The sequence below is a fragment of the Solanum verrucosum genome, unplaced genomic scaffold (assembly GCF_900185275.1).
Source record: "Solanum verrucosum unplaced genomic scaffold, falcon-dt-bn FXZP01000007.1, whole genome shotgun sequence".
Classification (NCBI taxonomy): Eukaryota; Viridiplantae; Streptophyta; class Magnoliopsida; order Solanales; family Solanaceae; genus Solanum; species Solanum verrucosum.
In genome coordinates, this window is record NW_026020177.1 from 5,099,791 (window position 1) to 5,224,671 (window position 124,881).

The window sequence follows — 124,881 nt, forward strand, 5'->3', positions numbered from 1 at the left end:
TTTATTGGTGATATTCTCATAATTAACTTGTCTTGATAACAAATAAGAAAATTCACCATTTAAAAGAATCTTCACGTTATGAATGTTCAATTGGTTTTCTTATAATTGATCTTATCATTATAAATCCAGGATGTCACAAAAAATAATGCCAAACTACAAAAGTAATGAGATTAGTAAATTTTTTATTTAATATAAAATGTGCCTCAATTCCACTAATCTTTGTACAATACAAGCTAGAAGTTAAAGAAGGGAACTTATATATAACACATGTTTTCTCATAGACATTCTTGGTGATACGAAAATATTCAAGATTCATTTCATCCATTGTCTTGATATGATAATCATTTTTATGAATATCATCAAAAATCAACAAGTTTCTTCGAAACTTAGGAGAAAATATAACATTATCTATGATGACTTTATCTCTCCTAGGCAAAAGTATAATGGTTTTCTGAAGCCCTCTATCATATTAGTATTATCAAAAATCATGGTACGCTGATAATGTGTTATTAAAGAAGAAGAGGAAGAAGAGGAAGAGGAGGAAGAGGAGGAGGAAGAAGTTCAATCAACATTTCAACAAATTTTATTATTTTTTATCTTGCTAATATGAACAACAATATTAGGACAAAAAGAGTACTATAAGTTTTTCGAAACCAAATTGTTAGTCTTAAAATGGTAAACTTTAAATATAATGCACATTACAATACAAAGTTAGAATTCAATAGTTTTCATAAATAACCTAAGAAAGATAACTTTCAAAAATATTCAGTTGAATAACTAATACAATAACAATTTTTCTAGGAAAGATTTTCATTGTGTGCCTCGGGTATGAGCTCAAAATCCCAAAGGTAAAGAAAAGACTGCATTGGAGTAATTAATGTAGCATTTTCTAAGTTGACACGTGTTGCATCATCTCCCAAGTTCACTTGTTGATGCCCATATAAATCTTCATTTCCTCTTTTTCTCTTTTTTTCTGGCCATAAAAAAATTACAAAATTATAAAAATCAACCAAGGCAAAGATAATGAACGTGAAACAACAACAATAATATCAATATATATAGTAACTAGCTTACCAATGTTGGAAGGGATGTCACGTTCAGATAAGTAGTTAGTTTCTCCCCGATTTTTAATGTATACCCCATTATAAGATTTAGTACATGTTCCAACTACACAATTTGTGATCAACTTTTTACCGCGCACATGTGGTTTACCTCTCGGTGTCACCTGCAAATTAAATCATTGATGATAATGTATAAAAGAGTTAATCTCATTATGTATTCTAATGTAATGTTTTTGAGCTAACCTGCGATGTTGCTTCATTTTCTCTTGATTTCTTTGTTATTTCAGGAACTTCCCCATATACAACAAATTTATACACTTCTATCAAAGATCGAAACTTTTTGTTTGTCTCCAAATGAAGGTAGACCTGTTTATCAATAATTATTAAATGCTTATTTTTTCACAATCTCATAAAAAAAAAATATACATAATCGATTTTGTTGACAGGGAAACATGCAGATTATTCAAAAGGAAACTTACATAATCTATTATTAAGCCACCTGGACGAGAAATATTATTGATGATCCAATTTTGCCTTCTTTGTTCAAATGTATGTGTATGCATGTAATGCATATTTTTTGGTACAATCTCATTCTGCAACCAAAATAATATTTGTGGAATTCAAATTTATCCAATATCTATTCTCAGAAGGTAATTATCTAGACAAAGTGGGGAGTATCAACATTTTCTCATCAAGTGGTACACAAGATATTGGAGCATCAATATTTTATATTCTAAAAGATCAACACAATACGATGAAGTGTGTTTCTTCTACTTCTATCTAGAAGGCTATGTCAGGCCTAAAATTGTTTCCGACGTATTTGTACAGTTAATTTTGATTGAAACTCTAGAATTCGCTTACTAGATGACCTTTATAAGTATTATATATATATATATATATATATATACCCACTTCTTTGGATTATTTTTTTGTTGAGCTAAGGGTTTATCAGAAACAACAACTCTACCTCAAAGGTAATGATAAGGTTTGTGTACATTTTATTCTTCTCATACCCCATTTCGTCGGATTACACTAAGTTTGTTTATTATTATTATTATTATTATTATTATTGACATGACATATTTAAATATTGTTGTGATACAGATCATATCTTTTAACTTTAGAGAAGAACATTTTTCTTGTTTTCAATAAACAATTAACATTAAAATTTTGTTTAGGTATTCATCAAAAGATTTTTGTATATGTATTAAAAGGAACAAAAACAAACAACTTATAATTGGAGGAAATTTTCCAAAGCGAACCTGCAAAACATCAATGTTTGCTTTTTCCAGTGCAATAAAAGATATCAGAACGTCCATTAATGTTGCATCCTCATCACCATCAACTCGGTACTGCTTATCCATATTCTAGTCGAAAGTATAAAAAAATAATTAGATATTTTTCAAAATGAAAAATTGTGTGGAGTAATTGAGAAGACTTTCAAAAAAAATCAAAATCGCTCGCTTGCTAGGAATTTACACACACACACACGCACACAAATTATATATATATATATAGACACACACACACACACTTCTTTGGACTATTTTTGTTGAGCTAAGGGTTTATCAGAAACAACAACTCTACCTCAACGGTAATGATAAGGTTTGTGTACACTTTATTCTTCTCATAACCCATTTTGTCGGATTACACTAGGTTTCTTGTTGTTTATTACTATTAGTATTGACATGACATATTTAAATATTGTTGTGATACAGATCATATCTTTTAACTTTAGAGAAGAACATTATTCTTGTTTTCAAAAAACAATTAGCATTGAAATTTTGTTTAGGTATTCATCAAAAGATTTTCGTATATGTATTAAAAGGAACAAAAAAAACAACTTTATCATTGGAGGAAATTTTCCAAAGCGAACCTGCAAAAAATCAGCGTTTGCTTTTTCCAGTGCAATAAAAGATATCGGAACATCCATTAATGTTGCATCCTCATCACCATCATCTCGATACTGCTTATCCATATTCTAGTCGAAAGTATGAAAAAAATAATTAGATATTTTGTAAAATGAAAAATTGTGTGGAGTAATTGAGAAGACTTTCAAAAAAAAGATCAAAATTACTCGCTTGCTAGGAATTTACACACACGCAGGCGCGCGCACACACATATGCACGCGCACACAAATTATATATATGTATAGATATTTGACTATGAATGTTATGTATTTTGTAACAAGATCAATGATGGTTGTGGTTATGCATCTCTTAAGATTCACTAAATAATTGGATGTGAGATGAAAAGTTTCATCCTAAATTAGAATTTTATTCTATCTAAATTAATATTTTTGGTGAAAACTAATTTAAAAAGATTCCATTTCTAAGGAAATTGTTAAATTGAGAGATGTACAATCATAAGCCGTCTTATATTTTAGCATTCAAATCTTATTACATCATCTTAATACAAAAATGTTTATTCAAAGATTCATGCACAACTTATCATTCAGGTACACATTCAGATTTTGACATCTTATATATAATCATAAAATTGAAATGAGGCGTTAAACTTGCAAGAGAACTTCTAATACTACTACTACTATTATCTATATGTATTAAAATTACTATTTTACTTTTATTATTATTTATGTCACTATAGCCCGATTAGTTTAGTTTAAATAGAGAAATAAGAATTCACATAGCCAATTTTATTTTTTTGGATTGAGATACAGTTAAATGTTGTTGTTGTTGTTGTTATGCGACTTAGATTTTTTAGCTTGAGATTTTTTTTATCATTCTTCCATAAGATAACTAAGATTTAAAAAGTTATTATCGAACAGATCAAAAGATTTGTATATATGTCTTAATAGAAAAAAAAAACTAAATACATTATAATAAGTATGTTAAACAGTAAAGGATTTTTCAAAGCTTACCAATGAGACACCAGTTTGTGGTGCAATAGAAGATATAGGAACTACCATTATTGCATCTATACGATCAACTTTGAGGTGCATATCCATTTTCTAGTAGAACATATGAAATAAAAAAGTTATTACCGAATAGAACAAAAGATTTGTGTACATGTCTTAATTGAAAAAAACTAAACACCTTATAATAAGTATGTTAAACAATAGAGAAAAAAATTCAAAGCTTACCAATGAGACACAAGTTTGTGGTGCGGGAATAGCCATTATTGCATCTCTACGATCAGCTTTGTAGTGCTTATCCATTTTCTAGTAGAAAATATGAAATTAATAAAAGTTCTAGAATATCACAAAAGATAAAGAAATAGATGTTTTTCCATAAGTCTTATGAATTCAATAACAAGTGCAATGATTTTCTTGAGAATCTCAAACTTCTTAGTAACTTTTCTAGCATCTTCACATAAAAAGAAAATTTTACTTTCTGTTCTTGTAAAGAAATTATAGTTTCAATGGACACTAACTAATTTATATTTTAATATATTTATCTATAACATAGTTTGAGGGGAGTAATAATAGTAAGTCAAGTGCTCTATGTTAATTCAAAGTTAGTTCAACTTTCATCAAAATTTACCATGTTTTGTTAGTAGGCGTTTAGACATGCAATTTCCTTTTGTAATTTTAAATCATTAGATGAAAATAAGCATCTGGATAAGTGATTTCATCTTGTGATTTTAAATTATGAGATGAAATCTCAAATTCTCCAAAAAGATTGATTTGAGAATTTCATATCATGATTTCACATTTTTCAAATACAAATATTGACCCACAAATTTATGTTTTATATATAAAAAATAATGATATAACTACATAATTTTTTGCGAGAATACCAAAGGACTAATGAAATAATTACAAAATGTGAACATCATGATATAGTTACTAATTCTATTGACCATGGTCAATTTTATTAAAGAGTACTTGAACAAAATTAAAGTCTACTACAACTCATTATTAATGTTACCTTTTCATTGAACAAAATTAAAGTTTGATCAATAAATATTATATTTTTTTAGAATAACTTTTTTATAGTGTATTGTTCTTTTGTCATGAACTTTTGCTTATTTGGTATGATTGTAAAAATAAAGAATTGAGGTACTTTTGATAGTTTTCATAACTTACGGGGGTTTTATATTTATGAGCCAAAAATACAATTTAAAAATTCAAATTGCATGTAGAAACAAAGTTTGAACTTGATTTCATATTTTCATTTCATCTCACATGGTTGTTTATTAATCTAATATTTATTATATGGTTATAAAGGGTTCAAAAGACTTCGTATGTGGTGAGTTTAATCAAGGGTAGATGTTTGATTTCCTTCATAACCTCACGAGTTTTGTACCGAGGTCATACCATAGTAATTTTCTAAGTCATGTATGGTTTGAATTTAAAAAAAATAATATATTTATATATTTTTAATACTTGAAAAAAAATTCACTCTCAAAAATAAAAACTTTCTTCATGCATCATAGACGTTAATTCTATAATAATTGTTAATTGTGTTTTGAATTTTTCCTTTGTATATTTTAGGAAACTCATAATCCATATTGGTTTAGAAGACCTTTCGTCCAAATAGATTTGGAAAAGAAATATATTGTCCTTCTAGGATTTGGAGAACCTTTTTCTTATAGGTTTGGGACAATTAGAATTTTATATAGAGATATAGTTGGGGATTATAAAGCATGGTACACGACACAATGTAGTCCTAAAGGCTTGAGAGGATTGTAAGGAAAACACTTCTTCTTTTCTTTCATAGTGGAAAACCCCTTTGCTTTCTTCTTAGAGGATTAGGCCTAGCCGAACCTCGTTAAATCCTTGTATTATTTTGTCTTCTCTATTCTTTGTTTGTGATTGTGTGCTAGTTAATCCACGATATTCTCACAACAATAAATAATGTTATATGGATTAAAATTATCTTGAAAAAGCTATCATTTTTACATGACTTAACTAAGAAAAGGCACAATTGGAGAATACAATTTAGACTTAGAAAATAACCTTTAAAAGTATTATTTAAAATATTATTAATCACAATTTATATGACACTTTTTTTTAATCAGTTTAAAAAAGATAACATATGTCCTTATTTTACAAATGTTTAATTAGACTATTTACCTTTTACTATCTTGGTTTCCCTTATTTGACAAAATATTCATAAAGGTACTCTTATATTTAAAACTTCATATTTTTAAGGATGATTTTGGAACATACATATCAAAGCCTTTCCATATTTGTGTCTAGTGAAACTACATCACATAAAATTAAACGGAAAGAGTATATATTTAACTTATTGTTAGATGTATGACATATTTAAATGATGTTGTTGTGATACAAGCCATATGTTTTAGATATAGAGAAGAATATTGTTCTTTATTTCATCACACAATTAACATTAAAAGTTATTCAAGAATCCATCAAAATATTTTTGTACTTGACTTGAAAGAAAATAAACTAAAAACTTTATAATTGGAGAAACTTTTAAAAATCTTACCTCTAAAACATCGTCTTTTGATTCATCATGTGTGATAAAATATATTGGAACTTCAATTAATATTGCATCCTTTTCATCACCAGCTTTATGTTGGTTATCCATATTCTAGAAGAAAATATGAAAAATTTAGTTAGATATTTAGTAAAACAAAAATTTGTGTAAAATAATGGAGAAGGTTTTCTAAAAGTAATAAAAATTGCTAACTTGCTACTAATTTGTGTGTATGTATCAAGTAACATTTTAAGAACATAATCTAAGTGATAGAATACCCAAAATATAAAATAAAACAATGAATGTTCATCAATCTTATGCACTTTGTAAGAAGATCAATGATGGTTGTGGTCATGCATCTATTAAGATTACTAAATTCATTGGTTATGTGATAAATAGTTTCATCTTATTGGAACATGTAGCTCGTCTCCTGCTTTGACTACGATTCCTAATCTACCTAGTAATCCTAGGGACAAGGGATAGCTATTTAGTGTAGTTAGGTCTCCTAGTTAGATACAATTTGTATTACTACTTTTTCTGGAAAACACAAATCTCTCAGTTTCTTCGAGGACAAGATTTTTTTGGCTATATAGATGGCAGTACTGTCTGCCCAACACCTCATATTGCAGGAAAAGATGGCGAGCAAGGTGTTGTTAATCCAGAATATCTTTGATGGATCAACCAAGATCAGTTAATTATGAGTCTCATCATCTCGTCTAACTTTGAAGAAACGATTCCAATAATGATTGGACTATCCACATCAAAGGTTGTTTGGAATGCTCTTGCAGCTGCTTTCTTGTCTCCATCAAACACCAGAATCCTAAACCTTCATATGCAACTTCAATACTTAAAACGAGATGTTGTTCGCCGTCCGATTTGTCTCCCTGATCAGAATATTTATATTTTTAAAGGTCTCCAGTGTGAATTAAAAGACATCATAACCACTCTTTTGGCTCGTCAAGAACCCGTTACTTTTGGTGAATTGCAGTCTTCTATTGAGCCATGAATTTATTCATGGTAAGGCCTTATCGTCACTCTCAATGTCACCCTCGCCTATGCCAGACTCGGCTGGAAATCCCTTTGTAAATTTCAGCAGTGGTCCTCTCAAAATGAGTGTCAATAAAACCATAATAATTATAGAGGACGCGGCCGTAATAATAGGGGCCGAGGCGGTAATCGTGGTGGAAGACAAGGATATCGAGGAGGCTTATCTACTGGAAATCCATGGCCCTCACTTGAATCTCGCTCACGATGTCAAATATGTAATGGTGTGAACCATCTCACACCAAATTGTTTCCAGCGATACAATCACATAATCAACCCGACCGCCTCAACATATTTGTCTCAATAGTCACCGCCTATCACTCATCAGAATTGGTATCCGGGCAGCGGCGCAACACATCACATCACCCCCGATCTTTCTAACTTGCATCATGTTGAGGATTATAAAGGAATGGATCAAGTTCACATTGGAAATGGACAAGGGCTTCCCATTCATCACACTGGTAATTCCCTATTTTCTCATCCTTTTTAAATCAACTGCGCTTAATAATATTCTTCATGTCCCTTGAATCACAAAACTTCTACTCTCTGTTCAAATATTTTCTCGAGATAATGACGTGTTTTTTGAATTTCATCCCCCTCATTTTCTTGTTAAGGATCGAGCATCCAGGACAACTCTTCTTTTAGGTCGGAGTGATGATGGACTCTTCTCACTCAATCTCCAACCATCCTACTCGAAATCATCCTCCAAGTCACCATCAGCTTTCCTCTCAGCCAGGACATCATCTGCATGTTGGCATCTTCACCTAGGCCATCCCCACAAATGAGTGCTCCATCAAGTCTTACGAAAGCATAGTTTACCTTGTTCTAGTTTCAATTTTAATAATATTTGTAGTGCTTGTCAACTCGGCAAGTCACAAAAGTTACATCTTCCAATTTCAATTAATAAAAGTTCATCTATTTTACAACTCTTATTTGTCAATGTTTGGGGTCCTGCTCCTCATTTATCTTCTGAAGGTCAAAATATTTTCTTGTCTTTGTTGATAAGTTTTCCAACTTTATCTAGGGATTTCCAATGAAGTTGAAATTGGAAGTTGCTTCCATTTCCCTCCAATTCAAGTTGCTTGTGGAAAATCACTTCAACACTTAGATTAAGTCAATCCAATCAGATTGGGGTAGTGAATTTCGTGCTCTATCTCCCATCCTCTCTCAATCCGGTATCTCTCACCAAGTTTCTTGTCCGCACACATATGAACAACAAGGCAAAGTTGAACGCAAACATCGTCATATAGTTGAAACGGGCTTTAGCCTCTTAGCTCATAGTTCTTCTCCTTCCCGTTACTAGCAATTCGCATTTGATGCAGCCGTATATCTTATAATCGTCTCCCTTCCCCCTCGAACAACAACAAATCTCCATTTGAACTTGCATTCCACAGATCACCTGACTATACTCTTCTAAAATCCTTTGGATGCCTCTGCTTTCCTTACATTCGCCCCTATAATAAACATAAGTTTGACTTTCATAGTGTGCCATGTGTTTGTCTTGGGTACAACCACGTAGGCGGGACTAGGGTTCTCTCTTATATATGATATATGATTCATTAAGATTTAATATTAATCAATCAAGTCTCAATCATTTAGTGTGTATCATTTTATGTTGGAATCTAATCTGTCACACCTTAACCATCAAGTACATTTTTTAACGATACACTCATTTGATGGGTAGGAATGACTAAGATTTATAACATTGTCTAATATAATTAACATATCTATTCAAAGATTTCTTAAAAGATAACAATTCACCAATTTCATTTATTCACCATGATCATTTTTCACAATTATCAACAACCACAATAAATTACCCACAACTACCATTCTTAATGACCACCATATCAAATCATTATAATCAGCTAACACCACCAACACCTACTATTTACAGTTATTATTGATACCAACCATGAGTAGAACAAAAATCATTGAACCTTATCAGCAATCACCATCATAAGTCACAACTATATATTGTAAGCCACCATCTATCACCACAATCATTAGTTATCACTACTATCAACTACCACAATAAACTACCCACAACTCCCATTCTTAAAAACCACCATACTAAATCATTGCAATCAGCTAACAACACCAACAACTACTATTTACAATTATTATTTACAATGACCATCATTAGAATAAAAATCATTGAACCGTACTGGCAATTATCATCACTAGTCATAATTCTATATTGTCAACCACCATCATCTATCACCATAATCATTAGTTATCACTATTATCCAATTATCACTCACCAACAAGATACTACAATCAACTTCTACCACCATCACTATCAATAGCTACTATCCACAACACCAGCATTAGTCAATACATCATCCTCAATTGACATACACCACCAATGCAGCTAGCCATCACAACCCTCAACCATCATATAACTTTTTAAAAATATTTTATTGATGTAGTATTAGATTAATTTTAGTTTTCTTACATTTAAGGTAAAATGACACATTTACTATGACTAAATTTGCTCTAACACACTCAGACTTTATGGCGGTCCTATGACCCCATAATTTTTTTTTTCAAAGTGCTTATTTGACATTTATTGAGTGGGATAAATAAAATATAAGAAAAAAAATATTTCGTTTGTAAACATATGTTGATCAAAAGGTAAAAACAAAGGGGTTTGGTCATTATCACTCATTTACACATTCTAGAAAAAGTAAAAATGGAGATCCCTTCATTTAGCCTTCAATTTTTCCTTAAAGAAACTAACTGACTTTTGAATGTAATCTCATGAAGCTTTATTTTCTTCCACAATCGAGGTTTGGCATTTATGTGAAAAAGATTCATTTAAAAAATATTCAAGTGGGTACTAGGTCTTCCATAAAGTATAAGTATGTTAATACAAATTTGGTCATAGATTAGTGTCATTTTAGCCATTTTTTCAAAACTTTGTATTTATTAAATTTTAAATAACGAAATATTTTACATATTATATGTTCAATAATAAGTAGCCCTATTATTTAGTATTCAGATTTTAATACATCATCTTAATATTAAGTAGTTTATTAAGAGATTGTTAATGCACCTCTTATCAGTCAAATATACATTCAAATTTAGATATCTTGTATATAATCTTAAAACAAATAAGAGGCCTTAGACTTGTTAGAGAAATTCCCATACTACTACTACCCTAATTATTACTATTATTTGTATGCATTAAACATTTTTTTATTCTTATTTTTATTGGTATGACTATGAAATGATTAATTTAGCTTAAATGGAGAAATGAAAATTCATATAATCATTTTCAACTTGTTTGGAATTAATGAAGAGTTAAATGTTGTTGTTGTTAGACGATTCCGATGTTTTATCTTTAGAAAGAAAATCCTTATCTTTCTTCCATTAGACAACTAACATTAAAAAAGAAAATTAATAAAATTATTTATTTATGTTGATGCTTGAAAATTTTCTCTCTAAAAATAAAATTCTCCTTATAAAGTATAGCAATTAATTTTAGAGAAAAATTTAGAAATAGAAAAGATAATAGACATAGTAAGGTTCTATAGCTATAATTTCAGTAATTGTGCTACATAGCTATAGTTTTGTTTTTTATGGAGACTGCAGTTTCTATATTTCGGTTGACCGTTTGTATATTTCACTTGCGAATATACAAATAGGGTAAGTATATATAAATTTAAAATTTATATATTTTGAAATTTTTCCGAATTCCGTTTGTATATTATGCTTGTCAATATACAAATATGATAATGTATTATGAATTGTTTTAAGCCGTATACAAATAGCTAGGGTAAGCATACACAAATTCTCAATTTATACAATCAAAAGATAAACTATACAAATTATGAATTTTTACAATCAGAGACTGAAATATACAAATTCTAAATTTATATAATTGGGAAACAGAATAGCAAAGTTTCGTGAAACTGTAACCATGGATTAAAAATAGTTGAAGCTGTAACTATATTATAGAATATACTTTAGATGTTTGTCATTTTGCATAATTTTTCCTTAATTTTATAATGCTGAATAATATTATATGGATGAAAGTTATCTTGAAAGACCTATCATTTTTTCACTAAAAAATCGTAAAACTGGGGATTAGAATTTAGACTTATATTTATTTATACGAAACATTTAAATGTTCATGTTGTTATACAATCCATACATTTTACATCTAGAGAAGAACATTTTTCTTTCTTTCATAACAGAATAACATTAAAAAATAATTCAAGAGTCCATCAAAAGATTTTTATGCATATCTTAAAAGGACGAAAACTAACACCTTGTAATTGGATTTCTAAAGCTTACCTCAACAACATCAGCTTTTGATTCTTGAGGTTCAAGTAAAGATATGGGAACTTCCATCAATGTTGCATCTTCATCACCAACTTTGTACTGCTTATCCATATCCAAGTTGCAAATATGAAAAAGTTAGTTAAAACTTTTGTAAATTAAAAACTTGTATGAAGTGATGGAGAAGGTTTTTAAAAAAATATGTGAACTACTCACTTACTACGTTTTATGTAATATTTTAAGAACTTAATCAAACTGATACAATACCAAAAAAAAAAAAAGCCTAAGAAAAAAAAGGTGTATTCATCAATAGTATACATTATGTAACAAGATCAATGATGGTTGTGGTCTTACATCTCTTAAGTTTCACTAAAATCATTGAATGTGTGACAAAAAAATCATCCTAAATTCAATTTTCTTTCAAAAAAAAGTTAAATGTTTTTGGGTTAAATTAATTTTGAAAGCTTCTATTTTTAATGAAATTGTTAAAACTTACTGCAAACTCTATCACATATTAAATTAATCCTCACCATAGTAACAACTATTTCTCCTGTAGTTTGGCCAAATCTAAGAGTATTGATCTCCTCTATTCTTACCTAGATTTACTACAAATTACATCCTTAAATTGGAAAAAAAGAAAAGAAATGACTAGATAAAGAAGGAAAATCATGGAAAACTTAGATCCATCTGACTAGTGAGCGCTAGTGATAAATTTTTCAAATTGGAAAATTACTATGTTATTCATTGCAGCGATTTGTGAAATGACTCTATCTAGTTATTATTAATATAATTATCCTCTCTATCTAAAAACATGTATGCATTTTTTAGAAAAGTTAAAATATGAAAAGATCATTTGAAATAGTTTGGTCATGCCATAGGTTGAGACTATGGAAAATAGAGGTATTAAATATTATAAGGAAGAAGATTTTCTATGAGGACTTATCATTTTTTGTTATAATACACAACAGAGAAAAATATGTATATGGGTGATATCTACTAGTAAGTATTAAGTAGTATTTATGTCTCATATGTTTGCATTAATAAAGATTTAATTTTAAACCTTCATATATTAACTATTAAATCTCTATGTTTTTAGGTTTGAACCTTAATTATTAAGTAAATCTTGTTATGATGCAACAATTTGTTGGCTCTGGATAGATATAAATGATTAGATCTATAACAAAGTTTCATATCATTAACATGTCTATTCAAAGGCTTCTGAAAATATTATAGTTAATTAATTCAATCAATTCACTACTAACACCATACTCCATCTTTATTAATCATCATCATCATTGTTCACAATTATCAACTATTACCATCAACACAACAACCATCACTATCAATCACTACAATCAACAATAAAATCTAACATCAAATATTTAACTTATTTTTATTTGTATGAGTATTTATATGTTGTTGTTGTGAAATGATTAAATTGTTTTAGCTCTAGAGAAGAGCATTCTTTTTCTTTCGTAACACAATTATCATAAAAAAGTTGTTCAAGTATCTATCAAAAGATATTGTATATGGCTTATAAGGAAAAAGATTAAGCACCTTATAAGTAGAGATGTTTTTCAAAAGCTTACCTCTAAATCATCCATTAACATTGCATCTTCATCACCACAAACTTTGTGCTGGTTATCCATATTCTAGTAGAAAATAAAAAAACACGTAGAAAGATCGTTTGTAAGATGGAGATATTTTGTGAAGTAATAGAAAAGGTTTTTAAAAAAGATGAAAACTTCTAGCTTGCTAGTATATTATATTTATGTGTCAAGTAATATCTTAAGAACTTAATCAAAGTGCTAGAATACCTACACAAAAAAAGTCAAAGTAAAAGATGTTTGTCTATCAATTTATATATTCCGTAACAAGAATAATTATTGTTGTGGTCATGCATCTCAAACAATTTATAAAGTACATTGGATGTGTGATAAAAAAGAATTAGTCTTAATCAAACTTTCTTTCGGAAAAATTTACAAATTTTGGAAAAAATCAACTTTTAAAGTCCCTGTTTTTGAGAAAAAAATTTAAGGCACCCACAACCTCTAGATCTATCACAATTTAAATTAATTTTCACCCATAACAATAATTATTTCTATTTTAATGGTCAAACCTAAGATAATAAATCTCCTTTATTAGAATTGCATTCTTGAAATAAAAATATATGGTTAGGTAAAAAGAGGGAAAAAATATGAAAAGCTTAGATCCATCAAATAAAATCAAATTTAGATCTATTGTGATCATGCATCTCTCAAGATTCATTGGATTAGTGATCAAAAAATTCATCTCAAATTTAAATTTCTTTTAAAACAAATTAAGAAATTTGGAGAAAATCAATTTAAAAAACTTCTCAGTCCAAGAAAACTGTTAAAAGTGGCTGCTACCTTTAGCTCTATATAACAAGTTAAATTTATTCCCACCATATCAATAATTATTTCTTTTTAAATTTGGTCAAACTCAAAATGATCGATCTCCTCTCTTTCTCCCTAGATGTACTAGAATTTGCATCCATAAAATAGTAAGAGAATATTAATAGCATCAAAGAAAAAGAAAAAAAGAAAAACATCCTTGATAATTTGATAAGAAAAGATATATATATATATATATATATATATATATATATATATATATATATTCAGATAGATCAATGAAATTAACAAGGCATAAGTCTAAACCTCAAACTTTTTTGTAGCCGTTTAACTGGATTAAGAATCTTGTTCTGATAGAATGAACACAAAAGGCAGAGAAGGCAAAGTGAGAGTAAAAAGAAACTAGCTATATATATACTTAGTGTCTTTACTTTTTTTTTCTTTCTTTTGAACACTTTTTTGGTTGGTAGAATTAAAGGCAAATTAATGTAATCTTCTTTTTGAATGGTTTTTGTGTGTGTTTGAGATAATCTCCTAAATAGTCATTCAAATATGGAAAATATTTCACTAAAATTATTTTTAATTGTTTTTCCTATAAAGTCATCCAACTGTAACTTTATGTCCAAAAAAGAAAAAAATCATTTCTCTCAACAGATTTCTTAGTTGGCATACCATGTCGTATTAATTTCTTATCCTCGTCTCATGTATGATAACACCTAAATTAAATTTTATTACCAAAATATTAAATGTAGCTGTTTAATTTTAGATAAATATCATTTTATTTTCTTAATTATTTTGAAATGAAATCATATCATCCTAACGAGGATGATATTGTCACGACTAAGACCGTCGTGAGTGGCACCAACACTAATCAACCTGATGGGAGAACCAAATACTAACCCGAACCAACCAACACTATACAAATAAAACCAAGTCTTAGCATAAAAATAAATAAAACCATTAAGTTACTAGAGAATTGAATCCTCATAAACTCAATTAGATAATTAAAACAATTGTGACACGGAAATTACCCCAAGAACTCAAAGTCATCATACCAAAACTCTAAATAGTTAAACTTGAGATGCAACCCCGAAATTGAACATCAACTAAAACCTATAATTCTATGCCTGAATAAATGGACAAGAAGATGTAGAAGAATCCATGGTAGCCTGAAAGATGGAGCTCACCCTCTGACTCGAAATTAGAAGTCTCTCCACAGAGGTCTCAAAATAATTGCCGAAAGATGTCCTGTACTCAACATGAAAAAAAAAGCATATGCAGTACCAGTACACAAACCATAGAGTACTAGTAGGATCACATGGCCAGACCAAGATATGAATGTAAATGGTCACTACAATATAGTAGCATAGAACAATGTATAGCATAACAACCATTATCAACCACATAGACTCTGAGTCATATGTCATGAAACAACAACACTTGGGTCAAATAATGCATAATTACATGTCCCACATGATCACAATGCAAAAATCGGGTCCTGTCAAGGAACTAAAAATCACTTACATGGAACTCTCACGGAACCCAAACCCTGGTTGTTAGTGTGCCGACATGGTACCCGAGCATACATAGTTAATTTACTAGTGTGGTACCCGAGTCATTCATTTTTAGTGTACCAGCGTGGTACCCAAGCCAATCAGTAATCACAAACATTCATCAACAATCACAAAGCATAATGAACAAGGCAACTTGAAAATCACAAGTTCATTACATGAGATTACCTACATGATGTCATTTCATATGTCTCCCTACCATGAATTGCAAAAATGATACTATGAAATAGTCGATATGCATACATACATAGTTGGAAACATTGTCACGAACCAAAAAATGTGTTTCATGGCATTCTTTTTATCCCACCAAGGCAAGACATCCTAAAACCCAAAGATAATGATAAAAAGCGGAAGTAAATAAAGAATACAAGTCTAGCACCATAATATAATGAAAAAATCATAATAAACTTAAATAAACTATAACACCTTAGAAATGTAACTAAGACTGAACAAGAGAAAAATGGTGGACCACAGAGGGGGGTATATATCGTGAGTAGGACCAAGACCCGTCACCCTCATTGTGACTCACACCCAACAACAAGGTGGAGGACCACGAACCCCTTCAAGGGCCATGGAACTCCATACGTGTCGTCAGGTTGGCATTGAAAACAAACAAAAACCACCCAAGGCCCTGTGAGGAACCACAGACCACTAGACGGTCCGTGGAACCCCACACGGGTCGTTAAGTGGCCCGTGAAAAATGACCCAGTACTACCCTAACTTCTGTGAGGAACCACGGTTTCCCATACGGCCCGTGGTGCTTCACACAGTCCGTGAATAGGCCCGTGAAAGAGGACTGTCAGCTTTTAAGTCAGGGTCATTTTGGTCTTTTGCCCTATGAGTTGGGCAATTAAACTACGTCATTTTATCCCTAAACTAAGTCTTTTTACTCATTTTAAGCCTAATAATCTAGTTAGAAATAACCTAGAACCCTCATTTTCCTAAAATTATCTAACTTTGAATGAAAATGTTAGAAAGAGGCGACAGTTTCTACCAAGAACAAGCATATGTTTTCTTTAATTTCAGCCCCGAAATCCAAAGGTTGACTCCGTAGTTTTCATCAGCAGGTATGTTGGATTTCACTATTGGGTTTCTTTGACTTATTATGTCCCTATAATTCAGTTAGTTCTTCGATTTCTCATAAACTTTTCAGACCTAGGGTTTCCAGATTTTGAAGATTTGTTTTGATTTTAGCTGTTATAGTTTCCATTATCTAAATAAAATGTTTCTTGGTGAATTAGTATTGTTACATGCATAGAACTCAGAACCCTAGCTTATGTAAATTTATCATACTTGCAAGGAAAATCAGACAAAATATTTCCTCAAAATTTGAATGACATATCTTCAATATATATATGTTTCATTCTCAGTTAGCATATTAGTACTTTGAGCTACTCATTATTTCAGTGCATTTTAGCTTTTCATATTCAGCTGGGAGTAGACTTAATACTGAGTTGGACTAGGGTTCAAGTACTCTTAAGTCCCAAAACTACGTGCCTGCGTAGGTTTATAAGTCCCCTCTGTTGGGCATCCGTTTTAGTGATCACGCCACAGTCATCCCTCTATACCTCTGGCAAGGTATATTGGGTCCTCTTGACGGGGCGTATACATCAAACTCCACATTTAGCTCACATGGTTTATGTTGGTTAATTGGACCTCCCATAGTCAGACTCTTATTGCATTCATCATATTTTTAGCATTTACATCAGTATACAGTGTAGTATACAGACTCTTATTGCATTCACCATATGTAGGTTCAGGCTTTCAACATCCATATCACTCTTAGTTCGACTCCTGGTCTGAATTCAACACCTTTAGTGGTGAGTCCTCATACTTCGAGGACAATAGACATTCTCTACTTTTCAGTCTTTATTTCAGTTTTCAGTCTTGTTAGAGTTAGCTAGGGGCATGTCTCATCAACTCAATTGAGCTAGAGGCTTTTCATACAATAGTAGTAGATTCAACTCGAGTTGTTAAGTGTTGTTTCATTCAATGCCAAACTCTTGTGATATCATATAAATTCAGACTAGTTGGATTTTCCCCATTCAAAATATCCATTGTTTTTAGCTTTCGCATAGTATATGATTTACTTAGTTATTTTTTTAGTATGCTTATTATATGTCAAACTCAAGGTTAGCTTGGGGTCACTCATGATCATAGGTCCCGTGTTACGTCTCAGGGGTAGCCTTGAGGCATGAAAAACTTCGTATGAGAGAATCAGGTTCAACATTCTTAGGGTGTCTGAGAGCCGCACTAAGCACAACTTCTTTCATGGGTATGTTGCACACCATACCTATGATGGAGAGGTTACTAGGTGTTCTAAGAAAATTTCTCTTCTTTTGTTATTCCTATCGTGTATAAAGTGTGATTCAACTTCTCCTTTCTAATCCGTTGTTATGCATTTCAGATCATGTCTCCTCGCAGAGCTAACACATGAAATGTTAACACGGTTCCTCCAGTCCTGAACAATGAGGTTACAATTGCAGAATTCCAGAATGTGATCCAGCTTTTAGCTCAGACCATAGCCAACTAGAACAATAAGCAGACCCAGTTCCTGCATACCCCAGTGGTTGATCAGCTGCAGCCAGAGTTCGAGACTTTGTGCTTATGAATCCTCCTGAGTTTCTAGGGTCGAAGGTAGGTGAGGAACCATATAACTTCATTGATGAGGTCAAAAAGATTCTTTAGGTAATGTAAGTCACAGGTACTGATAGGATGGAGTTGCCATCCTACCATCTTAAGGATGTGGCTCATATCTGGTTCATATAGTGGAAAGACAACAGGGGTGCAAATGCAGCTCTTGTGACATAGGACTACTTTGCTGGAGCTTTTCTGGACAGGTTCTTCCCGAGAGGATTCAGGGAGGCTAAGTCCTATGAATTCATAAACTTGAAGTAGGGTTCAATGTCAGTCCAATAATACAGGCTGAACTTCACCCAGCTCTCCAGCTATGCTCCACATATGGTTGCCGATTTAAGAGCACAAATGAGCAAGTTCTTGTTTGAAGTATCCGGTCTGGTGAAGACTAAGTGAATAAATGCCATGTTATTTGGATATATGAATATCTCCTGACTAATGATACATGCTCGGCAGGTTGAGGGAGATAAGCTTAGGGAAATGGCCAAGGATACCAAAAAGGCTAGGAAGGGTAACTATGAATACTCTCAACAGAGGTCGGGTGGTGGAAATAACTCAAAGTTTCAACAGAGGTCTACAACCCCAGCACCTTCATAAGCTAGCGCTCGATCCCCCAGGTTTAAACAGGATCAGAAAGGGAGAGCATCAGGCTCTAAGTCACAAGGGAGTGCTTCAGGTAACCAAACTTTCCCAACTTTTCCAAAGTGTGGTAAGAATCATCCAAAAGAGCATCTTGCCGGCAGAGAGGGGTGATTTGGGTGTGGTTAGTCTTGTTATAGGTTGAAGGATTACCCTTCTTCAAGTCAAGGACAAGGAGGTAACATGGCTCAGTCTACAACTTCAGTAACTCCAGCGGGTTGCCCCAGTCAGTAAAGTGCTACGTCTGGTACATATGGTGGTCAGTGTCAGAACACGTTGTATGCTCTTCAAGCTCGCGAGGACCAAGAAGGTTCTCCTAATGTAGTCACTGGTACGTTGCAAGTCTTCCATTTAGAATTTTATACACTGTTAGATCCAAGGGCTACACTTCATTTGTAACTCCTTATATAAAAGTAAACTTTGGTGTCAGTCCAAAAATTCTCTCAGAATCCTTCTCAGTCTCTCGTCCAGTTGGTGACCCAGTTATAACTAGACGGGTATAGAAAAATTATACTGTCATAGTTTCCCAGAAAGTCACCTCAGCAGACCTTGTAGAGTAAGAAATGGTAGATTTCGATATCATTCTAGGCATAGATTGGTTACATTCCTGTTATGCCTCAGTCAAATGTAGAACTATAATTATTTAATTTTTGTTTCCAAATGAGCTAGTCTTAGAGTGGAAGGGTAGTAAATAATTTCATGTAGGTCGATTTATCTATTACCTTAATGTCAAGAAAATGATTTCTAATAGGTATATCTATAATATTATTCGGGTTAAGGATTAATACTCCAAAACCCCAACTCATGAGTCAGTCGTAGTCGTAAATGAGTTTCCAGAAGTGTTTCCAGAAGATCTTTCCGGAGTCCCTCCCGAAAGGGTAATCAACTTCAGAATAGATCTCCTTCCATATACCCAGCCTATTTCGATTCCTCCTTACAGAATGGATCCAGCTAAGCTAAAGGAATTGAAAGAATAGTTTAAAGACATTTTATATAAGGTCTTCACCAGACCCATTATCTGTCCATGGGGTGCTCTAGTGTTGTTCGTGAAAAGGAAAGACGATTCTCTCAGAATGTGCATTTACTATTGTCATTTGAACAAAGTCACAATCAAGAATAAGTATCTCATCCCTAGAATTGATGACTTGTTCGACCAACTTCAGGGTGCTAGTTTATTTTCTAAGATAGACCTCAGATTCGGCTATCATTAACTCAGAGTTAGAGATAGTGAAATCCCAAAGAAAACCTTCAGGACTCGATATGGTCAATATGAATTTGTAGTTATGTCTTCAGGACTAACAAATGGTCATACAACTTTTATGGAATTAATGAACAAGATGTACCGTAATCTATTGAGAAGTGTTTTAATGGAACAACATGAAGAGAGACATCACAGATTTTATGGCTAAGTGTCCTAATTATCAACAGGTTAAAGTAGAACATCAAAAACCAGGAGGTGTAACTCAAGATATTAACATTCCTACATAGAAGTGGGAAGTGATAAACTTGGATTTCGTTATGGGTTCACCTCGTACTCGCAGAAATATGACTCCATTTGTGAGATAGTAGACAAAGTCATTAAGTCAACTCACTTCTTGGTTGTCAAGACTACAAATTCAGTTGAGGATTTCACCAGACTTTAAATCAGTGAGGTACTAAGGTTGCATGGGGTTCCATTTTCTATCATCTTAAATAGGGGGTCCTCAATTTACCTATCATTTCTGGAAGTTGTTTCAAAAAGGTCTTGGTATTCATGTAAATCTCAATACAACATTTCATTCGCTGATGGATGGTCGGGAAGAGCATACCAGTCAGACCTTAGAGGACATGTCGAGAGTTTGCGTTATCGATTTCAATGATAGTTGGGATGATTACCTACCTCTCATAGAATTCACCTTTAATAATAGCTTTCATTCCAGTATTCAGATGGGCCATTATGAGGCTTTGTATGGGAGTAGATATAGGTCCCCTGTTTGTTTGTTCAAAGTAGGAGAAGCAACCTTGATAAGGCCAGATTCGGATCATGAGGCTATGGAGAAAGTTCATCTCATCAGAGATAGACTAAATACAACTTACAGTCGTTAGAAGTTCTATGCATATATAAGGAGAAGGGACTTAGAGTTTGAAATCAATGATTGGTTTTCCTGAAAGTGTCACCCATGAAGATAGGTGATGAGATTTGGTAAGAAAGGGAAGCCCAGTCCCAGGTATGTAGGTCCTTACAGAATCATGAAAAGGGTTGGTAATGTGGCTTATGAGTTAGAGTTGCCAACAAAATTAGCAACGGTTCACCTAGTCTTTCAAATTTCCTTGTTGAAGAAGTGTGTGGGTGATCCGGCATCAATAGTACCTTTAGAGAGTGTTGTTGTGAAGGATAGTCTCATATATGAAGAGGTTCCAGTTGAAATTATTGGACATCTGGTTCGTAGTTTTAGAAATAAGGAAGTCTCTTCTCTAAAGGTTTTATGGAGGAGTCAGTCCACAGAGGGAGCTACTTGGGAAATAGAAGCATCCATGATGGCCAACTATCGTCACCTCATTCCTTCCGATTAAGTTTCAGATTAAGGTAATAGTTCTTATCCAATCTGTCAATTTACTCTTATGTAATTCGGTCTCAGTAACTTATTCTCTCAGTTATCCCTGCATTTCAGCATTTTTGCATGTTCATGGAACTCAGTTAAGTTAGAAATATGTTTCTAGTGCTCAGTGGTAGGGACTACAGCTCATTCCCTCTATACTCTACTTGTTGTCTTCATTTGAGGATGAATGATCCCAAGAGGGAGATATTGTAACACCTAAGAAATCTAACTAATACCCAAAAAGAGGAAAAATGTGAACCACAGAGGGGCTCATAGACCAATAATCGGACCACGACTCATCACCCTCATTGTGGCTCACAGCCAGCAACAAGGTGGAGGACCAAGAACCCCTACACGGGTTTTGGAAATCCACATGGGCCATCACGTTGGCAGTGAAAACAAACCAGAACCACCCATTGACCTGTGAGGAACCATGGACCACTAGACGGCCGATGGAACCCCACACGGGCCATTAAGTGGACCGTGAAAAATGACCAGTACCACCCCAACTTTTGTAAGGAACCACGATTGCCCATATGGCCAGTGGTGCTTCATACGGTCCGTGAATGGGCCCGTGAAAGAGGTTCGTCAGCTTTTAAGTCAGGGTCATTTTGGTCTTTTCCCCTATGAGATAGGCATTTGAACTATGTCGTTTGATGCCTAAACTACGTTGGTTTACTCGATCTTAGCCTAATAATCTAGTCAGAAACAAACTAGAACCCTCATTTTCCTAAAATCATCTATCTTAGAAAGAAATGGTTAGAAAAATGAGGCAATTTCTCCCAAGAACAAGCAGAGATTTTCTTCAAGTTTAACCCCAATATACAAAGGATTTCTTCATAGTTTTCATCACCAGGTATATGGGATTTAACTAGTGGGTTCCTTTCATCCGTTAGATCCCTAGAATTTAGTCAATTCTTTGATTTCTCATAAACTGTTACCTAGGGTTTCTACATTTTGAAGATTTGTTGTAATTTTATCTATTATAGTTTCCATGATATAAATAACCTATTTCTTTGTGAATTAGTGTAGTTCCATGCATAGAACTCAGAACCCTACCTTGTGTAAATTTATGATACTTCAAGAATTATACTTGCTAGGCAAATCAGACAGAAAATCATATTTCAAAATTCGAATGCCATATCTTCAGTATATATATGTTGAATTCTGAGTTAGCATATCAGTACTTTCAGCTACTCCGTATTTTAGTGCATTTTAGCTTTTCATATTCAGTTGGGAGTAGACAGTGTACCAAGTTAGACTAGGGTTCAACGTACCCTTAAGTCCTAGAACTACGTGCCCGCATAGGTTTACAAGTCCCCTCTATTAGGTATCAGTTTTAATAATCACAAAAGAGTCATGCCTCTATACCCTTGGCAAGCTATATTGGGTCCTCTCAATGAGGCGTATACATCGAACTCTACTGTTAGCTCATGTGGTTTATGTCGGTTAATAGGATCTCCCACAGTCAGACTCTTATTGTATTAACCATGTTTTCAACATTTACATCACTATGCAATTCAACGAGTTATCTTCATGATTAGTACTTTGGCATTGCATCCAACTTAATTTTTAGTTATACTTTAGTACAATTTATTTGTTTGTTCGGCGTATTTATATATAGTTCAGCTTAGCATCTCTATTTCATGCATGCTCATTACATTCAAAGTACCAACACATAATTTTGTGCTACATCATTTTTTGATGTAGGTTTAGGTGTTCCGCATCTAGATCACGCTTAGTTCAACTCCCAATATGAATTTTACAGCTTTACTGTTGAGTCCTCATACTTTGAGTAAAATAGACATAATTACTTTTTAGTCTTTATGTCATGACCCAAGCCTACACCCTGGATGTGACCGGCACTCGAGAACCATTGTTGGTCCCCAAGCGAACCCTCATTCTGGCTGACTACAAGCGGAAGACTAACTCAAGAATACAAAGCTTAAAAACTGAATAAAATTCATCAATCTTACAAATCTTTAACTCAAATGAATAACTCTGAATAAAAATAGAATATTCAACTAGCGAACAATAGGCAACTCAAGTCTTTAATACATTTAATAAGATAAATGAAACGAACTTCTCAAACTCTACTATCTATCTATGAAGCCTCTAACTGACAAAGATGGAAATCGGGACAAGACCCACGACATCCTAACAACTGATATAACTGAAAAGTAAATGAAATCTTCCGGAGACAAGGAGGCTCACCAAAGCTAACTCGAACTCCATGTGGTATCAACGAAGCTCCTGTTGATGACCCTGAATACCTGTGTTTGTATCTCAGTACGTGGAATGTACGAGCATGTAAGGGGAACTCTAGAGCATAACATAAGCTTCAAACTTGATAAAAAGGGAAACATACTTACCTCTTCTCAAAATTACTCAACTCAAGGAATACTCAAAACTACTCAAACTTACACGACTCAGAAATACTTAGGGATAAGATACTCAACTCCAAAAAACTCAACTCATGATACTCAAGGATAAAGCAATAGTAAAAGATACAATATATATGGAAAGTTGTAAAAATGTAGATAGCAACTCCATGTATTGAAGAATACAATAATAACTCAGTTTGTATATATAAAAATACAATATAACTCTGTGGGAGTTTCTCTAACGACAACCACTACTATGAGCCTAAGTGATGATACATCATCTTGCCCATACTGCCAGAACTGTCCTATACTTTGCCGTCATATAGAACACCTTAACTAAGTGGATCCATTAGTCTATGCTAAAAATCACTAAGGAATCATCTAAAAAGTATGATCTTTTCTACCTATGATGGCTACATGCTTTATGGATATGTGAGTTATCTGAACTCAAATTCGTCCCCATATCGGTGCTCAATATACTCCCGAAATACTTAGCTCATATGTTTAAAAACATAAATTTTTCTTTGATTTGAGATAATTACTCAAAAATCTTTCTCCTAAAAGAGATGGTACTCGAACTGCTCAAAACTCTTTTGGAAATCTCAATTTCCACTCATCTTAAATGTGAAAACATTTACTCTTAGGAATACTTAGTTCCCATGTTTCATTTTAAAAGAAAATGAACTTTACTCTTACTCTTTACTCAACTCAAAGCTTAAGTCTTAAAACAAAGTTAAAACGTTTGTAAAAGACTTCTTAAAACATGGTTCATGCCGAATTATGGACGTGAACGACTCAATGCAAGGTTTTCAATAACCATAGATAGAACTAAATACTTGGAACTCAAGAACTTCAATGATACTACTCATTTCAAGAATGCTCAACTCAGAGGGTTCATGTGGAATTACGAGCATGAACAACTCAACTCAAGGACTCAAAAATACTTCATATCTCAAGACTGTTCGACTTATAGGGTCTATGCAGAATTATGGTCATGAACAATTCAACTCAAGGACTTCATGGGTGACATGTAATAGTCCCATGATTAGAAATATAATCTCAAAGGGGATTACAAACTTAATACTCAAGACTTAGAACTTGAAGATAGTACTCCTCTCAAAGGTACTCAACTGATGGAGTTCATGCAGAAGTTATGGGCATGAACAAATCGACTCAAGGGTCAAAATATCAATAAGGAACTCATATATACGACTATTCTCATTCTCATACTTACTTACTCAAAACTTAACTCAAATCAATAGTTGATCTCGAAGGATTCACAATTTAACTCAAAGACTTTCTTGAACTCTACTATTAACTCTCTCTTGAATGTAAATTATGAATTCAAGAGTTATGGTTCGTGATGATAAAGTAGACTCATGAATACATTCTCCTCATTCTCATACTCACTTGGTTGAGTCTTGAAACAAGTTATTAGAAATTGTAGAAGACTCCTCAAAAAGACTCAAAGGGACTTTCTCAAAAATGTTTGAAAGAACTCTCAAAACTTGACTCTCAACTCTACGTTGAATTTGATTTATGAATTCAAGGTTGTGATTTGTGATAGGAAAGATCTTGGGATGCTTAGGAGTGTTTTTAAATAGTTAAACATGAGAAACGATCAAGAAATCACTGTCTGGAAGCAAGTCCGCGACACGGAGATGCATTTTAATATTTGGTCGCAAAATAACTTTTGAGGCAGAGGGGTCCATGAACTCTCCGCGATGCGAAGAAAAAAATTGTGAAATGGAGAAGCAGGTCTGTGACGCAGACTGGGTTGCCAGATTCGTCTGACTTTTTTCAACTTCGTTTTCTAACCCCAATTCGCCTAAGTTCAATTCTCTTTCTCAATCCCTCTTTAGATTTAGATACCCAGCACATGAACACAAGAACCAACTCATAAACAACTCTAAAATTGACATGATTTCATCAAGAAATCAATAATCTCATCAAAACTCAAGAATTAAAGCCAATTTCAAGAACATAATTCAAGAACATCATACTTTCAACTTTCTAGAACGAACTTAACGCTGAAATTAACATGATTGGCGTGTGGGTGAATAAACCTAACACTATAGAAGCTTACATACCTAAAAGAGCCATCTTCTTAAAGCAACTTGAAGGAAAATATTGAAAGATGAACCCTAGCCTTAGCGTTTCTTGAATTTCTTGAGCGTAGAATTTTAGGAGTGAATGAGAGGCTTTGATTTAAGAAAAAACTGATTTTTTAAACGTTTAGGGTAGTTTAGATGACCTCATAAGAGTTTTTAGGACCAAAATACCCTTTAAGAAGTAAATAAAACGAGCTGGGAGTCGGAATAATTTTTCAGCAGGCAGTGAGGTCCGTATTGGCTCCGTAACGCGGAGCCATCGCGGAGATGTTGTCAGGTTTAGGAGTCGTTAGTAAATCAGTCATAACTTTTTACTCAAATCTTAAAATTTAGCAAACTCAGTGGCGTTGGAAAGAGAACTCGAAGAACTTTCATTATCTATCTTGTATCCCACCTAACTCATAATGTATTAATAGTTATGGTTGTTTGAAGTTGATCCAATACTTAAGAAAACTTAAGAATGACTTCAATGAATTCTATCTAGTTCTTCTTGGAACTCAAGGTGCTACATCTAGTGACCTTAACACTGAAGAAATTTTTAATTACTTTGTAAAATCTCACTCACTACGAAGAACGGTTCAAGTCTTAGCATAAAAAAATTTCTGGGGTGTTACACTTTATTTCAGTTTTTAGTCTTGTTAGAGTAAGCTTGGGGCATGTCCCAACAACTCAATTCAGTTAGAGACTTTTCAGACATAGTGGTAGAGTCAGCTCGAGTTGTTAAGTGTTGTTTCACTCATCATTAAACTCTTATCTATTCAGACTAGTTAGCTTTTCCTCATTCTAGATATCCATTATAGTTATCTTTTGTATAGTACATGATTTACTTAGTTATTTTTTATCCTTGTTATATGCCAGACTCAGGGTTAGCTTGGGGTCACTTGTGATTTTGGGTCTCGTGTTATGTCTAAGGGGTAGCCTCGGGGGGTGTTATAAACCCTCAAAATTTGGTTTTCACGAGTACAAGAATCTAATTTGTTACAATTGATTAGAAAGAAAATATATGTCTCAAATGACATTATTTCTAAAGTAGAACAATATATGGGAGTAAGAGGGTCCGTTGGGATGACGAACAACTACTTTCAAAATCACCACAGGAAGCCTCAGATAAAAAGAGAACTAAGAGGATCAAAGAGATCTTGGATCATAACTTACACAAATGTAGAAGCAAGGGATGAGTACCAAGCAAAACGGTACTCAACAAGCAAACTCCTAAAAGCAAAGCAAAGTATTACAGAAACGGGTACTCCTAACGCTCCAATTGAACCTCCTCATAACTACAACCTGCATAAAAATTCATCCCAACCTAACAATTTCCGATTCGTATAATATATAGCATAATAACCACATTCACTAGGAAAATGTCATAAACATAGGTACAATGATCACTAATCACAAGTTCTTCAACAACACACACAAGTTCATAGATGGTAATGGTGTGCAATGCAATAAAATAACATATCATGTAAGGTGATGCATGTTTATCCTACGATACAAATCTGTTTAGACTCAGACTGGAACCTATGGAAGAGTTATCAGTACATGCATCTGCCACGGAGCGTACGGCCCAACCCCTCAATATAGAACATGCATGGAGCGTGTGGCTCGACCCCTCAGTATAGAACTTGCAAAAACCATTTTCCATCGGCATTTTCATCATAATAATCTCATCACAGTGCTTTAGCGCCAACACAAGTATGCTTGTTTACAAAAATATGAGAAGTGTCAATTCACATATAAATACACAACCCGCATCAACATAATAGAGTTAAATTATCAAATGAGTGACCACATTTAAACCAAACCATTCTCAACAATCATACATCAATAAACCATTTAGTTTCCTCGTTTTATTACCAGTTTCCTCATTAGCAACATGGCATATGAATAAACCAAACCCATCCTCATATCCCATTATTCCTTCAAACATACAACAAGGGAATACATGATTCTATAAACTTAACAAAGGTTAAGAAACTCATTTGTCACGACCCAAGGTATATCCTAGGTGTAACATGACGTATAGAACCCAAAAATTCCCTATACAAGCCACTTAGCATACATCATACAAGATAATAGGAATAAAGATTTGAAAAGAAGCATTCTCATATCATAAAAGAGTTTGAAAAAGCGGAAGTCTAACTTAGTCTTAACAACCCACCTAAACATCAAAAGAAGTGTTTGGGTGTAACTCATTCACCACATATATCATCTGAAACAAAAGAAAGAAATAAATCAAGTAATGTGTATCGGTCCTCTAAACATGAGGACTCACCAACTCTTGAATCTGATAGAATGTTCAGCTAGCCACAATCGTGAGAGGTAGGAGCGTCAGACCATACATTAGTGAAACCTTGTTGGCAAACGTATGCATTAGTACATTTCCATGTACTAAGTATAGGGTAATATGAATAAATAGACATGATGACATAGGTAACTTACACATGTGTTGTATGACAAACATTTGAACATATGGAAGCTTTAATGAAGTAAAAACATATAACATACAACATGGTAAACATATTTAAAATAAGAGACATAAGAAAACATTTGAAGAAACATACTAATTTTGTGGGATATTAGCTTTAGCTAATAATAACACCATAAGACCTATATCATGGAATCTGGTATATCCTCATTACGAAAAAAGGGGATCCTACTTGCCAAGGTAGTGTCTGTAAATATCATATTTTGCTAAAGTAGATCCACTAGGTAGGTCAATTAAGACAATCATACAAAGGCACATAGTTAGGGGCTAGAGGTTGCTAAAAAGAGACTACCCTATTTGAGTCTCCACCTCAAATCCTCTCGGTGCTAAGTTTAAATCCGAACAAAATAGATAAAAGTTAAATATAATTATTACATAGGAAAGTGAATAATCAATATCAATACACATCTTTAAAATAAAAACATAGAATATCTCCTTAAAACATAATTCAAGCATTAGTGAGAAAAACTCTTTTACCAATGTGAATCCATATGTGAGAAATACCTTTCACAATCATGATTATATTTGTATGTCAGAAAAACTTCCACAACAACATAAATACTTTTATCTAAAATCACCTTATCATCATAAACATTATTTTCATTAAGACATGCATCATCCTTCAAAATTCACAGTTCATAAGTTCAGGAGTTCTTCACAAGTTCATAGTTAAAAATCATGGATCATGCATGGGTTCATATGATTTCAACTCAATATTATGTCATTCCATTTAATCATGAAATAGAAAATTGAAAAACAACCATTGAATCATAATTGAATAGAACCCGTGGAGAATTAATTAAGAAAAACCCTAAGATGATCATTTGAAATTGAAAACCTTGGAGGCCCAATATATATTCTAGATAGGGAGGTACCCAAGTTAAGGTCAAAGGAGATTGCATATTTCAAGGTCCAGTAGAAGAATCGGCCGGTTGAAGAGAACACTTGGGAGACTCAGACTGATATGCCTAGAAGATATCCACATCTTTTTATCGATTCAGGTATCCTTTCTTACCCTCGACTTCTTTTGATCATTCGAGGACGAACGATGGGTAAATTGGTATATGATGTAACGAACCATTAGATCATTTTGAATACAAGAACTATTTCGACCCTTCCCATAAATTTTAAATGAGAATCTTTAACTATTTATGTAACAACAGTATTTTAGCTGGTGGCATTTATTAAATAATATTTTTTTATTAATTAGTGGTTAATACACTAAATCCAAAATTTATTTAATACCCTTACCAGTGACCCATTTATTAGAATAAGTAAAGAAGATTTTTATTATTTTAGTTATAACAAGAAATGGAGAACAACAAAAACTCACCTGTGCATCGGTGGCATATAGACACAAAGAGGAATAGAGTGTATAAAGGCTTCAGGTAAAAATCTTTCAACTAAACTTTAATTTTGGGATATGCATGCATTGATTGCTCTTTATATGGGTATTATTATGTTAATAATATTGGTTTGAAAGGAAAATGAATTGGTGAAATTTGATTGGATACAAATAATGATAAAATTGTGTGGTCAATTAATGATTGACAATCATGAGGTAGCCTTAAGAATGGTAGTAGATTGAATAAGAATATGGTTTAAGTATTACTTCACTATTAGAAGTATGATAGCATGCCAATTGTTTCATGATATGCCACTGATATTCGGCATTACTTAATTTTATTTAGTTATCACATTATTATTTAAATTTTAATGTATTGAGATACGTAATTAAATATTAAGTGTATTGTACTATATGAATTCCATTAAAGTTATGGTAATTGGAGGAATTGAGAGTTAATCGTAGGCTCGAAAAATTAGGAACTTATGAGACTTGATATATTAATTAGTTGGTATCAAAATTAAGGAATTTGATTATAGATTTGGGTGAGTTTTTGAATCTAGACTAAATATATAGTAATATGGGTGTCTACGGATTTGTTTGCTTATGAATATTGTTTACTTGATAGATTGGAAACGTTTTGATGCATTGATGAAAGGAAAAGCATTGGGGAATTAGCTTGGTTGACTTCGATTCTTTGGTGGAGGTATGTTATGGTTTATTCTATGTGATAGAGAGACTCTTAATAGTGATTGATATTCATTGAGTGATATTGTGAAATTTTTTATGTACTTGATTGTTGTGGTTTTGGATAATTCATGTGTTATTTGTAATTGGTCTAAAATCTCAAGACCGTGAAATTCATAATCTTGAATTTCTTTTATTAAAATAATGTCTTGAATAAAGAAGGCTTGAGAAATATTGTTAATGAAGTGTAAAGTGATGATAAAGAATAAGAAATTAACTATGTTATTGGATTGAGTGCTACGAGCTGGCATGATATATTTGGATCGGGTGCCATGAGCCGACACGGTATATTTGGATTGGGTGCCACGAGCCGACACGATATTATTGGATTGGGTGTCACGTTCCGACATAATATTATCGGATCGGGTGTCACGTTCCGACACGATAACATTAAAGGAAAACATATTAAATTAACTTAATGTACTCCATCTCAAAGAATAAATTTCTCAAAAGCGCGTGGTGTGGATGCATGAGTCCTCATGTGTGTTCTTGATATTGTGACTGATTACGTACTTGCTTTGGTGTTGTTGTCACTTGTTCATGTTGTTTGTTGATTGCCACCTGCTAAGTGCTATATTTGATTTTATACTAACTTATTGCATATTAGTTTCTATTTTGGGTCGGCCGATGATATCTACTCAGTACATGTTGCCCTGTACTGACCCTACTTGTATTTTCCTTCGTTTTCCTATTGTGGAGTGCAACGAGTGTACCAACGACTTCGACTCGCCCTCAGATCTAGCCAGTCTCCAGCACATCAGGTCCCAAGGTGAGGTATTCATTCTAGCTCGTGTTGGATTCTCTCGGTCATGTCACAATGTCCTTAGTATTTGACACAAACTACTTTGTTAATTAATTTATTTTGGTGTCTTTGATACTCTTAGACATAGGATTTGGGGATTAGATGTCTTTGATGTGATGACTTTCAGGTTTTGAAAAATGATATTTAATAAGATATGAGCTTCCGCATTATGGTTAATATTGTGTAAGTTGAACAATAAATATAAGTTGGGGTTGGATTCATTGGTTCGCCCACCTAGGAGGTTAAGTGTGAGTGTCACTCATGACTCGTTCTGGGTCGTGACACGCATATGCATGTATATACATTATAGGAAAAGTGTGAATTACATGGGGATTTTTGTAGGGATTAGTATGAAAATCCATAGGTAACTTATTTTTCTGCAAATTTTCATACTAGTCCCCAGGAAAATCCCTATGTAATTCACTCTTTTCTTATAGTGATAGTAGGAAGAGCACACGTTTTCACCGACACAGAAATATTTTTCAACATGTCAATCCAGCTAACACACAGATCCTCTATGAAAACAGAAAAATAAACAATAAAAATATTGAAGTAGGTGATTGAGTGGAAATTGTATGATTTGTCTGTCACATGTTTCCTTCGTGTTTATGAAAGTTTCTTTGCTTTTTTGTTGGTTTTATTTCTTTTGTCTGTAAGTGTTATAAGATATAAATACATTAGAAAAAAGTATAGATCTATTTTTTAATTTTAAAGTATATATAAGTGAACTGAATTGATTTTTTATTTATAGAAAAACATAAATTATTGTATAAGATATTTGTAAGTTATTTGCTTAATTGTAGATTTAATCAATTACAAATTTATTTGATTGCAAGGTTTTTCGATAAAATTAACTTAGATAATTGACAAGATGGGTGACTCTAAATTATAGTGGGCAACTTAAGTTTCCCTAGTAATGATCTCGCTATCAAGTACATGTGCTTGATAAATGATTTTGCTAGGCATTTTAAATATGTACATGACCTACAAGATGCCCAATTTTTATTTTAATTGATAACGATATTCATCAAAAGTAAAGTTTGAGATATAAGTTATTCAGCTTTATCGAGGCAAATAGCCTTAATGGAATAATATGAAAATTGCATTCATAATCTTATTATTTGTATCAATAATTTCACAAATGACAAGTTGTGAAATGATAACAAAAACACATAAGATCATCTTTATGATGTATCTGTAAAAATCATAAAATATCTAAATAACTCGCTAGATGGATGAATAGGTCCACATATATTCTATGAATACATTTTTAGAAAATAGAGGATCCAATAATTAACACATGAAGATTCGTCACTTGTAAAAATCTTGAGGTTCTTTAATTGACGCCCATTAACATTTCAATGGTTAGTTTCATCATTGTTGATCCAATTGGATGACCGTTTCGATCATATTAAGACACAAAAGTATTTAAATTAGTAAACTCTTGATTTATAATAGAGTATACTTTAATTATAGTAATTTCCGGATAATATAGATCAGAAGATAAAGCTGGTAGTTTTTTCAAATCATTTTTTTTTGTGTATGAGATATTCTTGGTAAAATAAAGATATCGACCATTCATGTTAGACTTAGTTATTGTCTCAATATGATATCAACGACAAATATTTTTAAAACTTAACAAATTTTTTGGACTTGAAAAAGAATAGTGCATTATTAATAACAAGTTTTGTTCCCTTCATACAAATATGGTAGAATTTTCGAAGCCTTCAATCAATTTTTAGCCATAATTTTACTGTTCCTATAAGTGTTCTTTCTATGTATCCTGGTGCCTCTGCTATTACTATCTTGTTATCTATTAATTGTTTTGATATGTATCCTACCCATAATTGGATGGTTTTATTTATGTCTGCTACGCAGTCTAAATCTAAAAATTCATGTTGTCCAGTTATTGGTTTAGGCGTCCATTTTTTATTTAATCTTTTATCCCATGTAGTTTTTTCTTTATCATATTGTTCATAATTTTCATTATAATATTTTGGATTAAAATTTTTTGGGTTTTTTACTCCTGATGTACTAGGTTCTTCGCCTATGTCTACGTCTTCTGTATTTACTTCTAAATTCTTTGTATTATCTATGTTTGCTAAAAGTTCCGTATATGTTTCGCTTGTTTCCGAATGTTGTTCTAGATCATCATCGTTTATTTCATCAACTCTTATTTCCGGTAGATTATCTTGGTTATTTTCTTTTTTTTCTCCTAATTCATCTCGTAATTGCAATTTCTCTTTAAATTCAATTATCTCATTTTTTAATTTCGTTTTTTGTTCTTTTTCTTTTTGTTTAATTTCATACATTTCTTTTAATATTGCTAGCTCTTTTTCTAGCTCTATTATTTTAGTATTCTTTACTTCTTCTAATTGTTGTACTTCCTTTTTTGCTTGTTGTTTTATTTTTTCAATTTCCGTTTTTCTATCTATTTCTTCATTTTCTTTTGTTATTCTTACCATAGCAGTTAAACTATCTTCTAGTTTTACCGTTTCTTTTTCTAACATTAAACTTATATTGTCACCTATTTTCTTATATCTTCTTCCTAGATTAGAAAATATTATCTTTATTTTTAATCCGTCATAATTTTCATATGTTTTTTCATCTATTGCGTATTCTTCTTTATTCATTTATAAATTATGTTGTAGTTTATATTCTAAGTTATTTATTTGTATTTCTAGATAAAAAATAGTCTTTCTTTGTGCTACTATAGATTTGTGACAAATTCCTGCAAATATATTACTATTAAGTCTATTTTGCCTATGTGCCACTACAACCATGGAAATACTATATAAATATGAAATAGCTATAAGAAATGAATTTAGTAGTATGACAACAGAGGTAGAAGAACAAAATAAAGAAAAAATCATAAATCGGAATCTAATGACAAAATTAGCAATATGTAATATGTGTTACATAGATGAATATACATGTGCATTTAGAGAATATTATTATAAAGGAACATATAGCATAGAAGAAGGTAAAGAAATAAGAAAATTATATTTTACAAAATTACCAGAACCTTTTAATTCAAAAGTTATAAAAAGTTGGAATGAAGCAGAATTAACAGATACCTTAGGAGCTAGAATAAAATTCTTGCAACGATGGTTTATGGAACTATGTGAAAAACATAAAGAAGAAATAAAAATGGAAAAAATATTAGTAAAAAACTTGGCATGTTGCAAAAATAAAACAGCACCCCAATTTGGTTGTACGGATAAGTATTACAAAAATAGAAAGAAATATAATAAAAAATATAGATCAAAATATAAATATAAAAAACCAAGAAGAAGGTACTATGTAAAAAATTACAAAACCAAAAGACCATATAGACCAAAAAGGAGAAGATAAGAGCGGAAAAAAGTTATGTAATAATGTAACAAGATATGTAATAATGTAAAGTTGTCAAGATATGTCATAAAGTAGATATGTAATAATGTAAAGTTGTCAAGATATGTCATAAAGTATGTAAGGAATAGGTATGGGTCTTTTGTCAAATAATGACAAATGTAGTAGATAGTGTACATTATTGTGCAAATAAGTCGTAAAGTAGATAGTAGTAGACAAAATAAAACTATTCATGAATAGTAGTCATGAATAGTAAGTAGACATGTGTAAAAAATGTGTTAGGATAAGTATTTAGAACATAAGTTTGTGTGTCTATATAAAGAGTCGGATGTAAATGTTGTAAGGCAGGCATTGCCTAACTTTATAAAAACTTTCTTATAAACACTCTCTCTTTTAGATACTAATTACATAAAAGCTAATGGATAAATCTGAAATCCAGTCAGATATTTCAGATAGCATGGCTAAGCAAGAGGCAAAGGTATATTGTTCAAAATATATGCGGAACTAATTTCATATATTCCTGAATATCATATATATGATTGAATAAATTTATGTTAGTTATTATGTATTAGAATTATTTGAATCATGATTTCTAGTTTATTAGCACACTGGAAACAGGGAGAAAACTTCTATACTATGCCATCCTAATGTTGAAATCGGTAGGCGAGGAAGCCGTTTAGGGGAGTAAACAAAGTTGTGGCGCTGATAAGAAGAAAGTATCCGCTAAAGTACGATGCTAGTAGTGACAGGAAAACATGATAAAGATAATCTAGTTCATAATATTCTAATATGAATTTGATCAATTATGAATATGATAGGAAGGAATAATTTGAAAATAAAAACTGCATAGACAACGAACATGACTACATATATGCATGACGAAATGATAAAAAATTACGAAACTTTAATCTTATATATACTTAACGATATAAAAATAATTGAATTAAGAAGAATAATATGGGAAAAAATATTTAATGATTACGAATCAGAAAATACATTGAATCAAGAATGGTATGAAATAGATTTACAAGATCTATATTTAGATAATGAAAGAATAGAATGGTACGATTTAGAAATAAATTCAGATTAAAATGAATTACGAATATTTACAATATTGGATAGAGGCTATGGAAGATATAAAACTATTAGAACAATTAATGAAGGAAAATTTATATATGTACCAAAGAACCGAAGATATGTTATATCTAGAATATATCATAAATAATATTAAAGAAATATTCAGATTAAAACAACTATCGGAAGAATATTACAATAAATATTATTATATTTTACCATGAATTTCACACTACCAAAAAATAACATTAAAGAGATATCAAGATTAAGACACCTAGCAAAAGAATATTATAATAAAATCTTTAAAATAAAATACTTGACTACCACACTACCACCTACCACATTACCACTTCCATGAATCCCCCAGCTACTAGTTCCGCTACGAAAAATGGTATCAAAGCTATGGATAATAAGAAACACGGTAAGAAACATACAAGTAGAAAATTAAGAAAAATAAGAAGAAAATTAAATAAATTATATCCGGAATATAAACAACTTAATATCACAAAGACTGATAATGAAAAATTAGATCAATTAATAAATAATATATCTAAAATAGAATATAAATATATTCAATACTTAACTGCCAAAAATAATAATAACCTTTTTAAAAATTCTTTAAGAAAGTAAAGAAAATATTTCTTAATTTTGAATATAGCGTGTGTTACTCCACTATCAATCACATAAATATTATTATGATTGATCATTTAATAATTGAAATAAGTGAGAAATACCTATATACCATTCAAGATGAAAAGTATAGACAAAGTGAACAACTGAAGTATTATGACTAACCAAAGTATTACGTAGCTTCATTTTATTTACAATATATATCACACCTCGAGCTATTCCTGAAACGCGGACACGGGACCTAGGACCACAAGTGATCCCAAGCTAACCCTGTTGGCATGATCATGAGCATACTAAATATAAGCTGAATAATAGAAGTTGTGCGGAATAAACAAAATGAAAAGATGGGGAATACCCATATACTGAGATATATGAAAATTGATGAGTTTAATACAAGGAAAATATTAACTAAATACTAAGCTGAATCTATCTATGTCAGAAAATAGCCTCTAACTGACTAGAAATGTTGGGACAGGCCCAAACTAAGTCTAGCAAAACTGAAACTAAAGGACTAAAATAAATACTGAAAAGAAACTCATGACTATTGTCCTCGGAGAATGAGGACTCACCACTGATTCTGCTGAACTGGAGATCGGGAACCGATCTAAGCGTGATGTGGATGCTGAGAACCTGAACCTACATCACGAGAAGATGTAGCGTAGAGTATGCGTCAATACTTGAAAGGTACTGAGCATGCATGATAGAATACAGCTGAAATAACAAATAACTAAACAAAGAAAATAAGCAATGATATAATCTAAACATGATATAGATACTGAATGCTGAGATAACTGAATGCAGTGACCAATTTATAACATGCTGAAACTGAATACTGGATATACTGATAAATGGTCAATGCAATAGAATATGACTGAACTGTGGGAGATACTAATAATCAATAATAAAACCACATGAGCTAAATGTGGAGTCCGATGTATACGCCCCATCGAGAGGACCCAATATACCCTGCCAGAGGTATAGAGGCAAGCTGGCATGATCACCGAAATGATGCCCACAGAGGGGACTTACAACCTACGTGGCTAGTAATTCTGGGACTATTTGGGTACGCTGAACCCTAGTCCAACTCGGTATTATGCTACTCCCTATGGATTAAGTAATGAACACATTATGACTGAATTTCTATAAGTTACTGGATAGCTCAAACTGAACATGCAAACTGAGAATGCAACAATTAAACTGATATTAATGCATCAATAACTGAGGCATGTATAACTGAATAACTGAAATATCTGACCTAGCATGTGTAATTCAAGACATAAAGAAATACATAGCTAGGGTTCTGAAATTCATGCATTAAACGGAATATTAACGTATTAATCTGATTTGGATCATTCTAACAGCTAAGAACCCAACAATTTTAACGTTCAAGAAACCTTAGGTCTAGTCATAATAAGGAAATAAAAAAACTTACTGAAAACTAGGGATCTAATGCATGGGTGAAAGGAACCCACTAGTGAAATCCTACATACCTGGTGACGAATTCCATGGAGAAATTCCTTGATTTCTAGGCTGAAACTGAAGAAAACTTGTTGCGTTCTTGGAGTTTGGTGTGGTCTACTTTTACTCCTCTCTTGCTTTTAATTTTCTAAGTTTTTATTAATGATTTGACATAGGTAAGTTCTAGTGATGTTTCTATGCTAACACTAATCAAAACCACGTAGTTTAGGGTTAAAACGATGTAGTTTAGGGGTCCAACGAAATATAAAAAGACCAAAAGACCCCTGACTTAAACTGTTGACGGGGCTGACCACGGACAGTGAAGTGGGCGACTCTGGATGCATCACAATAGATCACATAACCATCTGAACCCTCTAGTAGAGTCAAGACAGGAGCTGTAGTCAACCTAGTTTTCAATTCTGCAAAGCTTTTCTCACAATTATCTGACCATCGAAACTTAACCATCTTTTGAGTCAATCTAGTCAATGGTGAGGCTATGGATGAAAATCCTTCCATGAACCTCTTGTAATAACCCGCTAGACCTAAGAAACTTATGATATCTGTAGCAGAGGTAGGGCTGGGCCATTGTTTCACTGCTTCTATTTTCTGGGAATCTACTCGAATTCCTTCACTAGACACAATATGCCCAAGGAAAGAAACTGATTGTAACCAAAACTCGCACTTGTTAAATTTTGCAAATAACTAGCGATCTTTGAGAGTTTGTAGAAAAACTCTCAAATGAGTCGCATGTTCTTCCTCATTCCTAGAGTAAATGAGGATGTCATCAATAATGACGATAACGAACAAGTCCAAGTACTGCTTGAAAACTCTGTTCATCAAATCTATGAAAGCTGCAGGAGCATTGGTTAGTCTAAATGACATAACTATGAATTAATAATGACGATACTGAGTTCTGAAGGCGGTCTTCGGAATGTCACTATCTCTGACTCTAAGCTGATGATAACTAGATCTGAGGTCTATCTTTGAGAATTGACTAGCACCCTGAAGTTGGTCGAACAAGTCATCAATTCTGGGGATGGGATACTTATTCATGATTGTGACTTTGTTCAACTGCCTATAGTCAATGCACATTTTGAGAGAACCGTCTTTTTTCTTTACGAACAACACTGGTGCACCCTATGGCGAAATACTAGGTGTGATGAAGCACTTATCTAGAAGGTCTTTCAACTTCTCCTTCAATTCCTTAAGCTCAGTTGGAGCCATTCTGTAAGGAGGAATATAGATAGGTTGGGTATCTGGAAGGAGATCAATTCCAAAGTCGATTTCCCTTTCGGGAGGAACTCTGAAAAGCTCATCTGGAAACACTTCTGGAAACTCATTGACTACAGGGACTGACTCAAGAGTTGGGGATTCGAAACTAGAATCCTTAAGACGAACTAGATGACAGAGATAACCCTTAGAGATCATCTTTCTGGCCTTAAGATAAGAAATGAATCGACCCATAGGCGCTAAGCTACTACCCTTCCATTTTAAGATTGGTTCGTCTGGAAACTGAAAATGAACAATCCTAGTTCTACAATTGACTGAGGCATAACAAGAATGTAACCAATCCATGCCTAGAATAATATCGAAGTCTACCATTTCTAACTCTACAAGATCTACTGAGGTGACTTTTTGAGAGACTGTGATAGGGCAATTTCTGTATACTCGTCTAGCTATAACTAGGTCACCGACTGGAGTAGAGGCTGAGAAGGGTTCTAAAAGAGTTTCTGGGCTAACACTGAATTTGACTGCTATATAAGGAGTTACAAAAGACAATGTAGCCCCTGGATCTAATAATGCATAAACATCAAGGTCAAAGACTCGTAGCGTACCAGTGACTACATCAGGAGAATCTTCTTGATCTTGGCGAGCTTGAAGAGAATAGAGCCTATTTTGGCGTTGTCCGCCACCTGTACCAGATGAGTTACCCTGCTGAATCGGGTGACATGTTGGTGCTGCTGAAGTTGTAGACTTAGCTCTACCATTATTTCCTCATGGACCCTGTCTAGAAGGACAATCCTTCTATCTGTGACCAGACTGACCAAACCAAAGCATCTTTCCTTACCTGCAAGGCACTCGCCCATACGGTTCTTACTACATTCCGGGCAAGTTGGGTAGGTTTTGGAACCTGTAACACTCCCTAAAGACTTAGAGCTTGACGCCCTACCTTTCTAATCGCTACAGAACCTGGGGGATAGAACACTAGCTAATGAAGGTACTGGAGTCGAAGACTTCTGCTGAAACTGCGAGCGATTTCCACACCCGATTTCTGTTGGGAATACTCGTAGTTACCTGTTCTTGCTTTCTTAGTGTCCTTAGCTTGTACCTTAAGCTTATCACCCTCAACCTGCTGAGCATGAGTCATGAGCCTAGAGATGTTCATGTTTCCCAACAACATAGCATTCCTGCACTATGTTTTTTCTAAGTCTGACACTCCATACAGAAACTTATTCATCTGAGCCTTGGAATCAACAACCATGTGAGGAGCATACCTAGAGAGTTGGTTAAACTTGAGCCTATACTCTTGGACCGTCATGTTACCCTGCCTTAAGTTCATAAATTCCTGGGCCCTTGCTTCTCTCAACTCTATGGGGAAAAACCTGTCCAGAAAGGTTTCACTGAAACAATCCTAAGTAATAGGAGTTACATCTGTACCCCTGTTCTCCTTCCACTGAGTATACCAAATATGTGCAACATCTTTCAGTTGGTAAGATGCTAACTCAACCCGATCATTCCCAGTTACCTGCATCACTTCAAAGACCTTCTTGACCTCATCAATGATGTTTTGGGGATCTTTCCAACTTGCGATCCTAAGAAATGTAGCGGATTCATCCTAAAAACGTCTCGCACCCTGGCTGCAGCTGACCCAATATTGGCATTTACCAGAATTGGAGCCCGCTGATTGTTCTGGTTTGTCACACTTTGAGCCAACATCTGAATGTCGTCCTTGAACTCTGCATTCGACACTGCTTGATCAGGGACTGGAAGAGCTGCGTTTGCATTCCTGGCATTCGTATTCCTGGCGTTAGCTCTACGAGGAAGCATGATCACTGAAACGTAGAACGTCGAGTTAGAATGGAATTAGATCATACCTTACGCACGATAAGAGTAACAAGAAAATGAAGATTCTTCCTAAGACACTTTGTAGCCTCCCCTCATTAGATGTGGTACGCACTCCATATCCATAAAAATGACTCTACCTAGTGCGACTTTTCAGACATCCTAGGACACTTAAACCTAGTGCTCTGATACCAAGTTTTTCACTCTCCGAGCTATCCCCGAAACGCGGACACGAGACCTAGGACCACAAGTGATCCCAAGCTAACCCTACTGGCATGATCATGAGCATACTAAATATAAACGGAATAATAGAAACTGTGCGGAAGCTATAATCATAAACAAAAAGAAAAGATGGGGAATACCCATATACTATAACTGAGATATATGAAAACTGATGAGTTTAATACAAGGAAGATATTAACTCAATACTAAGCTGAATCTATCTATGTCTGAAAATAGCCTCTAACTGAGTAGAAATGTTGGGACAAGCCGCAACTAAGTCTAGCAAAACTAAAAATAAAGGACTAAAAAAAATACTGAAAAAAGAAACTTATGATTATTGTCCTAGGAGAATGAGGACTCACCACTGATTCTGCTTAACTAGAGATCAGGAACCGATCTAAGAGTGATCTGGATGTTGAGAACCTGAACCTACATCAACAGAAGATGTAGCGCAAAGTATGCGTCGGTACTTGAAAGGTAATGAGAATGCAGAATAAAATACAACTGAAATAACATATAACTGAACAAAGCAAATAAGCAATAATATAATCTGAACATGATATAGATATTGAATGCTGAGATAACTGAATGCGGTGACCAATTTATAACATGCTGAAACTGAATACTGGATATACTGATAAATGGTCAATGCAATAGAATCTAACTGAACTGTGGAAGATACTAATAACCAATTATAAAACCACATGAGCTAAATGTGGAGTCTGATGTATACGCCCCATCAAGAGGACCCAATATACCCTGCGAGAGGTATAGAGGCATGCTGGCGTGATCACCGAAATGATGCCCACAGAGGGGACTTACAACCTACTTGGCCAGTAGTTCTGGGACTATTTGGCTATGCTGAACACTAGTCCAACTCGGTATTATGCTACTCCCAATGTAGTAAGTAATGAACACATTATGACTGAATTTATGTAAGTTACTGGATAGCTCAAACTGAAGATACAAACTGAGAATGCAACAATTAAACTGATATTGATGCATTAATAACTGAGGCATGTATAACTGAATAACTGAAATATCTTACCTAGCATGTGTAATTCAAGAACTAAAGAAATACATAGATAGGGTTCTGGAATTCATGCATTAAACTGAATAGTAACGTACTAATCTGATTTGGATCATTCTAACAGCTAAGAACCCAACAATTCTAACGTTCAAGAAACCCTAGGTCTAGTCATAATAAGGAAATTAAGAAACTAACTGAAACTAGGGACCTAATGGGTAAAAGGAACCCATTAGTGAAATCCCACATACCCTGTGACTAATTCCATGGAGAAATCCCTTGATTTCTAAGCTGGAACTGAAGAAAACTTGTTGCGTTCTTGGAGTTTGGTGTGGTCGACTTTTACTCCTCTCTTGCTTCTAATTTTCTAAGTTTTGATTAATGATTTGACTTAGGTAAGTTCTAGTTATGTTTCTAGGCTAAAACTAATCAAAACCACGTAGTGTAGGGTTAAAACGATGTAGTTTAGAGGTCCAACGAAATAGGAATAAACCAAAAGACTCCTGACTTAAACTGCTGACGGGGCTTAACCGATCGTGAAAGGGACCACGAACCGTGAAGTGGGTCGTGGTCTTCACTTGGTGACTACTGAGTTGAAGGTCTGTCTCACGAGCCTTACCACGGGCCGTGTAAGGGACCACGGACCGTGAAGGTCCTCATGGTCCTAACTTGGGGTTAGGTCTGGTGGCTCAGGATTTAGGGGGCTACTGGTAAGGCTTCACAGACTCCCCCAAGACCCGTCTTCAGGACCACAGACCGTGAAGGTCCCCGTGGTCCTCACTTGGGCGAAGGGTGTCTGAGGGCTAGGCTAGGGAGGCTACTGCCTTGATGTCACTGACGCCACCACGGCCCGTCGTCAAGGCCATAGACCGTGAAGGTGCCTGTGGTCTGACGTCTATGCCTGGTGACTTCCAAGTCATGACCATGGGCAGGTCAACGGATGTGGACCCTATCATGGTCCATGAACCCTGTCGTTGTTCACTGCTTCAAGTAAGTTTTGCAATTTTTTTCCTAGGTATGGTTTTCGAGGTGTTACAATATACAATGAAAACATGATCAAGCTAGTTAACATATATAAAGAACATGATTGAAAATATTTAAATTACCATAGATTCATCATTATCTTTTTTTTTAGGATGTTCAAAAAAGTCTTCTACAGCTAAATGCATGAACTCAATTATCTTAAGAAATAAAATTGTCTTCAGTATTTTCATCCATCTTCATCAGGAATGCTTAACAAAGCATAATCGGGTGTTTTGGCATAAGATGGACACGTGACTACTGCTCTTTTTCTCCACATCTTATTTTTTGAAATTTTCATCCATCTTCATCAGGAAGAAATTATAATCGTGACTATTGCCTCATGATTTTCATCTTTCTTTTTTGCATTACTACTGGTGAAGGTTATTATTTGTTAGGGGATGACCATGATTATAATTTCTTCCTTGATGATGATTCTTGACACCAAATTTTGACCCTCCATAATTTAATTCATTTTCAAGTTTCTTCAATTTCAAATAATTTAAAATACTTGTTTTGAAAATTAAAAAAAAAAAACCACTTTTGAGATCGTTTACAAGGTAATTTTGTCATTTTTCCTATAAAATATATCTCTTTATATTTATAATATATAGATTTATATTTTTATTTAATAAAGATTTAGAAAAATCGTTTTACTAAAAAGGGATAAGGCACAAGTACCCCCTAATGTAATGACCCGGTCGGACATTTTGAAGAAGCTTTCATAAGTTTACCATTTTTCCCCTCCCGACATCGATCCCGAGTCTTTCATGATCGATTTTGAATAGTTCGTTTAGAACTTTGAGTTAAAAGTTGAGAATTTGGTAAGTTTTGAGTTTGAAAGGTTTATATTATTAAGAAAGTGATTTTTGGAGTTTCGAGTGTTGAAATGGAATTCCATCAATTCCATCCGTCTCAAAATGTTGAATCTGAGCTGCGAGAGTTTTCAATTTCAAATTCCAAGTTTATTTTTTGAGAATTTGAGGTTTTAAGTTTGAATTTGTGAAAATTTAGCCATGGGTTGACTTTGGTAAAATTTGGGGTTCGGATAATAATTCCGAGGGTTCTGTTGGATTCGAAGGGTGATTTTAGGCCTAGGTGAGGTCTTGGTTGATTTTTGAGAGGTCCCAAGCTTGGTTTAGTATTTTTAGGCGTTGAGTTGTTTCTTGTGATTTTCACCAATGTTGGGTCAAGGAGACCTCATATTAGTGTTTTGGCAGTTCCATTGATTCTGAAATGTTAAGTATAATCGACTTGCTTATGTGGTTGGTGTATACGGGGTTCCAAACGAATCCCGAGGATCCTTTCGGAGTCTTCAACCTAATTCTTGACCCTCAGATAGTCTTCAGATCTTCCAGGAACAGCTCATTGCTGGGAAGCTTTATCACTTTTTCTTTTATTTCTCTGAATACGTGAATGAATGGTTTCCTGCAACAAGTACATAATATACAGTCTTCTTGTTAGTAAGCACAGAAACAAGGAAACCATATATATCGAAGATTCTGTCAATTAAAGGGCATCCAAAGGTGTGGCCTAGTAGTCAAGAGGTCTCACTCAGAGGAGACAAAAAACACTAGGTGATTCTTAGAGTTGGATCCAGGACTAGGGACGAGAAGCAGGGAATTGGGGAAGGGTTTGCTTTTTGGTTGCTTAGAGTTGCTGGTGTGGTGGACCAAACTATTCCTTGAAATTTAAGTCAGTTTGTGTTGGATATATTATTTGGAGAGACGGGCACTATCGATTTCTCACAACTCGAATTTTACTATATCAAAGTAAGGACCCGCTTTGGTCTTACAATCTTGATCACACTTGTTGCTTTCTTCAGCAACACTCTTTACTTGAGCACTCACTTTTGTTTGCTCCCTTACTTTCTTTTTCGCTTTCTTACTTGGTTTGCTACTTAGTTGGTTTCTTGTATGGTTATTCCGCATATATTTTTAACAATATACCTTTTCCTCTTGCTTATTCATGTTATATGAAATATCTGGTTTGATTTCAGATTGTTGCTCCATTATCTTTTAAAATGTTAGTTTTTAGTTGAGAGAGTTTTTGAAAGGAGAGTTTTATATATTAGGCATTGCTTGCCTTTTCATTTACATATACCTTCCTTTATATAGAAAGGAAGTTCTTACTTTACAATCTTTCTTAATACTACACGTAAACCTACTACTATATAATATAATATAGTATATCTACATTATGACACATCTACTTATGACACACCATACCTACTTTATGACTACTTTACATCTTTTTACTATTCTTACTTTACACATGTCTACTACTATTTCTAATAAGTTAAATAACTTTATGACTTTTACATCTTTGCAATGATACGTAGATGACTTTAGCTTTCTTGGCTTCTTTTTCTTTATCTTTTTCCATGCTTATCTCATTTTGCCATTTGGATTATTCTAGATGGACATCTGGTATCACATTATCTTCTCCATTGCATTTTTAACATATGTGATCTGGATATTTGTGTCCAATTAACTTGCAATATCTGATTAATAACTCTACCAAAATAAATCCTGCTTTTAATGCTCGTGTTGTAGGTCGTTCTTCTGGCTTAAGTAATGATAAAATCCATCTTTGGACTTCATCCATATCTGCTTTCCTTAGCTCCCTTGAATTGGAATAAATCATTAACTGATCTCTTGCATAGTAGCTCCATATAGCGTTTCCATTTAAATAATTATTTGCTAGCTCTTGTATAATGGTTGATATACCAATTATTCTCTTATTGGCTTAAAAACTGGGTATCTCGCTTTTTTGTATCTCTGGTTGTCGTTCGATATCTTCCGGTATTATCATATCTTTTGTTAGTCTTATCTTTACCACTTGTATCGGAGGTTTTATTTCCTCGTATAATATCTCTGCTGTTGCCGTATAAAATTTTACATATAATAAATTTCCCTTAGTAACCCTCTTATATGTAATAAATGCTTTATGTAGTTTCGGTATTCCACTTAGTTCTCCTCCGTCATATGTATATACTGTATTTAATAGTCCATAATTGTAACATGTCCTTACTAAGTTGGCGTTAGTTTTCGGTTGTGCAATCAGTTTATTATAACCTTGTAATTTTTGGGTTAAATAATCCTGGTTGGGTTCTTGGGTTGTAGTAGATCTGGGTTTAAGGTTTAAAAATATTTGGATTTTGTATATATTTTCTATATAGGTTCGCGTAATATGGTTATATGTTCTTTTGTCATGGTGTAGGCTATCCGCATATATAGAAGTTTGTGGTTCTATAGTTAATGTGTTTTTTGGTGTTAGCCTCGGGGTAAATGGTTTTCGAATAACTGGTTTAAGTTTGAATTCTTATGTTTTACACTAACTCGTTGGCTTGTACCTGCAGCTGTATTTAAACAAATGTTATGGGTTTTTAGGTGTTTCCCAATGTCACCTTTTAGCTCTGGATTTTTTCTGTCTTCCGATCGACATAGCTCCGCATTTTTATAGTCATGTTGTTGACTTATACTAGCTTTAGACTTTAGATTATCTACATTAGTCTTTAGCTTTTGTATCTCGTTGTCCATTCTATCCACTTTTGTACAAAAGTGTAGTAATGGCTTTGAGTATCTTTTCAATTGTATCTTCTTCCTCAGTCTCAGTCTGAGTAGCTTTGTCATGATAGGTAAATTGCAATAACATTCTTATCAGTTTTTATTACTTCAATTGTAAATGTATAATTTAATATATTTAATACCAATCTCCTTATTTCTTTTGTTGTTACCGAATCTTGTATTTTTCTTGTTAGCCACCATTTTACTTGTGTATTATCTGTTCTTATAATGAATTTATTATATACAATATATGGTTCAAATGATAATAAACACTTATACACTGAATATAATTCTTTTCTATTTATTTCCCATTTTATTTCTGTATTATTAAATGTTCCTGAATAATACCTACAATGATGTTCTATCGTATTGCCATCATACCTGTATTTTAATATTCCTCCATAAATTTTTTCACTCACATCTGATTCTATTATATAAGTAATTTTTTTGTTTTCATCTAGAAAGTATAGTTTAGGTAAGTTTTTACATAATAATTTTACCTTTTGTATTTTATTTGGTCTTTTTTATCAAACTGATATTCTATATCTTTCTTTAATTTTTGTTGTAATGGTTTTAAATTTTTTGCTAATTTTGGTGTGTATTCTCTTACTTGATTTACTAGTCCTAAGAATGATTGTAATTTCTTTTTTGTGTCTAGTTGTTCATTTGAGTTAATTATTTTTTGTACTATATGTGTTTGCATTTTTATTCCATTTTTATCTATCTGTATTCCTAGGAATTCTATTTGATTTTTCATTATGTATCCTTCTTTTTACTTAGACTTATGCCTGAATATTCTATAATATGTATGAATTTTTCTAATAATCTTATGTGTTCATGCTGGGTTTTAGAATATAGTAATATATCATCAATATATACTCACAATTTTCTAATTGTTTAAAGTAGTTATCCATAAAGTGTTGATATCTACCTGGTGCATTTTTATATCCAAATGGTAACACATTCCATTCATAGAATCCTTGTGTCACCCCCGAGCTACCCCCGAGACGCGGACACGGGACCTAGGACCACAAGTGATCCCAAGTTAACCCTGCTGGCATGATCATGAGCATACTAAAGATAATAAACTGAATGCGGAAGCTAAATCATAAATAAATCTGAAAAGATGAGGAATACCCATATACTATAGCTGAATATATCAAATCTGAGAGTTTAATACAAAAGAAATATCAAACTCAAAACACTAAGCTGAATCTAACTATGTCTGAATTAGGCCTCTAAACTGACTAGAAATGTTGGGGCATGCCCTAACTAGATCTAGCAAAACTGAAACTAAAGACTAAAAGTGATAAAGATAAGCATGTCACCAGTCCTCGAAGAATGAAGACTCACCACTGGTGCTACTGAACTGAAGACTGGGAACCGATCTAAGCGTGATCTGGATACTGAGAACCTGAACCTACATCACGAGAAGATGTAGCGCACGTATGCGTCAGTACTTGAAAGGTACTGAGCATGCAAGATAGAGTAAATCTGAAATAACATATAACTGAACAAAGCAATAAAGCAATGAAATAATTTGGACATAATATAGATACTGAAAATACTAAATACTGAGCTAACTGATGCAATGACCAAATTTATAACATGCTGAGACTGAATACTGACTGTACTGAAATATGGTCAATGCAAAAGAGTCTGGCTGAACTGTGGGAGCTAGTAATAACCGACATAAAACCACATGAGCTAAATGTGGAGTCCGATGTATACGCCCCATCGAGAGGACCCAATTACCCTGCCAGAGGTATAGAGGCATGCTGGCGTGATCACTAAACTGATGTTGCCCACAGAGGGGACTTACACCTACGTGGCTCATAGTTCTGGAACTCTATGGGTACGCTGAACCCAAGTCCAACTCGGTATTATGCTACTACCAATGAATTAAGTGGTTAACTGGTTATGACTGAATTTTTGTAAATAGTGGATAGCTCGAAACTGAACATGCAAACTAAGAATGCAACAATTAATCTGATAATGATGCATTCATAAACTGAGGCATGTAAAACTGAATACTGAAATATCTGACCTAGCATGTCTAATTCAAGAACTAAAGAAATACATAGCTAGGGTTCTGAAATTCATGTGATAAACTGAGCAATAACATGATAATCTGATTTGGAACATTTAAATAACTAATTCATGATGATTTGTTGAAATTCTAGAAACCCTAGGTCTGTTCATAATCATGGAATCAAGAATCTGACTGAATTCTAGGGACCTAATGGGCGAAAGGAACCCACTAGTGAAATCCCACATACCTGCTGATGAATTCCACGGAGAAATCCTTTGATTTTGGTGCTGGAACTGATGGAACCTCGTTGCGTTCTTGAACTAGGGTTCTTGACCTTTTTCCTCCTTCTTGATTCTAATTTTCTAAGTTTTGATTAATGATTTTGACTAAGGTAAGTTCTAATTATGTTTGTAGGCTTAAACTGATTAAAACCTCATGATTTATGGTCTGAATGACGTATCTTAGGGTTTAAATGAAATAGGAAAAGACCAAAAGACCCCTGAATTAGCTGATGTCGGAGTGACTGACGGACGGGACTGATGGTCCGTCGATTGGATCCGTAGGTCGAGTCTGCCCGACAGGGCTTCACTAAAACGAGCATAACGCTTTACTCGGAGGTCAGAATTTAGCAAAACTCGGTGGCGTTGGAAAGATAATTCAATTATATATCTAACCATACATCATGGGACACATAATTTGTCTTGTGCTAAAATTTATGACCATCTGAAGTTGACCCATCAATATTTTTCATCTAACTAGCTGCTAACCTCATCTACGGTCAGACTTACGGACCGTGGATCGAATGACAGTCCGTGCTGATCGACTGTAGTTTGTTTTAGAGGCTGGTAAGGGAAGTCTCGATTGACGGACACTGACCACGGACCGTGGTCTGATCTACGGACCGTGGGTCTGTCCGTGAGTCGGGACTTAGCCAAATTTTCTGACTGAGTTCTGGGGAAGTTTTCTGTCACGAACCACGGACCTGCAGGACAGACCGTGAATCCATCTACGGTCCGTGGATGGTGTCCGTGAGTGCCACCTGTAACACCAGAAATCTGAAATCTCTATTTTTGGATACGGGGTGTTACATTATCTCCCCCTTGGGACCATTCGTCCTCGAATGAAGACTAATCTAGCTGAAATAGAGGGAGAGGGCTACAATCACTACCACTAAATACTAAGAACTGAATTTCTAACTGAACTCAGTTCCAAGAACATGCAAATACGCTGAAAATGCAAGTACAAACTGAAGGAACATGATTCTAAGACAAAATTTTCGCATGAATGACTGAAAAACTGAAGAGGAACTATTACCTCAAGCTGGAGGAATCGGAAGGAAAGAGGTGAGGATACTTGGACTTCATGGCTGCTTCTGCTTCCCAAATAGCTCCCTCTACGGACTGACTCCTCCACAAAACCTTGACTGAAGTGACTTCTTTGTTTCTCAACCTTCTAACCTGACGATCGAGAATCTCAACTGGTACATCCTCATATGAAAGGCTATCTTTCAGGGCCACACTCTCTAATGGCACTATGGATGCTGGATTACCCACACACTTCTTCAAAAGAGAAATGTGAAAGACTGGATGCACTGCTGCTAAGTCTGCTGGCAACTCTAACTCATAAGCCACTTTACCAATCCTTTTCAAGATCCGGTAAGGGCCTACATATCTGGGACTGAGCTTCCCTTTCTTGCCAAATGTCATCACCCCTTTCATAGGTGACACTTTCAAGAAAACCCAATCATCAACTTGGAACTCTAGTTCCCTTCTTCTCACATCTGCATAAGACTTCTGGCGACTCTGAACAATCTTGAGTCTATCTCTAATGAGTTGCACTTTCTCCATAGCATCAAGGATTGAATTTGGTCCTATCAAGGCTGCTTCACCTACTTCAAACCAACCAACTGGAGATCTACATCTACGCCCATACAATGCCTCATAAGGGGCCATCTGAATGCTGGAATGGTAACTATTGTTGTAGGCGAACTCAATAAGAGGAAGGTGATCGTCCCAACTACCATTGAAGTCGATCACACAAGCTCTCAACATATCCTCTAAGTTCTAAATGGTACGCTCTGCCTGACCATCCGTCTGTGGATGAAGTGATGTGCTAAGGTTAACCTGAGTACCAAGACCCTTCTGAAATGACTTCCAGAAATGAGAGGTAAACTGAGGACCTCTATCTGAGATGATAGACAAAGGAACCCCATGCAACCTCACAATCTCATTAATGTAAAGCTTGGCGTAATCCTCTGCCGAATCTATAGTCTTGACCACCAAAAAGCGAGAAGACTTAGTAACCCTATCAACAATCACCCAAATGGAGTCATGTTGTCTGCGAGTACGAGGTAAACCTGTGATGAAGTCCATGTTGATCACTTCCCACTTCCAAGTAGGAATGTCAATCCCTTGAGTCATACCCCCCTGGTTTCTGATGTTCTACCTTTACTTGCTGGTAATTGGGGAACTTAGCCACAAAGTCTGCTATTTCTCTTTTCATACCAGTCCACCAATAGACTTCCCGCAGATCACGGTACATCTTAGTGGCGCCTGGATGAATAGAATATCTGGAATTGTGGGCTTCTATGAGAATATTCTGTCTCAATTCACCCACATCAGGAACACACAATCTACTTGATAGCGATGTACACCATCTCCCCCTTGGGAGAAAACCTCCACTCTCTGATTGTGGACTGCACCCTTAAGTTCAAGCAAGATTGGATCATTGTCTTGTTTTTCCTTAACCTCTACTACCAAAGAAGATTCTGCCCCATTCTGAACCGTTACACCACTATCTGATATGCTCATAAGACGAACTCCTAGGCGAGCAAGTCTATGAACATCCTTTGCTAGCTCTCTCCTTTCTTCCTCAACATGTGCTACACTACCCATGGATAGTCTGCTAAGGGCATCTTCTACTACATTCGCCTTACCCGGATGGTAATGCACGCTCATATCATAATCTTTGAGGAACTCAAGCCACCTTCTCTGGCGAAGATTCAACTCTTTCTGGGTGAACACATACTGAAGGCTCTTATGGTCTGTGAACACATCTACATGAACACCATACAAGTAGTGTCTCCAAATCTTGAGTTCAAACACCACTGCTGCAAGCTCGAGGTCATGAGTTGGATAATTCTTCTCATGTACCTTAAGTTGTCTGGAAGCATAAGCTATAACCTTACCTCGCTGCATCAACACACAACCTAGGCCGACTCTGGATGCATCACAATAGATCACATAACCATCTGAACCCTCTGGTAGAGTCAAGACAGGAGCTGTAGTCAACCTAGTTTTTAGTTCTGCAAAGCTTTTCTCACAATCATCTGACCATTGGAACTTAACCTTTTTCTGAGTTAACTTAGTCAATGGAGAGGCTATGGATGAAAATCCTTCCACAAACCGTCTGTAATAGTTCGCTAGACCCAAGAAACTTTTGATATCTGTAGCAGAGGTAGGTCTGGGCCATTGTTTCACTGCTTCTATCTTCTGGGAATCTACTCGAATTCCTTCACTAGACACAATATGCCCAAGGAAGGCAACTGATTGTAACCAAAACTTGCACTTGTTAAACTTTGCAAATAACTGGTGATCTTTGAGAGTTTGCAGAACAACTCTCAAATGACTTGCATGTTATTCCTCATTCCTAGAGTAAATGAGGATATCATCAATAAAGACGATAACGAACAAGTCCAAGTACTGCTTGAACACTCTGTTCATCAAATCCATGAAAGCTGCAGGAGCATTGGTTAGTCCAAATGACATAACTAAAAATTCATAATGACATACCGAGTTCTGAAGGCTGTCTTCGGAATGTCACTATCTCTGACTCTAAGCTGATGATAACCTGATCTGAGGTCTATCTTTGAGAAATGACTAGCACCCTGAAGTTGGTCAAACAAGTCATCAATCCTGGGGATGGGATACTTATTCTTGATTGTGACCTTGTTCAACTACCTATAGTCAATGCACATTCTGAGAGAACCATCTTTCTTCTTCACGAACAACACTGGTGCACCCCATGGCGAAATACTAGGTCTGATGAAGCCCTTATCTAGAAGGTCTTTCAACTGCTCTTTCAATTCCTTAAGCTCAGCTGGAGCCATTCTGCAAGGAGGGATAGAGATAGATTGGGTATCTGGAAGGAGATCAATTCCAAAGTCTATTTCCCTTTCGGGAGGAACTCCAGGAAGATATTCTGGGAACACTTCTGGAAACTCATTAACCACTCGAACTGACTCAAGAGTTGGGGTTTCAGAACTAGAATCCTTAACCCGAACTAGATGATAGAGATAACCCTTAGAGATCATCTTTCTGGCCTTAAGGTAAGAAATGAATCGACCCATAGGCGCTAAGCTACTACCCTTCCATTCTAGAATTGGTTCGTCTGGAAACTGAAAACAAACAATCCTAGTTCTACAATCAACTGAGGCATAACATGAATGTAACCAATCCATACCTAGAATGACATCGAAGTATACCATTTCTAACTCTACAAGATCTGCTGAGGTGACTTTTTGAGAGACTGTGACAGGGCAATTTTTGTATACCCGTCTAGCTATAACTGGGTCACCGACTGGAGTAGAGACTGAGAAAGGTTCTCAAAAGGGTTTCTGGGCTAACACTGAATTGGACTGCTATGTATGGAGTTACAAGAGGCAAAGTAGCCCATGAATCATTCCACTAAGTGAACCATACGTGAGCCACATCCTTAAGCTGGTAGGATGCCAACTCAACCCTACCATTACTAGTCACTTGCATCACTCCAAAGATCTTCTTGACCTCATCAATGAAGTTTTATGGGTTTTCACCAACTTGTGACCCTAAAACTCAGGCGGATTCATCCTTATAAAAATCTCAAACTCTAGCTGCCATTGATCCACCATTTTTATTAGTAGGAACTGGAACTTGCTGATTGTTCTCGTTGGTCATACCTGAGCCAAAGGCTGAATTGACATTTCGAAACTCTGCATTCGAAACTTCCTGATCTGGGACTAGAGGAACTGCGTTAGCATTGCGTGCATTAGCATTCCTTGCCTAAGCTCTATGAGGAGGCATGATCTTAAGCATATAACGATGGATTAGAAAAGAGATCATAGCCTCCCTCTCATTAGATGTGGTGCACTTCACACCCATGAAAAGTACTCTACTTAGTGCGGCTTGTCAGACATCCTAGGACACTTAAACCTAATGCTTTGATACCAAGTTTGTCACGCCCCGAGCTACCCCCGAGACGCGGACACGGGACCTAGGACCACAAGTGATCTCAAGCTAACTCTGCTAGTATGATCATGAGCATACTAAAGATAATAAACTGAATGTGGAAGCTAAATCATAAATAAATCTGAAAAGATGAGGAATACCCATATACTATAGCTGAATATATCAAATCTGAGAGTTTAATACAAAAGAAGTATCAAACTCAAAACACTAAGCTGAATCTAACTATGTCTGAATTAGGCCTCTAAACTAACTAGAAATGATGGGACATGCCCAAACTAGATCTAGCAAAACTGAAACTAAAGACTAAAAGTGATAAAGATAAACATGTCACCAGTCCTCGAAGAATGAGGACTCACCACTAGTGCTGCTGAACTGAAGACTGGGAACCGATCTAAGCGTGATCTGGATACTAAGAACCTGAACCTATATCACCAGAAGATCTAGCGCACGTATGCGTCAGTACTTGAAAGGTACTGAGCATGCAAGATAGAGTAAAGTTGAAATAATATATAACTGAACAAAGCAATAAAGCAATGAAATAATCTGGACATGATATAGATACTGAAAATACTGAATATTGAGCTAACTGATGCAATGACCAAATTTATAACATGCTGAGACTGAATACTGACTGTACCGTAATATGGTCAATGCAAAAGAGTCTGGCTGAACTGTGGGAGCTAGTAATAACCGACATAAAACCACATGAGCTAAATATGGAGTCCGATGTATACGCCCCATCGAGAGGACCCAATATACCCTACCAGAGGTATAGAGGCATGCTGGCGTGATCACTAAACTGATGTTGCCCACAGAGGGGACTTACACTTACGTGGCTCGTAGTTCTAGGACTATATGGGTACGCTGAACCCTAGTCCAACTCGGTATTATGCTACTCTCAATGAATTAAGTGGTTAACTGGTTATGACTGAATTTTTGTAAATAATGGATAGCTCGAAAATGAACATGCAAACTGAGAATGCAACAATTAATCTGATAATGATGCATTCATAAACTGAGGCATGTAAAACTGAATACTGAAATATCTGACCTAGCATGTCTAATTCAAGAACTAAAGAAATACATAGCTAGGGTTCTGAAATTCATGTGATAAACTGAGCAATAACATGATAATCTGATTTGGAACATTTAAATAACTAATTCATGATGATTTGTTGAAATTCTAGAAACCCTAGGTCTGTTCATAATCATGGAATCAAGAATCTGACTGAATTCTAGGGACCTAATGGGCGAAAGGAACCCACTAGTGAAATCCCACATACCTGCTGATGAATTCCACGGAGAAATCCTTTGATTTTGGTGCTGGAACTGATGGAACCTCGCTGCGTTCTTGAACTAGGGTTCTTGACCTTTTCCTCCTTCTTGATTCTAATTTTCTAAGTTTTGATTAATGATTTTGACTAAGGTAAGTTCTAATTATGTTTGTAGGCTTAAACTGATTAAAACCTCATGATTTAGGGTCTAAACGACGTATCTTAGGGGTTAAATGAAATAGGAAAAGACCAAAAGACCCTTGAATTAGCTGATGTCGGAGTGATTGATGGACGGGACTGACGGTCCGTCGATTGGATCCGTAGGTCGAGTCTGCCCGATAGGGCTTCACTAAAACAAGCATAACTCTTTACTCGGAGGTCGGAATTGAGCAAACTCGGTGGCGTTAGAAAGATAATTCAATTATATATCTAACCATATGTCATGGGACACATAATTCGTTTTGTGCTAAAAGTTATGACCATCTGAAATTGACCCATCAATAATTTTCATCTAACTAGCTGCTAACCTCATCTACGGTCAGACCTACGGACCGTGGATCGAATGACGGTCCGTGCTGATCGACTGTAGTTTGTATCAAAGGCTGGTAAGGGAAGTCTCGATTGACGAACACAGACCACGGACCGTGGTCTGATCTATGGACCATGAGTCTGTCCGTGAGTCGGGACTTAGCCAAATTTTCTGACTGAGTTCTGGGGAAGTTTTCTGTCACGAACCACGGACCTGTAGGACAGACTGTGAGTCCATCTACGGTCCGTGGATGGTGTCCGTGAGTGCCACCTGTAACACCAGAAATCTGAAATCTCTATTTTCGGATACGGGGTGTTACACCTTGTGGTACAGTGAATGCTATTAGTTTTTTAGATTCTTCTTCTAGTTTTAAGTGTTAAAATCCTGATTTACAATCAAATTTGCTAAAATAATTATATCCTTGTATTTGTCTTATCCTTAGTATTTTATTTGCTATAGGATAATTATATGTTTTAGTTTTTGCATTTAAATTTCTATAATCAATAATCATTCTACTTTTTCCTCTTTTTTGTTCACTATGTTTATTTACGATAAATGTCGGGCTTGTGTGCTTACTATTGCTTTCTTGTATATATTCTTTTTCTAGTAATTCATTTATATGTATCTTAAATTCGGTTAAATCATTAAAATTATACTTTAATGGTTTTTGGGTTATTATACTATTATTATCAATTAGCTCAATTTTTACTTTTGTTTTATGTTTCTCCCATCCTTATAAAGGATCCTCACTATATAATAATTCTAACTTATCTTGGATTATTTTTACTTTATCTATAGAGAATATAATTAATTCTATTTTAGGGTCTTCTTCTTTTATATTTTCTAATTTTTGTGTAATTTTTTCACTTCCTTTTATCCATTCTGTTGTTTTTCGTTTTTTGTTATTTACTCTTTTTGCTCCTATTTTTTGTTTACACGGTGTTGTGAACCACCAGTGTGTTTTTGTTATTATATGTGGGTATAATTTTTCTATAAATGGCATTCCTAATAGCATATCTTTTGTGGTTAATTTAAAGTTATATATTTCTTCTATAGTTAGTATCTTATCCCATATTTGTATTTTTATATTTTTTGCCTTATATGTGATCATGCTTCCTTCATTATTAAATCCTGTTACTACTATTGGTGTTTTTAATTTTTCCCACTTATCTTCTGGTAAACAATTGTATTTACATATATTAGCTTTTGCTCCCGTATCTATCATTGGTGTATAATATCTGTTGTAATATCCCTCTATTATTATCTTTGCAAGTATATATATTTTCATATTTTTATCATACTAAAGTCCTTTTTATTATTACTCTTTTATTTTCATAATTTATTATTAACTGTTTGTCTTCTAGATTATATGATTTTACTTGTTCTAGTCATTTTATTCCTAAAGTGATATTTTCATCTCCTTGATATATTTTAAATTTTATTACTATTGGTACGCCTCCAATGATTATTTCATTTTCTGTAGTTTCTTCGGTATACATTAATGCTTTTGGTAGTTCGGGGTATAATTGTTCAGTAGTTATTATTTCATCTTCCGTCACTAATTCTCTTGTAATATAGTTTTCTTCTACTCCTGTATTTATTAATATTAAATATTTTCGTTGTTCCATTATTCCCGTTATGTAGTAATGATGTGGTTTTATTTCTTCTTCCATTGATTTTTGTGGGGTTTTATCTATTCTCCTTAAGGTACTCATTTTTGATGATATTTGGGGTATTTCATTGTTTATCCTTTTTGATGTACTTAGTCTTTCTTTCACTATTTCTAAATATTCTTCTATATCAATTTCATTATAACTATAATCATTATTATCTATGACTGTAACTATCATTTCAAAAGGATTTTCTATTTTTATTTTATTTATTTTATTTTTTGCTGTTATTTTATGTTTTGTTGTTAAAACATATAAGTTTTTACATCTAGCTGTAAATATTTTACTTCCCAGGGCTAGTTCTATTCCTGACATTTTCCAATATAATACTAGTGATTTATCTATATTTCTATCATTTATTGCTACTGAGTAATTAGCAATTATTATGAATTTAAATTTTTGGTATATGAGGTTACCTTTCACTGCACTTATTATACTTTTTTCTATAGGTTGTATGATCCTATCATCTGCTAAGTATATTTCTATGGGTGTATCTATTCCTTCTCTAAAACATGCTTTTATTAGTATTTCTGTTCCTCCTAAATGTACATATTTAATTGGATTTTTAGCTTTAATATCTTGTATTTCTTTATTTATTATTCGTTTGTTTATTATTGATATTTTAGCCTTTCCTTTGGTGTATTTGCAATCTATGATATGTTCTCTTTGGACTACTACATAATATTCTTCTTTTTGTCGTTTAAACCAGTTTCTTATTGTTGGTATTTCGAATATTTTTTCTACGCTTAGGTCTAATTCTTTTCCTTTTATTTGTTCAAATATATTATTATCAAATATTATTTTTTGTTCTGAAGATTCTTCATTTTGGTATTCTTCTTTAGTTATTATTTGTATATTTGTTTTAGTCATTTGTTATATTTTAGAATTCATTGTCTGATTCTATTTCATTTTCTGATATTTCATATATGCTATCTTCACTTTCTAATTCATAATCTATATATTCTATCGGCGTATATTTTTCATCGTTTATTGTTATTTCTGATATTTGTTTTTTCTTTGGATTTTTAGGTAATTTACAATCTCTAGCTATGTGTCCTAATTTTTCACAATTATAACAAGTACATTCCGTTAGTTTTCTTTTTGGTCTATATGGTATTTTGGTTTTGTAGTTTTTTACATAGTATCTTCTTAGTGGTTCTTTATATTTATATTTTGATCTATATTTTTTATTATATTTCTTTCTATTTTTATAATAACTATCCGTACAACCAAATTGAGGTGCTATTTTATTTTTGCAACATGCCAAGTTTTTTACTAATATTTTTTCATTTTTATTTTTTCTTTATGTTTTTCACATAATTATATAAACCATCGTTGTAAGAATTTTATTCTAGCTCCTAAGGTATCTGTTAATCCTGCTTCATTCCAGCTTTTTATTACTTTTGAATTAAAAGGTTCCGGTAATTTTGTAAAATATAATTTTCTTATTTCTTTACTTTCGTCTATGCTATATGTTCCTTTATAATAGTATTCTCTAAATGCACATGTATATTCATCTATATAACACATGTTACATATCGCTAATTTTGTCATTAGATTCCGGTTTATGATTTTTTCTTTGTTTTGTTCTTCTACTTCTATTGTCATACTACTAAATTCGTTTCTTATAGCTATTTCGTATTTATATAATATTTCCATAGTTGTAGTAGCTATTTCACCATCAATTTTTTTATTACTTCTTAGAGTTTGTAAACTTTCATCTGATAAATTTTGTAGCCATAATTTTACTGTTCCTATAAGTGTTCTTTCTATATATCCTGATATTTCTGTTATTACTATTTTGCTATCTATCAATTGTTTTGATATATATCCTATCCATAATTGGATTGTTTTATTTATATCTGCTACACAATCTAAATCTAAAAAATTATGTTGTTCAGTTATTGGTTTAGGCGTCCATTTTTTATTTAATCTTTTATCCCAAATATAGTTTTTTCTCTATCATATTGTCCATAGTTTTCATTATAATATTTTGGATTTAAATTTTTTGGATTTTTTACTTTTGATGTGCAAGGCTTTTCATCTGTGTCTACGTCTCCTGTATTTACTTCTAAATTCTTTGTATTATCTATGTTTGCTAAAAGTTCCGTATATGTTTCGCTTGTTTCCGAATGTTGTTCATCTAAATCATTGTCATTTATTTCATCAATTCTTATTTCGGGTAGATTATTTTGCCTATTTTCTTCTTTACTTCTTCTAATTGTTGTACTTCCTTTTTTGCTTGTTGTTTTATTCTTTCAATTTCTGTTTTTCTATCTATTTCTTCATTTTCTTTTGTTATTCTTATCATAGCAGTTAAACTATCTTCTAGTTTTACCGTTTCTTTTTTTAACATTAAACTTATATTGTCACCTATTTTCTTATATCTTCTTCCTAAATTAGAAAATATTATCTTTATTTTTAATCCGTCATAGTTTTCATATGTTTTTTCATCTACTGCGTATTCTTCCTTATTCATTTATAGATTGTGTTGAAGTTTATATTCTAAACTTTCTATTTGTATTTCTAGATAAAAAATAGTTTTTCTCTGTGCTATTATAGATTTTTTACAAATTTCTGCGAATATGTTATTATTAAGTCTATTTTGCCTATGTTCTAATTCTTGTCTTTTCGCTATAATTATTTCAGTAAGTTTTTCTTTATATTCATTATTCTCGCTATTTATTGTATCTTTAAATATTGAATATATTTATATTCTATTTTAGATATATTATCTATTAATTGATCCAATTTTTTGTGATCAGTTTTTGTGATATTAAGTTGTTTATATTCCGGATATAATTTGTTTAATTTTCTTCTTATTTTTCTTAACTTTCTACTAGTATGTTTCTTACTATGTTTCTTATTATCCATAGCTCTGATACCATTTTTCGGTGCGGAGTTGGTGACTGAGGATTCATAGTGTAGTAGCTCTTGGTGCATTGTCACTCAGATTGGAAAGTTGCCTCCGGTGAGAGTGGAAAGTTTCTGGATGCAAAATTGGAACTGATAAGCCCATGGAAATGCCCACATGCCTTTGGATAGGTGTGTGGTTTGATTGTGGTGGAAGTCGCTCCTCAGCTTGCATCCTAAGAGTTTAATACTCCTCTTTGGACTATGTCCTAGTTCACTGCTAAGAAAAAGTTTCATGTTGTGTTGCATCCTTTTTGATGTCATCCGCACATGTGGTTTAATTTGAGTATTCATCCTTTCGGATGATCTCGATAAAGACTGAGATAAAACTCATTACTGTAAAATATAATTCAAATGGAGAGATAGTGTCTTTTACCATGTTGGCACTTAATTATTCTCCTTGAATACTTCACGTCAACTTCTTTCAGTTTGACGTAAAGCAAATAAAACATGTATCTCATATTTGCAATATAACTCTTCACTGTACTCTTCTTTTAATATCAAAGTAGTAAAATAGACTAATGTAATATGTTGATGGTTCTCTTGATGGTTGAATATGATGGCCCTCTCGGAAGTTTGAATATGCAATGGCCCTTTCGGCGGTTTGAACATGCAATGGTCCTCTTGGCGGTTTGAATATGCAATGGCCCTCTCGGCGACTTGAATATGCAATGGCCCTCTCGGCGGCTTGAATATGTGATGGCCCTCTCGGCAGTCTAAATATGATGGCCCTCTCGGCAGTTTGAGATATGATGGCCCTCTCGGCAGTTTGAAATATGATGGCCCTCTCGGCAGTTTGAAATATGATGGCCCTCTCAACAGTTTGAAATATGATGGCCCTCTCAACAGTTTGAAATATGATGGCCCTCTCGACAGTTTGAATATAAATACCCCTCTTGGCATTTTGATATGCAATGGCCCTCTTGACATTTTGAATATGATGGCCCTTTTGGCAATCTGAATATGAATGGCCCTCTTGGCAATTTGAATATGAATTGGACTATGAACGTCGTCTTTCATCAATGTTTGATTTGATGATAGGTACTCTTTGATCAAATGAAGATGTTACACTCACTAATTGATATTTGCTGGATATGTTCTCCTGAACTAGTTGGTTGATAAATATAGCTCCTTTGATGATCTTATTATACCCTGCATCCACAAAAAAACATGTTAATTTTGGAACACTGATCTGTGTTGAAGTCGCCTTGCTCCTGGTCTCGTTATCTCTGGAACTTTGTCTGGTAGATCCAATGAATCGCAGTACACAAAAGACAAGATCATATTAAAACATTTTCTAGGTATGAAGTTTTTTTTTTAAAAAAAGTTGTAAAGAAAATCTCTGCCAATTAACTGTCACAACATGTATGACACGAACAAAACCCTTTGTCTCAGATTTTGACATGATAGGTAGCTTACTAACAACTTAAAACCCTTTAAGAACACGTCAATTTGAGGCAATTGAAGTTGACTTCGAAGGTCCGAGTATCCTTGATGGAATTTTTGAGGTCCTTCTCAAAAATTAAGTCCCAGTTAGATGTTTCAAAAACAAATCTGATGATGATCACGGGAGTCTTGAATTTGAGATCTCCTCAAAATTATTCCCAGTTGCAAATTTTGATATGATATGTTACTCTTGTTTGTAGGAAATGACTCTTCTTGCAGAATTTTTGAGATCCTCTCAAAAATTCTGTCTCAGTTTCCATTATGAGGGGAAATGAAAATCTTATTAGGAATATGACCGAACCCTTGTGGCGCCTACATATCCCGTTGAGGCAGGAATCAGGTCAAACGTAGTTTCCATCTCGAGAAGTGACAAAAATAGAAAATTTGATAAGGAAAAGACCGAGGTCGACATAGACCGCCTACGTATCTCATTCTTGAGAATTTAGGTCGAACGTAGTTCAAGTGCAAGGGGAATGTTTCAAAACATAAATGCAACAATGATTACAAACAAACTGCAATTACAAGGAAATAAAGGAAAGAAGTAGCATCCTTCAAATGTAGTATCTCTTGATAGCATCTGAATTGATAGCTTTGCGCCACACCCGACTGTCCATCTCTGCTAGAACCAAAGTTCCTCTTGATAATACTTTGTGGACAACATAAGGTCCTTGCCAATTAGGTGTAAACTTCCCTTTGTATTCATCTTGATGAGGGAAAATGCATTTCAACACCTACTGGCCTACCTCAAATGTTCGAACTCTTACTTTCTTGTTGAAAGCGCGAGTCATTCTCTATTGATACAACTGGCCATGACAAACAACACTCATTCTTTTCTCATCAATCAATGCCAATTGCTCAAATCGGTCACGAACCCATTCGGCATCGCTCAATCTAGCTTCCTGAATAATCCTTAAAGATGGTATTTCAACTTCACCTGATATCACTGCTTTTGTTCCGTATACCAATAGGTAAGGAGTTGCTCCAGTTGAGGTTCAGATTGTAGTTTGATAACCTAGCAAAGCATAAGGAAAATTTTCATGCCAACATTGTAGTTGTCAATCATCTTTCTCAGTATCCTCTTGATGTTCTTATTAGCAGCTTCTACAGCTCCATTCATCTGAGGACGATATGCAGTTGAATTGCGGTGGGTAATTTTGAATTGTTCACATATCTCTTTCATCAAGTGACTATTCAAATTTGCTACATTGTTTGTGATGATAGACTCTGGAACTCCAATACAACATATCAAATTGCTTTGAACAAAATCGGCCATAACTTTCTTTGTCACAGCTTTGTAGGAAGCAATTTCAACCCACTTTGTGAAGTAATCAATGGCGACCAAAATGAACCGATGACCATTGGAGGCAACAGGCTCAATAAGTCCAATAACATCCATGCCCCAGGCCGCAAATGGCCAAGGGGAACTCATCGCATTGAGCTCGTGAGGTGGTACTTTGATCAGATCTCCGTGTACCAGGCATTTATGACAATTTTGGGCAAATCAGCCACAATCATTTTCCATAGTCATCCAGAAGTATCACGCCCTTAAGATTTTCTTTGCTAATGTAAACTCATTCATGTGCGTCCCATACACTCCAGCGTGCACTTCTTCAAGCAATTTTGTGGCTTCTGCAGCATCCACACATCTCAGTGATCCCAGATCGGGTGTCCTCTTATAAAAAACCTCTCCATTCAAAAAGAAGTTATTTGACATTCTTCGGATTGTTTTCTTCTGAATACTTGTTGCTTTTTCCACATATTCACCAGCTTCTAATTACTTTTTCACATCGATATACCATGGATTCCCATCCCATTCCTCTTTCACATGTGAACAATGTGCTGGTTGTTCTTTTAAACCTATCTCAAGTGGATCGATATAACTCTTTTCTGGGTGTTGTATCATGGATGATATGGTTGTGAGGGCATCGGTAAGCTCGTTCTATATTCTCGGAGTGTGTCTGAACTCAATCTTCCTAAATCTTTTGCATAATCTCCGTACCAATTATACGTAAGGTAAGATTTTAGGATTCTTCACCACCCATTCTCCTTGAACTTGATGAATCAACAAGTCTGAATCACCAATTATCAGTAATTCTTGAACATTCATGTCAAGAGCCATTCTAATGCCAAGAATACATGCTTCGTACTCAACCATGTTATTAGTGCATCAGAATCTAAGCTTTGTCATTGCTGGATAATGTTGCCCCGATTCAGATATCAATACTGCTCCAATTCCTAATCCTATAGAGTTTACTGCTCCATCAAAGAACATTCTCCACCCAAGATATGATTATGATATGTCTTCCCCTACAAACAATACTTCTTCATCATGGAAATATGTTCTAAGCGGATCATATCCTTCATCTACTGGGTTTTCAACAAGGTGATCAGCCAATGCTTGCCCCTTGATTGCTTTCTGAGACATGTACACAATATCGAACTCACTTAACAACATTTGCTACTTTGCTAGCTTTCCTGTGGGCATTGCTTTCTGAAATATGTACTTGAGCGGGTCCATCCTCGAAATGAGATATGTTGTTTAAGCCGACAGATAATGTCTCAATTTCTGAGCAACCTAAGTCAAAGCATAACAAGTTCTCTCTAAAAGGGTGTAACGAGCCTCATATGATGTGAACTTTTTGCTTAAATAGTATATATCTCTCTCCTTTCTTCCAGTCTCATTATGTTGTCCCAACACACACCTGAATGCATTGTCAGAGACGGACAAATACAATAGCAAAGGACTGCCCGCACGTGGTGGCACCAACACTGGTGGATTCAAAAGGTAACTTTTGATGGTATCAAAAGCCTTCTGACATTCTTCGGTGTCACACCCCAAATCCGGATGTGATGGCACGTGTCCATTTCCCACCGGACACGTCAGCCTAACCCAACCACAACGATAGAGAAGTAGAAATACGAGAATAAAAGATAACAATTAAGCGGAAGACTTTAATTAAGACTCAACACTATCCAGAATTTGGTTGTCACATGTACAAACCTCTAAATACAGAATTCAAATAAAAATATACAAGTCTCAGAGTATAGTTCTCGAATAGAACAAAACTGAAAGTAAAGATAACTCAAGGGCACGTCTGAAATAAACCGCTACCTTTCGAGTATGTCCCGAAGCTCAATCTGCTAAAGAAACTACTAAGCCGAATCTGAGAGAGAGTTGTCAACCTACACAATTGTATAGAAGCAAGGGTGAGTACCGAAAACTACAGGTACTCGCAAGTAACTCTAAACTAAGCAAAACTAGCAGCTACAAACAACTCCTTTCAATCCCAACCGAACCACCGAAACTTCAATCTAGCAGCAAACCAACCAACCTATACTAAACAGATCATATTCAACAGCCAGAACCAACAGTATATCCTCATCAACCTCAGATCAACAAATAAGAGCAAGTAGATCAAATTCCACATAAGAAGGGTAAACCGATACAATCCACACATCACAGACAAAGATAAGGCAAATGTGATGAAAAATGCAATAATGATGTCATGTAGTCATGATGCATGTCTGTCCTACGATACACATCTGTTGACGTAATCAGTCCCGCTGAATACTCAAATCAGAACCCATGGGGGCCAGACATAGACCATGTATCACCGCCGGAACCAGATCCCATCGGCATCCAAATCGCTAGCCGGAGCTAGTCCATCTCATATATATCTAGCCGGAGCTAGTCTCAACTGTGTCTCATAACCATCCATCCTCATATCAGTGTCTCAGAACTCATGCAACAGATAGTTTACACATGGGATGAATAATGAATATGCACATGTCATCAATCACAATTATATCATGATCACATCATAGTATTACACATCATCTGTCTCAATCACAACCATATCACGACCACATCATAGTATTACACATCACCTGTCTCAATCACAACCATACCACGACCACATCATAGTATTACACATCACCTGTGTCAATCACAATCATATCACGACCACATCATAGTATTACACATCATCTGTCTCAACATCAATGTCTGTATCAATCATAGCCTACTCATGCTCTTCTATCCCCTCAATATCAGTTATCACATGACTTGTTCAACAAATTCAAGTCACATATAACACATTTAGCTCATTTTATTCCCCATCTTTCATTTAAAACAATTACAATCAACAAATAAAACCCATCCTCAATCCCCATTACTCCCCAACACAATTAGGAAAGTAGTCATGCGTAGTCTAAGAGTTTTACAAAGTTTGGAAGTCACTTGCCTTAAAACGAACTTCAAAAGTTACTTGACTTGAGCCTTTTCTTTCCGAGTATAATCCGAATCACGATAATCTATTTAAACAATTATTCACAATCACAATTCGAGTCCAATGGCACCAAAATCAAGAAATTTAGAGAAAAAGGGCAAAGTGGTCCAAAAGTCTCATACCGGAAAACGATACCCAAATCTGGAAATTTTTGATGTAAAATGATCCTTGAAGTATTTGGAAACTAATGGTGAAAACCAATTTGAAAACGGAGTTGAAATCAATTCACAAACTCAATTTGAAGGAAAATCCACATTCTTGAAGAAGCCTAAAATATTCGGATCTGAAACCCCGACTCAAAAATGAAATATCTCTTGAAAAACATCTTACCCATGCTTAGATAAGTTCAAATATGAAATTTCATCAAAAACGGAGTTAAGATCGACCTTGAAATTCTCAATTTATCAAACTTTAACATTATCGGGAAAGTCCAAATTGTACGCAGTTAATATGATGAAAATAATCGATGAATCAATAATTTTATGTTAAAGTCAGTTTACCCATAACATAAGGATCGTAAATATACCTTTTTCATCAAAAAGGGAGTCCAAATCGATAAAACACCAATTTTTCCCAAGAGATTTACGGATAGGAAAAAACCCAGATAAAGAAATTATGAGAAAATGTCTAATTGAAGATTGAATACTAACCCTCATATTAATTCAAGAAGAAACCCGTAAGAATCACTCTATTCCGATCTCTAGAACTCCCGATATGCTCAAAATACCAAATGAACACAGTCTGAGATTTTTATAACAGTACATGGTTGTTATGCACCAGAAAAACAGCAGTTAATCTTTCACTAAAAAGGCCGTAATTTCCTCATACGATAGTGAAATAACCCGATTCTATTTTTGTAAATGTCTTAAATAATGATACGGACCTGCTCATTCAATCGGAGCTCAATATCATGCTCGTTGCCCAATCAAATACCATTTCTACTCGGTAAACAATTATTTCTTATTTGCAATTAAAGTCCAATCTCGGGTTAGCGAAAATGCACCCAAAATTTGCAGATAAGTCCTATAATTCATGCTCAAAATTTTAGAACTTTCGGAATAATTTTTCGACCTTTAAAACTAATAATGAACCCTTTAGTTGCCACAATTTACTGAAATAGTGTCAAAGCATCGAAAAAGCTTAAAAGCTCACCCAAAACTTATTTGGCACTTACCGAACACAAACCAAATACGCTACTAGCTTGAAAATGACATTTCAGACTCAATGAAATCGTCGGAATTTGAAATCGAGGTCTCCTTGACCCGGTATCCGATAAGGCGTCAAAAAACTAACTTTAGGCTCAAAAACTCGAAACGCACTCGGGGCCTCTAAAAATTCAACCAAGACTCATTCTATACTTAGAATCACCCCTGAATCAAACGGTGCCCTCGGAATTCCATTTCGAGCACCGGAACCTCATTTGTTGACCAAAGTCAACTCTTGATCAAAATTTCACAATTTTTGCACCTTAGGACCTCAAATCTTCGTTTTTAACTCCAAATTCGACTCCGTAAATTCTCAAAGACCCGTTTCGACATTCTAAAACCGCTGGAATTGACGGAAATCCGATTCGAGTCTCAAAACTCCAAATGACTCGAAATAGCACTTTTAACCAAACTTTAACTCTTAAAAACTCACTTTCCAAAAACTCAACTTTTCATCAATTTTCCTTCAAACCAACTTCGAAAATGCAACAATTAGGACTCGGGGCAACTATCGGGAGGGGTAAAACGGTCATTTTATGAAAATTTCCAAAAATGACCTTTAGGGTCATTACATTCGGTCCATTTGGTTGCCGCATCTTTTCATAGTAACTTGAATATGGGTTGACATATCACCGTTGATTGAGCTATGAATCGACTGATGTAATTTAGTCTCCCCATAAAACTCATTACTTTCTTCTTAGTCTTTAGAGGAGGTAAGTCTTGAATTGTCTTGATCTTGGAAGGATCAAGCTCGATACCTCTTCTGCTAACTATGAATTCGAGTAACTTCCTGCAGGTACTCCAAATGCACATTTGGCCGAGTTCAACTTCAAATCATACCTACGTAACCTGTTAAAGAACTTTTCCAAGTGTGTTAGGTGATCCGAACTCTCCCGGGATTCTATGATGACATCGTCCACATACACCTCAATTTCTTTGTGGATCATATCATGAAAAATGGTGGTCATAGCTCTCATGTAAGTGGCTCCAGCATTCTTGAGGCCGAACAACATCACTCGAAAATGATAGACTCCCCAAGGTGTGATAAATGTTGTTTTTTCTGCATCTTCTTCATCCATTAGAATCTGGTGGTATCCTGCAAAGCAATCCACAAAAGATTGCAGCTCATTCTTAGCACAATTATCGATGAGTATGTGGATATTCGGCCAGGGGAAATTATCGTTCGGACTCGCTTTGTTGAGATCCCGATAATCCACGCATATCCTGATTTTTTCATCTTTCTTCGCCACTGGAACAATGTTAGCCAGCCAAGTGGGATACTTGGTCACTTCAATGACTTTTTTGATTCGATTTGCTTCATGACATCCTTTTTTATCGTTAAACTCAGATCTGGCTTGAACTTTCTGGTTTTCTGCTTTACTGGGAAATATTCTGGATTGATAGGCAGCTTATGGGAAACAATATCAATGCTTAACCCTGACATATCATCATAAGACCAGGCAAACACATCGATGTATTGTCTGAGCAGCTTGACCAATTTTTCTCTTTCTGTTGCTGCCAAATGGACACTGACTCGAGTTTCTCTGACCGACTCGGCATCTCCCAAGTTTACTATCTCTGTTTCATCCAGGTTGGGCTTTTTATCGTCTTCAAGTTGCCTCAAGTCCTCGGTAAGGTATTCAGGCATCATAGTTTTCTCATCATATTCTTCACATTCATCTACATCGACCTTACTTAGTTCGCCGTGTTCGTGACATGTCATGACATTGACAGGTTTAGATTCATTTTTACTGAAAAGAACAACAAATCAACCATGTTAGATAGAAAGAGTTGAAAGGTATTTATTGCAGAATAATTCACAATAACAAGATAATCAATTTAAAAATAAATGAGGCTTTCATTGGAATTTTAAAAAGTCATACAAACTTTGGTCGTGACACATGAGCCATTTCCTTTTTAAACATTACGATGAAAAATAAAGTGACATAAATGGTGGTTTCGAGCCTCATCCAAACAACACCGATTTTAAAAAATAAAACTTCAAATCTTGTCTTTGTCTACCAAGCCATTCGATGGATCATAAGTGGAGTGGCCATCTAATTTTGCAGCATCTCTCCAGGTCCGGCATCTCGGATGGTGGGTGTTGTTGTGCATTCTGCCGAGATTACATCACGATCTTCTTCATCAAACAATCTTCCCATCCCTTCCACTAGACCATCAATCTTAGGCTCTAAAGCTTTAGCAACAAATGACCGGTACAATACTGGAATAGGCTACGGCATATCACAGTCGTGTTTTTTCCTTGTTTCTGCTTCAAACAATTCTTCCTCTGTTGGGGTATAACCAACACCAAAGTGGAGATTTTGAAGTGGTATAGGAAGAGGTTCAGATATGCCATCCAAATTCTTGTCTAACCCACGTCCAGGCTCTAAACCACTTCTTAGCATAGTCGTGGCTAGCATTTTATACACTGGTGGCATTGGTACTCGTGGTGTCATATCCTTAAAAGCAGCATTCACTATCTCTACCATGTGAAAGTCGGTACCTTAAGAAGAGTCTTCAATAACTGGAATGGAGAAGCCAGGGTAACTACGATTACTCCCTTCACCATGGATGACGATTTCATGATCTTCCCAGATAAACTTCAGAATTTGATGCAATGTGGATGGGACTACTCCAACAACATGGATCCATGGTCTTCTTAGAAACAAGTTATAGCTTGTAGATATACCCATCACCTGGAATTCAGTGACAAATTCTACAGGCCCTATTTGGATACACAAGTCTACTTCCCCCAAGGTTTCTCTTTGCGAACCATCAAACGCCCTTACATTCATGCGACTTTGGTGAATTTTCCCTACATCATAATTTAGTTGAGTAAGGGTTGATAATGGGAGGATATTGAGTCCTGAGCCATTATCAATCAATACTTGCACTACAAACTTGTCCCAGCATTTGACGGTGATATACAAGGCACGGTTGTACATCACTCTTTCGATTGGTAACTCCTCTTCTCGAAAAAAGATTTGGTGACTCCTAATGACATGACTAACCATAATGGCCAGATTCTCACCACTTGTTCCCGTCGGTACATACGCTTCATCAAGTACCTTCAATAGTGTTTTCGATGGTACTCAAAACTCATTAATAAAGCCCAAACAGAAATTTGAGTAGGAGTCTTCTCCAAATGCTTGACAATGGAATACTCCTTAGGGTGCATTCTTCACCAAAACTCTTCAGCCTCACCCATTGTGATTGGCCTTTTTTGGTTCTCCTTTCTTCGTGTCTCCTGAGTTAGTTCTTCTGGAATGTAGCATCTTCCAGAACTTGTCATCCCTTGTGCGGTAGCCGCCTGCACGATAAAATTTTCTTTAGGCTGGTCATTGCTTCTTTCTTTTGCCAAGGCGAATGCCCGATGAGGTGCAGTTATTACCACAAACTCTGGACGGGCCTTTATAGTCAATGAGGCCACTGTTGGTATAAGTGAGTTGACATTGGCTTTAATGGTAGTTTCATTAACGAGCCAATCTTCGTCTCTTTCAATTATGTTGATAGTCACTCCCCCATGATTCGGCAATAGGTTAAGGTTCACATTAGGGGCAGGGGTTCGGAGAGTGATGACTCTGTTATCGATCAAGTCTTGAATCTTATGTCTCAGAATGATACATCCTTCTGTATCATGTCCTGCCCCTCCAGAATGGTACGCTCAACGTAGATCCACTCGGAAGAACTTTGTTGTGGGATTAATTGTCCTTGCGTCTACTCGTTGGATCAATCTTGCCGTTCTTAGATGCTCAAAGAGTTGGGTATGCGTTTCTGCCCAAGGAGTGAAAACTCTGGGAGGCTTTCTTTCGAGGTTAGAGCGGGGTAGATTGTTGGCATTTGTGGTGTTTTGTCCGGGATTTTGGTAGACTGGTGCATTGGCTTGATGATTAGGTAGTGTATTTTGGTAGGTTGATTTTGGTAGATAGGCAGTGGTGCTTGGTAGTTCTATTGTGCATACTAGATTGGGATTGGAGCTTGTGGAGATGGTGGGTAAATATTTGAGTTGGGGAATCGGTTGTAGTTTCCAATAGCAGAACAAGACCCAAAATACCTTTGCGGCCTTGGCCTTGGTCTAAAAGATACAGCAGACACGTCCTCTTTCTTTTTCCTAGCGAATCTTATGGCCATGGATGGTGAGGATTTGTTGGCGGTTTCAAGGCAGTGAGACTTGTAACCTTTCCAGACTTGAGGCCATCCTCTATGGCTTATCCCATTCTGATCAGCTCCAAAAACTTCTGTCCCATCATGGGCAACATCATTTCATAATACTCGGGCTCCTGAGCTCGAATAAAAGCAAAGGTTATTTCATTTTCAGTCATCACAGGTTGTACCTTTGTAGCTTCTTTCCTCCAGCGACACCCATATTCACGATAGTCCTCTGTGGTCTTTTGCTTGATTTTTTCCAAATACTATCTGTCAGGGACAGCTTCGACATTAAACTGGAATCTTTCCAAAAAATCTTTGGCCAAACCCCCCATGTAGACCATTGACAGAGTTCTTGAGATGTGAACCATTCTAACTCTTCCCCACTCAGGCGTCGACTAATAAACCTCATAATTAATGCATCATTTTTTTCGATACCTACGAGTTTGTCACAATAAGCTCGTAGGTGAGCCATGGGATTTCCAATACCATTGAAGGTTTCAAATTTTGGAATTTTGTAACCTTCGGGTATTTCCAAGTCGAGGTGCATGCAAAGGTCCTCATACTCAAGTCCTGTTATTTTCCTTGAAGATTGGACACTTTTTACTGCTTCAAAGATGGCATCATTCATAACATTCATTTCTTGTTCGCGCTTTTCTTCTCTCAACCTCCACTCTTTCTCCATTTCTTCATAGTGATCCAGCTCTGGTTGAACAGGAAAGCTAGGACATGGCTCAGGGATTCTATAGGCTAGTGGAGTTTGGAATGTTACGGAAGGGTATGCAGGCTCGCTAGGCAAAACACGTGGATTATTGGAGACTAGGGGTGGGATTTAGTGGGTTGGTGTAAAGATTTGTGAGTGATTAGTGTTAGGTGCTTGGTTCTGATTTGGTAATGGTGGTGGTGTTTGGTAGGAAGTGCTGGCGTAAGGAGAGTTGGATACAGTTAAGTCAATGGTATAAGGATTAGGGGTGGAAGTGATGGGTCATGTGGTATGGGTAGGGAAATAGTTGTGTAATGGGGAACTTAGTGATGGAAAATGAGGAGAAGGCCTTCTAGTTTCAAGGGGGATTCGATGCAATGGCCAGTTTGGCCAGATCTTTGGTCTGTTGAAGCTCTTCCTGCATGTCTGCAATTCGTTGCATTAACTGAGAGATCAACTCACTCTGATCAGCGACTTCAGCATTTCTGATGGTCACATCCACTATTCCTATTTCTTCAGAAGTACCAGTCATTTTGCTTTTGCCTTTCTCCAAAGAATGATCAGGGAAGGATGGTTTGATTGCTTTAGATCTTGTAAAGTTGGGATGGTAGGCCAGTTTGATTTCAACACATATCAGTTTTTACCTTTAGAGAAGAACAACTCAAAAGACATATGTGTTAGTTTTTGTTTTTAACGAGATATGCAAATAAGATGACATAAAAATAAACACACAAGTGTCATTTTGCTTCAAGCAGATTAATCGAAGAAAATATTTCGAGTGAATTTGAGGATTCAAATGGAAAGAAATCTTTTTTGCAATTGAATTGGAAAGGTCGACTTGCATAGAATCTTGTTAATTTCTTTCACTCATATACTTTTGTAGGTGGAACTCTTCAGAATCATTCACTAATAAGGGAGAATAAAAATTGAGAAGATAGGGACCGAGCCTTAAGTAGGCTGCCTACGAATCCACCAAGGAAATCAGGCCCGGCGTAGTTCGAATTACATAAGACAACTTAAACGTACCCTTCCTGAAACTGATAGAGAGACTAGGCTCAAAAAGAGCTTCCTACGTACCCCCTATGGCCTCAAGTCTCACGTAGTTCTTGATTACAATAAAGCTTAAAAACAAAATGACAAACATAAGAAATGCGTTACATGAACCTAAATCTACCCAAAGACTTCTTTCATTCCTCTTCAATTGTTAGGTGAGGATCCAATGCTCTCGTCATATGAACCCTCATTTGTTTTACCATTTCCCCTAATGGAGGAAGCATTCCCAAAATTTAGTTTCTTAATGTCCCGTTCAATTTTGGGGATCCTTGCAGACGCTTTAGTGATATTAATTATCTCTTGATCAATTTTTGCAATCTTTCTTTTCACCGAGGCTGTTTCCATGTCAACCTCAATAATTCTCTCTCATAGCATCCATTCAGTTTTGTCTAGTATTGCAAGTCTCCTTTTGGCTACAGCTATCTTCTCTTTAGTCTCGATAAATTTTTTGAACATTGATTCTTGAGTTTCTTCATCACTAACCAAAACAATGGGTGGCATTGGTGGGTTGACACTTTTTCCAGACATTCTAGCAAGTCGACCCTGTGACGAATGAAAAAAAACTTAGAAGATTTTATTTTTTTTACAGTAAATGGTTTATACTTTTATGAGAAACTTGGACAACACTTCAGGAGTAATTTGGACGGACTTTGTTGTTGTGAATTTTAATATATGCTTAGAGTGCTCTAAGAAACAAGAGTAGATTAATTCTGCTTTAGACATAGTGCACATTACAACACAAAGCAATCATATCAGGTAGCACACAAACAATTTATATCTCGTCCTAAACTTGTGACCTTTTTATGCCGAAGGTGGGCCTATCAAATTGAATGATGTATATGTCTTTTTAACCCAATTCATTATCCCCCAAAATATTTCATTAATGGCATTCAAACATGTCTGACAAACATAAAATTTGGGAAATGAGTTCGGAAAGTAAATTACAAAGCAAAGTACAAATAAAGCAATCCCACGCAGGGGATGATAACAAACTTCAAACTCATCCTGATCCTTCGCCAAGTCTGGTCTTCTTGGCGATGCTGACCTCTTCCCACATAGTATATATGTTCGCCCATAGGTGATCTCTTGCCAACCGAGCCCCTTCCTAGTGTCTGAACCTCTCTACCGACGGAATAAATTGTTCCATGCTATCATCCAATTCTGATATGCATTGCCTTGCCTTTCGTAACTCTTGATTCAACTAAGTTATGACCCTGGCGTCTTCTAAATGCCGACGCTGCTGTTCCAACTCATTCTGATCAAACTTCTCTTGGAGTTGATGAAGTCAAATTTTATGTTTGGCTCCAACATCTACAATAATATGGAGAACGTTTGGACCGGGTCTGATAGTTCTGATGAGACTCTTCTTTAACCATTCCTTGTAATCCTTAGAACATTCAGGACGAAACCTATTTTGCACCGGCTCATCCAATACCCTTCGAGTTTTTCATAATTGAAGCATTTTTTTAGTAAAAGCGGCTTCTCTATTTTCATGATCTGTCACAAATCTTGTCATGTCTTCGATTTGAGGAAGCTCTTGTTTTCCTCCTAGTTGTCTAAGTACGCGAGAAGAAGTATATGGTCGAGTTCCTCTCAATCCAGCAAATATCAAGTAAGGGGCATTCCCAATTCGGATCACGATTTTTTTTGTTACTACCAAGCATGGGATCGACCACTGCAAATTTTCCTCTCTCAAACCCTTAAGTCTCGAATACCAAAACTCTTGGCCTCCAGTCCTGTTGAAATGATTACGTTGCACCCACCAATCATGACTTTCAAGTCTGTTCGGTCTTTCCAAGGGATCTGGTTCTGTTGAATCATGAGTTTTGATTAAGTGTCTTATCATCCACCATTAAAGTATTAGGTTGCACCCTTGAAAGAAACGAGTACCATTTTTACATCTATCCAATGCCCTGTAAATGTCTGAAAGGATTATAGGAGCCAAATTGTAGTACTTTCTCGCAGACCGTAGCCTACTCCATTAAAAATAACATGAGTAACCATTACTACACTTGGATGGATGGTGTAGTTTGGTCCTTGTGGAAACACTATTGTCCCAAGTAGGCATATCGCAAAAGCAAGGGGGCGTGTTTCCTTTCATTTTTCTTCCGAAACAAACTTTTCTTTGAACTTCTCGTAAGCTCTTGCATGTCCAAATCGATAATACAACTTCCAAAGTGGAATATTTGACCCGAAAATCCTGCTATCCATTCAGCTTTAACGAGTGACAATTTTTCTTTGATTTCGGCAAAATCCCATACCTTTGGAAAGAGAAGATAAGTATCAGGTTGGCGTTTCCTCTTGTTGCACATGCCAACACTCTCGTAACTGGCAAGAATTTCATCGATAGTTGGAGTCAAATCTACTTCCCTGAACTGAAATAGCATGTTGTCGCTTTCCCAAAATTTTACCATCGTCCCGATCAGATCTGGATAAGCTACCATTTCCATTAATGACGGGAGATGACCTCTATGTCTTTGAACTTTCTTCTTGTCTTCTGTGTTCATAAATTTCCACCAAACCTGGAGGTAAGGATGGGGTATGGTCACCATTCGGGTCCTCAACGGCTCATATGTCAGACTCATCCTACAAGAAAAACAGACAAAGGTAAGTTACCCCACCCCCATAGATAATTGATTTGTTTTAAAATGGCATATACATCCTTCAATTAAACACATAAGCATGATTGTCTTTTTATTGGCAAATGGGCCAAATAGACACAAGGTGGGCTTCTAATGGGCCCAACACGCCTTGGGTGTTGGGTCAACCTAGTTCAAAATGCGCTAAAAATTGCGATTTGGTTTCGCTCTATGCTAGTTGACTAAGAGTGTCTTTTGAAAGACCAGGAACCCAAGTGGACAACTTAGGCTGGGATTCACGACAACCATTGGATGCATAACGTACCAATAAATTGTCGATCCTTTCGAAAAAGGGTTGAGTATAAAAAGTCTGGTTGCGATTATGCAGAAACCGTCCTTAATATACTATACATACAATAGGAAGTGCTATGAATGCAATGACAATTATACCAGATTAAACACATTGAGCGCAGATAAACAAATCATCAATTAATAACAATCTGTCAAATAAGTCAAATCTTACGGTTATAACTTAATTAACTCCCCAACAGAGTCGTCATTTATGTTTTGTCGTAATTTTACTATCTTTAGAAAAATCACTATTTTGAAATGTTCTAAGTATAAAACAATTTTGAAAAAATACTTAGAAAAAGAGTCGTCACTTAATATTTTAAAGAAATTATGAAAAACATAATTTAAAAAGATTTTAACCGATTAAATCTTTAATAATTTAGAGAAAATGGGTAAGAGGTTCTTATTTACACTTCAAGAAGGTTTTTAAGGCATTTGTAGCGTCCGCTAACACGCGGTTGACCTGCGACTTGACTAAAATATATTTTGACTATTTGTAGGAAAATGATTATAAAATAATTTACAATATTCGATTAACTTGAGAAAATAATTAAAAGAACATTTTTTAATTTTTTAAAAAAATTGGAACTTAATTGTAACAACTTGGTCAATTAGGATTTTAACAAAATTAGAGTAATTAAGATTTAATTGAATCATTTTAGAAAAAAATAATTTGAACTTAAACCATTTTAAATTGGTTGGAGAGTAAATTGGGTTAATTATTTTTTTTTGAAAACAACTAAGGAAAGGAAAACGTTTTAATTATTTTTTAAGTTTATTCGAGAAAATTGTCTAACTTAAACAATTTTAAAAATGAATAAAATATGTTTCAAATGAAGAAGAACTGAGGAACATTTTCCCCTTTTTTGAACAAAAGATTCAACTTACTTAAAGTGATAAAATTTGACCAACTACTTGCTTGATAAATAAATCAACACAAAAAAAAAGAAATTTATTGAAAATGAACCAACACAAAGAAAAAACACCTCTGTTGGGGAATCTAATTAAGTTAATTAAAATAAATTATGGTTAGAGTTAAATGAAAAAAAGTCAAAGCATAATCAAAGCAATTAAAGGAGAAAAAGAGATGATGAAATTGGGCCCCTTCTTGGGCCAATTTCGCTGCAAATTTTGGTCCTAACCAAATTCTCATTTTTACCAATGTATATCAGAGTGTATATCAGATCTTTCCGTGTATCTCCTGCTTCCGAACACCTGTATTTTACCACATTTCTGTATTTTTGCATTTTTGACCTATAATTCGTTGTATAATGAGTGTATACTGCTGTATACATTATGTATACAGCCCATTTCTTGGGCTTTTGAACATTTGTGAACTAATTTCCAGCAGTGTTGGGTCTTCGGGACCTGTAACAACTTCCGAATATATAGGGGCTGACTCGAGTAAAAGGGGAATTTGGGGGCCTTTATGGCTCGTCAAAGATGCGAGAGATCGAGAAAGAATCCATTTGGACTCATAAAGATTTGGAAGAGAGCAAAACAAAATAAGAGAGAATTAATACCAATTTCAAATAGAAACAAGCACGTGGTAAAATAATACAAAGCACTGATAAGAGAATCATAAGACCATGGCACGAGAAAATGAAAGCACAAACATAGGAAAATGACAAGAAATTAATAAGAGCCTGGGGCATTAATACTATCTCATGACAAAACAAATGACCAAATGACACACGCCTTACATGTTGAAATACACTTAACAACGAATCGCAACATAACCTATTTGGAAGGTGTAGAGATTAGCCGGTTACACCTATTATTTTCAAAAGAGTTAAACAAAAGCAACAAATCTCAAACAAAGCTTGAACATGCGACACTATAAGAAAAAAAATATTCGAGGGAGAAGGAGAAAATAGCCATCTAAATACCCATTTTGAAAGCTCCATACCGAGACCTAAACTAGCGAACTAGCAAACCTTTCAAATTGCTATAACAAACGAACTCATATGCTTTCTTAACTCATGATCAAATTAAAGACATGAATTAACAAACGCACAAAAAATATCAGAGACACGAAAAACCATACCAATGGGGGAACGACAACTACGGGTAAAGGGCTTAAGCGGTCATCTCAATCAGATGAGAGGAGGGGCTAAATATATTTATTATACAAAATCAAAAGGGAAATGATAAGAGCTGTTGCCAAAAAAAAAAAGGGGCACACAATAAGGACAACCACTACTTTTACCTCATGTTGACAAAATCCAGAACAATCATAGCTACTGCATTCCTAATCTAACAAAACACTAATAATTCAGAGCAGAGCGGATTAAATTATTATGCGAATACAACAAATGAGTCAATGGATCAAACCAACAACATAACATACTAAGTAAGAACTTCGCTAACATTCGACCCCTATTCACTATCATGATTCGAAGGAAGCAAAATGAGAGAAAATTACACTAACACGATGAGCTGAATGTAGTCAAGACAGAACTTACAGCAAACATTTAACAACCAACAAACAAGAACCTTATTTTGGAGACGAAAGAAAAAGAACAAAAGCATCTTAAGGAGAAAGAATTTTACCTTTTCGAGGGCAGCGAGCTGAGACTAGACGAGCAGGAGAGGGCAGCGATTCTTCCACCACAAAATCCAAATACAAACAGCAAATCAAGAAAGTTTGAGTAGCGACCTTCTCGAAACTTAGAATTACAGAGTTAAATATAAAATTCGTAAGTGTAAAAGGACTATTGCCAAAGAACCGAGCTCCAAAACATGTCAAAATCAAAATTTTCAACTCCCCCTTATTACTTGAATGTAAAGGATTATTTATATGGGAAGTTGGGGTCATTTAGGGGGGAAATCAGTTGGAGAAATTCAAACAAAAATTTTGAATTTCTTTCTTCGTTTCCAAAGGGAACAGTGAAAGAGATTTGAAGATCTTTGAAAATGGGGGAAAGGGAACAACGATTTGATCGATTAGGTTGCTAGAGTTATGGGTTCTGTAGGGTAGTTGGATGAGATTTCCTAATTTGCTGGGATTTTCTGGGTTGCGTCTAGAGGAAGAAGAATGGGGTGGGGTCGTCTGGTTTCGTGAAGGAAGAAGAAAACGTAGGGTTCGTGTACTGGTATTGTACGTTGATGTATTGTTGCTGCTTCCGTGAAATAAAATGGGCTGGGTCGAAAACTGTAGGTATGTTGTATGTATTGTTTTGATGAGAGTGGGTATTGAATTGGAATTGATGTTGAGCTATTGTTTGGAATGGGCTGGAAATTATTTGTTGTATAGGAGATTGGAATTGGGCCTTTAGGAAGTGGCCCAAAATTGTTCTTAAAAGATGGGGTAAATGGATTTCAATTATAGCCAAATAGAATTTAATTGGTGAATTCGGCTAAAATTTAAACAAGATGAGTTAATATAAATTAATTAATGAGCTTCTTAATCTTAACGAAATAAAATAATTAATTTACTTGTAAACAAAGTTACTCAAAAATATAAACATAACTTAAACTAATCAAACAAATACTTAATCAAAGCAAAAAAATTTAGAGATGATTTTCGAACATTTTTAAAATATACTAATAATATACATAATTATAAAACACATATATTATTTAAAAATTATAAAAATGATATAACTATTTAAAATAACTTGCAAACTATATTTATTATTATTATTAATATTTTGAAATTATAAAACTAATTATTTTAAATCGTTTGAAATTGAAGAAGCTCGATGATTAATCTATAATGTGAATGTCAAAAATTGGGTGTCAACAATTACTACCGCTGGTACCACTGCTCTAGTCTGTTGCTGCACAGGGTCATACATGCACGGATAGGGACAATCTCTCCTCATATGCCCAGGTTCTCCACAATTGTAACAATTTCGGTCAAAAGATGGTCTGATGCCTGACGCAGGTGTGGATCCCTAACTATCCTGAATGTAATTTTGATGTGGAGTTCTCGAGTAACCACCTGTATAAGGGGGCAGGGCTGACTGAATTGGCCAAGCTGTGATCGTCGGCCTACCTGAACCTCTGGATTAGGAACGATGAAAGTTACATATGCTCTTGGGCTTCTTAGCCAAAGCCTTTGCCTGCCCATCACGTCGAACTCCTTCCACTTTCTTTACAAAGTCTGCCACCTCATTAAAATTTTACCTGCAGAGGCCATGTGAAAAGACAATACCTGCAACTCGGGGTTCAATCCTTTGATGAATAGACGAACCCTCTCCTCATCTGTAGTCACCAGCTGGGTAGCATATCTGGACAAGGAATAGAACTTCGCCTCATAGGCAGCTACACTCATTTCACCCTGCTCTAAAGCCATAAACTTATCCTTCTTGCGATCCCTCAAAGTCCGGGGCACATACTTCTCCAGGAATAGAGTATGGAACTGCGTCCAAGTAAGTGGGGCAAAGACTGGAGATTTGCATTCCACGTAGGCCCTCCACTACTGCTTAGCCTCACCTTGAAGGCTGAAAGGTCACAAATTCTACTCTATGCTAGTGTATAATTCCTAACTTGTGAAGCCTCTCATAGCAATCTAGAATGAACTTATACGCATCCTCACTCTCAGAACCATGGAACACAGGCAGCTTCAACTTGAAAAACTTAGTCAACATCTCATGCTCAATACCACTTATCACAAGACCCAATAAGGGACAAAGAAGGCATCAGTGCCTAATGCTCCATCAAACCTTGGAATAGTATTAGTAACAGGCCGGTTGTTCGAAGGTTAAGCAACTTGCACTGTGCGAAAGAATCCAAGGCCGACCAACCCCTTCAAAAAAGTCCTGATCTGTTGAGCTAACACTGGGTCTAAGGAAGGAATGTCGGTATTCCCAGCCTGCACATCCTACTCTGGTTCAACATGCTCCTCGTCTTCGATCCCCACATTCTCTTCTACCGCTTCTTAGGTTGAAGGAGGGGCCTCTTCCCTAGGAACATTCTCAGCTGGAGCTCCACCTCTGGTGAGTGCCACTCTTCTTTAGCCTCTGCCTCTTCCTCTTCCCCTACCCCAGCCTCGACCACGACCTCTGGCTGCGGACTCCTCTGCTGGCTCATTGATGAGAGCTACGAGCCTGACGTCGTTGTATCGCGTCTTAACTATCTGTGGACAGAAAAATTACGAAGATTTGATACCAATTTGGATCACCAAATACCAATTGTAATCAAGTAATAGCACAAAAGGAGAAAAAGACAGAGAGATTTCCTAAAGTCTTGTAGCCTCTCGAATAAAAATTCAGACGTTTTCATACCGTTCCACAGGACTCTACTAGACTGATTTTGGTACAAAGAGATCAATGAATCTAGGGCTCTGATACTAACTTTGTCACGACCCAGGCCGCCATGATTTTCACCCACACCAATCCTCCGATGGGAAAACCACTACTACAACCCAACTAAGCAACTTTAAGAAAACTAAAGCATTTAAAGATACGAAAGCAATATAGAGTTCCCATAAACTTCGAAGGTCTAACAAATACACTATTCTAGAAATTCAACCCCTATTCATTGTACCAAAACTCTATTAACCAACAAGTCTAAGAAAAGGGGGTGCGACCCCGAAAACTAAACATAAACAACTTTAACATATAGTCTGAGTCCGAAAGGAATGGACTAAACTAGTGATGGATCCATGGCAGCCTGAAAGAACTGGCTTACCCTTGAATCCCGTCTCGATCAAAGATCTCCTAACTGAGGTCTGTTGGTAGCCACCTGAAGATGCCTTATACTTATCAAAGAAAGAGCAAGTGTTGTATCAGTACATGAAACCACAGTGTGCTGGAAAGATCACGCGGCTACTCCAGTAAATACAAGCAAGTCATTACAACACAATAAACACACATATACATAATGCATAATTCAATCATCATTTTAGGAGAAACATACAATTTCCCAAAACCACATGTAATTATAAATGTAACAATCACAAGTGGTTCTCTCATGTAACCCATACCCAAACGGTTAGTGTATCAAAACGTGACACCCGATCCAATATATATGTGTCAAAACGTGACACCCGGTCTAATATATGTATCAGAACGTGACACCCGATCCAATATATGAGTCAAAACGTGACACCTGGTCCAATATATGTGTCAGAACGTGACACCCGGTCCAATCAAAATAACCACAGTCACAATCACACCAAAATGAACATTGCACATAGTCACACATTCAAGCGATAGGTTCATGGCATGTAATTGTTCACACATAATCATTTCATTTGATTCGGTTCGTGTTTCCCTATTCACATACATGTATGCATACAATGAAGCAATGAACAAGCATATATAACACAACAAGAAGTCAAACCATCACTTACCTCAAAACCAAGTTTGAATACTCCTAAGACACCTGAGCTTTCCCTTTCCGAAGTCATTCAGCTTGTTCTTGGTCTATAAACAAGTAATTAGCGCAAGGATCAATACACAAGGTCTAATTTACTTGGATTATATCAATATATCAACCCAAGGCCAAACACATGATCGTAATGTTCAACTAGGGCTTTTTCCACCATTATTCTTCAGGCGAAAACCCTCCCCTAACTATAATTAATGAGGATTCTAAGTTCTAGGAATTGAAATACGGATTAGGGGAGTAATTAACTAACCTTTAGCGAGAGAAATCATGGAAATCTGATATGAAACAGCCTTGGGTCGTCCCTTAGCTCTCATGAACAAAGTTTTGCAGAAAATAACAATTTTGGGGGTTTTCCCCAATTTAAGTTGGGAATGGCCTGCCACGGTGGGTCCCATCCCGCCACAACGTCCCCACCCTGGTTACATTAATCCTGCTCTAGCGGCTTGGACGGAGATAGAACCTCAAAATTTGAGTTCCAAGCTCCTATTTCACAACACACCTTCAAACCGGGATGTTCTAAAGCTACCCTTTCACGCCAAGATTAGTTTCGGGAGTTCTACTCGCCCAAATTCAATTATGTAAAGTTGTACAGGCTCCTTAGCGTCTTAGCTATCCACTCACATGATCAAACTCACAATTAAATTCCTCATCCAATACATTACCATATTTCCTTAGACCTCACCTGACTCAAATTTCATCCAAGTCTGGCCTAGGCAAAAAATTTCCAAGTTACAACTCAAAAGTTTTCTAGACCAAATTCCTTCCCCATTGGATTTTCCATAACAATGAGAATGGGTCGTTAAACATATAAGAAATAAACTGACCTCTAAGCATAGAATTTCCCCCTTCCATTCTAGTTTTTCATTTAAAAATCAACAACATTAAAGAAAACATATCATAATATATCGGTCTAAGACAAACAAGTGTTTTACATGTAGAATCGCGTGACCCCACATAAATATGGACAGTCTAGTTTTCATAAAAAATGGTCTTGATATTAACTACCGATGTTTAATTAATAACTCAACAAGGTCATTTTGAGTATGTACATGAGCTACACCATGTTCAATTTTTATCTAATTAATAGGCAATAATCTTTAAGAACATGGGATGAAAGCTTCGCAGCGTTATCAAGGCAAATAAACTAGATCTTATTACCAGACTATACTTATAATCTTCATATTTGTCCCAATAAATTTTCAAGGGCCAAACTGTGAGATGACAATAGCCAGACATGCGACCATCTAGAAGAAGCACCTATTAGGATCATAAAGTGTTTAAACGATCCACCAGGTGGATGAATAAGTCCACAAATATACTCATGTATGTCACGACCCAAGGGTACACACCCTAGCTATAACATGGCACATAAAACCCCGAGGGCCTTCATGTAAGCCACTTAGTATATCAGAACATAAGATAATAGAAAAGTGCAGAAATTTTAAAACATTTTCCATACAATCAAAGTCTTCATAAAAGTAAAGCGGAAGTCTTATTACACTTGTATCAAACCATCTAGAACATGAACATCTTAGGGACCAAGCCCACACAATAGTCTAAAACATAAAAGAAAGACATAAAATGAAAGGTGATCAAATCCTCGATGCTATGAGGACTCACCAAGTCTTTAACTCCTTTCTCTTCTAGAAACCTAGCCACAAAAATGGAACTCAAAATCGTCGGACCCTACATTTCATGAGAATGTAGACAAGAGTATGCAATAGTACAAAAGTACTAAATATGATAGCTAGCATAACATCATAAGAGCATAACACAAGGGTTAGTCAACATAAGTCATATGCCATAATCATAAGAGATACTTCATGAAACATAAACTATAAGCATAAGAGACAACAATATAGTCATAGACATAATCTCCAACATAAGCATAATATAAGCATTAGTCAACCCTTAGTTAAGGAGCATTTCATAAGTAGGTTCAAGTCATACTTGTGCAATGCATAGATAAGACCCCATAATCTCACCCACACTAAGTACCACCTTAGGCCATCATACATACCTACCATCTTTGATCTAATCCTTAGACTATTTCTCATAGACAAGGGAATCTCTCACCTTTAGTCAATCATAACAAGGAAGGAAACTATAGCACAATCCTATCTAAACATACATCATATAAGAGAAACACTTTCTTGGTAACCTTTAAGTCATGATTATGCAATGAATGAATAAGACCCTATAATCCCATCCATACTAAGTACCACTTTAGGTCATCATGCTCATACTTCTTGATTGGGGCTAATCCCACTTTTAAAGCATTGGTATACTTCTTTAAGAACATCTTAGTCCCCCTTCTTTACTTTTGAACACTATGAGATACTTCTTCAAGTATGTCTGAGTTCATTATTAACTTGAACACTTTGAGATACTTTATTTAGAATGTCTTAGTTCATTAATGCTTTTGAACACTTGAAGATACCTTTTCAAGTATGTCTTAGTTCATTGGATACAGAGATTGCTACTAGAAACTCAGAATTCTCTATGTGAAGGCTTCCATCCCATGAGACCTACTTTTGGGAAAACCAAACTTTACTATGTGAGAGTTCCTTCGGAAGCTCAGACTCAACTAGGTGTGAGCATCCTTTCTCTTGGAGACCCGGACCCGACTATGTGTGAACTTCCATCTCATTGTCAATATCCATTCGGGCCAAGCATACACCCCTTAGAGTAGTTATTCAGCCTTACTTAACTCATGAATCATAGAGTGATGTCCATGACAACCAATCCATGTTTCAAGTGATTCTATCACTTTATGCATTCAAATATTCATAAGGTAGAAGAGGTGGGTAAAGTCCTTCCACAACAATGATACTTACTAGTCTACCATTCTCATGTACGCTTCACTCTCAAAGCCATTACATACATAACTCAACATATTAGCTTTACTCTCAAAGCCCTAGAAATCAACATTCATGACTACAAGCCTTACAGTCAAAGCTTTACTTCTTACAACCATCATACATACCTAGATTTTAAGGCATTCTAATCACATGTTTTATTCTTAAGTGATTCTAGTCATATATCATCATAAAGGTTCAATCTCAAGCTTTACTAGTCATAATTCATCACATATACATTATTCTAATTCAAATCATGTATACATGCTTCTATTCATGAACAATTACTATACAAGTCATCAATTTTAGAAGATCATCTATGAACCCTCAATTTCCCTTCACAAGGCATAAACCCACATTACTTCAATTTCATCAATTAAACTAGGGTTAGGCATAGAAGACATGTAATATCATCTTAACAACATGATTCACTACTAATTCTATCATAAACAATGTCTTATAAGGGGCCATCCCAATGCTGGAATGGTAACTATTATTGTAGGCGAACTTTATAAGAGGAAGGTGATCATCCCAACTACCCTTGAAGTCGATCACACAAGCTCTCAACATGTCCTCTAAGGTCTAGATGGTACGCTCTGACTGACCATCTGTCTGGGGATGAAATGTTCTGCTAAGATTAACCTAAGTACCAAGACCTTTCTGAAATGACTTCCAGAAATGAGAGGTAAACTGAGGGTCTCTATCTGCGATGATTGACAAAGGAACCCCATGCAACCTGACTATCTCATTGTAAATCTTGGCGTAGCCTTCCGCTGAATCTAGTCTCAATAGCCAGAAAGCGCGCAGACTTAGTAACTCTATCAACTATCACCCAAATTGAGTCATGTTGTTTCCGAGTATGAGGTTAACTTGTAATGAAGTCCTGTTGATCACTTCTCACTTCCAAGTAGGAATATTGATCTCTTGAGTCATACCCCCTGGTCTCTGATGTTCTACCTTCACTTGCTGACAATTGGGGCACTTAGCCACAAAATCTGTTATATCCCTCTTCATGCCATTCCACCAAAAAACTTCCCGTAGATCACGGTACATCTTAGTGGTGCATGGATGAATATAATACCTATAGTTATGGGCTTCTGTAAGAATATGATGTCTTAACTCACCCACATTAGGAACACATAATTGACCCTTATAGCGAAGCACATCATCTCCCCCTTGGGAGAATACCTCAACTTTCTATTGATGGACTGCACCCTTTAGTTGAAGAAATATCGGATCATTGTATTGCTTTTCCTTAACCTCCGCTACTAATGAAGATTCTGATCCATTATAAACTGTTAACCCACCATCTGATATGCTCATAAGATGAACTCCTAAGCGAGCAAATATGTGAACATCTTTTGCTATTTATTTTCTTTCTTCCTCAACATGTGCTACACTACCCATAGATAGTATGCTAAGGGCTTATGCTGCTACATTGGCCTTACCAGGATGGTAATGCACACTCATGTCATAATCCTTGAGGAACTCAAGCCATCTACTCTGGCAAAGATTGAACTCTTTCTGGGTGAAGACATACTGAAAAGACTTTTATGGTCTATGAACACATTTACGTGAACACCATACAAGTAATGTCTCCAAATATTAAGTGCAAACACCACTGCTGCAAACTCGAGGTCATGAATCAAATAGTTTTTCTCATGCACCTTAAGTTGTATAGAAGCATACGCTATAACTTTATCTCGTTCCATCAACACACAACCTAGGTCGACCCTGGACGCATCACAATAGATCACATAACTGTCAGAACCCTCTGGTAGAGTCAAAATAGGGGTTGTAGTCAACCTAGTTTTCAGTTCTGCAAAGCTTTTCTCATAATTATCTGACCACTGAAATTTGACCTTTTTCTGAGTCAACTTAGTCAATGGAGAGGTTATGGATGAAAACCCTTCCACAAACCTTCTGTAATAACCCGCTAGACCCAAGAAACTTCTGATATCTGTAGGAGATGTAGGTCTGAGCAATTGTTTCACTGCTCTATTTTCTGAAAATCCACTCGGATCCTTCGCTAGATACAATATGACTAAGGAAAGCAACAGATTGCAACCAAAACTAATATTTGCTAAACTTAGCAAATAACTGGCGATCCTTGAGAGTTTGTAGGACAACCCTCAAATGGTTCGCATGTTCTTCCTCATTCCTAGAGTAAATGAGGATATCATCAATAAAGACGATAACGAACAAATCTAAATACTACTTGAACACTCTATTTATCAAGTCCATGAAAGCTTCAGGAGAATTGGTTAGTCCAAATAACATAACTACAAATTTACAATGACCATACCGAGTTGTGAAGGCTGTTTTTGGAATGTTGTTATCTCTGACTCTGAGCTGATGATAATCAGATCTGAGGTCTATCTTTGAGAAATGACTAGCACCCTGAAGTTGGTCAAACAAGTCATCAATCCTATGGATAGGATACTTATTCTTGATTGTGACCTTGTTCAATTGCCTATAGGCAATGCACATCCTGAGAGAACCATCTTTCTTCTTCACGAACAACACTGGTGCATCCCATGGGGAAATACTAGGTCTGATGAAGCCCTTATCTAGAAGGTCTTTCAATTGCTGTTCAATCCTTAAGCTCTGCTGGAGCTATTTTGCAAGGAGGAATAAAATAGTCTGGGTATCTGGAAGGAAATCAATTCCAAAGTCGATTTCCCTTTCGGGAGGGACTCCGAGAAGATCTTCTGGAAACATTTCTGGGAACTCATTGACTACTGGAATTGACTCAAGAGTTGGGGTTTCGGAGCTTGAATCCTTAACCCGAACTAGATGATAGACACAACCCTTAGAGAACATTTTTCTGGCCTTAAGGTAAGAAATAAATCAACCCATAGGTGCTAAACTACTATCCTTCCATTCTAAGATTGGTTCGTCTAGAAACTGAAAAAATGAACAATCCTAGTTCTACAATCAACTGAGGCATAACAGGAATGTAACCAATCCATGCCTAGAATGACATTAAAGTCTACCATTTCTAACTCTACAAGATCTGCTGAGGTGACTATCAGAGAGATTGTGATAGGCTAATTTTTGTATACCCTCCTAGCTATAACTGGGTCACCAACTGGGGTAGAGACTGAGAAAGGTTCTGAGAGAGTTTCTGGACTAACATCAAACTTGATTGCAATATAAGGAGTTACAAAGGAAAGAGTAGACCCTAGGTTTAACAAAGCATAAATATCGAGATTAAAGACTCGTAACATACCAGTGACTACATCAGGAGAATCTTCCTGATCTTGGCGAGCCTGAAGAGCATAGAGTCTATTTTGTTGACCGCGACTTGTACCATATGAGTTACCCTGCTGAGTCGAGTGGCTTACTGGCGCTGCTGAAGTTGTAGACTGAGCTCTACTAGTATTGCCTTCTTGACTCTATTTTGAAGAACAATTCCTCAACCTGTGACCAGACTGACCACACCCAAAACATCATTCCTTTCCAGCAAGACACTCGCCCGGATGGTTCTTACCATACTTAGGACAAGTTGGGTAGGTTCTGGTGCCTGAAACACTTCCCTGTGACTTAGAGACTGATGACCTACCTTTCTGATGATTCTGAACTTGGAGGATGGAACACTAGTTGATGAAGGTGCTGGGGCTGATGATTTTTGTTGAACCTGCGAGCGATTTCCACCACCCGATTTTTGTTGGGAATACTCATAGTTCCCAGTCTTAGCCTTTTTGTTTTCCTTGGCCTGTTCCCTAAGCTTATCTCCCTCAACCTGCCGAGCATGAGTCATGAGCCTAGAGATGTTCATATCTTCTAGCAACATAGCATTCCTACACTTTGTTTTCACAAGATCAGATACCCCATACATGAACTTGTTCATTTGAGCCCTGGAATCGGCCACCATGTGAGAATCATACCTGGAGAGCTGGGCGAACTTGAGTCCATAATCTTGAACCATCATAGAACTCTGCCTCAAATTCATAAACTCCTGAGCTTTTGCCTCCCTCAACCCTCCTGGGAAGAACCTATCCAGAAAGGTCTCACTAAATCATTCCCAAGTGATAGGAGTTGCATCTATACCCCTGTTCTCCTTCCATTGAGTATACCAGATATGAGCTACATCCTTAAGATGGTAAGATCCAACTCAACCCGATCATTCACAGTTACCTGCATCACTCCAAATATCTTCTTGACCTCATCAATGATGTTTTGGGGATCCTCACCAATCTGTGACCTTAAGAACTCAGGCGGATCTGGGACTGGAGAAGCTGCATTTGCATTCCTGGCATTCGCATTCCTTGCGTAAGTCTACGAGAAGGCATGATCTGAAACACATAACGAAGGATAAGAACAAGAAGTTGGATCATACATCACGCACGATAAGAGTAACAAGAAAATGAAGTATTCCTAAAACACCTTGTAGCCTCCCTCTCATTAGATGTGGTGCACTTCACACCCATAAAAAGGACTCTACTTAGTGCGGTTTTTCAGACATCCTAGGACAGTTAAACCTAATGCTCTGATACTAAGTTTGTTACACCCCAAAGCTACCCCCAGGACGCGGACACGGGACCTAGGATCACGAGTGACCCCAAGCTAACCCTAATGGCATATCATAAGCATACTTAAAGATAAACTGAAACAAGAAACACTGTGCAGAAGCTAAATCATATGAAAATGTGAAATGATGGGGAATACCCATATACTATCTGAATAAACAAAACTGAGAGTTTGAATACAAATGAAAAGTCAAACTCTAACACTAAAGTTGAAACTAACTATGTCTGAAATAAAGCCTCTACTGACTATAAATACTGGGACATGCCCCCAGCTAAATCTAGAAAAATTGAAACTAAAGCTAAAAGCAATAAAGATAATCATGTCACTAGTCCTCGAAGAATTGGGACTCACCACTGATGTTGTTGAACAAAAGATCGGGAATCCATTTATGTGTGATGTGACTAATGAGGACCTAAACCTACATTACAAGAAGATGTAGCGTAGAGTATGCGTCAGTACTTGAAAGGTACTGAGCATGCAGGATAGAGTAAAGCTGAATAATAACATAACTAAACAAGCAATAAAGCAATGATATAATCTGAACATGATAAGGATACTGGAAATACTGAACATGGCTAAACTGAATGGAATCACCAAGTTTATAACATGCTGAGACTGAATACTAAACTATAATGATAACATGGTCAATGCAATCAAATCTGATTGAACTATAAGGGAGTTACTAATAACCGACATAAAACCACATTAGCTAAATGTAGAGTCCAATGTATATGCCCCATCGAGAGGACCCAATATACCATGCCAGAGGTATAGAGACATGCTGGTGTGATCACTAAAATGTAATGCCCAACATAGAGGACTTAACCTACGAGGCACGTAGTTCTGGGACTTGAGGGTTACTGACCCTAGTCCACTCAGTATTAAGCTTCTCCCAATTGATTAAGTGCTTAATATTTTATGACTGAAACGATGTAATACTGGATAGCTCAAAATACTGGCATGCAAACTGAGAATGCAACATTAATATACTGATAATGGACATTTGAAAACTGAGGCATGCATGTATATATCTGAAATATTTGACCTAGCATGTGTAAATCATGAACTAAAAGAACTACATAGCTAGGGTTCTGAATTTACGAAGGAATCTACACCAAAAGATACTGAATTCATGATAATCTGACTTGGATCATTCTAACAGCTACAATCCAATAATTTCTAACATTCAAGAAACCCTAGGTCTAGCTAATATTAAGGGAATCAAGATTCTAACTAAAATCTAGGGACCTAATGTGTGAAAGGAGCCCACTAGGGAAATCCCACATACCTGGGGATGAATTCCATGGAGAAATATTTCGATGTCGGGGATGGAACTGATGAAATCTTGTTGCGCTCTTGAACTAGGGTTCTTCACCTCTTTCTTCTCTTACGCTCTAATTTTTCTATGTTTTGATAAAGGATCTGATTTATGTAAGTTCTAGTTATGTTTCTAGGCTAAACCTAACCAAGCCTACGTAGTTTAGGGTTTAACCGATGTAGTTTAGGGGTCCAATGCATAAGGAAAAGACCAAAAGACCCCTGACTTAACTGTTGTCGGGAGCCACTGACGGACGGGATCGACGGACCGTGGCTGGACCGATGGTCCGTCCTGGTCAATTGTCGTTCACGACTGGAGGCTGGGATTTGGGGGTCTGATCCATGGACGTGAACCATGACCCATGGTCTGACCTACGATCTGTGGGTCCAGCCGTTGGTCGACCCTTCGACAAAATTTTGGTGGTGAGTCTGAGGAGGGTTGCAGATGTGAACCACGAACCACCAACACGAGTCATGGGTCACCCTACGGTCCGTGGGTGGCAACTGTGGGTTGCACCTGCAACTTTTGGGAATCTGCATTGAGGTCTGTTTTCGGATACAGGGTGTTACAAGCGTAAAATACATATCGGTATCAACATTTGGAGGTCACTCTTGATCATCTCTAGCTTGAAGAGTATAAAACCTATTCTTCTTTTGAGGCTCCCCATCCGAACCACTAGTGGCAACTTGCTTATCCTCCCTTCCCTTAGCCTTAAGCACTAAGCAATCTCTCATTTTGTGCCCACTCTTTCCACAACCATAACAACCCTCAATGTCGGCTAGGCACTTACCATGGTGATTCCTCCCACACTTTGTGCAAGTAAACTTAGGTAATGTAGACCCATCACCTTTCTCTTGGTTAAACCTAGGGGTAATGGGAGAATCTTGACCGGAATACATTTGTTTAAACTTAGGTCTACCTTGTCCATCGGACTTAGCATTGGAGCAGTTCCCATCACTGGTCCTAGCCCTTTTTGCCTCCCTATTCTTTTCCTTGAGTTTTGGGCGTAAAACATAAGACGTGAGATATTCATATCATGAAGGAGCATTGTCGTATGACATTCTTTTGCTACCAAGTCGGTCACACCCGTCAAGAACCTACTCATCTTATCACTCGAATCCGCCACCATAGATGGAGCATACTCTGATAGTTGGGTAAATTTCAAGGCATACTCATTAACACTCACACTACGTTGCCTAAGGTTAATGAACTCTTCCACCTTAGCCTCCCTCAACTCTCGGGGAAATAACCTATCAAGGAATGCTATTTTGAACACTTCCCACTCTATTGGATCCACTCCTACCGGCCTACTATCCTTCCATTGTTCATACCATACTTGTGCTACATCTCTCAATTGGTAAGCGACTAACTCCACTTTCTCTACCGAAGTCACCCCATGATAACTAGCACCTTATACACCTCATCTATAAACCCTTGAGGATCTTCCTCCACTTTGGAGCCATAAAACTCTGGAGGTTTCATTCTCATAAAATCCCTCACTCTTAAAGCGGCGAAATTCTCATTAGGATTCACCGGAGATACCATCTCTCTATTTACTTGAGTCGTCACGGCTTGAGCCAACATTTGGATAGCCGACCTAAACTCCGTATTAGTAACATTCTCAACTAGAGGATCAGTCGGAGCTTGAGGAGGAGCTTGGGGGGAACCTCTTTATCCATATTTTCTTCCTTATTCCTCCTAGCATTTTCCCTTATATTAGCCATACCCTGAAAACCAATGGGCACGGATTAGGAGAAAGACCTAAAAGAGCCAAACTCTATGGCACGACTTAGAGAATAAAGAAGTGAAGTTTCCTAAACATCCAATAGCCTATTATTCATAAATGTGGCACGCTTCACATTTATGAACAAGACTCTACTAGACTTGGTTTGAGACATCCTAGAGCCATTCTATACCTTATGCTCTGATACCAAGTTTGTCACGACCCAGGGGTACACCCTAGATGTAACATGCCACATAGAACCCTGAGGGACTCCATGTAAGCCACTTAGCATATCATAACATAAGATAATAGAAAAGTTTGGAAATTTTAAAACATTTTGCATACAATCACAGTCTTCATAAAACCAAACCGGAAGTCTTATTACACTTGTCACAAACCTTCTATAACATGTTCTTAGGGACCAAGCTCATACAATATTCTAAAACATAAAAGAAAGACATAAAAGAAAAGGTGATCAAATCCTCAATCCTATGAGGACTCACCAAGTCTTCAACTCCTTGCACTTCTAGAAACCTAGCCACAAGAATGGAACTCAAAATCATTGGACCCTACATTTGATGAGAATGTAGGCAAGAGCATGTGTTAGTACAAAATTATTAAATATGATAGCTAGCATAACATCATAAGAGCATAACATAAGGGTTAGTCAACATAAGTCATACGCCATAATCACAAGAGATACTTCATGAAACATAAACTATAAGCATAAGAGACAACAACATAGTCATAGGTATAATCTCCAACATAAGCATAATATAACCATTAGTCAACCCTTAGTTCTTCATATCATAAGAGGAACACTTCATAAGTAGCTTCAAGTCATACTTGTGCAATGCATGGATAAGACCCCATAATCTCACCCACACTAAGTACCACCTTAGGCCATCATACATACCTACCATCTTTGATCTAATCCTTAGACTATTTCTCATAGACAAGGGAATCTCTCACCTTTAGTCAATCATAACAAGGAAGGAAACTATAGCACAATCCTATCTAAACATACATCATATAAGAGAAACACTTTCTAGGTAACCTTAAGTCATACTTGTGCAATGCATGATTAAGACCCCATAGTCCCATCCATACTAAGTACCACTTTAGGTCATCATAATCATACTTCTTGATTGGGGATAATCCCCATTTTAAAGCATTGGAACACTAGGAGATACTTCTTTAAACACATCTTAGTCCCCTTTTTTTACTTTTGAACACTATGATATACTTCTTCAAGTATGTCTAGGTTCATTATTAACTTGAACACTATGAGATACTTTATTAAGCATGTCTTAGTTCATTAATGCTTTTGAACACTTGGAGATACCTTTTCAAGTATCTCTTAGTACATTAGATACAGAGATTGTAACTAGAAACCCGAACTTCTCTATGTGAAGGCTTCCATCCTGTGAGACTTACTTTTGGGAAAACCCGTACTCTACTATGTGAGATTTCCCCCTTTACTTTGAATCCTGGACTCAACTAGGTGTGAGCATCCTTTCTCTTGGAGACCGGGACCCAACTATGTGTGAACTTCCATCTCATTGTAAATATTCATTCAGGCCAAGCATACACCCCTTAAACTAGTTATTAAGCCTTACTTAAATCATGACTAATGAAGGTATGTCCTTGACAACCAATCCATCTTTCAATTAACTCTATCACTTTATGCATTAAAACATTCATAAGGTAGAAGAGGTGGGTAAAGTCCTTCCACAACAATGATACTCACTAGTCTACCATTCTCATATAGGCTTCACTCTCAAAGCCATTACATACATAACTCAACATATTAGCTTTACTCTCAAAGCCCTAGCAATCAACAATCATGACTACAAGCCTTACCCTTAAAGATTTACTTCTTACAACCATCATTCATACCTAGATTTCAAGGCATTCTAATCACATGCTTCATTCTTAAGTTATTCTAGTCATACATCATCATAAAGGTTCAATCTCAAACATTACTAGTCATGATCCATCACATATACATTATTCTAATTCAATTCATGTCTACATGATTCTATTCATGAACAATTACTATACAAGTTATCAATTCTAGAAGATCATCTATGAATCCTCAATTTCCCTTCACAAGGCGTAAACCACATTACTTTAATGTCATCAATTAAACTAGGGTTAGGCATAGAAAACAGGTAATATCATATTAATAAAATTATTCACTACTAATTATATCATAAACAATCAATACCCACTCAATTGGGTCAACATGCAACATAACCCACAACATTGAAGAAACCCTAACTTGAATTGGGGAATTCTAGGGGGTTCTATGGATGGAAGAATCCATGAATGAATAAGCTATCATACCTTGATTATAAATCCCTCACAAATCGCGAAAGATTGAAGGAATTTGACCTAGCTTAACCCTCTTCTTCTTCTTGGGTTTCCTAGAGAGAGAATTTTTGAGAGGATGAACTTTGGGATCTTTTGGGGTTTTGGAAATAATGACTTAATTGGGGTGGTTAAAGGGTTAAAATAGCTTATATAGGTGTACTGAAACTATACAAAATGACCTCACTTAATAACCACCTAAAAAGAAATTTCTCTAAATGCCCCTCACTAGGCAGCCTACTCCCAGGAACCACAGCAGGCTCCACGAGCCGTGGTCCTGCCCGTGGTCCTTGGGCAGTGTCTTGGCCTTGGTGTCTTGTCCTTCACAAGATGAAGGTACCTTCATTAGCCTTCCCACTAACCATGGTCTTCACCACTGGCCGTGAAGTGGATCATGAAGGTGAGCCACTTTGAGGCAACTTCAACCTAGCTACTGCCTTAGCCACCACAAGCCACACCACGAGCCGTGGTGGTGGTCGTGAAATGGGGAAGTGCTTAGGAAGCCTTGGCCCTTGGCTTGGGCCTTGCCCCTTGACCTTGGCTCTTGCCCTTTGCCTTGATTCATGTTGCCCTCACACTTAGCCCTAGTTGTCCTACTAAGCTGTAGGGTGTTACAATGTATACGTTATAAAAACGTAGGGGACTCAATCACAACTTTTATTGGTGATATTCTCATAATTAACTTTTCTTGATAACAAATAAGAAAATTCACCATTTAAAAGAATATTCACGTTATGAATGTCCAATTGATTTTCTTATAATTCATCTCATCATTATAAATCCAGGATGTCACACACAATAATGCCAAACTACAAAAGTATTGGGATTAGTAAATTTTTTATTCAATATAAAATGTGCCTCAATTGCACTAATCTTTGTCAATACAAGCTAGAAGTTAAAGAGGAGAACTTATATAACACATGTTTTTCCATAGACATTCTTGGTGATACGAAAATATTCAAGATTCATTTCATCCATTTTCTTGATATGATAATCATTTTTACGAATATCATTAAAATCAACAAGTTTCTCCGAAACTTAGGAGAAAATATAACATTATCTATGATGACTTTATCTCTCCTAGGCAAAAGTATAATGGTTTATCGGAAGCCCTATATCATGTTAGTATTATTAAAAATCATGGTATGCTGATAATGTTTTATTAAAGAAAAAGAGGAAGAAGAAGAGGAAGAGGAGGAGAAAGAAGTTAATCAACATTTACTCAAATTTTATAACTTTTTATCTTGCTAATATGAACAATAATATTAGGCCAAAAAGAGTACAATAATTTTTTCGAAACCAAATTGTTAGTCTTAAAAATGGTAACACCAAACTTTAAATATAATGCACATTACAATACAAAGTCAGAATTCAATAGTTTCCATAAATAACCTAAGAAAGATAACTTTCATAAATATTCAGTTGAATAACTAATACAATAACAATTTTTCTAGGAAATATTTTCATTGTGTGCCTCGGGTATGAGCTCAAAATCCCAAAGGTAAAGAAAAGACTGTATTGGAGTACTTAATGTAGCATCTCCTGAGTTGACACGTGTTGCATCATCTCCCAAGTTCACCCGTTGATGCACATATAAATCTTCATTTCCTCTTTTTCTCTTTTTTTCTGTCCATAAAAAGATTACAAAATTATAAAAATCAACTAAGGCAAAGATAATGAACGTGAAAACAACAACATAATACCAATATATATAGTAACTAGCTTACCAATGTTGGAAGGGATGTCATGTTCAGATAAGTAGTTAGCTTCTCCCCGATTTTTAATGTATACCCCATTATAAGATTTAGTACATGTTCCAACTACATAATTTTTTATCAACTTTTTACCGCGCACATGTGATTTACGTCTCGGTGTCACCTGCAAATTAAATCATTAATGATAATGTATAAAAGAGTCAATCTCATTATGTATTCTAATATAATGTTTTTGAGCTAACATGCGATGTTTCTTCATTTTCTTTTGATTTCTTTGTTATTTCAGGAACTTCCCCATATACAATAAATTTATACACTTCTATCCAAGATTGAAACTTTTTGTTTGTCTCCAAATGAAGGTAGACTTGTTTACCAATAATTATTAAATGCTTGTTTTTTCACAATCTCATCAAAGAAAATATACATAATCGATTTTGTTGGCAGGGAAACATGCAGATTATTCAAAAGGAAACTTACATAATCTATTATTAAGCCACCTGGACGAGAAATATTATTTATGATCCAATTTTGCCTTCTTTGTTCAAATGAATGTGTATGCATGTAATGCATATTTTTTGGTATAATCTCATTCTGCAACCAAATCAATATTTATGGAATTCAAATTTATCCAATATATATTCTCAAAAACAAAGTGGAGAGTATCAGCATTTTGTCATCAAGTGGTACACCAAATATTGGAGCATCAATATTTTATATTCTAAAAGATCAACACAATACGATGAAGTATGTTGCTTCTACTTCTATCTAGAAGGCTAAGTCAGGCCTATAAATGTTTCCGACGTATTTGTACAATTAATTTTGAATGAAACTCTAGAATTCGTTTATTAGACAACCTTTATAAGTATTATTATTGTTACTAATAAATAAATACACACACACACACACACACACATATATATATATGCACATACTTCTTTGGGCTATTTTTTTGTTGAGCTAAGGGTTTATCAGAAATAACAACTCTACCTCAAAGATAATGATAAGGTTTGTGTACACTTTATTCTTCTCATACCCCATTTCATCGAATTACACTAGGTTTGTTGTTGTTTACTATTATTATTATTATTATTATTATTATTATTATTATTGTTGTTGTTGTTGTTGTTGTTGTTGTTGTTGTTGTTGTTGTTGTTGTTGTTGTTGTTGTTGTTATACATTTAAATATTGTTGTGATACAGATCATATCTTTTAACTTTTGAGAAGAACATTTTTCTTGTTTTCAAAAAGCAATTAACATTAAAATTTTGTTTAGGTATTCATCAAAAGATTTTTGTATATGTATCAAAAGGAACAAAAACAAACAACTTATAATTGGAGGAACTTTTCCAAAGCGAACTTGTAAAACATCATCGTTTGCTTTTTCCAGTGCAATAAAGATATCGAAACGTCCATTAATGTTGCATCCTCATCACCATCAACTCGGTACTGCTTATCCATATTCTAGTCGAAAGTATGAAAAGAATAATTAGATATTTTGTAAAATAAAAAATTGTGTGGAATAATTGAGAAGGCTTTCTAAAAAAAAAGATCAAAATTGCATGCTTGCTAGGAATTTACACACACACACGTGCACACACACACAAATTATATATATATATATATATACACACACACACACTTCTTTGGACTATTTTTTTGTTGAGCTAAGGGTTTATCATAAACAAGAACTCTACCTCAAAGGAAATGACAAGGTTTGTGTATACTTTATTCTTCTCATACCCCATTTCGTCGTATTATTATTTTTGACATGACATATTTAAATATTGTTGTGATATAGATCATATCTTTTAACTTTAGAGAAGAACATTTTTCTTGTTTTCAAAAAACAATTAACATTAAAATTTTGTGTAGGTATTCATTCATCAAAAGATTTTTGTATATGTATTAAAAGGAACAAAAACAAACAACTTATAATTGGAGGAACTTTTTCAAAGCGAACCTGGAAAACATCAACGTTTTCTTTTACCAGTGCAATAAAAGATATCGGAACGTCCATTAATGTTGCATCCTCATCACCATCAACTCGGTACTGCTTATCCATATTCTAATCGAAAGTTTGAAAACAATAATTAGATATTTTGTAAAAGATCAAAATTGCTCGCTCGCTAGGAATTTACACACACGCGCACAAATTTATATATATATATATATATATATATAATTAACATTTTAAGAACTTAATCAAAATGTTAGAATGCCCAAAAAAATATTTGACCATCAATGTTATGCATTTTGTAACAAGATCAATGATGGTTGTGGTTATGCATCTCTTAAGATTCACTAAACAATTTGATGTAATCTAAAAAGTTGCATCCTAAATCAGAATTTTATTCTATCTAAATTAATATTTTTGGCGAAAACTAATTTAAAAAAGATTCTCTTTCTAAGGAAATTGTTAAATTGAGAGATGTACATTCATAAGCAGTCATATATTTTAGTATTCAAATCTTATTACATCATCTTAATACAAAGATGTTTATTCAAAGATTCATGCACAACTTATCATTCAGATAAACTTTCAGATTTTGACATCTTATATATAATCATAAAAATGAAATGAGGCGTTAAACTTGGTAGAGAACTTCTATTACTACTACTACTATTACTATTAGCTATATGTATTTAAATTACTATTTTATTTTTATTATTATTTATGTCACTATATCCTGATCAGTTTAGTTTAAATAGAGAAATGAGGATTCACATAGCCAATTTTAATTTTTTTGGATTGAGATATAGTTAAATGTTGTCGTTGTTGTTGTTCTGCGACTTAGATTTTTTAGCTTGAGATTTTTTTTTTATCATTGTTTCAAAAGATAACTAATATTTAAAAAGTTATTGCCGAACAGATCAAAAGATTTGTGCACATGTCTTAATAGAAAAAACACTAAATAACTTATAATAAGTATGTTAAACAGTAAAGGATTTTTTCAAAGCTTACCAACGAGACACCAGTTTGTGGTGCAATAGAAGATATTGGAACTGCCATTATTGCATCTGTACGATCAACTTTGTGGTTCTTGTCCATTTCTATTAGAAAATATGAAATAAAAAAGTTATTACCGAATAGATCAAAAGATTTGTGTACATGTCTTAATTGAAAAAAACTAAACACCTTATAATAATTATGTTAAACAATAGAGAAAAAATTTCAAAGCTTACCAAAGAGACACCAGCTTGTGGTGTGATAGAAGATATGGAAATAGCCATTATAGCATCTCTATGATCAACTTTGTGGTGCTTATCCATTTTCTAGTAGAAAATATGAAATTAATAAAAGTTCTAGAATATCACAAAAGATAAAGAAATAGATGTTTTTTCCATAAGTCTTATGATTTCAATAACAAGTGCAATGATTTTAATTTCTTGAGAAACTCAAAATTCTTAGTAACTTTTCTAGCATCTTCACATAGAAAGAAATTTTACTTTCTATTCTTGTAAAGAAATTATAGTTTCAATGGCCACACAATTTAATTTATATCTTAATATATTTATCTATAACATAGTTTGAGGGGATTAATAATAGTAAATCAAGTGCTCTATGTTAATTCAAAGTTTGTTCAATTTTCATCAAAATTATCGTGTTTAGTTAGTAGGCGTTAAGACATGCCATTTCCTCTTGTAATTTTAAATCATTAGATGAAAATAAGCATTTGGATAAGTGATTTCATCTCGTGATTTCAAATTATGAGATGAAATCTCAAATTCTCCAAAAGGCTTGATTTGAGAATTTCATATCATGATTTCACATTTTTCAAATATAAATATTGACCCACAAGTTTATATTTTATATATAAAAAACACTGATATAACTACATACTTTTTGTGAGAATACCAAAGGACTAATGAAATATTTACAAAATGTGAACATGATGATATAGTTACTAATTCTATTCACCATGGTCAATTTTATTAAAGAGTACTACAATGCAACTCATGATTAATATTACCTTTTCATTGAACAAAATTAAAGTTTATCAATAAATATTGTAGTTTTTTAGAATAACTTTTTTTATAGTGTATTGTTCTTTTGTCATGAACTTTTGCTTATTTGTATGATTATAAAAATAAAGAATTGGGTACTTTTGATAGTTTTCATAACTTACGGGGGTTTTATATTTATAAGCCAAAAATACAATTTAAAAATTCAAATTGCATGTAGAAACATAGCTTGAACTTGATTTCATATTATCATTTCATCTCACATGGTTCTTTATTAATCTAATAATTATTATATGGGTATAAAGGGTTCAAAAGACTTCATTATGTGGTGAGTTTAATCAAGGGTAGAGGTTTGATTTCCTTCATAACCTCACGGGTTTTGTACCGAGGTCATACCATAGTAATTTTTTTAAGTCATGGTGTTGTTTCAGTCATCACTAAACTCTTATAATGTCTTATATATTCAGACTAGTTGGATTTTCTCCATTCAAAATATCCACTGTTATTAGCTTTCGCATATTACATGATTTACTTAGTTATTTTTTTAGTATGCTTGTTATATGCTAGACTCGGGGTTAGCTTGGGGTCACTCATGATCATAGGTCCTCGTATTATGTCTAAGGGGTAGCCTTGGGGCATGACAAACTTCGTATGAGAGAATCACGTTCAAAAGTCTTAGGGTGTCTTAGAGCCACGCTAAGCAGAGCTTCTTTCAAGGGTGTGTAGAGCACCACACCTATGAGGGAGAGGTTACTAGGTATTCTAAGAATCTTTTGCTTCTTTTGTTATTCCTATCGTGCGTGAAGTGTGATTCAACTTCTCCTTTCTAATATGTTGTTATGCATTTCAGATCATCCCTCCTCGCAGAGCTAACACTTGAAATACTAACGCAGTTCCTCCAGTCCCGAACCATGAGGTTACAAATGCAGAATTCCAAAATGTGATCCAGCTTTTGGCTTAGACCGTTGCAAACTAGAACAATCAGTAGACCCCAGTTCCTGGAAACCCCACTGGTTGATCAACTGCAGCCAGAGTTCAAGACTTTGTGCTTATGAATCCTCATGAGTTTCTAGGGTTGCAGGTAGGTGAGGAACCACATAACTTCATTGATGAGGTCAAAAAGATTCTTTAGGTAATGTAAGTGACAGGTACTGATAGGGTGGAGTTGTCATCCTACCATCTTAAGGATGTGGCTCATATTTGGTTCACATAGTGGAAAGACAACAGAGATGCGGATACAACTCTTGTGACATAGGACTATTATGCTGGAGCTTTTTTTGACAGGTTCTTCCCGAGAGAGTTGAAGGAGGGTTCAATGTCAGTCCAATAATATAGGCTGAAGTTCACTCAGCTCTCCATGTATGCTCCACATATGTTTGCCGATTTAAGAGCACAAATGAGCAAGTTCTTGTTTGAAGTATCTGATCTAGTGAAGACTGAGTGCAGGAATGCCATGTTATTTGGAGATATGAATATCTCCAGACTAATGGTTCATGCTCAGCAGGTTTAGGGAGATAAGCTTAGGGAAATGGCCAAGGATCCCAAAAAGGCTAGAACGAGTAACTATGAAAACTCTCAGTAGAGGTCGAGTAGTGGATATCACTCAAAGTTTCAGCAGCGGTCTACAACCCCAGCACCTTCATAAGCTAGTGCTCCGTCCCCCCAGGTTTCAACAGGATCAGAAAGGGAAAGCATCAGGATCTAAGTCATAGGGGAGTGCTTCAAGTAACCAAAGTTTTCCAACTTGTCCAAAGTGTGGTAAGAATCATCCAAGAGAGTGTCTTGTAGTTAAAGAGAGGTGTTTTCGGTGTGGTTAGTCTGGTCATAGGTTGAAGGATTGCCCTTCTTCAAGTCAAGGACAAGGAGGTAACATGGTTCTGTCACAACTTCAGCAGCTCCAGCGGGTCGCCCCAGTCAGTAAGGTGCTTCATCTTGTATAGATGGTAGGCAGTGCCAGAACACATTGTATGCTCTTTAAGCTCGTGAGGACCAAGAAGATTCTCCTTATGTGGTCACTCGTACATTGCAAATCTTCCATTTAGAATTTTATGCATTGTTAGATCCACGGGCTACACTTTCCTTTGTAACTCCTTATATAGAAGTAAACTTTGGTGTCAGTCCAGAAACTCTCTCAGAATTCTTCTCAGTCTCTACTCCATTTGGTGACCTAGTTCTAGCTCGACAGGTATACAAAAATTGCATTATCACAGTTTCCCGGTGAGGTAGAGTAAGAAATGGTAGATTTTGATATCATTCTAGGCATGGATTGGTTACATTATTGTTATGCCTCGGTCGATTGTAGAACTAGGATCGTTCAATTTCAATTTCCAAATGAGCTAGTCTTTGAGTGGAAAGGTAGTAAATAATTTTTGTAGGTCGATTTATCTATTACCTTAATGTCAAGAAAATGATTTCTAATGGGTATATCTATAATCTTTTTTGGGTTAAGTATTAATACTCTGAAACCCCAACTCTTGAGTCAGTCCTAGTGGTAAATAAGTTTCCAGAAGTGTTTCCAAAAGATCTTCCTGGAAACCCTCCCGAAAGGGTAATAAACTTTAGAATAGATATCCTTCCATATACTCAGCCTATTTCGATTTATCCTTATAGAATGGCTCCAGCTAAGCTAAAGGAATTGAAAAAATATTTTAAAAACCTTTTCGATAAGGTCTTCATCAGACCCATTATCTATCCATAGGGTGCTACAATGTTGTTCGTGGAAAGGAAAGACGATTCTCTCAGAATGTGCATTGACTATCGGCATTTGAACAAAGTCACAATCAAGAATAAGTATCTCATCCCTAGAATTGATGACTTGTTCGACCAACTTCAAGGTGCTAGTTTATTTTCTAAGATAGACCTCAGATTCGGTTATCATCAGCTCAGAGTCACAGATAGTGAAATCCTGAAGACAACTTTCAGGACTCAATATGGTCACTATGAATTTGTATTTATGTCTTTATTAGGACTAACAAATGCTCTCGCAACTTTCATGGACTTAATGAACAGGGTGTTCAAACACTATTTAAACTTTTTCATCATTGTCTTTATCGATGATATCCTCATTTATTCTTGGAGTGAGAAAGAGCATGCGACTCATTTGAGAGTTGCTCTACAAACCCTCAAAGATCGCCAGCTATTCGCTAAGTTCAACAACTGTGAATTATGGTTACAATTTGTAGCTTTCATTGGTCATGTGGTATCCTGCGAAGGGATCCGAGTGGATTCTCAAAAAAATGAGGCAGTACAACACTGTACAAGACCCACCTCTCCGACTAATATCAGATGTTTCTTGGGTTTGGCCGGTTACTACCGGAGGTTTGTTGAAGGATTTTCATCCATAGTTTCCCCATTGACCAAGTTGACTTAGAATAAGGTCAAGTTTTAGTGGTTATATGAGTGTGAGAAAAGCTTCTCATAACTAAAGATTGTGTTGACGACAACTCTTGTCTTGACTCTACCAAATGGGTTAAACGGTTATGTGGTTTATTGTGATGCATCCAGGGTCGGCCTAGGTTATGTGTTGATGCAGTACTGTAAGGTCATAGATTATTCTTGAAAACTTAAGGTCCACGAGAAGAACTACCCGACTTATGACCTTGAGCTTGCAGCCGTAGTGGTTTCCCTAATGATTTGGAGACACTACTTTTATGGTGTTAATGTTGATGTGTTCACATATCATAAGAGCCTCCAGTATGTGTTCATAGATCATAAGAGCCTCCAGTATGTGTTCACCCAAAAAAGTTGAATCTTCGTCAGAGGAGATGGATTGAATTCCTCAAAGACAATGACATGAATGTGCTCTATCATCTGGGTAAGGCCAATATAGTGGCTCATGCCCTCAGCAAACTATCAATGGATAGTCTAGCACATATTGAGGAAGAGATGAAATAATTAGCCAAAGATGTTTACTGGCTTGCTTGCTTAGGAGTTTGACTTATGGACACGTAAGATGGTGGTTTGATAGTTCAGAATGTGTCAAAATCTTCATTGGTAGCGGAGGTTGAGGAAAAACATGATATTGATCCTATATTAATTCAATTGAAAGGTGTAGTTCATCAGCAAAGAGTTGAGGTTTTCTCCCAAGAGGGAGATGGTGTGCTTTGTTACCGGGGTCGCTTATGTGTTCCTAATCTGGGTGAGTTGAGGAAGCAAATCCTTACATAAGCACATAATTCCAGGTATTCTATTTATCCAAGTGCCACTAAGATGTACCGTAATCTTTGAGAAGTCTTTTGATGGAACAACATGAAGAGAGACATCACAGATTTTGTGGCTAAGTGTCATAAATGTCAACAAGTTAAAGTAGAACATCAAAAACCAGGACGTGTGACTCAAGATATTAACATTTCTACATGGAAGTGGGAAGTGATAAACATGGATTTCGTTACGGGTTCACCTCGTACTGGCAGAAACATGACTCCATTTGTGTGATAGTTGACAGAGTCATTAAGTCAACTCACTTCTTGGATGTCAAGACTACAAATTCAGCTGAGGATTTCACCAAAGTTTAAATCAGTGAGATACTAAGGCTTCATGGGGTTCCCTTTTCTATCATCTCAAATAGGGGTCCTCAATTTACCTCTCATTTCTAGAAATCATTTCAAAAAGGTTTTTGTACTCAAGTAAATCTCCGTACAATATTTCATCCGCAGATGGATAGTCGAGTAGAGCGTACCATTTAGATCTTAGAGGACATGTCGAGAGTTTGCATTATCAATTTCAAGGGTAGTTGAGATGATCACTTACCTCTCATAGAATTCACCTTTAATGATAGTTTTCATTCCAGTATTCAAATGGGCCATTATGAGTCATTGTATGGGTATAGATGCAGGTCCCGTGTTTGTTTGTTCAAAGTAGGAGAAACAGTCTTGATGAGGCCAGATTCAGATCATGAGGCTATAAAGAAAGTTCAACTCATCAGAGATAGACTAAAGAAGACTCAAAGTCGTCAGAAGTGCTATGCAGATGAAAGGAGAATAGACTTAGAGTTTGAAATCGATGATTGGTTTTCCTGAAAGTGTCACCCATGAAGGGGGTGATGAGATTTGGCAAGAAAGAAAAGCGCAGTCCCAGGTATGTAGGTCCTTACAAAACCATGAAAAGGGTTGGTAATGTGGCTTATGAGTTAGAGTTGCTAGCAAAACTAGCAGCAGTTCACCCAGTCTTTCATATTTCCTTGTTGAAGAACTGTGTGGGTCATCCGGCATCGATAGTACCTTTAGAGAATGTTGTTGTGAAGGATAGCCTCACCTATGAAGAGGTTCCAGTTGAAATTCTTGTGCGTCTGGTTCGTAGGCTTAGAAATTAGGAAGTTGCTTCTTTAAAGGTTTTGTGGAGGAGTCAATCCATAGAGAGAGCTACTTGGGAAGCAAACGTATCCATGATGGCCAAGTATCCTCACCTCACTCCTTCCGATTAAGTTTTAGATTTGAGGTAATAGTTCTTCTCCAGTCTCTGAGTTTACTCTTGTGTAATTCGGTCTCATTAACTTATTCCCTCAATTATCCTTGCATTTCAGCATTTTTGCATGTTCATGGAACTCATTTAAGTTAGATATATGTTTCTATTGCTCAATGGTAGGGATTATAGCTCTTTCCCTCCATACTAAGCTTATTTAGTCTTCATTTGAGGACAAATGATCCCAAGGGGGAGATATTGTTACACCTAAGAAATCTAACTAATACCAAAGAAAAAGGAAAAAGGGTGAACCATTGAGGGGCCCACAGACCAATAATAGAACCACGACTCGTCACCCTCATCGTGCCTCACAACCAGCAACAAGGTGGAGGACCACGAACCCCTACACAGGCTATGGAACTCCACATGGGGTGTCATGTTGACAGTGAAAACAAACCAGAACCACCTAATTCCCTGTGAGGAACCACGGACCACTAGATGGTCGATGGAAACCCACACGGGCCGTTTAGTAGCCCATGAAAAATGACCAGTACCACCCCAACTTTTGTGAGGAACCATGATTGCCCATATGACCCGTGGTGCTTCACACGGTCTGTGAATGGGCCTGTGAATGAGGTCTGTCAGCTTTTAAGTTAGGATCATTTTGGTATTTTCCCCTATGAGTTGGGCTTTTAAACTATGTCGTTTGATGCCTAAACTACGTTGGTTAACTCGCTCTTAGCCTAATAATCTAGTCAGAAACAAACTAGATCCCTCATTCTCCTAAAATCATCTATCTTAAAAAGAAAAGGTTAGAAAGAGGCAACAATTTCTCCTAAGAACAAGCAGAGGTTTTCTTCAAGTTCAGCCTCAATATACAAAGGATTTCTTCGTAGTTTTCATCACCAGGTATGTGGGATTTAACTAGTGGGTTCCTTTCATCCATTAGGTCCCTAAAATTTAGTCAATTCTTTGATTTCTCATAAACTGTTCATACCTAGGGTTTCTACATTTTGATGATTTTTTGTGATTTTAGCTATTATAGTTTCTATGATATAAATAACTTGTTTCTTTGTGATTTAGTGTAATTCTATGCATAGAACTCAGAACCCTAGCTTGTGTAAATTTATGATATTTCATGAATTATACTTGCTAGGCAAATCAGACAGAAAATCATGCTTCAAAATTCGAATGTCATATCTTCGGTATATATATGTTGCATTCTCAGTTAGCATATTAGTACTTCGAGCTACTCCGTATTTCAGTGCATTTTAGCTTTTCATATTCAGTTGAGAGTAGACATTGTACTAAGTTAGACTAGGGTTCAGCGTACCCTTAAGTCTTAGAACTACGTGCCTGTGTAGGTTTACAAGTCCCCTCTATTGGGTATCAGTTTTAATGATCACTCCAGAATCATAACTCTATACCCCTGGCAAGGTATATTGGGACCTCTCAATGGGGCATATACATTGAACTCTACGGTTAGCTCATGTGGTTTATGTCGGTTAATAGGACCTCCCACAGTCATACTCTTATTGCATTAACCATGTTTTCAGCATTTACATCACTATGCAATTCAACAAGTTATCTTCATGATTAGTACTTTGTCATTGCATTCAGCTTAATTTTTAGTTATACTTTAGTACAATTTATTTTTTTGTTCAGCGTATTTATATATAGTTCAGCTTAGTATATCTATCTCCTACATGCTCAGTACATTCAAAGTATTAACACATACTTTTGTGCTACATCATTTTTTTATGTAGGTTCAGGTGTTCCAAATCTAGATCACTCTTAGTTCAACCCCAATCTGAATTCTACAACTTCAGTGGTGAGTTCTCATACTTCGAGGATAATAGACATGCTTACTTTTTAGTCTTTATTTCAGTTTTCAGTCTTGTTAGGGTAAGCTAGGGGCATATCCCAACAACTCAATTCAGTTACAGGCTTTTTCAGACATAGTAGTAGAGTCAGCTCGAGTTGTTAAGTGTTGTTTCACTCATCATTAAACTTTTATCTTATATATTCAGACTAGTTGGCTTTTCCTTATTCCAGATAAACACTATTTTTATCTTCCGCAAGTACATGATTTACTTAGTTATTTCTTATGCTTGTTATATGCTAGACTCAGGGTTAGCTTGGGGTCACTTGTGATCCTGGGTCCCATGTTATGTCTAGGGGGTAGCCTTGGGCGTGACATAAGCCCCCAAAATCTGGTTTTCACGAGTACAAGAATCTAATTTGTTACAATTTATTAGAAAGAAAATATAAGTCTCAAATGACATTATTTCTAAAGTAGAACAATATATGGGAGTAAGAGGGTCCGTTGGGATGACGAACAACTACCTCCAAAATCTCCACAGAAAGCCTCAAACAAAAAGAGAACTAAGAGAATCACAAAGATCTTGGATCATAACTTACACAAATGTAGAAGCAAGGGATGAGTACAAGAAAAACGGTACTGAACAAGCAAACTCCTAAATGCAAAGCAAAGTATTATAGAATATGGGTACTCCTAACACTCCAATTGAACCTTCTGATAACTACAACCTGCATAAAAATGCATCCCAACCTAACAACTTTTTATTCGTATAATATATAGCACAATAACCACATTCACTAGGTAGATGTCATAAACATAGATACAATGATCAACAATCACAAGTTCTTCAATAACACACACAAGTTCATAGATAGTAATGATGTGCAATGCAACAAAATGACATATCATGTAAGGTGATGCATTTCTATCCTACGATACACATCCGTTTAGACTCAGACCGGAACCTATGGAAGAGTTATCAGTACATGCATCTGCCACGGAGCGCATGTCCCAACCCCTCAATATAGAACATGCATGGAGCGTGTGGCTCGACCCCTCAGTATAGAACTTGTAAAAACCATTTTCCATCGGCATTTTCATCACAATAATCTCATCACAGTGCTTTAGCACCAATACAAGTATGCTTATTTACAAAAATATGACAAATGACAATTTACGGATAAATACACAACCCACATCAACATAATAGAGTTAAATTATCAAATGAGTCACCACAATTAAACCAAACCATTCTCAACAATCATACATCAATACACCATCAAGTTTCCTTTTTTTATTACCCAGTTTCCTCATTAGCAACATGGCATATGAATAAACCAAATCCATCCTCATATCCCATTACTCATTCACACATACAACAAGGGAATACGAGATTTGATAAACTTAACAAAGGTCAATAAACTCACTTGTCATGACCCAAAGTATATCCTAGGTGTAATATGGCGTATAGAACCCCAAAAGGCCATATACAAGCCATTTAGCATACATCATACAATATAATAGGAATAAAGATTTCAAAAGAAGCATTCTCATATCATAAAAGAGTTTGAAAAAATGGAAGTCTAACTTAGTCTTAACAAGCCATCTAAACATCAAAAGAAGTGGTTGGGCATAAGTCATTCACCACATATATCATTTGAAACAAAAGAAATAAATAAATCAAGTAAATGTGTATCGGTCCTCGGAACATGAGGATTTACCAACTCTTGAATCTGATAGAATGTTCAACTAACCATAATCGTGAGAAGTAGGAGCGTCAGACCATACATTAGTGAAATATTATAACCAAATATATGCATTAGTACATGGAATGTACTAAGTATGGGGCAATACGAATAAATAGACATGATGACACAGGTAGCTTACACATGCGTTGCATGACCAACATTTGAACATTTGGAAGCTTTAAGGAAAACATATAACTTATACAATATGGTAAACATATTTAAAATAAGAGACATAAGAAAACATTTGAAGAAATATACACGTTTTGTGGGATATTAGCTTTAACTAACAATAAGACCATGATACCTATATCATGGAATCTGGTATATCCTTATTACAAAAAAGGGGGATCCTACTTGCCAAGGTAGCATCCGTACATCTCATATTTTGCTAAAGTAGATCCACTAGGTAGGTCATTTAAGACAATTGTACATAGGAACATAGTTAGGGACTAGAGGTTGCTAAAAGAGACTATCATATTTGAGTCTCCACCTCAAATCCTCTCGGTGCTATGTTTAAATTCCAACATAATAGATAAAGGCTAAATATCATTATTACATAGGAAAGTCAATAATCAATACCAAAACACATCTTTAAAATCAAAACATAGAATATCTCCTTAAAACACAATTCAAGCATTAGTGAGAAAAAATCTTTTACCAATGTGAATGCATATGTGAGAAATACCTTTCACAATCATGATTATATTCGTATGTCATAAAAACTTTCACAACAACATAAATACTTTTATCTAAAATCATCTTATCATCATAAACATTATTTTCATAAGACATGCATCATCCTTCAAAATTCACAGTTCATAAGTTCAGGAGTTCTTCACAAGTTCATAGTTAAAAATCATGGATCATGCCAGGGTTCATATGATTTCAACTCAATATTATGGAATTACATTTAATCATGCAATAGAAAATTAAAAAACAATCATTGAATCATAATTGAATAGAACCCGTGGAGAATTAAGAAGAACCCTAATATGATCATTTGAAATTGAAAACCTTGGAGACCCCATATATATTCTAGATAGGGAGGTATGCAAGTTAAGGTCAAAGGAGATTGCATATGTCAAGGTCTAGTAGAAGAATCGTCCGATTGAAGAGTCCACTTGGGAGACAGAGGCTAATATGCATAGAAGATATCCAGATCTTTTTATCGATTCAGGTACCTTTTCTTACCCTCGACTTCTTTTGATCATTCGAGGACAAACGATGGGTAAATTGGTATCTGATGTAACGAACCATTAGATCATTTTAAATACTAGAACTATTTCGACCCTTCCCATAAATTTTAAATGAGAATCTTTAACTATTTATGTAACTACAGTATTTTAGTTGGTGGTATTTATTAAATAATATTTTCTTATTAACTAGTGGTTAATACGCTAAATTCATAATTTATTTAATACCCTTACCAGTGACCCATTTATTAGAATAAGTAAAGAAGAATTTTATTATTTTAATTATAACAAGAAATGGAGAACAACAAAAACTCACTTGTGCATCAGTGGCATATAGACACAAAGAGGAATAGAGAGTATAAAGGCTTCAAGTAAAAATCTTTCAACTAAACTTTAATTTTGGGATATGCATGCATTGATTGCTCTTTATATGGATAATATTATGTTAATAATATTGGTTTGAAAGGAAAATGAATTGGTGAAATTTGATTGGATACAAATAAAGATAAAATTGAGTGGTCAATTAATGATTGACAAGCATGAGTTAGCCTTAAGAATGGTAGTAGATTGAATGAGAATATGGTTTAGGTATTGCTTCATTATTAGAAGTTTGATAGCATGCCAATTGTTTCATGATATGCCACTGATATTCGGCATTTATTAATTTTATTCAGTTATCACGTTATTATTTATATTTTAATACATTAAGATAGGTAATTAAATATTAGGCGTATTGTACTATACGAATTTCATTAAAGTTATGGTAATTGGAGGAATTGAGAGTTAACCATAGGCTCGAAAAATTAGGAACTTATGAGACTTGATATATTAATTAGTTGATATCAAAATCAAGGAATTTGATTATAGATTTGGGTGATCTTATGAATCTAGACTAAATATATGTCTACGAATTTATTTGCTTATGAATAATGTATACTTGATAGATTGGAAACGTTTAATGCATTGATGAAAGGAAAAATATTGGGGAATTAGCTTGCTTGACTTCGATTCTTCGATTGGGGTATGTTATGGTTTATTCTATGTGATAGAGAGTCTCTTAATAGTGATTGATATTCATTGAGTGATATTGTGAAATTTTCTATGTACTTGATTGTGGTGGTTTAATTTGGATAATTCATGTGTTGTTTGTGATTGGTCTGAAATCTCAAGACTGCGAAATCCATAATCTTGAATTTCTTCTATTAAAGTGATGTCTTGAATAAAGAAGGCTTGATGAAATATTGTTAATGAAGTGTAAAGTGATGATAAAGAATAAGAAATTAACTATGTTGTTGGATTGAGTGCTACGAGCCGGCACGATATATTTGGATCGGGTGCCACGAGCCGACATGATATATTTGGATCGGGTGCCATGAGCCGACACGATATTATTAGATCGGGTTGTCACGTTCCAACAAAATATTATTGGATCAGGTGTCACGTTTCGACACGGTAACATTAAAGGAAAACATATTAAATTAACTTAATGTACTCCATTTCAAAGAACAAATTTCTCAAAAGAGCATGGTGTGGAGGAATGTGTCCTCAAGTGTGTTCTTGATATTGTACTGATTACATACTTGCTCCGGTATTGTTGTCACTTGTTCATGTTGTTTGTTGTTTGCCACCTGCTAAGTGTTATAGTTGATTTTATACTATCACTTATTGCATATTAGTTTCTATTTTGGGTCGGCCGATGATATCTACTCAGTACATGTTGCCCTGTACTGACTCCTACTTGTATTTTCCTTCGTTTTCCTTTTGTGGAGTGCAACTAGTGTACCAGCGACTTCGACTCGCCCTCAGCTCTAGACAGTCTCCAGCACATCAGGTCCCAAGGTGAGCTATTAATTCTAGCTCGTGTTGGATTCTCTCGGTCATGGCACAATGTCCTTAGTATTTGACACAAACTACTTTGTTAATTTATTTTGGTGTCTTTGATACTCTTAGACATAGGATTTGGGGATTCGATGTCTTTGATGTGATAACTTTCAGATTTTGAGAAATGATATTTAATAGATTTGAGCTTCCGCATTATGGTTAGTATTTTGTAAGTTGAACAATAAATATAAATTGGAATTGGATTCATTGGTTCACCCACCTAAAAAGGTAAGTGTGAGTGTCACTCATGACTCATTTCGGATCGTGACACGCATATGCATGTATACTAGTAAATTATAGTAGGAAGAGAACACGTTTTCACTGACACAGAAATATTTTTCAACATGTCAATCCAGCTAACACACAGATCCTCTATGAAAACAGAAAAATAAACAATAAAAATATAGAAATAGTGATTGAATGGAAATTGTATGATTTGTCTGTCACATGTTTCCTTCGTGTTTATGAAAGTTTCTTTGCTTTTTTGTTGGTTTTATTTCTTACAAAAAAAATTCCTAGTGCCATTAAAAAATATACTAGTCCATACTCTTTGAATTTCTTTTGTCTGTAGGTGTTATAAGATATAAATACATTAGAAAAAAGATGGGTGACTCTAAATTGTAGATTTATTCAATTACAAATTTATTTAATAACAAGGTTTTCCGATAAAATTAACTTAGATAATTGACAAGATGGGTGACTCTAAATTATAGTGTGCAACTTAATTTTCCTTACTAATGATCTAGCTATCAAGTACATGTGCTTGATAAATGATTTTACTAGGCATTTTGAATATGTACATGACCTACAAGATGCTCAATTTTTATTTTAATTGATAACGATATTCATCAAAAGTAAAGTTTGGGATATAAGTTATTAAGCTTTATCGAGGCAAATAGTCTTAATAGGATAATATGAAAATTGCATTCACAATCATATTATTTGTATCAATAATTTTATAAATGACAAGTTGCGAAATGATAACAGAAACACAGAAAATCATCTTTATGATGTATCTGTAAATATCATAAAATATCTAAATAACTCGCTAGATGGATGAATCGGTCCACATATATTCTATGAATACATTTTTTAAAATTAGAGGATCCAATGATTAACACATAAAGATTCGTCACTTGTAAAAATCTTGAGGTTCTTTAATTGACGTCCATTTAACTTTTCAATGGCTAGTTTCATCATTGTTGATCCAATTGGATGACCGATTCGATCACGTTAAGACACAAAAGTATTTAAATTAGTAAACTCTTGATTTATAATAGAGTATACTTTAACTATAGTAATTTTCGGATAATATAGATCAGAAGATAAAGCTGATAATTTCTTCAAAACATTTTTTTTGTGTATGAGATATTCTTGGTAAAATAAAGATATCGACCATTCATGTTAGTTATTGTCTCAATATGATATCAACGACAAATATTTTTGAAACTCAACGACAAATATTTTTGAAACTTACTCCCTCTATCCCTAATTGCTTGTCCACTTCTGAATTGATATACCTATGAAGAAAACAATTATTGACATAGTAAGTTTACCAGTTTACCCCTATTAGTTATGAAGTAGATGAATTAAAAACTTAAGATATTCAAGAAATTCTATATTTTTCAAAGTAATTAATTGAGGGTATAATAGGTAAAAAAATTGTCATTTCGTGATTTGTCAAAACGGACAAGTAATTAGGGACCAACTAAAAAAGAAAATGTGGACAAGTAATTAGGAACAAAGGGAGTAACACTCTATTTTTTTTCAACCGAATATTTCTGAAATTAATTATGTATTAAATTTAATTGAAAAGACCTTTCATCTACCTTAGACTTGTACAAATTCTATGAACTTTTTTATTTACAACAAACTTATGTTATTCTACTTATAATGTTAATGAACTTAAATATAAATATGTAAAATGCATAGGTTAAAAATTGAACATTATATATAATAGGAAAAAAACTCAATTATGTCATTGAACTTTGAGAAAAAGTTCATCTATGTCATCCATTAAAAGTTAAGCTCATCTATGTCATTTCCGTTTGAGAAAAAGTTCATCCATGCCATTATATGTTGTAAAATCATTTTTTACACGTGATCAATTATGATTCTGTCATATCATTAATTAAATCATTTTTAAAAGAGAAAAAAACTCAATTATGTCATCGGACTTTGAGAAAAGACTCATTTATATCATCTGTTAAAAGTTTGACTCATCTATGTCATTTCAGTTAACAAATAATGACATGTATATATGAACTTTTTATCAAACGAAAATGACATAAATGAACCAAACTTTTGATGTATATAAGTTTTATCTCAAAGTTCAATTACAAAAATGAAGGATAAAAATTGGCCAAAATAAAATAAACTATGCATATAATAAAAAGAGGAGAATGATTATTTTTCAAAATTGAGAAGAAAAAAATTATACCAAAATTGAAGGGTGTAATTTACACCCACAAGCTTAACTAATTCAATTACAAATTTATAAAATAAATTGTGTATTAAAGTGAACATCCCCAATAATAAATGTATTTATGACAATATGATATTTATTAATTTTGGTGGGGTGGAGCGGTAGTTTGAGGAAAGATACATCTCCTTTGGAGATAAGGGTAGGTTTTCAAAGGACACCTAGCAACCCAACCAAGAGTTACATTATCATAAGGGACATCGTGGCTAACGACTAAATGAGCCAAACAAAATATATATTGTGTTGGGACCGACAAATATCTTTAATTTGTTTTGAATGCACTTCCTGCGTCGTTCATAGTCTCATATTTTGTGTAAGAATTTAATATCTTAGACGTTTATGACAATTAATTTATATGAATTTAAGGACACTATATTTGGAAAATGAAGTAATAAATTAAAGGCCAAAAAGAGGTCAACATGAATAAAACTAACTATGAATTTCATAAAGTAAGCTTAATCGCCGGCAAAAATATGCTCAATTTATACTTGGGCAAACGGCACCACCAACTTCAAATTTCTTAATCGCAGGCAAAAAATTAATGTTGTGGCAATATATTTTATTGCAGGTCAGGCATTGCGGGCTAAGACACTTTTACGAAGAGTCCGGCTCCAAAACGGATATTTTTTAAACGCTATGGACCAAAAAGGATCCTTTTACTCCCTTCGTTCACTTTTACTTATCACTTATTTCTAAAATATATTTTCATTTTTATTTGTGCCTATTGACATATCTAGAAAAGACAATAATTTTTTTCATATTTTCCCCTCAACATTAAATACTTATTTTTCAAGACATTATTTAATAGGAGATAGTTTGGTAAAATACTTATATCAATAATTATTTTATTAATGGTGTGTCAAGTTAAAGTGTGACAAGTAAAAGTAAACGAATGGAGTAATAACACAAACCAAAGAGACACTTCGCTAATTTATGGGTGAACTGTGAAAAAAAAAGTTATCTTATGTTAGTTCACCCCAAAAACTCAAAAAAAAAATTCATAAAAACTGTAAAAGAAATGAGCGAACTACGATTCCTTTTATTATAGATTTGTTATTGTGCAAATTAATTGTCTTGATCTCTGTTTGGAAGAATTTGAATTAGTCTCATATGTGCTTGACTTTGCCACCCATGTGAGGTATGAGTATGACAACATAACAACAACATAAAACATTCAATTTGAAGTGGAAACAATATAAAAATGTTTGAAATCCCGTTGTCCTAATAAAGAAAAAAAGATATCTGCTGTTTATTTTGTACTCGTTGATTTAACATTTGGAATTTGACTCTACAAACTAACTACTTCTAAGAAACGTATTGATCCTTTCATGTCAAGTACAATCCTACTGAAATAAGAGTATGTCAATTTTAATTTAAAAAATAATAATAATAGTAATAAAACAATGATAAATTGATTTGAAACCCCAAAACTAATCTTCTACATATTTCTTCCAATCAATAATAACTACTACTTCCCAATTGAAGAGCCAGATTTCTATAATGAGTTCAAAATATAAACAAATAAATACACGAAAAGATCATTAAGAATTTAATATCTATTATATATCTATAGAAAAATAATTTTAATCATATATAAATAATATATTTTTTCGTCGAAAGGAGTTCGAATGAATCGTCCTGTATGCTCCAACCATACTCCCTCCATTTCGAATTTATTTTTTAGTCAGTTGAAATAAAAATATTAGTTTTCTTTTTTAATAACCTATTAATTTAAACTTGTACGTTCAAGTCTACAAAATTAAAGTATTATACACAATTTTTAATTTAAAAGTGTAAGATTGAAATTTATTTATTTTACTTTTTTTTTAAAAGTGGAGCAGAAAAAGTGTCGGTGGAGATTCATGAAAAACAAGCAAATAATGTTATAATAGGCAGAATCTCACTTTCTCGGCTGCTGCAGTGTGCTGTCAAATCCATAATCAAATGGTAACAAATACTGGACAAGTCTCTTTCCTCATAACAAAACAATCATATACTCCCTCCGTCCCTATTTACTTGTCCATATTTCCTTTTTTGGTTGTCTCTATTTAGTTGTCCATTTTGACAAATCAAGAAAGGACAACAAATTTTTTTCTATTATACCCTTATTTACACTTCTTGAAAATTGTAAAAGTGTATGTTGTTTCCCTCCAATTTATTTCACTTGAATTCAAATAAGTGATTGTAATTTTGAAGTGAAAAGTTGTCAAGGGTAAAATTGTAACTTCACTGTGCTAATCATTGTTGCCTTAATCTGTGTGCCATTTCTAAAGTGGACAACTAAAAAGGGACGGAGAGAGTATAAATTTATAAACGGTAAAGAAAAACAACAATTGAAACATAAAAAAATGAGTGTAGTAGTAGTTTGGATGTTAATTCCCACAGAAATTAAACAGCCTCGTGCGTTTAGCCTTACTTGTCGCATTCTCTCTCATATAATTCAATTTGAATATTAAGCTCTGACAATGGGCACTACTCATTTTATTAAATGATATATACGTGCACTCCTCTTAATTCACATCTCCAATATCACACTCTTTGGATCTGTCTCTAAAGGTAAAATCTTGATTTTCTCCACTTACTTTACTTATTTCAATTTACATATTTTGACTAAGCTTAGACCAAGATAGTAGATGGATTGATTTTTCCAGTCAAGTATAGTTGATAATCACATTTTTGAATATGAATTTGAATAGATTCTCATTTTTTAATGGGTTATAACTTGATAAAGTTCCTTTTTGACGTATGAATGATTTGTTTATTTCAAATTGTGAAACTTTTGGGTCAAAGACGCGTAGGTATCACCAAAATACAAAATATGAACAATTTCATTTGAAATAGTAGAATTGAGCAATTCATGATATATAGCTGCTTACTTAATCAATTGGAGTTGTTAATTTTACAGAATTTTAGGTGCATTTTGTGTGTCTTATGAAAATAGGGTGAAGAAAATGGATAATTCTGTTCAGTAAACTGAAGGGGGGGTTTGATAAATTTTCTTTCAGATCAGTATCCGGGGCAGATTGCAGAGTGGAGTACTCATGGATCATACACCCTGTGATTTTGTGATTGATCTTGAGATGTGCAACAACACCATTGAAGAAGCAGCAACTACTAATCCTATTTCCATTGATAAAATAGGCAAGAGATTTTTCAACAATTTCTGTGATGACGAACAACTTGTTAGACCTGAAAATGGGTTCTGTATGATTAGCAATGTAAAGGATGACCATGAGCTCACTCCCGAGAATGTGAAGGCCAAGGGATTAGTGGCTGAAAATGGCGTAGAGAAGAAAAATGTGAATGATAAGCGTAAATCCGGTAGTGCTAAAAAGCCTCCTAGACCTCCAAGAGGATTATCTTTGGATGCTGCTGATCAGAAGCTTATTAAAGAGATCGCTGAACTCGCAATGATCAAACGTGTACGGATTGAGAGAATCAAGGCTTTGAAGAAAATGAAAGCAGCAAAAGCATCTTCAAATTCTTCATCATCATCATCCACGAGCAGTGTCCTTGCCTTTCTCTTCACTGTCCTCTTCTTTCTCGTGCTGTGTTTTCAAGGTAATGATTTGACATTGCTTGTATCTTTCATATGTCAATTTTGTGAGTGTAATTGTTTTAGAATCCTGCTGGGTAGAGTTAATTGCATCCGACATCATGTAAGCAACATCCTAGACATAATCTCCATCTCCTCATAATTAGTAGCGATCAGATTTGTTTCCAACGAACAAATTATCTGATGATTTGGGACATTGCCAAATTGTTTGCAGGGATGTCCTCTGGAAGTTCAGCTGTGATTTCTCATGATTCCCCTGAACCGAGTGGATCAAGATCGAATAGCTTTATTATTCAACAATACTATGATCTATCCGCCAGAACTGCTGCTAAAAGTGCCGGGTCACCCAAGTAAGTGCTATATTGTTTTGTCTATAATATGTTGTAGTACATTTTAATCTATTGATGATGATTGTATAGTGCTAAGTTTTGATTCAATTTGTATTTTGCAGTTTAGTTGTGCAGGTTTCTGGATCAGATCCCCTAGGGACAGCCCGAAAAGTGCTGCGACTTGAAGTGTAGTGTGATTGGGGTGAATTTTAGATTATGCAAATATGAATAGGAACTGCCAACATGTCTATGATTTTGTGCAAGCTCTCTGAAGGAACTGTGAGACCTTGACGAAACATAAGATCTGCAACATTTGTATACCTTGTACAGTGATATATGCTATTTGGTGAGAGAAGTAATTGTTTCTGCAGCATGCTAATTGATATATTGAGTGATAGTTTTATTGAGGAACTACATTTGTGACAAAATAATAACTGTTTTTACTCTATAGGTAGGATATATAGTTCACTGAACAGTCATAGTTTTGCGGGTCTTCTTCTCTTGAATGGAGAGAAGAGGAGGTAAAAAGAGCCTTTTAAGCGCTACTAAAGCCTTTACATTATGCAGAGTGACTGAGATTGGTTGCCTAATTGCGTCTTTTATTTCTTCTTGTCAGTTGGAATTTGGTACTCACTGTAATGTTGTTGAAGTTGATAAGGAAATTTATTACTATGTGTTTGGAGTGTGTACAATTTTTTTATGATAAAATTTTTATTGCGGGCTTGGCAACTAATTTCAGTGATGTGTAATGTGTTTGAAAAGACAAAAGCGCAAACTGGATCTTTCTCAGAGACCCGCGTAACCAGCTAGATATCCCTGTTTTGAATTTCTTGATGCATTCACCCCGGAAATTGCGGCCAGATAGTAATCTTCATTTGTTATCAACAGTACAGAATATGCCTTCTTTTATTCTTATCATTTCATAATATCATCTTCAATCCACTTCTATTTTACTTTCTTTTCTCTATATTTGGAGAATAAAGTAGAGAATGGACACTCCAACTCCCCCTCTATATTAGTTTCTATTCTTCATACTTAGAGAGTTGAATTGAAAAACTATTATTCACACTCTCTATTTCACTTTTTCAATATTTTATTATTATTTATATTATTTTCTTATAACATATTATTTTACATATAATGTCATTAATTAAATATCTAATATTCATAATTCTTTTTAAATGTAATACTCCCTCCGTTTAAAAAAGAATGGTCTCATTTCATTTTTAATCTATTTAAAAAAGAATAACTCCTTTCCTTTTTTGGCAACACTTTAACTTCAACTTTCCACCTGACATGTTTAAGGCCACAAGTTTAAAGGGCATTTTGGTACATTTCACATAACATTAATTTAGAACCACAAAATTTAAAAGTCTTCTTTCTTTTCTTAAACTATGTTCCAAGTCAAACTAGGACATTCTTTTTTAAATGGAGGGAGTATAATATTTTTTTAAAAAACGTTATTTAACATATACTATTTTCATCCCGAATTAATAGTATTTTTTTTTTCTAATTTTCATTAATAATATAATTTGATTTTATTAGTAATTTTCACTATAAAGAATACACAAAGTTAAAATGATAAGATGAACTCGGGAGACAAAATGGAGGGATAGAACAAGGAATGTGAGGAACGTGTTCATTCTAGGGTAAAAACTTAGGATGTTTCGCATATAGGATAGAAATATACCTACATGCCTCATTTGGTTAATAGACAAGATGATAGCTTAATGCTCCATGGTTGGATCATGCCTATCCCCGCTCAACGATGTAGTTAGTTTGTCAATGGTGGTAAGCGATTAGAGGTCGGGAGACCATGATTGTAAATTCAACCTTATGAATCAGTAACTTGATAACCTTTCGAATGCTGGAGTAGGATTTATTATGCTCTAAATCGGCGTATGTTGTAACCCTGGAATTTCTCTCAAATTGTGAATTGTTTGCAACTGAATCATTTGTCAATTAGTTAGTAATTTTAATTGTCTTAAAAATAGTAGTTTAAACAAATTCTTACAACTCCATGTCACACAAGTAAATTTATTTTAGTTACAACAAAGTGATTATTTTTCAAGTTAAAGTCCTTTGGATTTGATAATTCGGCTCGAAAGAGTTATTGTATTATTTGATTGACCACGTACACTTGCGTGTGCTATTGGGAGCAACTTCCAGTAGTTGTATTAGTCATTGTCACACATAATTTATGTGCCAAATAAGAGGTTTAACTGATCTGCTAGACTTTCTGGTGGCACTTGGTGGGATGTCAGATGTGTACTACTGACACATGATTCTGAGATGCACTATGAAGTTTAGCAAAAGTCTGCACTGATGGAGCATGATCATGTGGAAAGACATTAGCAACATTTTCTACATGTTGAACAATGGCAGGATCTTTGTGATGTTCATATGAAGCAAATTCTATTGTAATCTCATATACAATAGTAAGTCTTTTACTCCTGATAACCACTCATGGTGTGAGTTCAAAATCTTCTATATGTGAATAAGATATTGAAGGCTCGTGATTTTCAGCTTCACCAAGGCTTGAAGATTGAAATGGAAATTCAGTCTCATGGAAAGTCACATCCCTGCTAACAAAGATAACATTGGACTCAACATCAAACAATTTGTACCCTTTTTGACTAACAACATAACCCATAAGCACTCTTTTCTTAGCATTTGGTGCAAACTTGTCATCCTTTCTCAGGAGTGTAGCAAATGTAAGGCAACCTATCACTCTGAGGTGAGCTAAAGAAGGTTGAATGTTGTACAACATCTCATATGGTGACTTATTTCCCCGAACAGACATAGGTACTTTATTGATGATATAGGTTTCAACTTCGATACAGTCTCCCCAAAATCTATTAGGCAAATGACCTTGAATTTTGACAGCTCTTATTGTTTCAAATAAGTTTCTGTGTTTTCTTTTCACAACTTTATTTTGTTGTGGAGTGTGTGGATATGATCTTTCATGAATGATGTCATACCATACAAACAGATCATGACAGTTAGAGTTCAGAAACTCCCCTTCATTATACATTTTCTAAATTGATTCTTTATCTTTATCAAAAAAATATTTCAGAACAACTATTACATCAGACTTTAAAGCAATTAAGAAAGTCCAGGTCCATCTAGATTTGTCATACACTAAAGTGAGAAAATATACCATTCCATTATGAGTATTCACCTTATATGGGCCCAATACATCCATATGCACTAAATCAAACATGATCTGTTGTAGTGTGACTTATAGGGATTTGAATTCTAGTCTATCTAGCTTGAGGACATATGATACATTGATCAATAGTAAAGCTACTACAAGTATTAAAATCTTTTATTTTTGTAACCCCCGGAATCTAGTAGACTAAACTAGGGCTAAGTGTGAGGGCAAGAATCAAGGAAGAAGGGCAAGAGCCAGGGGAGAGAGCTAGAGCAGCCCAACTTTTCCTATGCACTGCCCACCTTAGCACGAGAGCCTTCACAGCTAGTGGTGGCCACCACGGCTCGTGGTACCACTCATGGTGGTGAGGCAGTGGCCTCCTCAAGGCTGCCCAAAACAACCTCCTCTTCACGAGCCACTTCACGGCTCGTGGTAATGACCACGACTCCTGGGAGGCTCGTGGAGTAGCCTTAGGTTTTTGGGGCTAGGGGGGAACTTACCTAGCTACTGGTCCATGGACCACGAAGAGGACCACGGCTCGTGGAGCCTCACGTGGTCTTGGGCAGTGCACTGTAAGTTTGGGGCTTAAATGGTCTTTTCCAATTTTAATCAAACTAAAGCTATGTCATTTTGCCTAAGTCTAGGACCTCTATATAAGTCATTTTAACTCTAAAACTCACCCATTCAAGTCATATTTTCCAAAACCCAAAAGAAATCCCCAAAAGTTCTTCTCTCAAATAATTCTCTCTCTAGAAACTCGAAGAATAAGAAGGAGATTCAAGTTAGGGTTCAAGAGCAAGTTTTCATACATCAATTTCTTTGGGCTTTGATAATAAGGTATGGTAGTTTTTATCCATGGATTCCTTTCATCCATGTAGTTCCCTCAAAATCTCCAAATTCAAAAAGGTAGAAATTCCCAAGTGTTAGGGTTTTCTTCAATTACCATGGGTTCCTTTCAAACTTTATTTAAATGATTTAACTGAGTTTTATTAAGCATGAATTGATGATTTCCTATGGTTTTTATGTTGTTTACCCATGAACCCATGTAATTCCAATATTTCTCAATTTTGATGATATGATGTGAGTCTTGTTGATGAAAGAGGAATTTTATGAATTTATGCATGAAGTGATAGAATCACATGAATTATAATGAAATCCATGTCTAATGTTGAATTCTAGATGCGGTGATTGAAAGTAGGCTTTGAACCTTGAAAGGGAAAAGTATGAGATTATGCATGTCTTTATGAAATCTATATAAATGCTTTAAGGATGGTTTGAGAGTAAAGTATCAATGATTATGATGTTGTTGTTGTGTTGTTGAAAGGACATTCTCATAAATACATAATTAACATGATGTGAAAGGTTTTCTCACATAATGAAGATTCTAAGGTTGAAAGGCTTTCTCACCTAATTGAATCTAAGATTAAAGTGATCATGGACGGTGAAAGTTTTACTCATGCATGGTCTAAGGAGCTATCCTAATGAACTAAGTTGGGTTGGTTGTCCAAGGGACATCTTTCCATGAGGCATGATCGAGTTAAGTCAAAACTTAATAACTACTCCGTGGGATTTATGCTTAGCACCGAGTGGATATTGTAGTGAGATGGAAGCCCTCACGTTAGTAGAGGCCAGGTTTCTAGAAGCAATCTCTTGAGATGGAATCCCTCACGTCAGTAGAGGTCGGGTTTTTAGTAACAATCTCCTTATCCCATAAAATACGTGCCCCCGTAGGATGTTTAGCTAGTGGATCCACTTAAGCTATGAAATCATGGTTCTACCTTAGGCAAGCTTAGGCAAGTAGTACAACATTTTCAGTGTGGGAGACACAGGGTGTTCATGTTACAGCTCACATGGTCTCAATGTCGGTTAAGACTAATTCCCACAACAAGATCAATAATGAACTAAGGCTACTTAAAGAAGTATGGCACATTAGTTCAAAGGTTTTAAATATGATGCTAGCTTGCATTGACTATGATGTTATGACTTAAGTTTTCCAAATTTCTCTCATATGATGTTTTAGCTTGTTAAATTGCATGTCATGAAATGAAATACCCCCTTTAGCATGTTTTAATGTTTTGGTGCATGACTATCATACTTGGTGCATTTTTGTACTAACGCATAATCTTGCCTATATTTTTTCCAAATGTAGGGTCGGACAGTCAGGGTGGACAATTTTGTGGCTAGAGC

The 124,881-nt window shown here is 35.1% G+C and overlaps 2 pseudogenes across 1 annotated transcript; one reads left to right on the forward strand and one right to left on the reverse strand.

The window, feature by feature from the left end:
- Window positions 1–797: 797 nt before the first annotated feature.
- Window positions 798–100,436, reverse strand: LOC125829130 (uncharacterized; annotated as a pseudogene).
- A 17,707-nt stretch (window positions 100,437–118,143) lies between these two features.
- LOC125829131 (uncharacterized) lies at window positions 118,144–119,732 on the forward strand (annotated as a pseudogene). Its single transcript, XR_007443077.1, has 4 exons — window positions 118,144–118,211; window positions 118,661–119,216; window positions 119,426–119,561; window positions 119,663–119,732. The product of XR_007443077.1 is annotated as an uncharacterized LOC125829131 (transcript).
- The last annotated feature ends 5,149 nt before the right edge of the window (window positions 119,733–124,881 follow it).